Here is a 144,179-nt window from a genome sequence, read left to right as displayed (position 1 = left end):
AGTAAATCTGATCTACTGGTTTAGTAGTTTGACCGTACGTAAATTCGATAAAGTCTAGTAGTTTGACCTTACATAAATAACAAGTTGTTTTAACAATAGAAAGTTAATTGTTACCAAATATAGAAAACGTGAGAGCCCATGCAACTTAAACTGTTATCTGTTAACTATATGTGTTTAATGTTCATAATTCGAAGTTTAATATAAGAATACACCATAATCCTTTAAACGATCAAGTCGGTGTGCGTTGTGTTTCAACATCTCCCTGACTTTTAAGGAAGCTTTGCCTCGACTGCGTAGCTCGTTACAATATATTGGCATATTCTACCAGTTATGCTACGTTTACACTATGTTCCCGGTGGCCACGGCAGCCCCGTTTGCCCCAAACGTATTGCGCCGTGTGATTTTGGCCATTTTTGTCTCCATAAACAAGTTTTCTTAGGTTGTGCTAAGTTTCCTCACGTTTTATCAAGGTAACCGTGACAAGCCGTAGGGGCGAAAAAGTGGTTCGTCCAAGGCGCACTAAGGTCAGGGCGCGGTCTACCAGAGATGCATGTACGTTGCGTCCCGGTCCGATACGTTCTGATGGGATCCCTCACGTTGTCCAGGTCTGATGCGCTTTCCACGTTTTGTCAAGGCTACCTATGCATCGAACGCGAACACCGCTGAACTTTGGATTACGTTTGTGTTCACGGTATAAATAAAATCCCCCAAACAACGCAATCACTGTATCACTGTATCAGAATACTTCGACAACTAAACATGAATTCCCGAGGTGAAGAAGATTTGGTGTTTTCACCGCAAATGAAACGTAACGAAACGGCTGTCGTTCACCCTAGCTTGCCGTGAAAACTGTGACAAAACGAAGCACAACGTGACAAAACTGGAAAGGAATTTCAGATGCCAGGGATTACATATGATTCCCGCCCCCTACGGACGATTTATAAGTTGTGTAACGGCCTATTACGTACTGTCACGTACTGTCACGTGTCATTAGTTTACCCCGTTTTACTACGACCTACTACGTATATCATCCACACAATAACGGTCTGTCACGTGTGCATATCTCGTTCCCTCGCGCTGTCTCACGTTTATCCCGTTTTCTCCACAGTGGTCTGAAACGGGGCTACCGTGGGCTGGCCACCGGGAACATAGTGTAAACGTTGCATTACTGGTTTAATAAAAATCCAAATAATAAAAAAGTCTCAAGGAAACCACAGATGTTGCTTTAAAGTCACATTATGTTATGGTGATGGAAGTTTATTTTCGTGTTTGTATATCAAAATGGCTCTTCTTAACCATTTTAACATTTTTATCCCCCAAAAATGCATTTATCGCAATTACAAAATGCAACAAAACCGAAAGTTTCTATTAGTATAATCTAAATTTAGAGCGCACAACGTCATTACGAAATTTGCATATTACGTGATATTATGCAAGTTACTCGTCAATAAAAATCAACGAATGCGAGGTGCGGAGGGACAGTGCAGTCAGAAAGTTGCAGCTTTGTAAGCATTTAAACTTCAAAGCCGAGACGGTGTTTAAGCTCACAGAAGGACAGATGGATCCTATAGCAAATATCTGCATTAATAACATTCGGAACTCCTCGGCCATTTTCCATCAAAAACGACCTCGAATATACGCAGTAGAAGTAGTTCGTAAAAAATACATAATAACATAAACTATTTGAAGTGTTTTAATGTGTATTATGTATCCGTATTAATAACATTCGGAACTCCTCCGCCATTTTCCATCGAAAACAACCTCCGATATATGCCGGTTCATCATTAGAAGTAGTTCGTAAAATTTTACATAATAACATAAAATATTTGTTATAATGTGTAGTGTGTATTACATAGTCAGTACACAGCTGCTTGTTTTTGAAAACTTTAATGTGGACTGAGAGCGCATGTGACATCATGCAGAGGTCTCACAAATCTCATGTACACTCGTTATGTCGAACTATGTTGTCTCGATGTTCAAGTCATGTCGAAGCTTTTTGGATTTTTTCCAGTTTAATTTTACACTCTATAATTCGGTTATATCGAATACGCGTTACTCGAATAATTTACAGGTCCCAACGACTTCGACATGGCGAGTTTTTACTACATACATACATTTTGTTATAATAATTGTGTTGTTTATATCTAAGGCTACACACATACATTTTGTTATAATAATTGTGCTGTTTATATCTAAGGCTACATACATACATTTTGTTATAATAATTGTGTTGTTTATATCTAAGGCTACATACATACATTTTGTTATAATAATTGTGTTGTTTATATCTAAGGCTACATACATACATTTTGTTATAATAATTGTCTTGTTTATATCTAAGGCTACATACATACACTTTGTTATAATAATTGTGTTGTTTATATCTAAGGCTACATACATACATTTTGTTAATAATAATTGTGTTGTTTATATCTAAGGGAACGGATTTTTAGGGAGGTAACTTTTAGAGTAAGAAGGATACTTTTGTGATTACTCAGAATTCATCAGTGCCACTTAATTGTTTTATACATGAATGAAATAGTACCATAAAGGCACAATAAAATAAATCGCAAAGACAAATAATGTATAGTAAATCCACATAACGCACATGACTTAGACAATGCACTCAGTTAAGTACTTGACAGTGGTATAGAAAACTTGGACCAGATTTCAATATTATTTCTCAATCTCTAGCTCAACGCGTGTTATGATTCAAAATCACTATATAAATGTTAAGATAAGAACGCGCCTTACAATTGCTTACGTCATTGCTCAATATTATAAAGAGATTCAATAGACTTCGGTACAAATAAACAATATTTTCAATAATTTAGTCTTGTTGACCAAATATTTACATCAATATAATTTATGAAAGACAGCTTTAAACAACTTCAATAAACCCTTTATGAGCATTGTTGTAATATTGTCACTGCAGTGTACGAATCTGAACCGCCATAAAGCAGGCTCTAAAGCGTTGCAACTCATGGATATTAGGCCTAAAAAAAAATGTCTGTTTCGGGTAACCCGACCCTACCTATAAAATGCGCCGACCCAAACTATTTTTTTCGTTTCTGAGCAAAAAAATATTCGTTAGCGAATAGAGAGTTACGAAAGGCGGATAAATGCGAATTGGACGATCAGAATTATTGTTTATATGATAAAACAAAGTCAGGCAATGACAGTAATGTAGGAAAGACTACCATGTGCAATGAAACACTCTGAACTTATGACAGATTTTGAAAAAAATAAATGAAAAAAAAATCCCTACATACCCTACCTAGAAATTTTGGGAAGGTTACCCTAAACAAACAATTTTTTTTGGCCTTATAAAAAGACTTGATTGATCCTTTAAGTTTATATGAAATTCATATACCTTAATACCTTAGCCAACTTATAATAACAAAACAACTCTTGAAGAATACATAAATTTGCGCTTCTGATAATAACCAACCCAGACAACGCCAAACATTAAAAGGAGTTGGACTGTTCGTGTATAAGGCAAGAAGGCTCGCATCTTCCGTTTTCCGAAATGACTTTCAGAAAGCGTTCTTGTGTTAGTTCTGGTCGGAGCAGCTATTATTCTGGCAGGTACGTGATTTTTTTTCATATTTAATGTATAATTTCAATGTAAAAATACAATATATATATATATATATATATATATATATATATATATATATATATATATATATATATATATATATATATATATATCAAGAGAGAGAGAGAGAGAGGGGGGGGAGGGGGAGAGGGAGAGAGAGGGAGAGAGAGAAAGAATTGTTTTGTTTATAACTTTATATCTAAGGGAACTAATTTTTAGAGTAAGAAAGGTAATTCAGTGATTTACTTAGAATTCATCATAGTCACTTAATTGTTTTATACTTGAATGAACTAGTACTATAAAGACAAAATACAAATGAATCGGAAAGACAATAATACAGTCCTTATAATTCACATTACGCACGTGACTTAGACAATGTACTCAGTTAAGTACTTGACAATGTCAGAGGTTCCAATAGCATCTCTCAATCTCAAGCTCAAATCGTATTATGATTCCAAATCACTTATGTCGAATCATTTTTAAAAAGCATATTGATATACATCAATTACAATGTACTATGTAAGTCGGGGTTATTTTAGGGTATTGTGGCATCCGTGTAGTAACCACATGTTCTTTCGGGCCGTACTATTGGTGCCTTTTTGATTTTTTCTCGACTCAAACTGCAAGGCGCCCGTGTGTAACTCGCAAGGTTGCCGCATGATTAGGCCTAAAAAGGGTTTGGTTTACCGAACCTACCTAGGAAAAAGCCGCTGACCTTTTTAGAGTCCGTTGTCGAAAAGCGTAATTGAAATATTCAGTGCTGTAAATAAGTGATTATTCGCTTTCTTAACGCTAATAAAAATTGTGTCTTTAAAGACAACTTATGAGCAAATATCAACATTTGCTGAAGGGTACCAGCTTTGGGGATCTAAGTATTAAAACTCCTTCTAAACTTAATTTCTAATAAAAAAGTGACGTTTCAACAACATGAGCGAATACCTTTAACATAAGCGTCAACAGCAGTAAACTGTTATAAAAAAAATGCTGGAAGTTGTCAAAGGTGTAATTGTAGTTTGGATTGTCTACACATTTAAATCGTTTCATTGATAAAATGGTGGGCCATACCAATGTACATGTTTAAGTTATAGCACCCACAGTGCGATTCATTGTACTTAGAATCAAGCACTTAATTAACTCAACATTGTTTATTGCATTAGTGGTATCACACCTCCACACGAGGGCATTGATTTTGAGCTCTGTGACTATTTTGGAATTTCATATAAAGTGCATTTTGGATTGTTTTTTAACTAACTTCATGCCACCAAAACAAACACCTCAAATTAAAAAAACCTCAAATATGTCTCCGAAACATAAAAATAAAATAGATGCTTTATTGATGTGGCTCATGTTTTGCTCATATAGTGAGCCAGACTGATGCGATCGACTGTTACGTGTGCGCGGGAACCACTGCATGTGCGGACGAGCCAATCCTCTCTAGCTCAGATGTCACTACCGTGGGAAGTTGCCTGTCATGCTCGAAGTACAAGCTTGGCAATGGTAAGTAGAGTCTAAGATATTTAAGGTCTTCCTCAAAGATACGTAAAAAGCGGGGCGAATCCGTGGTCTAAGGGTAACACTTAACTGTCAATCCAGGGCTCACAGGTTCGATTCCCTGCAGCGCCAATATAACACTAATAGTCATCCAGAAGGGACGCTACATTGGGGTCCCGTGTGAAAGTGCTATACACTGCTGCAGGTTAAACAACCAGGATAACTCGAATCAGGGTAGCATTCTGAACCATGAATGTATCTATAAATTGTACCGGTCACTTACCTCCAAAAGGAACGGCTATTTTTCAATCGTATATGTCACCGAGTTTTAAACCGTTTGTTGTTTTGAAGCGGCGACTTTGATATCGATAAATATTGCACTGAGTTTATAGTCCGGTATAACGTTATGCAGGATATTATCTATCATATAATTATATCCCTAAAGAAAACCGGTATGTAATTCTAAATGAATAACTGTAATGATTGATCCCGTACCTGGTGTGTGCCCGATAGCTTAACCGTCTGGTTATTCCACAGGATACACTAGCGGATTCAGGGTGCGCCTCCCCCCCCCCCCCACACACACTACAATCGTCCAATTTTATTTTTTATTTCAATATAGGTGAAGAAAGTATTAAAATACGCCCAAAATGCACCATTTTGGAATATTTACATTCACACTTCATTCCTAAACGATGGTTGTTGTTTATCAATTGCACTTTATTTCTGTATAAAGTGCAATGGCATTTCCCATCGATATCGCGTGCGTTTGTTCGATACTTCTGTCCTGTCATTGGGCGCAATAATACCAAGGGGCGGGGCATATTTACTACGGAACTATTTTTTTCAATGAAATCGTAGTAAATTTTTTGCCAATATTGGCAACATGCAAAACTGTAATCTGCGGTAAAGCAGTTAAAAAAAGATAAGCAACGATAATTTGATTGATTTTAATGTAGATGGTTTCATGATGGATGGAACAGTTGAAGAAACGTTGGTGTTTAAAAAGGCTGTTAAATGTCACGAAAATGCAAAAACAGTTAGTTCAAAATAACCTCTATGACGGGTGCTTGTATGACGTCATGAGTGATGTCATTGAAAATGTTTTACATTAAGCTCGATTCGGGCCGCAACATAACTCGGCAGCTGCATTTTATTTCGACGCCATTTTTTGCAGTGTTCATTCGTTATGAAAGTGTTGTTTTTTCGAAAATTGACTGGATTACTGGGATTATTTACACACAATACCTATTGGGTAATCAATTAATTACCTATTCAGTCATACTTTAACCATTGTTTGTTTTGATAACTAATTTAAGCCTGAAAATTTGGTAAACATGTTCTTCAGCATCAGAGAAGACATATTTGAAATTTCTTTGTTCTTTGCATACGACGTAATGGAATCATGTCCATATAAGTCGTATGTTCTGAATAAAATCGACAGAAATAACTACAGTTCGGAGGAGTTAGTCGTTTTAGACATAATTTAGTGCTTTTAATAGTCAAAACAATTGCAGAAAAAACTATTTAGTAAACACATCAGCTTGCCAGGAAAAGACAACTCAGTAGAAAATATGTAAGTTATATGTGGTTTATTTCATGTTTTGGTATTTGTATGCAGCTACGTTATATATGCTAAAATATGTTTTTGTGCAAAAGTTAGCATCGTTGACCAACTTTCGGTGAAAAACCTGGTCGCTCAGCCTTCGTTGTTATGATGCGGGCCCTGATAGCGCATATGTAAAGCAAAAAACCGGGCATTAACGGCACGTGAATTTACTGAATAATGCACGTTTTCTACCGATAACGCCCGGGTTTTTGCGTTTTAATACACCACGATAACGGACCGAAAACACACATTTTAAGCAATAATACGTATTTATAATATTCTTGACCTTGAACCTAGAAAGTAATCATATAAATAAGGAACTATTTTTTCTGTGCATTCATTGTGGTATAAAATTAGGTTGCGATAGCTGTTCTAATTTACCCACCGTTGAGAACAACGAGAGAAAGAAAAAAGAGAAAATGCTCTTGAATAATCAATTTATTTTAGCAGAAATGTAGATTTAAATGAATGTAAATATAAGTATTAAAATTCGACATGTTGCATTTTATCGGGGTATGGTATGCAATGGCGCAGTTCAAAATGTTGGTGGAGTCCTTCGGACTCCACCCATTTTGAACAGCCCCATTGCATACCATACCCCGATAAAATACAACATGTCGAATTTTAATCCTTAATTAGAAATTGTTAAACTTTTCTTAGGGGAGGACGCCCAAATTCCCCTGCCAACAATTTAAACCAAATAAATTTCGTTTCTGATGGAGGGGCGCAAGTAAAAGGGGTACGCCCAATTATCCCATAAGTTACGCCCCCTCTAAGGTCGAATCCTGGATCCGCCACTGGAATATTTGACTAATCATTTGTGTTTTCGAAAATATAACCGCTTTGTTATTCCACAGGATATAATCAAACATGTTTGTCTCCGAAAGCTTAACCGCTTTGTTATTCCACAGGATATAATCAAACATATTTGTCTCCGATAGCTTAACCGCTTTGTTATTCCACAGGATATCATCAAACATGTCTGTCTCCGATAGCTTAACCGCTTTGTTATTCCACAGGATATAATAAAACATGTTTGTTTCCGATAGCTTAACCGCTTTGTTATTCCACAGGATATAATCAAACATGTTTGTCTCCGATAGCTTAACCGCTTTGTTTTTCCACAGGATATAATAAAACATGTTTGTTTCCGATAGCTTAACCGCTTTGTTATTCCACAGGATATAATCAAACATGATTGTCTCCGATAGCTTAACCGCTTTGTTTTTCCACAGGATATAATCAAACATGCTTGTCTCCGAAATATATGTATATATACTTTTCTCTGAAGCTAAATAGGTCTGTTGTTTTACAAAAATGATTTTTGTTATTATTGTATATTTATCTCAGTGCTTAACCATTTTGATGATCTTGCAGTTGTAACCCGTGAGTGTTCATTGACCGCCGAAGCGGAAGGTTGCACAGATATCGAACTTATCTCGTCCCACAGCTGTTACTGCAACTCAGACCTCTGCAATAGCGCCAGTCACGTGACTGTTTCCATGGTTAGCGCTCTTCTCCTCGCCCTGGTTGCTATGGTGTTCAGATTTTAAAGATACATGGATTTTGCATGACTTTGAAATTAAACATCAATGTAAATGTGTGTTTTAACAACTGAAATTTTATTCGAAAACTTATTTCGTCTGTAATTGCATGCTAAACCTTACTAATGGTTTAATATAACCATCCAAATGTGAAACTTTTATTACGTATATAATAAACATTAAGTAAAGTACCTCAAACAGAATGTCTTCCAAGCTCACAACATCTGTTAGTGTCGTTCCATCAATAAAATTCTACATAAATAAGCCTGTGTATTGTGAATGTATTAAGCCACGCCACAGACAACTTTTTAAAGTTCTCAAATAGTTGGGACAATGCAACTGCTAATGAACTCGTTAAAAAATATCTGAAGGATATCACATAATTGGCTTAAATGTATTTGCATATTACATCATTAACTCATGTATAAAAAAGTAGTAAAGGAAATGTATAGGAAACCACAGATGTTGCTTTAAAGCCCCATTATGTTATAGTAGTGTAAGCTTATTTTTGTGTATGTATATCCAAATGACCTTTCTTAACCTTTTTAACATTTTTACCCCCCCCCCCCCCCCCAAAAAAAAATGCATTTATCGCAATTACAAAATGAAACAAAACCGAAAGTAATTATGAGTATCATCTACATTTAGAGCGCACAACGTCATTACGAAATTTGCGTATCACGTGATATTATGCAAGTTACTCGTCAATAATAATCAACGAATGCGAGGTGTGGAGGGACAGTGCAGTTAGAAAGTTGCAGCTTTGTAAGCATTTAAAGCTCACAGAAGGACAGATGGATCCTATAGCAAATATCTGCATTAATAACATTAGGAACTCCTCGGCCATTTTCCATCAAAAACGACCTCGAATATATGCAATAGACGTAGTTCGTAAAAAAATACATAATAACATAAAATATTTGAAGTGTTTTAATGTGTATTATGTATCCGTATTAATAACATTCGGAACTCCTCCGCCATTTTCCATCGAAAACAACCTCCGATATATGCCGGTTCATCATAAGAAGTAGTTCGTAAAATTTTACATAATAACATAAAATATTTGTTATAATGTGTAGTGTGTATTACAAAGTCAGTACACAGCTGCTTGTTTTTGAAAACTTTAATGTGGACTGAGAGCGCATGTGACATCATGCAGAGGTCTCACAAATCTCATGTACACTCGTTATGTCGAACTATGTTGTCTCGATGTTCAAGTCATGTCGAACCTTTTTGGATTTTTTCGGTTTAATTTTACACTCTATAATTCGGTTATATCGAATACGCGTTACTCGAAATAATTTACAGGTCCCAACGACTTCGACATGGCGAGTTTTTACTATATACATACATTTTGCTATAATAATTGTGTTGTTTATATCTAAGGGAACGGATTTTTAGGGAGGTAACTTTTAGAGTGAGAAGGATACTTCTGTGATTACTCAGAATTCATCAGTGCCACTTAATTAGTTTATACATAAATGAAATAGTACCATAAAGGCACAACACAAATGAATCAGAAAGACAAATAAAGTTCTTTTGATTCAAATTTCGCATATGACTTAGACAATTTACCCAGTAAAGTAAGTATTTGACAATGGTAGAGTTTACTTTGACCAGGCTCCAATATAATTTCTCAATCTCAAGCTCAGCTCATGTTATGATTCAGAACTCATGTCGAATCATTTTTAAAAAGCGCACTATTATCATTAAGCGTCATTGCACAATTTTATAAAGAAATTCATTTTAACGCTGCACTCTCACAGATTGAACGTTTTGACAACATTTTTTTTGTCTTGGAACGAGCCTGTTTTCGCCGAACCAGTTTTATAAGAATGCTGACATAAACTTAGATCGCAGATTTTATATTTAAGTTAAAAAAATGATGTTTTATGCATTTTTCTTAAACTGTTCAAGTCATCAAACATTTATTTTCGAACGGAAATATAAAAATCTACGATCTGATTTGTTGTCAGCAATATTATATCATTGGTTTGCAGATATTTATGCAAAAGTTTGCTCTTTCCAAGACAATTTTTTTTTTTTTTTAAAGTTGTCAAAACGGTAAATCTGTGAGAGTGCAGTTTTAAAAGCACAAAATGTATTTAAATCAACACACAAATCTTAATAAATTGGACTTAAGTATATGTTCAATAACTTATTGTTCAAATATGTACATCAATATAATTTATGAAAGACAATTAAAAAACAACAACACATTTATGAGCATTGTTTTAATATTGTTCATGGTATGCAGTAATCTGAGCCGCTATAAAGCAGGCTCTATAGCGTTGCAACCCATGGATATTATAATACGACTTGATTGATTATGGCCTTCAAGTTTATCTGAAAAAAATCTCAAATACCTCAATACCTAAGCCAACTTTTAATAACAAAACAACTCTTGAAGAATTACGTCGATTAGCATTTTTGTTAACGATCATCCCAAACAACGCCAAGCATTATAAAGAGCTGGATTGTTCGTGTATAAGGCAAGGAGGCTCTCACATATTCCGTTTTTCGAAATGACTTCCAGCGTTGTTGTGTTATCTCTGATCGGAGCAGTTGTTCTCCTGGCAGGTACGTGAATTTTAATATTTAATGTTTATGAATTTGCTTATATTCATGTTATTTCTTTATATATATATTGCAATATACTATATTGATTAACAACCGTCTTGCCGATTTTCAACGGGGACCCGTATATTATTAAAGCGACGTTGGTTTCATATAATTTCGGGAAGTCGCGGTTATCTTAGGGTTTTGCGGCATCCGTGTGTAGTGGTCACATAATTTTCGGGGCCGTACTATTGGTGCCTTTTAAAAAAAAATCTACCCAAATTGCATGGTGCCCGTGCCTAAGTCGCAAGGGTACCGCATGATTAGACCTAAAAAGGGTTCGGGTTTACCGACCCTACCTAGGATTTAGGCGCCGACCCTACCGTTTTTTATTGTCCATTGTCGAAAAGCCTAACTTTAAAATAATTAAAAAAAATGTCTACCAACCCTACCGTTGGTCGTATCCTGCTGCACCCCTGCATTTGATCGAGTTTTAAAAACTGTATTGGACACTTGACGGACTCGTATGTACATCGCAGGATCGTCGAAAGGTGATCATGAACATCCTTTGGGTGTCGAACATTTGACGATTTCAAATGCTCGTCCGTAGCTCATCCGTATGAACGCTGGGCGGTGGGGGGATGCAGATGTTGCCGTAAAATCATCACAAATGCTCGCCCCATACTCGTCCGTCAGACGTATGAACGCTGAGAGGGCGCGCGTGACCGATCAATGCTCTCAAATGCTCGGCCCTATCTCTCCCGTCATCCGTATGAGCACAAACGGGGACGCGGGTTGCCTAAAATTACTCTAAAATGCTCGTCACAGTCTCATCCGACATCTGTATGAACTCTGCTGAAGGATCCGCGTGTTGACGAACAATGCTCTCGAAATATCGTCCCTATCTCGTCCGCCATCCGTATTAACGCTGCGGGGCCTGCTGTTGCCGTAAAATGCTCTCGAATTATCGTCGCTAACTCGTCCGGCATCCGTATGAACGCTGGAGGGGCCCGGACGTTGTCGTAAAAACCGTTCAAATGCCCGCCCCTAACTCGTCCGTCATCCGTAAGGACGCTGAGGTGGGCGGATGTTGTCGTGAAATGGTCTCAAATGCTCGTCCCAAACTCGTCCGTTATCCGCATGAACGCTTAGGGGCCGGCTGTTGTCGTAAAATTATCTCAAATGCTCGCCCCAAACTAGTCCGGCATTCGTATGAACGCTGAGGGTGTTGTTGTTGTGAAATGCTGTTCATAGGGTTTCTATGCGCTTAAGGCAGGTTCAACTTTCTACGAAACATAGTTTACCGTTTATTCCACCCTAAAAGCTCACGGTGAACGCTTCTTATATATTAATGATATTATGTCGATGGCACCCACAATCCGAATTATTCCACAAAAATTCGAGCGCATCAGTGCGAGAGTATAATTTCAAACACGAGGGCAGGAGTTTTGAACTATACATGTATATTCAAGATAACGTTTAATAACTAACGTGTAGTTTAAGTGAATAGTGTTGTTATTTTCCATCATGCTAGTTACTGAACGGCTAAGCTCCGCCTACTCGTTACCATTCCGATATGGGAGTAATGTAGAGACGAAACAAAGAAAACTCTCTCAAACAGAGAGGTCTGAATCATGGTACAAGTTGGGATACATGTTTAGTCTGAAACATGGTACGAAGTCGGATACATGTGTGGTCTGAAACATGGTACAAGTTCGGATACATGTGTGGTCTGAAACATGGTACAAGTTCGGATATACTAGTATGGCTGGTCCGAAACATGGTACAAGTTCGGATACATATGTGGTCTGAAACATGGGTCAAGGTCGGATACATGTGTGGTCTGAAACATGGTACAAGGTTGGATACATGTGCGGTCTGAAACATGGTGCAAGGTCGGATACATGTGTGGTCTGAAACATGGTACAAGGTCGGATACATGTGCGGTCTGAAACATGGTACAAGGTCGGATACATGTGTGGTCTGAAACATGGTACAAGGCCGGATACATGTGTGGTCTGAAACATGGTACAAGGTCGGATACATGCACTGTAGGTTGTTTGTCCATTGTGGAATGCTGTAGCATTGTGCCTGTAAACATGATATTTGCTATGGTTTGGGTTATGGGCTTGTCACGGTAGTCTCCATTATACCTTTATAGTATCGGCTGTTCACAATCTACACCAATGTTTATGTTTTGCACGTTTAGTTGGCCAGACAGATGCGATCGAGTGCTACGTGTGCGGGCTTAGCGTTGCCTGCAATGACAACCCAGATCTCGCTCACACAGATGTCACGACATTGATAGGTTGTCTATCGTGCTCCAAGATCAAGATCAACGACTGTAAGTATACTCTAGCATATTAATGGTCACTCTCTTATATGCGTCATTATCATTCTTACTTATATTATCGTCAATGGTTACCAACTCACAATGCTATTATTGCAGGCGTATAATAATCATGAATGTATCTTGATACGAAACCGGCCACATTGTTTTTTTTAAAGGAATGACTATTTTTATTAATCGTATATGTAATCGAAGTGCTAAACCATTTGTGTGTTTTGCTCTGTTTTGCATGTTAAGATACATCGCTATTGAAACTTACAAATTTTTGAACGGTATCTCACCAGAAAATGTTCAAAACCTCTTGCAAATGCTCAGTGTGCAAATTATCTTTCATACCTTAAACAATAAGAAGAATATTGAGAATTATAAGGTGTTTCACTAAATATATTTTATCCTTAACGGAAAAGAAGATTTGCTTTCAGTGGGATGGCCTACACCCAATGTAAAAAAATGTAAATGTGAATTATGTTTGTGTTCTATATCAAAACCGGTTTGTGATCCTACATGATATTATGAATTATGTTTGTGTTCTATATCAAAACCGGTTTGTGATCCTACATGATATTATGTATCATGTTTGTGTTCTATATCAAAACCGGTTTGTGATCCTACATGATATTATGTATCATGTTTGTGCTCTATATCAAAACCGGTTTGGGATCCTACATGATATTATGAATCATGTTTGTGTCCCATATCAAAACCGGTTTGTGATCCTACATGATATTATGTATCATGTTTGTGTTCTATATTAAAACCGGTTTGTGATCCTACATGATATTATGAATCATGTTTGTGTTCTATATCAAAACCGGTTTGTGATACTGCAGGATATTATGTATCATGTACATCTCCGAAAGCTCAATCGGTATGACGTTCTGCCGAATCGAAGGTTTCAGGAGGGGGATATTGTTTTGGAGTTGTCCGTCCGTCCGTCATTCCGTCCGTCATTCAGTCCGTCCGTCCGCCCGTCCGTCCGGTACCATATATTAGTAGGCATTGATCAGAAAATGTTCAAACTGGGTCAGATGTTGATCAAATCTCGACAACTTGTAAAAGTGGGTCACATGGGATCAAAAACTAGGTCACTAGGTCAAATCTTAGAAAAATCTTAGGAACATACTAGAGGCATTATAAATACATTGTCAAAAACTCATGAAACTTAATCAGAATGTTTTCCTTGATAAACTCTTGGTCGTAAATAAAACTGGGTCACAAATGATCGAAAATAAGGTCACAATGTCAAATCTTAGAAAAATCTTGTCCGGCACCAGATCATGGTAATGATTGGTCAAGTTATGTTCACACTTGGTCATGATGTACCCCTTGATGATATATGGACCACTTAAAAAAGTGGGTCACATGGGGTCAAAAACTAGGTCACTAGGTCAAATCTTAGAAAAATCTTTGGAACAAACTAAGAGACTTATACATGGTCAAATATTCATAAAACTTAATCAAAAGATTTTCCTTGATGAAATTTTGGATTTATTTTAAACTGGGTCACATATGATCGAAAATTAGGTCACTAGGTCAGATCTTAGAAAAAATTGTCCGGAATGGTAATGATCGGTTAGATAATGTTCAAACTTGGTCATGATGTACCCCTTGGACTGCTTGTAAAAGTGGGACACATGGGGTCAAAAACTAGGTCACTAGGTCAAATCTTAGAAAATCTTTGAAAGACATTATAGGCATTATGTTTGGTCTTATATTCATGAAACTTGATTAGAATGTTTTCCTTGATGAACTCTTGGACATGTTGTAAACTGGGTCACATGTAATAAAAAATTAGGTCGCTAGGTCAAATCTTTCAAAAATCTTGTCCGAAACTATTTATGGTGGTGATTGGTCGGATTATGTTCAAACATTGTCAGAATGTTATCGTGGGTTGAATTCCGACTGCGTTTTAAAAGTGGGTCATATGGGTCGAAAACAAGGCCAATAAATCAACACTTTGAAAAAATATTGGGAACACACTAGAGGCAATCTAGTAGGGCTGCCACGATATATCGCTGTACGAAGCAAAAAAAATCGTACCGCGGTACAACATTAGCATACCGTTTTTTTCCATTAAAGTTCAATTTTCAAAATTTATCGGTCTTTTCATAATTTGGATAATGAAAAAATTGACGTGTGCAGATTCAATAATCGATGACTTCCTGTTCCAGTCATGTAGGCGCTTGCAATATCCCTAAAACCCGGGTCTCCGGATCGCCGTTCACGGTACCGATTAATTTGTTACCGATCAATGTTGTGTTTTCTTACACTTATAGTATTGTTATTCAACGTAACAGTTAATAATTTTGTTTCATTATAGTAACGTAATAATAAACTATAAGCGGAATATAGATAATAACAGATGTTTCATTTCTTTCACAGTGAATTTACCACATATTTTAATATGTTATAGATCGATCGTGCACGATGTGTTTGAGCACATAAATGAAATGACACTGTCACTATTAAAACCGCAGTACAGTAAAAAAAATATTCAGTTTACAAAATAAAACTTAACTGTTTCTGTTCAATATGGCGTTCCGCTTTTTTTGCAAAAAATGTACAGTAACCCGGGTTTTGGACTTTTATCAAGGGAGATCAGTGCGTTGGAGATTGAATTTTAAAGCATTCACTGACAAGGAGCGAAATATAAAAAACTTCGTCATGACTGATAAAAATAATAATAAAGATGAATTTGAAGTTAGATGTGTTCTAGTCAACATATGACATCATCATATCTATGAATTGTTAAGCAGTTTGCTGTTTTGAATAAAAATGTTCCGATTCGAAACAATATTATTAATACACAAAAATATTGCGGTACGTATCGGCGTATCGTGACAGCCCTACAATCTAGTATTCATGAAACTTAATCAGACTGTTTTCCTTGATTGTTGTTGAATAGTTTGAAACTGGGTCACATGGGGTCAGAAACCAGGTCAGTAGGTGAAATCTTTGCAAAATTGTGTCTCGAACCAAACATTGGTATTTACTAGTCAGTTATGTTCAAATTTGGTCAGAATGTTGGCCTTTATGAAATCTTACAAGAGTTTTAAAATTGTTCACATGGGGTCAAAAACTAGGTCATATCTTACAGAAATCTTGGGAACACTCTAGAGGCAATTCATCTACTCTAATTTCCATGAAACTTAATCAGAATGTTTGCTTCGATTAAATCTTGGAAAAGTTTGAAACAAGTAGGTCATGTGGGGTCAAAAATGAGGTCATTGGGTCAAATCTTAAAAAACCTTGTGGACACTCTAGAAGCTTTAATTTTTGCAATATATCTAGACCAATCTTTATGAAACTTGATCAGAATGTTTGCCTTGATGAAATCTTAGATTAGTTTGGAAGTGGGTTACGGGGTAACATGGAGTCATAAACTAGGTTTCTTGGTCAATTTTAATTACATTATATACAATATTTATTTATTTTTTCAAAGAGTTGCAATCAAACTCGAACCTATATATATATTTCACCAACAATTGATATCCGTACCTTGTTATTAATTGCATGCGTCTCTGAAAGTTTCGCCGGAATGTTTTATGACATGAGTGACGTTAAAATCAATCATATATATGTTTATTTATAACTGTATAATTATCTCAGTGTTTAGCAATGCTGTTGTTTTTTGCAGTTGTTACCCGAGGGTGTTCAGATTTCGCCCACGCGGAAAGTTGCTCAGAAATCGATCTATTATCGACACACACCTGTTACTGCAACACAAACTTCTGCAATAGCTCCAGTCACGTGACTGTTTCCATGGCGATCGCTCTTGTCGTCGCCTTCGCCGCTATGCTGTTTACATTTTAAGGATATATGGATTTTGAGAAAAAATGTCTTTCAAGCTGATTATGTATACGCCAATACATATATATTCGTAAAAAATGTATATACATGTTTGCAAATCACATCATGAATTCGTGTATTAAAATATCGGAAGGAACACGCAGATGTTGCTTAAAGATGCACTCTTACTCCCAAAGGAGATTTCCCATAATTAATAATATTGTTTTAATATTCCAAAAATAATGAATAATGTCAAACAAGTGGTTCTTATGAAGGGTACCGAGTTTAATTTGAAAGAAATGAGCATAAAAAACGCTATTTCTACCTCATGAGACTATAGTAGACTACAGTAAATATTTTAGCATTCACCAATCATTTAATATTTTTGCACTATCTGCTATTAAAATCACGGTTACAATATTGTTATCTGTAATTAATATTTTGCATAAATGCATAATTTAGTAAGTAGTTTAAGGTTTATCAGTCAACATTTGTTTTTTAGACATGTGTATGTATCGATTTTGAATAAAAGTGTATGCATTTGCATATTTTACAAGTTACTTGTTTATGGACATCATTGAATGCTTGCGCAGGGACGGTGCAATTAAAATGCTGCAGCGATATAGGAATAAACTGCACATTCGGAACTCCTCGGCCATTTTCCATCGAACACTACCTCGGATGTATATGAAAGGTTTACAATGTCAGATATCCAAACAGTTTAACTGCGCTGTAAGTAGATCGCGTAGTAATTACAATCTAGCAGTTAAACTTAATGACTTTACTCTTGGGAATCATACTTATTTATGCAATATAAACTTCAATGACAATCAGTATAGACGTAGTAATATACAATACACGTTAAAACAGTTCAATTAATTTATACTATAATTTAAGATTTTACGAACTACTTCTACTGATGTACCGGCACACATCCGAGGTTGTTAGCTCAAGAACACAGTTTTCTGCCCCACGTTAACTAAGATCCGGATGCTAATACAGAAAAAAAGAGTTCTTGTGTTAAAGTATCAATATATAATAAAAAATAATGAAAAAGGGGGAGAAATGTTCTTTTTGCAGAGAACTTGATTGAATATGGCCGTTTCCTCAAAAATTGATAGTTTCCAGTGTAAATCTTGGAAAAATCATAGCCAGTGGAAGTCTGAAAATTAGTTGTTTGTAGCCAATTGACTCTTTGATATATTTGTACTCGAATTTAACTGGCGGGTCAATGGACAACGTGGTGTTTACTTGTGATAATAATTTGTGTCTTGAATTGTTCGAGAGATGCCAGTTCCTTGTTTTACAGCTGGGACTTGTACAAAGTCAAAAGCCAGCTTAATGTCTTTGTAAAAAATAAAGTAAAAGTAACTGTGATCTCGCCTCTGTTTTCGATAGAAAATGTCCGAGGTGTTCAGAATGGTACACTATAAATCGTCCATATACAATATGTACATCAGATGAAAATGGCCGAGATGCTCCGAATGATTACAATGGATTAAGTAAACAATGGTATCTAAAGAAAGTACCTCAGCAGAAGAACAAACTTGTTTAATTTTGGTTTATTAAAATAGGAATCAAAAGTCAACGAAACACACATAGCGTATTAAACTAATGAAAACATGTTAACGAATTCGAACCTATTACCAAAAAAAAAATTGAAAATAAATTGTAACAAACACATAAGTATTTAAGAATACTTAGGAGTTGATCTTCAGAGAAACTCCTTTACAAGTAGCGTTATTTTACAATTATACTGTCGGATAAAGAAATTGTGCATGGAAAAATATACCAGTTCTGAAATAACCCCAGAAATAGCATTTTTTAAAGACGACTTAATACTGAAAATTGTCACAAGCTTTGAGGTAGTATCTCTCTGTATTACAGTTACATTTACCAGTATATCTCAATTATACCTGTTCTGACTTTAGAAATAACCACAGAAATAGTATTTTTTTAATAATGATTGTAATCTCCGATTCTTTGAGATAGTACCTCTTGTATCACGGTTTTTATATCAAGCAGTATAGGTACACAATAATGTTAATGTGCTGTCATAGAAAGGTTTGGCGTTATCGTAGATAATTCATAGTAGACACAGTTTCTTTTTTCTGCTAGTATGTGTTTGGTAAATATTCACACCTAAGGTATCTTGTTCTCTTTCCCATAACAATTTAGCTATGCAGGCTATGAGTTCATTAATTTGTACACACACTTACCAGAGAAAGTTGCTTATTTTTATTAAATAGAAAGTTTCAAAATATTCGACTCAATAGGTTAAGCTTATAGTGTTACAATTGGCGAAGAGATCTGGGGTTCTAAGTTCTCTCTTACTATTGAAAGTAAACATCATCACTATAGGCAGCTACTGCTTGTTGTGAATACATCGACAAACATTGAAATGGTCTAAGGTGAGTGCGGTAGAGTGCAACTATGTCTTTTCAAGACAATTTGGTAAACATATATATGTACATAACACGAGAATGAACCGTTTTATATTGAATTAGCTAATGTTGTCTGATGGAGGCTCCCCAAACCACACATAACGGCGTTTAGGGCTTATATGTTTACGTTTCTGATGATGAAGACGTACGTCCGAAGCTGCGCCCATCTAACGTTATATTATATCCTGGATCCACACCCAACTAATATATTGACAGTTACAGACGGCGGTTGTGAGCTTCACCATTATAAGACACGGGCAGACATTTATAAGCCGCGTGCAGAACATAATAACTCGCGTGCAGATCATTATAAGGGGGCTGGTCATTAGAGGCTGCAGGCAGTCAATTATAAGGTGCGAACGGACCATTCTTAGATATCAACTGTCCATAATAAGGCGCGGGCAGACCATAATAAGGCGCGGGCAGACCATGATAAGGCGCGTGCGGACCATGATAAGGGGTATGATCATTATAGGCCGCGGGCAGACCATTTTAAAGTGAGGGAAGACAATTATAAAGGGCGGGCTAACCATTATAAGGCGCAGACAGACCATAATAAGGTGCGGGCAGACCATTATAAGGTGTGTTATAAAGCGCGGACAAACCACTAAATGGCGTGGTCAGACCATTATAGGGTGCGAGCAGACCATTATACGATGCGGACAAACTACTAAAAGGCGCGGTGTGACCATTATAGGGTACGATCAGACCATACCACGGTGCGGACAAACTACTCAAAGGCGCGGTCAGACCGTTATAGGGTGCGATCAGACCATAACACGGTGCGGACAAACTACTCAAAGGCGCGGTCAGACCATTAAAAGACGCGAGCAGACCATTATAAGGTGTGTTATAAAGCGCGGACAAACCACTAAAAGGTGCGGTCAGACCATTATAAGGTGCGGGCAGACCATTAGAAGGCGCGGGCAGACCATTATAAGGTGTGGGCAGACCATTAGAAGGCGCGTTTAGACCATTATAAGGCGCGGGTTAACCATTTTAAGGTGCAGAGAAACCATTATAAGGCACGGGCAAACCATAATAAGGCACGGACAGACTATTATAAGGTGCGGGCAAAACATTATTAGGCGCGGACATACCATTAGAAGGCGCTCGCAGACCATAAGAAGGCGCGCACAGACCATTACTAGAGAAAAAATATATAAAGTCTAATACGTTTTGTATGTACACAAATAATGTTGTTGTATTTTTTAATATTATTACAGTGATATGATGTAAACATAAAAATATTACATCAACTTATATTGTGTGCATTTAAAGGAACTCGTTCATGGTTTGTACAATACAGCTGGTTTTCTACGCACTTTTTATTATGAAATAAAGTGTAATGCTTATCAAGTGCTTATAATAAGATACTGACAGCTGAAACCCTTCAACAAATGTTGATATACACTCAAATATAGTCTTAGTGTACAATTTTGAAATGCGTTACTAACACTTATCATCAAAAGGCTGTAGCGTGATTGGTTGATTGACATTATGCGAGCAATGTTTTAAATAAAGGTTTAAATTCCGTCAGCTTAAAATAAGTCCCTGTGGGCAAGTGGAAAAGTGTCGGTGTTCTATATTTTGCTTGACTCCCCACTAAAACCAGTTAGTTGTGTTTTCTTTTATACTTTTATTGTATTTGTTTGTGCAAATTTGGTATTAAAGAGTAAAATAGTTATAATATTAGTGTATTCAGATGCATTACCGGGAAAATTATTATTGGTGCCAAAACCTGACCAAGTCCCTTTAATGAAAGAATGATAATCCAAAATGGCTGATTAAGCAGTCATGAAAAGTTCACTGTGTTAAGACAAAACAAAGCCGACTCTTACGACATGGGCATTTTAAATCCTATTATTTTAATACTATAAGACGTTCTGATTCGTAAAGCAGATTCATTTTTTCTCCCCGTTCAACACAAAATGGAGCTTAGAAGAATAACATTAGGACTACTATTTCTGCTATGTTTCGGTAGGTGGTTAGTTAATACAAATTTATTTTGGCTCGTTTGTGCATTCGGAGCTCCTCGGCAATGTTTTATCGGAAACAATCTCGGATGTATTTGGACGTTTTACATACTCAAAAAGTGGTACGTTTAAGTCCGCTGCAAGTAGATCGCGTAGTAATTTTATTTAGCATTTAAACTTTATGACTTAACTCTTGGGAATATTCATTATGTTTGCAATAATACACTTCACTGGCAAACAATTAAAACTCAGATCAATAAATACAACTCTAAAATACTACATTTCATTAAAGATATAATTAAAAAATTACGAACTACTTCAACTGATGTACCGGAATACATCCGTTGTTGTTTACGATAAAAATGGCCGAGGAGTTCCGAATGCTCGTTTTGTGAAGACAGCTGAAAGCTGATACGAGTAGCGGTCAAGACCGTTCTCCGGGTAGAAATTATGCACCAGTCAATTGTAACCATGGACCCTCCATGTCCGGGGGTATACCGGGGATAGCCGGGGACATGGACCGTGTTTTTACCTTTCAAGTGGCCCCGCAGTACCCGGGCTTGGCTGGACCGAAAGTCAAAGTCCCCGCTATGCCCCGGGCCTGAGGGGGGCGTATACAATTGACTGGTGCATAAGATACTGGTGTCCGTTTTGAGACGCTATTAATTTAAAAGTATCCCTGGTTGTGATCAAACCCACACACCGTTGGGTACCCTGGTGGACACCTATGCCGTTCTCGTTAGATAGTTGTGTTAAAAACTATCTGAAATATAATCAACATGAAAGTACTATGTTTAATATTCTTTTTTGTATCGCAATTTACTTTAAAGGCATTTTTTCAGGATATGCATTTCCACGATGTTTATACCACGGGATTTTGACATTATTTGTTAACAAGATCTTATGGGGATTTCGGGCATTTTTCAGCCGGACATGAGGTGTACAAACCACGTGATACTGACGTCATTTGTTAACTAGATCTTATGGGGATTTCGGGCATTTTTCAGCCGGACATGAGGTGTACAAACCACGTGATACTGACGTCATTTGTTAACTAGATCTTATGGGGATTTCGGGCATTTTTTAGCCGGACGTGAGGTGTACAAACCACGTGATACTGACGTCATTTGTTAACAAGATCTTATGGGGATTTCGGGCATTTTTCCGCCGGACATGAGGTGTAAAAACCACGTGATACTGACGTCATTTGTTAACTAGATATTATGGGAATTTCGGGCATTTTTCATTTTTCTTGTCCTGTTGCAACCGTGTTTAATTGTAAAGAACTACTCAACATATTATTCACTTTTGACATATGTGTGTTAGATTATCAACCTATATTTCCAGACGATGAGATCCCATATCGGCCTCCGATAAGTACAAAGTTTAAAGTTAACATTTTTCAACAGATATGCCGACACAATTTAGTCCCCAGAGGAGAAACAACGTAATAATCTAAGTCACTTGGAACATATTGCATACACTTTTAATGAGTATCTTGCTCCGCCATTCTTAGACAGTCATTTAATAGATATTACATAATGTGTTCTAACTATAACATATAATACTACTCAACACAATTAATTGTTCTTGCATAGAATGATCGTTCCAAGACAGGTTCACTTTATTTGTTTAAATTAAAAAAAATCAATTGAACTTTTCGGATGCCTTTGAAAGCAGGGTTTGGCACCAACTTTCGTTAATGACTTCATGTATTAATTTCCGAATATCCGGAACGGGAACCAACGTGTAAAGTGCGGCAACAGGCGGAATTTCCGAAATGGACCTTCGCATCTTTTTCATACATATATAAATTGTGTTGTACAGGTCAATTGATTATGGTAATGCGATTCATTTCCACCGGTGTTGTACTAGTAAATTGTTTAGGGTAATGCGATTCATTTCCACCGGTGTTGTACTAGTAAATTGTTTAGGGTAATGCGATTAATTTCCACCGGTGTTGTACTAGTATATTGTTTAGGGTAATGCGATTCATTTCCACCGGTGTTGTACTAGTAAGTTGTTTATGGTAATGCGATTCATTTCCACCGGTGTTGTACTAGTAAGTTGTTTATGGTAATGCGATTCATTTCCACCGGTGTTGTACTAGTAAGTTGTTTAGGGTAATGCGATTCATTTCTACCGGTGTTGTACTAGTAAGTTGTTTAGGGTAATGCGATTCATTTCTACCGGTGTTGTACTAGTAAGTTGTTTAGGGTAATGCGATTCATTTCCACCGGTGTTGTACTAGTAAGTTGTTTAGGGTAATGCGATTCATTTCCACCGGTGTTGTACTAGTAAGTTGTTTAGGGTAATGCGATTCATTTCCACCGGTGTTGTACTAGTAAGTTGTTTAGGGTAATGCGATTCATTTCCACCGGTGTTGTACTAGTAAGTTGTTTAGGGTAATGCGATTCATCTCCACCGGTGTTGTACTAGTAAGTTGTTTAGGGTAATGCGATTCATCTCCACCGGTGTTGTACTAGTAAGTTGTTTAGGGTAATGCGATTCATTTCCACCGGTGTTGTACTAGTAAGTTGTTTAGGGTAATGCGATTCATTTCCACCGGTGTTGTACTAGTAAGTTGTTTAGGGTAATGCGATTCATTTCCACCGGTGTTGTACTAGTAAGTTGTTTAGGGTAATGCGATTCATTTCCACCGGTGTTGTACTAGTAAGTTGTTTAGGGTAATGCGATTCATTTCCACCGGTGTTGTACTAGTAAGTTGTTTAGGGTAATGCGATTCATTTCCACCGGCATTGTACTAGTAAGTTGTTTAGGGTAATGCGATTCATTTCCACCGGCATTGTACTAGTAAATTGTTTAGGGTAATGCGATTCATTTCCACCGGTGTTGTACTAGTAAGTTGTTTAGGGTAATGCGATTCATTTCCACTGGTGTTGTACTAGTAAGTTGTTTAGGGTAATGCGATTCATTTCCACCGGTGTTGTACTAGTAAGTTATTTAGGGTAATGCGATTCATTTCCACCGGTGTTGTACTAGTAAGTTGTTTAGGGTAATGCGATTCATTTCCACCGGTGTTGTACTAGTAAGTTGTTTAGGGTAATGCGATTCATTTCCACCGGTGTTGTACTAGTTAGTTGTTTAGGGTAATGCGATTCATTTCCACCGGTGTTGTACTAGTAAATTGTTTAGGGTAATGCGATGCAATATATGTTGTGTTGACTAGTAAGCTGTTAATGTTAATGCGATATGTTTCCTCTGATTTTGTACTAGTGAGTTGTTGATTTGAAAACTTTATCGTACCGCACGTTAAATTCCTTAAATTTCAATTTTTGGATTTATCAAGGTCAATTGTGTGTTTGTTCTTTTTAATCATCGTAATAACCAACAAAAACAAACGAATAGTTATCGTAAAATGCAATTGTTTGTTTAACAGCCGAAAATTTCATTTTTCATAAAGCGTTAGTAACACTTTTAACCATCATCAATTTTCAAACTTAAATATAAAAACTGCGATCTGATAATTTGTCATCAGTCTTTTATCTCTGGTTTCCAGACATTTAGGCAAAAACTGGCCCAGCCCAAGACACAAATAAAACAATCAGTCTGTGTGAGTGCAGCTTTAAACAAGCTTTTTGCCTAACGGCGTCGGGTAGCTCGTTTAAAATGCGCTCTATTTCTCCCACCTCAGATAAGTAGATCCAATAATTTAACCATGCTAGATATTCTTATCTTGCCCACGAAGATAAAATGCCCGTATGGAACTCCTTTTTAATGGTCACCACATTGTAATTACCTCCCTTGTTGAAGACTGTCGTCAGTAGCATCAAGGATATATTGTCTTATGGTAATATTTAGAACGTTAATTAATTATTTCTCGCTTCAAATGTCCCCATAAAACAGTTTTCAAGCACCATTCAAGAAATAATGCTTCATCCTCCTTAGAACTATTTAAAAATACCGATTTGACTATTAACATTAACTGGATCACTGCGCGCATATCCATGACAACCACGTGCTCGTAAACCTCGTTTCCGCAAAACACCCTACGCTCGGATCGGAATGAACCTATCTTACACTCTCGGCCATGGAAGATACTTATAATCCAGTTCTTTAACTCAATGTTGTATTACACAGTCCATTCACGCCATAGTTTAAGATGCACTTTTACTCCCAAATAAGATATACCGCAATTACAGTCGAATCCCGTTGGCTCGAACTCGCTTGGGTCGATTTCCCTGTTGGCTCGAACTGGATTTATGAACTGATTTCTTAATACTGAATTGAAGCTTACCCGCTTGGCTCGAGCCTCTGAGGCTCGAAGTATTTTGCCGGTGTTTTGGAGTTCGAGCCAGGATTCAACTGTTATACAATTGTTTTAATTTGTCCAAAATGAATAATAAATATCGAAAACAGTTCTAAAGAAGAATTTTGTGTTTAATTTGAAAGAAAGGTGCATATTAAACGGTATATTCTACCTTATGAGACGATAGTTGATCACTGTAAATCTTTTAGGACCCACCAGTCATTTAATAGTTGTGCGTTTTACGCTATTAAATACACGGTTACAAACTTGTTATCAGTCAGTCATCAAAATTTTCAACAAATGCATTTTTTAGTAAGTAGTTTAAGGGGGTTAATACTCAAAATATATGTTTGCTAGACATGTGTATGTATTAATTTTAAATTAGAGCGTCACTTTAAATGTTTAGAACTAATCAGATCTGTGAATTATCTTGAAAGGTCAGCCATTCATTGATACAATGTAAGTAATGTATGTTTTCGTGAAGGTTTATACTTAAGAAAATAAAAAGGCATTATTATAAATACCTATCGAATGATGACGTATTAAATCAAGAACCATGTGTGTGAGATAAAGAAATCAATTTTGAATTAAAAGGCAATACCAATTTTATTCAATATTTAGCGACTTTTGGGTGATATAATATTCAACGACATCTTGGCGATACAATATTTAGCGACTTTTGGGTGATATAATATTCAGCGACATCTTAATAATACAATATTCAGCGACATCTTGGTGATACAATATTTAGCGACATCTTGGTGAAACAATATTTAGCGACATCTTGGTGAAACAATATTTAGCGACATCTCGGTGAAACAATATTCAGCGACATCTCGGTGAAACAATATTCAGCGACATCTCGGTGAAACAATATTCAGCGACATCTCGGTGAAACAATATTCAGCGACATCTTGGCGATACAATATTTAGCGACATCTTGGTGAAACAATATTTAGCGACATCTTGGTAATACAATATTCAGCGACATCTTGGTAATACAATATTTAGCGACATCTTGGTAATACAATATTCAGCATCATTTGGGTGATATAATATTCAACGACAACTTGGTGAAACAATATTCAGCGACATCTTGGTGAAACAATATTCAGCGACATCTTGGTGAAACAATATTTAGCGACCCTCGGGCACGCTGCATAGCCGGTAACTCGGCAAGCCTCGTTACCAGGCAACGCAGGTGCCCTAGGGTCGGGTTTTTCTATCCGGAACGGGAACACATGACAGATATTATTAATATGCAGCGGCGACATCTGGGTGATACAATATTTAGCGACATCTCGGTGAAACAATATTCAGCGACGTCTCGGTGAAACAATATTCAGCAACATCTGGGTAATACGATATTCAGCGACACCTCGGTGAAACAATATTCAGCGACACCTCGGTGAAACAATATTCAGCGACATCTTGGCTATACAATATTCAGCGACACCTCGGTGAAACAATATTCAGCGACACCTCGGTGAAACAATATTCAGCGACATCTTGGCTATACAATATTCAGCGATATCTCGGTGAAACAATATTTAGCGACATCTCGGTGAAACAATATTTAGCGACATCTTGGCGATACAATATTCAGCGATATCTCGGTGAAACAATATTTAGCGATATCTCGGTGAAACAATATTTAGCGACGTCTGGATGAAACAATATTCAGCGACATTTGGGTGATATAATATTCAACGACATCTTGGTGAAACAATATGCAGCGACATCTAGGTGAAACAATATCTAGCGACATCGAGGTGATACAATATTAAGCGTCATCCAGGTGATAAAATTTTAAGCGACATCTGTGTTATACATTATTAAGCGACATGAGGGTGATACAATGTTGTTGTTTTAGACATAGAAAAGTAACTGAATAATATAATGGTATATAAAGCTTTTAATGTTGAAACAAACCTGAAATTAAAAAAAGTTTTAATAAGAAAATGTAAAATTCTACATTTTAAAATGAGACGGTCTTCTGTTAATTTCTCAAAGCGGCTGACTTTCGGACAAGTTTGTATTCTTGTTGTTGTTTTAGTTTATTTGTTGTTGTTGTTGATGTTGTTGTTGTTTAGGCCTAGCAAGTATAGTATTTGTCGATTGGTTCTGATAGTACTGTAAACATAATAGATCTAACACACGTTTGGCCTAAGCAGTTCAATAGTTGAGTATTATTTAATGCCTGTATACACAGCATTACGACGCACCTAATACAATAATCAGAAATAAAAACAGAACTACGTTGTCTTTAAAAATGTTTTGATTTCTTACCTACTCTCGTCGCTACGGATACTATGACACAGCTGAACGTTTGTATCCCGATATCAACTCAGGATGAGCCGCCCTTTCTGTAATATTATTACAGTCGAACAAAATATTACATAACGAAAATAAATACTCTGAGTGCATACACAAATATAATCGATATCTTGGTGCCTTTAAGATGTGGATTGTATGCCCACGTAGCTATTAATTAAAAATCCCCTTCATAAAGTCTAATATATTTTTAATCATATCACAAATTATTTTTGTTTTGATCATTAAAGATAAAGAAGATAAAAATTATAATGAATTTAAATTAAAGATTTTTTTTACATATATCAAGTAGATTGACCATCTAAAATCTACGATCTACGACCCATGTCGATCAATTGTTCATGTATCTTAGATGGTCGACCTACGATCTACGACCCATGTCGATTAACTGTTCATGTTTTTTAGATGGTCGAGCTGCGATCTACGACCCATGTCGATAAATTGTTCATGTATTTTAGATGGTCGAGCTGCGATCTACGACACATGTCGATCAATTGTTCATGTATTTTAGATGGTGGACCTACGATCTACGACCCATGTCTGTCAATTGTTCATGTATCTTAGATGGTCGACCTACGATCTACGACCCATGTCTATCAATTGTTTATGTATCTTAGATGGTCGAGCTGCGATCTACGACCCATGTCGATCAACTGTTCAACTATTTCAGATGGTAGACCTACGATCTACGACCCATGTCGATCAATTGTTCATGTATTTTAGATGGTCGAGCTGCGTTCTACGACCCATGTCGATCAACTGTTCAAGTATTTCAGATGGTAGACCTACGATCTACGACCCATGTCGATCAATTGTTCATGTATTTTAGATGATGGACCTACGATCTACGACCCATGTCAATCAATTGTTCATGTATTTAAATAGTCGAGCTGCGATCTACGACCCAGGTCAACCAATTGTTAATGTATTTAAATAGTCGAGCTGTGATCTACGATTCAGGTCAACAAATTGTTGATGTTTTTAGATAATCGAGCTTATATCTACGACGCACGGTCAACCAATTGTTCATGTATTTAAGATGGTCGAGCTGCGATCTACGGCCCATGTCTATCAAATGTTCGTGTATTTTAGATGGTCGAGCTATAATGTAACTATCTAAGACCCTTGTCAATCAATCGTTAACGTATTTTAGATGGTCAAGCTACGATCTACGACTAAGGTTAACCAATTGTTAATGAATTTAAATGATTGAGCTTATATCTACGACCCAATTCAATCAATTGTTCATGTATTTTAGAAGGTCGACCAAGGATTTACGACTTTGATCAACCAATTGTTAATATTTAAATGGTCGAGCTTATATCTACGACCACGGTTGGCAATTGTTAATATTTAAATGGTCGAGCTTATATCTACGACCCAGGTCAGCCAATTGTTAATATTTAAATGGTCGGGCTTATGTCTACGACCCAGGTCAACCAATTGTTAATATTTAAATGGTGGAGCTTATATCTCCGACCACGGTCAGCCAATTGTTTATGCACTCTAGTTGGTCGAGCTTTTACATGTATTTACAACCAAATTCTATTGATTTAATTAAATTTTAGACGGTTGAACTACGACCTACGAGTTACTCGTCAATTAAATGTATTTAATGTTTTAATTCGGCTTATTTTAATTTAGCCGTTTTAGCTTACACTTGCTTCACCACGTTGCCAACTCGGGGTGAAGTTGGGGTTACTATATTAGTAGAATGTATAAGTAGATACGTCATAAAGTGCATACCCAGTGTTAGTGAACCTTAGAAACCCAGGTAAGCTAGTGGGTTTTAACTAAGTTTTCACTGGTTAGATTTCCACACAAAACACAACGAAGGGGCATTTTGGTTGGTTTCGCGTGATGGGTCTAAGTCCCGTACTGAATAAAATAACTGAAGGCGAGAACGCCCCGAATCGAAAGAGAAATCGAGATATATATTACTTTGGCGCTTTTTGCGCCCTTTCATGTTTTTGTAAGCGACTTTTATCCTAAAAAGGTAAAAACAAGACAATGTGCTGCTTTCGTTTTAATACTTTTAGCATTCTGATATACATGCGTGAACAAACGAAAAAAACAACACGCAAACATATGCCAAAGTAGAATTGCATTGGCGTGGTGTATTTGCGAAATGGCAGATATCAGTCAACTTAGCTACACTTACATTTATGTATATCTTATAACCGTGTTTGTCTGGCGCCTAGTATTTGTTTGATAATGATTCTTGTACTTTCAACATGGATCTTCACAAGCGACTCCAGATTAAATCCTCCAAGATAAATTATTGTTTCAATATAGGAGAAATAAGTTTTAAATGCCCTATTTCGGACTTTTCAATTGTTTAAATTGTCGTTGGTGAGTACCCCCAAACCCCTACCAGCACGTTTAATCAAATAAATTTCGGTTCTGAGGGTCAAAAGGTTACACCCTTCAGAGTGAACCGTCTCCGTGGCCTAGTGGTTAAGCGTCCGCATAGGGAGCAGGAGGTCGTGGGTTCGATTCCTGGCCGCGTCATACCTAAAGACGTTAAAATTTGGTGCAAGTAGCTCCCTTGCCTGGCGCTCGGCATTTAAAGGGTAGTGCTTGGAAAGGTGGTGTATTCAGTACTGGTTTAACCCAGGAAAGTTGTACCCCGTGTATCGGTGCTTTACACCGAGCACGTCAAAGAACCAAGGGGTCTCTTCGAAAAAGAGCTAGGGTATCGCACCCGGACTTCCTTGTATCCCACCACTGTCTCTTCAGCGTGCTGTCCCTTCAGCAAAAAACAAAGAACCCCGTTGGAAATAAGTGCTTGCACTTTCACGGGTTATCCTTGACCGCAAGGTCTAAAGAAATACATGCATACATACAAACGACCCTCAGATGAACAATCCTGGGTTCGTCCATAATCTTTGTTCAAGTTTAGTCGTCTGTTATTCTGTAATTCCCAGTGTAATTGTTCGTCTGACACACCTTCAGGTTACTGTGAGTCAATCGGAGCACCTCGGCAATGCTGCCGTTTTGTTTTTCGAAGAAAATTGGCCGAGATTTCAGATTGACTGTCTGTATGACCTCGTCCTTTTTGCTTTATTCCCAGTACGAACAGCTACGTCATTCAGCTGCTACGAGTGTCAAGCGGGCGGCTCCGGTGGCTCGTGCAATGACCCACCAGATCTCACAGACGACTCAGTCACAGAACAGAGGAACTGCCTCACGTGTGAGAAGGTCAAGGTCCTTGGAGGTAAATTCTCAAAGAAGGGCTTTAATTAAAGTCGGTCGGTTTATGAGGGCCGGTGCTATTTCACTTATTTTTCTCAATTTTAGTATAGATGTCGTAAAACACTACTTGTACGGGTACGTGTACGTGTGGTCTACTTTTCGCGCACTACGTCATCAAGGTGTTCATTGAACGCGTGGAAATGAGCTGCATGATAGCACATTGAAAGTTGTCTATGCAATTATCAGCGACCTTACAAAAACAATAATACAAAAACGACTACAGGGACAAGCAGTAGTCATACGTTAAATTTAAGTTTAAAGAGTAGTATCGCAGACGATGTTTAAAATCATCTGCAACTGTTACTCGTACGTGTAGATACATTTACGCAACATCACTAGTAACTTCTTTCGAACACATGTTGCCAATGATAACAAGGGACCCTGTCATTGATTGGGACCAAAATGCATAATGCATCAAATATACATTTACCATCAATCCGGTACCTAATGTGTTATTATGTAAAACACATAAGACCTGATGACCCCGTATAGCTTGGTGTCATTCATTTGAAAAGGTTTAATGAGCAGTGAAAGAATATGTAAACGTTTTACCCAAGCAAATAGTACAACTAAGAAGCCTTAACTAAACGCAGGACTGGTTAATTCGTTGTTCATGTTGTTACCGCATAATATACCGACATTGTTTGAATGAAGTTGGCCCAATATTTGTTTATTTGAATTATTTCAGTTGTAACGCGGCAGTGTCTTGAGACCTACAAGTCTGAGGGTTGTTCCACAACTAACTATGGTATCACGTCATCCGAGACATGCTACTGCAACACTAATCTATGTAACAACGCCAACAACATCGTCATTAATTTTGCAACAACCCTCGTTGTTGCACTGATGACTTCTGTTCTTATTCTTATGCAGTAGATTCTTAAAGGCCTAGTTTAATGTTAAGCTTAATAGTCCCCTGCTTTGCATCTCTAGCTAATTGCACTGGTGTCACAGTAGGGGCTAATTTCCTTGTGTATTTGTTTATTGGCTTATGGCCATTTTGGGTCCATTTCTATTATAAAAACCTCAACACTGCATATACGGATGCACAGATCGGTGATCTGATTAGAGAGCAAAAGGCAATTAGATTAAGATCAATACACAGAGTTTGTGTACTATACACGGATTGGGGGGGGGGGGGGGGGGGGGGGTCACATATAGAAGGCTTAAACTATGCCTTTAAAAGACAATTTGTTTCTATTGCGTTGCATGGAAGTTTTATTTTGTTGCACGGAAGTATGCGATTTTTTTATACTAAAGCATCTGTATATATATTTGGTTTTTAAATTTACAGACAAACTTTGCTTTCATTGTAAAATGCATTCAATTTTGTTAATTGTTAATCACAGACTAGTTGAATAAAGGATTCAAGTCCTTTTTGAAAAGTTTTTGTGTTTGTGCTTGCGTGTGTGCGTGTGTGCGTGTGTCTTACACTGTACAAAGGTTTACCCAATGGAAATCAACGAAGGATATGTGTGTTTTAAAACTGGCCTAAAATACATTTTGTTCGGGTTACCCGACCCTACCTAAGGAATAGGCGCCGACCCTACCATTTGTATCGTCAGTTTGAAAAATGAAAAACTAAAAAAAAAAGTCTTCGTTTTAAGCAAATTATTGCTTTTCAATATGTAGTTTAAAACCTTAAATGCTTATACAGAAGATAACTTTAACACCATCCTCCAATGAAAATGACATTCTTATAAAAAGCCTAATAATAATAATACAAAAAGCCTACCTACTTACCTACCCTACCTATTTTTGAAAAGGATGTAACCCTAACCAAACATTTTTTTAGGCCTAACATAGATATTATTTTGATTTCAAATACTGTTGTACTATTTTTGCGGGTGTGGCCCTCCCCTTTTGGTACGCACTGTTCAATGGTTTTGCAATAGCCTTTGGATTTCAAGAAAATGTTACGGACTTACGGTACGCAGAAACTCATCACTTTCGCATGATTTGGTTGAAATTCTAGTAACGCAGGACGCGAAATGGGTAACTAATGGGTACGCTTAGTGGGTGGGTCACACCCTTTTTTCTAGCCTTGGATCGTGTGGTCTAAAATTTGTTAGGGCGCGTAGGACAAAACGGTTAAACAAGAGAAGACATATTGTTAAACAAGAGAAGACATATTGTTAAACAAGAGAAGACATGTTGTTTTATGTTGTTAACCTTTGAAGGATATTTTAGTCACTAGATTTGATATATAAAGCTAGCTTTTTGTTCACGACTGATCGTTTTTCTCGGAAAGAGTTCATGGTTACATTGAATTCCTCTTAATTATGTATTGTAAATGTTTGTGTTGTCTACTGTACATTTCGTGTTTACTATTTATTTGTCTACTGTACATTTCGTGTTTACTATTTATTACGAACAAATTGTTTATGTATCATTAAACTACCGAACAATAACACTTTTCATGAAAATCCAAGTTTTTGTTTAAACCTCTAAAATGAAAATAAATTTACCATTGCGTTTATTTTCAACTCATTGGCACTACGACGAAAGACGCGTTGGAGCGCATGAATGTTGTGACTCCAATGATTGTCAGGCGTGATTGATCTTGGAACAACCGCAGACAGTATTTTTTTCAGGATTTGCAGCCAATCTCATTTCTTAGAAAATTAAAGACTGTAAGAAAATCAACTGTACCGGAATCACAATAAAACAAAACGCAATTGTTTGGTTAACTGCCGAAATTTTCAGTTTTCCTAAAGCGTTATACTGTATTTCATGAAAATGTCAAAAATACTTTTTTTTAAAAACTTCCGAAGCCATTGCGCTTTTAGCCACTATCAATTTTCAAACATAAAATATAAAAACTGCGATTTGATATGTAGTCACCAGTCTATTATCTCTGGTTTCCAGACATTTCCTTAAAAATTAGTTCTTTCCAAGACAAAAAAAAACCGTTGGCAAAACAATCAATCTGTGCGATTGTAGCTTTAACAAGCTATTTGTTTAACACCAGGCGTCGGGTAGCTCATTTATAATGCGCTCTATATCGTACACCATGTGCATTTTGCGGTTTTCATTTACTACACATGTCAAGTGCATCAGCTTACCTTCTTCATTTCTTGTTTTGATTTATGTGTCAAAGGATATAAAATATAATTTAAGGATTTTCCAAGAGAAACATTAAGGTCTCACATCGCTCACCTATCCCAAAACCACTGTGGTGACACAAAGGAGACGTACTGGGAATGATACGAATGAAGGGGGGGGGGGGGTGTATCAGCACATGGAACCGGACATCACAATTCAATTAAAAGAACACACACTTACTGATATTTAAGAACATGCATGTGCCTAACTTAAAGCGCGAAAATACTTTTCTCCTGATCCAAATAATTGACCTTGCTATAAAAAAAAAATCCCACCTCAGATAAGCAGATCCAAAAGTTTGGCCATGCTGGAAATTCTTTACTTATCCACGGGCAAGTACCCGTATGGTACTCCATTTTTATTGTCATCACGAAACTACCTCCCTTGTTAAAGACCGTCGTCTATAGCATCATGGAAACCTTGTATTGTGTCAATATTTAAAATCCAAACTAATTATTTCTCGCTTCAAATGGCACCATAAAAAAGTATCCACGCACTATTCAAGAAATAATACTGCACTCTTCTCAGAATTATTAGAAGAACGATTTGAGTTTTTACATAATCGCAATCATTGCACGCATATCCATGACAGCCACGAATGATCACTCATATATATATATATATACGCAAATTATTTTCACTACGCACTATGAATTTCCAGCGGAAGGAAAACCCTTTTCACGTTATTTTATTTAACTGAAGTGTAAGAATAAAATATTTCATGGCCGAAAGTGTAAGATGAGTTCATCCAAATCCTCGTACAGTTTTTGTCCCGCGAAAACTCGGGAAACCTCTTTTCCGCCAAACCCTATAAGCTCGGGCTGTTATGTACCTATCTCTCATCCTCGACCGTAATGGGCAATGAAAGATACCTTTTATCCTGGGAGTTGCTGGTTTGTTGCTTTATTTTATTTTGAAATTTTATAATAAAATCGAATGTTGGGAGTAATGATAAACTAGGTAATTGTTTAATAGCTATCCAGTTTATTTTGTTTAGCAAATGAAGGCAACAATGGACATGAAATGAAACAGATCGCTTTCATGTTGTTTTCTGTTGAAAACAACTCTTTCATCAGGATGAATGCAATGGTCTTATAATTATATTTCATAAAAATGTCAAAAATACTTTTTTAAATATTTCCAAATCTCGCTCATCACACAATCAATAAATGTCGATATAAACTATGATATAAAATCCAAGAAACTGTTAGCGTTACAAAATAATATACTAGCGTACATATTGTTCATGTTTAGCAGAGCAACTTAAATATTTACTTTGTTTACATATATATATATACATAAATTGTCAGGAGAGTTTTAAAGCTCCATTCTCGCAGATTTCCCGTTTTTACAACTTTTCTTTATTTTTGTCTTGGAATGAGTGTATATATCTGCAAACCAGTGATAAAAGACTGTTGACCAAAAGTCAGATCACAGATTGTCATATTTCCGTTTGAAAGTTAATGTTTTTTTTTTATTAAAAGCGTTACTAACGGTTTAAGAAAATGCATAAAACAGCATTTTTTTAACTGAAATATAAAAATTTGCGATCCATTTTTTGTCAGCAGTCTCATGTCACTTGTTTACATGCATTTTCGCATAAATTGGCTCGTTCCAGGACAAAAAAAAAGTCAAAACATTCAATCTGTGAGAGTGCAGCTTTAAGGGATGAGCCTTTAAAAACACTATTTACATAACACTTCAAAACGTTCATATATCGAGACCACCAGAACTGTTTATAACGGCCAGTGACATTATTCATTGGCATTTCTGTGTTTCCTTTAATATAAAAATATAAATAAACATGTTTATTGGAACGTAAGCGGCATATGCTATGGATGTGCTCTTACGGTCTAGAAAATATCATTGATTTAAAGTATTATTTGGACGACAAAGGTTGTTATTTTGTGTATAAATATAAAGTGAATACTTTTGTGATTGAAAGGATTATCGGATTACATAGGTATACCGATACAAGGTACTGTTTTATCTACATTTTGACTTGACCTAGTTACGAGTGGTCAGTTTTACATAATGGCGGACAATAACACAGTTATAGCGGACACAATCAATAGCGAGGGCAACGCAACTTCGGACAGCATGTCCGGACAACAGTTGAATATACCACTTGTGTTTATTCGCGAAGTGGAATTGTTTGGGAAACGAACCCCCAGTAAGGAGGAATTTGTTAGGCATGTAGAGCTTTATGAAGCAATTAGTAGGACAATTGAACACACTCATATAACTGGTCTTCAACGCATTCGTGGAATGTGGCGTGTTTACCTAGACAATGTCCAGGATAAAGTGCAATTGATGGCTGAGGGGGTAATACTTCGAGGCAAGAAGTTGACGGTCCTTCCTACAAATCCTAACCGGTTCGATGGTGAACGAACAGTTAGGGTTCGGGTCCAAAACATCCCGCTATCTGTTGAAGATGGGATAATTGAGCGAACGCTCACTCTACAAAATCTCACTGTCATTTCGCACTATCGCGAGAAACTCCGCATCAGTGGAAAGCTCACTAATTGTGAAACCGGTGACCGAATATTTATTGTAAAATAGTCTACATTAAAAGCACCTTTAACCAAATTCATGCAATTTGGTCAATTTTCAGGCCGGATTTTTCATTTTGGACAGAATGTGAGGCCGAAAGTACTCAAATGTACAAAATGCCTACAAGAAGGGCACGCTTTTAACGAGTGTCCTAATGACTGGGTATGCTTATACTGTAAGCAGACAGGGCACAAGAAATCAGACTGTAATTGTGCAGATGTGTCAAATGGCGACGAGTCTGACTCAAGCGTCGAGTCTGATTCCCCGGACAGTCAAGATTCACAGCCAATTCTGCCTTCACAGTCGGAAACCCCCGCTCCTAAAAATAGAAGCAAAAATCCAGTTTCTGGGTCGTCTACTCCAATTCTAACCTCGAGGAACCGGACCGTGATATATTTAAAACTAGCCAGCAGTCCATTGACAAATACGTCACACTAAACAAAGGTAAAACCTCGTGCGCGGCAGAGCGATCACCTCCCACGCCAGCTGAAGATCTTCATGACAGAACAGTTACTCAAAAGGAAACCAAAAAACAGAAAAAAAAATAGTTTACTATCTTTATACTATCAATATTATGTCAACCCCTGGACAGTTCTACGGACACTTAGCGCTAGATTACGACTTAATGTACGTTTGTTTGGTTCTGATTATTTTGATAATCGCACTTCACATGTATTTAAAAACACGCCTGTTGTGGCTATTTATCATTTTAACCCTTGTACGTTTACAAAGACCTTTGTACTACATATATATATATATATATATATATATATACGGTTCAATACTTAAACCACTGAATAACATGTAACTAATACTACGTGACTGTCTATGTCTGTTAACTGTGGCGATTGTTTATTGAGGCGAATAATCCCTTCCAGAATTAATATACAGCAATGAATGTTTATACGTCTATACGTTTGTTAGATAAAGGCATTATTATTATATTGTACGCTTACTTGTTCGCTATACGCTTAATTGAAAATTTTTCAAACGATAGCATACACTAATGAGGCGCATGGCGCATTCACAAGCATTAATTGTTGTATCATTATTATTGAAATAATTATATTTGTACAACAATACACGTTTCAGCGTGTTCTACGTATTCGTTCATTGACAAGATGGTTTTTTTTTGATAGATGTCTAAATGCAATATTTCTATACATACTAATTCTACTTCGCTTTTTGAAGTATTGTTTGTTTCTGTTGTGTATTAGAAATAATTGTTTGTATGGTGCCTTTTTGCACTTCTTATCCTTTCGCATTTGTTTACGATAAGAATGTACTTCGGGCTTACATCATATAACTTCCTTTTTTCAGTTTAGAAATCTGTCAAAGAACGATTTCTTTTTTGTCTCTCTTAAATCATCTATGTTTAGGAATATCCTTATATAATGCAACACAGACAAAGAATCATTCATATTATATCTCTTAACGTTCAAGGTTTAAGGGATAGTAGTAAACGCGCCCGTTTAATTCAATGGTTAAAGAACCAAAAAGCAGATATAGCCTTTCTACAAGAAACACATTTTACTGATGATATCGACAAAATAATTAAAAATGAATTAATTGGGTGGACTCTTATAAATAGTTATGGTGAATCGAATAGTAAGGGTTGTTCAATATTGATAAAAAATGAACTTCAAATAAATATTTTGAACTACGTAAGCGATATACAAGGCAGATATACTTTACTCAATTTAGACATATTTGATAATACATACACATTAGTGAACTTATATGCCCCAAATGGTAAAAAAGAAAGAAATGACTTTTATACCAAAGTATCAAATATCATATATGAAAATAGTTCAGGTATTAAGATTATTGGGGGTGATTATAATGACACATTCACAATTAGCGATCGAATAAGCAAGTCACAAAAGGCCGAGATCAATACAGTTAAAAACCTATCGAATCTAATCAAAACGCATAAATTGTGTGATATTTGGAGATTACTTAATCCAGAGAAACAACAATTTACTTGGAGGCGTAAAAATGATATTGAGAAAAGTAGAATAGATTTCTGGCTAATTGAGCATAACTTTGTACCCCAAATATATTCCACAGATATAAGACCTGCCATCATATAAACAACGGATCATATGGCTATCTCAATGAAATCAAAATACCTAATAAACGAGGTCCTGGGTATTGGAAATTTAATAATTCTCTCCTTGAAAATAATGAGTACAAAACTATTATCGGCATTTCTTTAGATACAATCGTTCAACAAGATATTAAACCTCAGATAAAATGGGAAATTTGTAAAATAGAAATTAGAAATCGAACAGTTGAATTTTCGAAACAACAATCGCGAACTCGCCATAACCGTCTGAATGAATTAGAAAAAGAACTTAAAATATTATATGAATCGAATGACAATCACCCAGATGTTGAAATTTCCGCACGTATTATTTTAATTGAAGGAGAAATAAAAGAAATATATAAAAATAAAGCCATAGGCGCACAGATACGGTCAAAGGTAGATTTTATTGAAAAAGGAGAAAGTAATTCAAAATATTTCTTAAATCTTGAAAAATCACGTCAAAGTAAGAAAGTCATTAATTCACTCAAGATTGATGGGGCCAGAATACTTATAACTCAAGATATACTAAATGCAGAAGTCGAATTTTATAAGAATTTATACACATCAAACTTTAAAAACGACGAACATTATAAACAGTATTTAAATGATATCGAATTAGATTTAACATTGGATTCTAAATTAGCCGATAATTGTGAGGGAGAAATTTCTTATGAAGAAGCTACAAGAGCACTTAATGATATGAAACTAAACAAAAGTCCTGGACTCGATGGTCTTACGGTAGAGTTTTATCAAACGTTTTGGCATTTAATTGGAGACCTAGTTATTTCAGCTTTAAATGAGAGTTATGAAAAAGGTGAATTATCTTTTATTCAAAAACAAAGTGTATTTTCGCTATTATATAAAAAAGGAGACCCAGAAAATCTTGAAAACTGACGACCTATTTTTCTCTGAAATATTGATTATAAGTTAGCAGCAAAGGTATTAGCAAAACGACTTCAATCCGTTTTACCAAGCATCATAAGTCAAGACCAACAAGGATACATAAAAAAATAGCAATATATGTTTTAACATTAGGCAAATAGATGATATAATTGATTATACGGATTTAACTGATTTAGACGGTGCTGTTCTATTTTTAGATTTTAAAAAAGCTTTTGATACAGTCGAGTGGCCTTTCCTGTTCGAAATTTTGAATAAATATGGATTTAAACCCTCCTTTCTTAATTGGGTGAAAACTCTGTATTGTAACATAACATCAAAAATTGTAAAGAACGGATGGATCACAAACTCATTTAGACTACAACGTGGTGTACGGCAAGGTTGTCCTCTTTCTGCGTTGCTTTTTATTATAGTAGCTGAAGTCTTATCAACACAGTTAAGAAAATGTGAAAATTATGAAGGTATAAAAGTTCAAGGGAAACATCTTAAAGTTACTCAACTCGCTGATGACACAACTGTCTTTTTAAAAAATCACAATGAAATACCAATTGTTCTTGATATAATCGATCAGTTTGGAAATTATTCTGGACTGAAACTAAATAGGGAAAAAACCCAAGGCCTTTGGATTGGCAAATCAAAAAATAATATAAGTAATATTATGAATAACATAAACATTACGTCAAGACAAGTTAAATCACTTGGAGTATATTTTGGAAATGATAAACATGAATGTATAAATTTAAGCTGGAATGAAAAAAATGATAAATGTAAACAATTGATAAATAATTGGAGTAAAAGAAATCTAACTGTCTTTGACAAAATAACTGTTATAAAATCTTTACTTTTTCCAAAACTTGTATATCTTGCTCAAAATATAGTAACGCCTGATTCAATTATAAAGACTATAAACTCCATGGTTTTTGAATTTCTTTGGAGTGGCAAAAGGATAAAATCAAGCGTAAAACAGTTATGGGAAACAGACTTGAAGGTGGTTTAGAGATGCCAGATTTTGAATATTATTCTAAAACAATGATATTAAAATGGATGATTAATCTGACTAATACAGTTGATGCAAATTGGAAAATTATACCATCAGTAATATTAGACCAATTTGGAAAGAATGTTCTTATTTTTCATATGAATTTAGACATTAAGTCTCTACCTATTAAAACAAACAAAATCACTTTGTTCTATAAGCATTTGTTGTTAATATGGATTCAGTTTAAGCAACTTCCAACGAAAACACCCAAAAGTTACTTCAATATTAGAAAAGAAATAATATGGGGTAATAAACTCATAAAAATAAAAAATAAAAGTCTTCTATTTAAGAACTTGATTGATTCCAACATACTGTACATAAACGATATTCTTTCGAATTTGGGCAACTTAGACGCTAATTGTATTCTTGATAAGCTAAAACATAAACAAAATAAACAGAAACAGAAGTAAATATTTTAAAACAAGCAATTTCTAACACTTGGAAAGAAACTCTTACATCGGATATATCTACAAAAACAAACGTCAATCCAAAATTACTAATAAGTATCCAAAATAAACCTTTTAAAGATATGACAAATAAGCAAATATATCAAATCTATATAAAGCAATTTTATGAAAAGCCTTACATTCATGGTTATTGGGATCGGCGGTTGCAAGAGCATATTTGCTGGAACTCTTGGTACTATATTGTTCATAAGTCCATTGTGGATAATAAAGTCAAACAATTTAAAATAAAGTTATTGCATAATCTTGTAGCAACCAATTTAAATTTATTTACTTGGAAATTGAAGGATTGCCCTTTATTTATTTATTGTAATGAAGTAGAAGACTACGAACACTTCTTTATTAAATGTCCATTTTTGACAACTTTTTGGAATGCTAAACATGATATATTTAAAAGATGCGGAATACAGAAAGAAATTAAGAATTTAAGATATATAATAATAGGTTACAAAATCGACCAAAAAGAATATAATATTGTAAACATTGTTTTAAGTCAGATTGCCTATTGCATCTATAAGACCTACTTTATTTGTGAAAGGAGATCCAAACCGATAAATATTATGTACCATTTATATAATGATTTGAAAGTTCTTCAAACTCACTTGAACAATAAAAGCATTTCTAAACGTTTTTTAAACGATTTTGTTAATAAAATTACAATATAATGTTAAGGCATTTTCAAAATGTTTAATATTTACCTCAATTGTTAAATGATATTGTTCCACTTCGATATATATACTTATATATATTGTATGTAATTTTCGTTTTAAAAAATAAATAAAATAAACGGGTTGTCATGAAATGGCAATTCCAAAAAGAAAAAAAAGTATTAGAAGTCAGTACTATCTACATGTATATATAAATCATGCTTGGTTGTTTTTGAAAAAAAAAAGTAGATCTACTATACATAGCTTGAAAAAAGTCTTGACTAAATTCTTTAATTTACAGATCATATTCCCTTGTGCTTCAAAAGTTCACGATATTCATACAAGAGGTGTATGAAAGTATTTATTCTCCCTTCCAGTCCCGTCGTTCATCGCCTTCATGAAAGAGGTAGAGTCTCAATATCAGGTGCACTACTAAATCAGCCTGTAGCTTGACGAAAAAAACAAGGCCTCCGGTGTGTTTGGCAATGGGATTCCCCCAGAAGCATAGCCAGTACCAGAACAAGACCACACATGAACAGCGAGTGGTAAGGAATTGCGATAGTTTTTCTGCATAAATATGTCAAAGTCAAACAATAGTAATGGCAAAGAAAGTGTTCTTGATTGTTTTTTATTAAAGCCTGTGCCTTTTTAGTTTTGACATGAATGTAATAAGCAGCAAATAAACAAATTAGGAACACTGTCATTTAACATTCAAATGACTTTGTTGTGCTACGTGTAGCATACTCTTTTCATTACACCTGGTAAATTGGTAAAGGAGCGAATGTGACCCCATAAGACTAGGTATGGGTAAGTACTGTATAATAATACGAGTATAATGAGACCAAATTTGGGGCTCTACCTCGGCCGTGATGTAAAAAACACGTATTTGAAATATGGATGTGCTTTGAAAATTTAAAAAATCACCATGTAAGTAAAACAGCTATAAAAGAGTTGGTAAAGGAGCGAATGTGACCCCATAAAACTAGGTATAGGTAAGTACTGTATAGTAATACGAGCATAACGAGACCAATTTTGAGGCTCTACCTCGGCCGTGATGGAAATACCACATAGTTGAAATATGGATGTGCATTGAAAATTTGAAAAAAAATGACCCTGTAAGTAAAAAAGTTATAAAAGAGTTGGTAAAGGAGCAAATGTGACCCCATAAACTTAGGTATAGGTAAGTACTGTGTATTAATATGATCATAATGAGACCAATTTTGAGGCTCTACCTCGGCCATGATAGAAATAACACATAGTTGAAATATGGATGTGCATTGAAAATTTGAAAAACAAATGATCCTGGAAGTAAAGAAGTTTAAAAAAGTTGGTAAAGGAGCGAATGTGACCCCAAAAAACTAGGTGTATGTAAGTACTGTATAATAATACGGTCATAATGAGATTAATTTTGAGGCTCTACCTCGGCCGTGATAGAAATAACACTTAGTTGAAATATGGAAGTGCTTTGAAAATTCGAAAAAAATGACCCTGTAAGTAAAAATGTTGGAAAAAAGTTGGTAAAGGAGCGAATGTGACCCCAAAAAACTAGGTATAGGTTAGTACTGTATAACAATAAGAGCATAATGAGACCAATTTTGAGGCTCTACCTCGGCAGTGATAGAAATAGCACATAGTTGAAATATGGAAGTGCATTGAAAATTCGAAAAAAAATGACCCTGTAAGTAAAAAAGTTGTAAAGAAGTTGGTAAAGGAGCGAATGTGACCCCATAAAATTAGGTATAGGTAAGTACTGTATAGTAATACGAGCATAACGAGACCAATATTGAGGCTCTACCTCGGCCGTGATGGAAATACCACATAGTTGAAATATGGATGTGCATTGAAAATTTGAAAAAAAATGACCCTGTAAGTAAAGAAATTTTAAAAAGTTGGTAAAGGAGCAAATGTGACCGCATAAAACTAGGTATAGGTAAGTACTGTGTATTAATACGATCATAATGAGACCAATTTTGAGGCTCTACCTCGGCCATGATAGAAATACCACATAGTTGAAATATGGATGTGCATTGATATTTGAAAAAATGACCAGGTAAGTAAAGAAGTTTTAAAAAGTTGGTAAAGGAGCGAATGTGACCCCATAAAACTAGGTATAAGTAAGTAAGTACTGTATAATAATACGAGTATAATGAGACCAATTTTGAGGCTCTACCTCGGCCGTGATAGAAAGAACACATAGTTGAAATATGGATATGCATTGAAAATTTGAAAAACAAATGATCCTGGAAGTAAAGACGTTTAAAAAAGTTGGTAAAGGAGCGAATGTGACCCCAAAAAACTAGGTGTCGGTAAGTACTGTATAATAATACGGTCATAATGAGATTAATTTTGAGGCTCTACCTCGGCCGTGATAGAAAGAACACTTAGTTTAAATATGGAAGTGCTTTGAAAATTCGAAAAAAATGACCCTGTAAGTAAGAATGTTGGAAAAAAGTTGGTAAAGGAGCGAATGTGACCCCATAAAACTAGGTATAGGTAAGTACTGTATAACAATAAGAGCATAATGAGACCAATTTTGAGGCTCTACCTCGGCAGTGATAGAAATAGCACATAGTTGAAATATGGAAGTGCATTGAAAATTTGAAAAAAATGACCCTGTAAGTAAAAATGTTATAAAAGAGTTGGCAAAGGAGCGAATGTGACCCCATAAATTTAGGTATAGGTAAGTACTGTATATTAACACGAGTTTAATGAGACCAATTTTGAGGCTCTACCTCGGCCATGATAGAAATAACACATAGTTGAAATATGGATGTGCATTGATATTTGAAAAAAATGACCCTGTAAGTAAAAAAGTTATATAAGAGTTGGTAAATGGGCGAATGTGACCCCATAAAACTAGGTATAAGTAAGTACTGTATAATAAAACGAGCGTAATGAGACCAGTTTTGAGGCTCTACCTCGGCCGTGATATAAAAAAAAACATACTCGAAATATGGATATGCACTGAAAATTTGAGAAAAATGACCCTTAGAAGTAAAGAAGTTATAAAAGAGTTGGTAAAGGAGCGAATGTGACCCCATAAAACTAGGTATAGGTAAGTACTGTATAACAATTAGAGCATAATGAGACCAATTTTGAGGCTCTACCTCGGCCGTGATGGAAATACCACATAGTTGAAATATGGATGTGCATTGAAAATTTGAAAAAAATGACCCTGTAAGTAAAAAAGTTATAAAAGAGTTGGTAAAGGAGAGAATGTGACCCCATAAAACTAGGTATAGGTAAGTACTGTGTATTAATACGATCATAATGAGACCAATTTTGAGGCTCTACCTCGGCCATGATAGAAATAACACATAGTTGAAATATGGATGTGCATTGAAAATTTGAAAAACAAATGATCCTGGAAGTAAAGAAGTTTAAAAAAGTTGGTAAAGGAGCGAATGTGACCCCAAAAAACTAGGTGTAGGTAAGTACTGTATAATAATACGGTCATAATGAGATTAATTTTGAGGCTCTACCTCGGCCGTGATAGAAATAACACTTAGTTGAAATATGGAAGTGCTTTGAAAATTCGAAAAAAATGACCCTGTAAGTAAAAATGTTGGAAAAAAGTTGGTAAAGGAGCGAATGTGACCCCATAAAACTAGGTATAGGTAAGTACTGTATAACAAAACGAGCATAATGAGACCAATTTTGAGGCTCTACCTCGGCCGTGATAGAAATAACACTTAGTTGAAATATGGAAGTGCTTTGAAAATTCGAAAAAAATGACCCTGTAAGTAAAAATGTTGGAAAAAAGTTGGTAAAGGAGCGAATGTGACCCCATAAAACTAGGTATAGGTAAGTACTGTATAACAATAAGAGCATAATGAGACCAATTTTGAGGCTCTACCTCGGCCGTGATAGAAATAACACTTAGTTGAAATATGGAAGTGCTTTGAAAATTCGAAAAAAATGACCCTGTAAGTAAAAAAGTTGTAAAAAAGTTGGTAAAGGAGCGAATGTGACCCCCTAAAACTAGGTATAGGTAAGTACTGTATAGTAATACGAGCATAACGAGACCAATTTTGAGGCTCTACCTCGGCCGTGATGGAAATACCACATAGTTGAAATATGGATGTGCATTGAAAATTTGAAAAAAATGACCCTGTAAGTAAAAAAGTTATAAAAGAGTTGGTAAAGGAGCGAATGTGACCCCATAAAACTAGGTATAGGTAAGTACTGTGTATTAATACGATCATAATGAGACCAATTTTGAGGCTCTACCTCGGCCATGATAGAAATAACACATAGTTGAAATATGGATGTGCATTGAAAATTTGAAAAAAATGACCCTGTAAGTAAAAAAGTTATAAAAGAGTTGGTAAAGGAGAGAATGTGACCCCAAAAAACTAGGTGTAGGTAAGTACTGTATAATAATACGGTCATAATGAGATTAATTTTGAGGCTCTACCTCGGCCGTGATAGAAAGAACACTTAGTTGAAATATGGATGTGCATTGAAAATTTGAAAAACAAATGATCCTGGAAGTAAAGAAGTTTAAAAAAGTTGGTAAAGGAGCGAATGTGACCCCAAAAAACTAGGTGTAGGTAAGTACTGTATAATAATACGGTCATAATGAGATTAATTTTGAGGCTCTACCTCGGCCGTGATAGAAATAACACTTAGTTGAAATATGGAAGTGCTTTGAAAATTCGAAAAAAATGACCCTGTAAGTAAAAATGTTGGAAAAAAGTTGGTAAAGGAGCGAATGTGACCCCATAAAACTAGGTATAGGTAAGTACTGTATAACAAAACGAGCATAATGAGACCAATTTTGAGGCTCTACCTCGGCCGTGATAGAAATAACACTTAGTTGAAATATGGAAGTGCTTTGAAAATTCGAAAAAAATGACCCTGTAAGTAAAAATGTTGGGAAAAAGTTGGTAAAGGAGCGAATGTGACCCCAAAAAACTAGGTATAGGTTAGTACTGTATAACAATAAGAGCATAATGAGACCAATTTTGAGGCTCTACCTCGGCAGTGATAGAAATAACACTTAGTTGAAATATGGAAGTGCTTTGAAAATTCGAAAAAAATGACCCTGTAAGTAAAAATGTTGGAAAAAAGTTGGTAAAGGAGCGAATGTGACCCCATAAAACTAGGTATAGGTAAGTACTGTATAACAATAAGAGCATAATGAGACCAATTTTGAGGCTCTACCTCGGCCGTGATAGAAATAACACTTAGTTGAAATATGGAAGTGCTTTGAAAATTCGAAAAAAATGACCCTGTAAGTAAAAATGTTGTAAAAAAGTTGGTAAAGGAGCGAATGTGACCCCCTAAAACTAGGTATAGGTAAGTACTGTATAGTAATACGAGCATAACGAGACCAATTTTGAGGCTCTACCTCGGCCGTGATGGAAATACCACATAGTTGAAATATGGATGTGCATTGAAAATTTGAAAAAAATGACCCTGTAAGTAAAAAAGTTATAAAAGAGTTGGTAAAGGAGCGAATGTGACCCCATAAAACTAGGTATAGGTAAGTACTGTGTATTAATACGATCATAATGAGACCAATTTTGAGGCTCTACCTCGGCCATGATAGAAATAACACATAGTTGAAATATGGATGTGCATTGAAAATTTGAAAAAAATGACCCTGTAAGTAAAAAAGTTATAAAAGAGTTGGTAAAGGAGAGAATGTGACCCCAAAAAACTAGGTATAGGTAAGTACTGTATAATAATACGGTCATAATGAGATTAATTTTGAGGCTCTACCTCGGCCGTGATAGAAAGAACACTTAGTTGAAATATGGATGTGCATTGAAAATTTGAAAAACAAATGATCCTGGAAGTAAAGAAGTTTAAAAAAGTTGGTAAAGGAGCGAATGTGACCCCAAAAAACTAGGTGTAGGTAAGTACTGTATAATAATACGGTCATAATGAGATTAATTTTGAGGCTCTACCTCGGCCGTGATAGAAATAACACTTAGTTGAAATATGGAAGTGCTTTGAAAATTCGAAAAAAATGACCCTGTAAGTAAAAATGTTGGAAAAAAGTTGGTAAAGGAGCGAATGTGACCCCATAAAACTAGGTATAGGTAAGTACTGTATAACAAAACGAGCATAATGAGACCAATTTTGAGGCTCTACCTCGGCCGTGATAGAAATAACACTTAGTTGAAATATGGAAGTGCTTTGAAAATTCGAAAAAAAATGACCCTGTAAGTAAAAATGTTGGGAAAAAGTTGGTAAAGGAGCGAATGTGACCCCAAAAAACTAGGTATAGGTTAGTACTGTATAACAATAAGAGCATAATGAGACCAATTTTGAGGCTCTACCTCGGCAGTGATAGAAATAGCACATAGTTGAAATATGGAAGTGCTTTGAAAATTCGAAAAAAATGACCCTGTAAGTAAAAAAGTTGTAAAGAAGTTGGTAAAGGAGCGAATGTGACCCCATAAAATTAGGTATAGGTAAGTACTGTATAGTAATACGAGCATAACGAGACCAATATTGAGGCTCTACCTCGGCCGTGATGGAAATACCACATAGTTGAAATATGGATGTGCATTGAAAATTTGAAAAAAAATGACCCTGTAAGTAAAGAAATTTTAAAAAGTTGGTAAAGGAGCAAATGTGACCGCATAAAACTAGGTATTGGTAAGTACTGTGTATTAATACGATCATAATGAGACCAATTTTGAGGCTCTACCTCGGCCATGATAGAAATAACACATAGTTGAAATATGGATGTGCATTGAAAATTTGAAAAAAATGACCCTGTAAGTAAAAAGGTTAGAAAAGGTTGGTAAAGGAGCGAATGTGACCCCATACAACTAGGTATATTCTGTGTATTAATACGATCATTTTGGGACAAGTTATGAGGCTCTGCTTCGGCCGTGATAGAAAAAACACATATATGACATGAGGGTGTGCATTAAAAAGTTAGAAAAAGTTGAACAAGAATGCGATTGTGACCCCATACAACTAGGTATAGGTGAGTACTGTATTGTTAAACAAATAGAATGAGACCAATTTTGAGGCTCTTGCTCAGCCCTGATGGAAATAACACATATTTGATATAAGTATATGCATTTGTTTTAAAACACCACATATTTGATATTTGAAAAAATGAAAAAAAAAAAGAAACTAAGCAATATAATGTACATCTTTTTGCATCCATATATTGTCAGTTTGTAATGGAAGTTAAACATAGTCAATACCGGTACACATTTTACATATAAAATAATTGACCCTTTTATTAGTAAAGGTTTAAAATATGAAAAGGAGCTATTGTGACACCATAAGTCTTCATCTAGATAAGTACAAGTTTATTAATATTATATTAGTTAATGCACATTTTGATTGTATTTGCAGAGAGAGAGCCAGTTGACTGGTCTTATGGGACTTCTGACTTACATGGTATCAGTTTTGGATTTTTTGATTGGTGAGCTTACTTTTTTGTTATATTCTGCAATTGGTTTTTGATTCTTTTTCCATGTCTCCAATCAATCAAGCGACATCAACATGTTGAATTCTTCAAATGTATATCATTTGTATTTGATTTTAGAAGAAAGAAGGTCACGGATACTTGAGATGTAAAAGTGTTTATTATTTTCAGTGGAGAAGAAGAAAAGACTGAAGAGACAGAGATCGTTGAAAAAGTCTATGGTAGAAGTAGGGAGGATGGATAAAGCCCGGAAAGTGGATCAGAAAAGTATGTATGTTTTGAACATGTTAAGCAAGTTTTATCATATTCTTTTGCAGATGTTTAATAGTTTTGTGATTAAAGTAGTTGTGATTGATCACATTAGTTACTCCTTGGTTTGATTTGAAAACAGCCTATTGGGCAGAACCTGAAATACAGGCACCACTGATGTTTGTTTTTCTGTTTATCCCTAGAAGAACATGCATTAAGGGAAAGTAATTTTTAAGTGATATGTATTCCTTATTGTGACGTACTTGTTTGTATGTATGCATTAAATAAAACAAGCCACATGGGACTACAAGTCAAATGAATGTATTGATGACATATATTCCTTTTGAGTGTGGTAGTATTCACTTATTATGAGTGCTTATTGTAACAATGTAATTTAATTTAGAGAACAAAAAAATAATTCATCTGTACACTTGTTCAGATATTAAAAAGACTCACAGGGTAAATTTGTTTGTTTATTTCAAGTGTTCTTTGTACACACATATTGTTACCAAATTCCTGAAAACACACAACACTGTCTTCATTTACTTAACATGAGGCAGACACTTCACTAGCAATTATGGATAATGAATGGCAAAATAATGTTCAAAGAAATTAAAACAGGAAAACATAATAAATGGTATCAACTGTTTTTTTCAAGATTTTAAGAATGTCCATTCCTTAATAAAGTGTCTTGTCTTTTTACCCTTTTCTAAACATTCATTTATTTTTGAGACAAGATAACTTTAAAATATGGTAACACAGTTATTTACATTTTTTCAACTGTTTCAAATGATTATTTTAGTGTACACTAATGTATTTTAGTTTGATTATGACATTTTCATTAAAATCCTCTATTAAAAAGTCATAGAAAAACAGCGAATTGCTTTTCCGCTGTCATCTTTCATCTGATTATTTTTGCTCAATTAATTTTTCTACTTTGAGTTAACTCAACATTTTAGGTGTTTAGCTTTTATTGTTAACAATATGGCCAAAAACAACAACAATACTAAATAACTTCAAATATACACATAACATATGCATAATTAAGAATAACCAGGTTTTTTTACATGAATAAATTGACAATTAAGTTATTGTAAAAAGCGATTGAAGTATGAGTAGTCGGTTTCTTGATTTGAACCAATTATTGATAGTCAAATATGTTAATTTAAAACTCATTTCATTATGGAAGACACTACAGAGATGTTTGCTTTGTATATAAACAGACTCAAAGAAAAATCAATTTGCAATGTATCTTTTTGAGTTCTTTATAATATTGGTTTTAACTTTTGCTTTCAGAGATTTTTCCTAGTGCCTGTCTGAGACTGATCCTATAGCATCTGCTGAAATGACGCAATCTTTGTGATGGAATATATCTGGATAGCGAAAAATAATTGTTTCTGAGAAAAAAACACTAATTGTTGTGATGGTTTTTACAAAGAGATTTACAGTATCAATATATCCAAAATGAAAGAGTTGAAGAGCAGAACAAAAAACTGTATAGTTACTGTAAAATGTCAACCTGTTTAGAGACAAATAGCCTCTTACATGTGTGTTCACATATAATTATTGATGTTAAGTGCATTTGCAATGTCAAATTTTTAGTACTTAAGTTATAAAAGAACTTCAAGAAACTGATCATTTAAATATAATGTTATTAAGTGCTGATAGTAAAACATCTTTTTCACATAATTGAACATGGTATTTTTGAAACATTGAACTTACAAATTCCATTGTTAGTTTCAGCTTACATTACCAATATAGAGCTATCAAATTGATTTCAATGTGCTCATCATTTATATTTTTTAACTTTATACCTTGATGGAATGCCTTTTATATTTTTACAATTTTCATTGTGTACCAGTGACCTAATTTTTACAGTGTAACTTCCATCATGGTCAGGTTTTATCTTTGAGTTGTATCCCAATTGTATCCCAAGACTTTTATGCAGGAGCCTATTCCTCAAGATTCCAGGGTTTCATATGATTGACCTTATTTTACTTTTTGATGTTCAGTGAATTTTGCCGTCCATTTTAGTGTATCTTTTATGAGGAGAGTTCTCTGTCAGAAGAGGTTGTTCCCTCAAAGGTCTATGTGGGAGTCTTTGACACTAATAATAATTCAAGGAAGTCCTTGTTCACCGTTTTTCAAGTTTTATTTACTAGCTGGATTTATTTACAACACAAAATGGAAAGTCCACAAATATTACGTAAAAATGGTTCTCTTAGGAGGTCCTTACCATACGGCTGTCAATTCAAGAATGATAAAAACAAGTAACAAGTAAAAGAAGAAAGCTTAAACAAACAAGGGATTACCAAAGTGCATATTTCTGTAACAACATATTTAAAGACATTTTCAAGAGGTATGCATAAGAGTAATTGGTGTCAATTAAAAAGAAATTTAACATTGAATTTCGTAAAGGATTAAAGAAAGATTAAGCAGGAAGGCTTCAATAATATATGTAACAAAGGGGGTTGGGATCAAATGAAGCCAAATATGAAGCAACAAGATTATCATAAACCGTTATAAATTATTCAAGAAACATCTTAATGAAAACATTCTATAAACAGATTATTATATTATCAATAATAAAATTTATATTTTTGCATTTTATTCATATGTCAAAGATAAAACAATATTTTGTAAATCAAGTCTTTATAGAGTTTTGTCTAAGTTACAGCATTATATATTTATTAATTCATCCATTTAATTTATCCATCTTTGTAAACATTTGGTGAAACTTCAGAGGGATACTGAGTATTTGGAAGTTTCCCTGTGATAGCCTTAAGGCAACATAAATTGAACCTTTCAAATCGAATAGATTGGTGTGAATTTATACCATGAACATAAGTTTTAGGACTAAGGTTGGTTACATTCTCATCACAAATGAGACGACAAAACTATAAAATAAAATAAACTGAGCATGTTATGATAAGTTGGTTAAGCATACCGACTTAACATAGTCAGCTTTATTTAGTAGAGAAGAAGTTTACGTTAACGACAGCACATATCACATTCACGTTTACAACAGCACTTCAGGGAAATTCGATATTTATTGAAAACACTATAACAACATTTAACGAACAATTCGTTTCATGAAAGTAATGAGCAAAACTATCTTTTTAACGCATTTCTGACTTCTTAACTATTACAAATGACTAAGAAATATGTACAAAACAAAAAATCACGGCGCACACAGCGTAGCATCGTTCTACAAAACTCCACCGAGTTTAATTTTTGGCCAAGGATTGCATCGTTATGATACAAGCAGATCTAAAATTGTTTTATACGTGTAGAAGCAGAAAACATCATAGTCTTTTATAGGTTTAGACATACTTTCCTATCTTTTCTCTCAAAAAGGAGTTCCTGTCACTTTCTTGCTTGTTTACATCGTTTTTCAAGCCTGGTGACACATGTGAGAACCCCGTTGAAGTCAAGCGATACCTCACCTTGTTTGCTATACATAATTGTTCTTTGTTATATTTCTAAGTAACATTACTCTATTTCATCCTAAATAAATTGGACCCTGTTTTACTTTGGGACTTAGGTTTAAGTTTAAGGGCATATTGTGTCCGGTCAAAGTGTTAACATGCAAGTTGGATGTTTTAGTTGTATGTCCATCAATTATTATTATACACATTTGTTTAATAAACTTACATATCATAGACAAAAGTGATAAAAAGTTAAGTGCACTGATGTGTGACTGCTCTTATAAAACACCCAGCAGCATTAAGAAATACTGAAAGCTGTTATATCAGATGTATGAGTTTCATTATTGACTATGCGAAGAATAAGAAGTGATATACTAATCGACCCAGCGTCGGCATCGACGTCCGATTTAAGTTTAAGGGCAAGTTGGGATTTTCATGTTTAATAGTATTATGAAGCGAATTAAATGAAGGGTATTGGCATTAAATTAATACCAATACCCTTCATTCAAATCGCTTCATACTTCACACAGTTGTTCATGACCATCACATATTGGGGTGAGATAACTCCATATTATATTTTATACAAATTATCTCCCCTGATTGACGTTGGAACTTAGTTTAAAGTTTTAGGACAGATTGGGGTATTCATTGATAACTTTTATACTCTTTATTTAATTAACTTAATTCATCACATAGTTGTTCAGGACCATCACACAATAAGGTTACATAACACCATATTATTGAAGTTTTAAAGAGATTATGAGTGACATTGCAGCAAATCAGGTAACTGTTTAGCGATGCGCAATATTTCATTTAAACAAAAAAAGCTAACATTAATCGCCAACATTAATGAATGGATATGTCATATATTTCCGTGACATCTTGAATGCTGGAGTCAAACTTTTACTATCAAATCAATCTAGATAAGACTGATAGTACCAAGAGGTTATTAGTTGGTGTCCCGCAACGGCTTCTTCCTCATGACCTCTCAAAATGGACACAAGTACATTCCCCCATCTTAACAATTGTTTATTGAATTGAACAAAACATTTTAATATCCGTAAATGTTGTTTTAATAACTAGTCCTGTATTTGTTCTAAAGTCTCGCATGATGAACCCTGGAGCTGCTCCCCCAACCTCTGGGTCTGGAAGTCTGATGGCCGGTTCTTCTATGTCACAAGATGAAAGGGAGAAGGTTTATCAGTGGATCGGGGAGCTAACGAGCCCAGACACACGGGAGAACGCTCTCCAGTTAAACATGTGTGTTTTATAACATAAGAACCAGAAAATTGTTTGTGAAGTATGCAACCTGTTAAGAAAATAAAAGAGTTGTTGAAATGTTTGTTTATATTGTTCAAATGATGTTCATATTGTTCAAATGAGGTTCATAGCAATCTACATAAATTGATTTGTAGAAATTGGTGTATTTGATAAAAAATACTGATTTATAACATACATGATATTATTAATGAAAAATATATAATTTGGACAAAACGACAGCACCATATTTTGACAAGATCATTTGGCAATATGAAGTACATTAGGATAGTGCTACTGCTAGGTCTTTTGGACTTACCCAAAACTTGTAAATGTTAACTTATGGTGCATGTACTGATTTTGTAGCAAAAAGAGGGAGGTTGTGCCCGACCTGGCACCAATGTTATGGCACAGGTTTGGGACAGTTGCCGCCCTGTTGCAGAAAATAGTGCATGTGTACCCTGCAATAACACCGCCACATCTAACGGTACGTGCAAGTGGACATTACATTGGATTATGATTTAAACCAATTTGGTGAAGTCTCAAAAAACTTGCCAAAAATCTTGCTACCGAGAATTATTTACAACGTAATTTCAAAAACATCATAACAACAAGTGAAGTCATTCCTTCGATGGCTTTGGTGGTGACCTTTTCACCTATTTTCTTTTTATTAAGCAATAAAAATTGGACATTGAGTCGAAATTTGAAGATACATATCAATATTGTTCTTGTATGAATTTGACAGCATTTTTAACGCACTCTCTCTCTCTCTCGTGGTTTTAAATCAAGACAAACTGTTTTGTAAACAAATTTCAATTTTATCCTAGAATGACTTTGACATTGTTTCTTAATTTTAAAACAAAAGCAAATAAGTTTAAAGGCGTGAATTGTCTGGTAAAAATAGATCAGTTTTTTTGTATTTTGAGAACAAGAAGTCAAACTTTAAAAACATACTTGTTGTTTTAACTTTCAGGCACACCAGTCCAATAGAGGGTGTAATGCTCTAGCCCTCCTACAGTGTGTGGTGTCACATCCTGAGACACGCTCAGCCTTCCTCACTTGTATGGTTCATATAGGGTACAAATCTATCATATAACACGGCTGATTTCTTGAACTGTTTCAAGCCCCTTTTGTTTACTAACAGGATTTAGCTTATACAGCTATTTTTGTTTTGGAATTGACTTTATTATGTTTTCCTTTCATAGACTTCTAACCTACAAAATAAGATTCTATTAAATCAGATTTAAATAATGTTGTTATTTGTTTAAAATCCTAAAATTAAACAGTTTAAACCCGTACTCTTCACTTTTTTCAAAAAATAACTCCCTTTTGTTGTCATTTAATGTAGTCATGGCTTGTCTGTTTTCTTGTGATGGCCTTGGTCCTGCAACAACTTTAACCTTGGCCATAGCTTAAGTGGCAACGCACAAATGTGAAGCACAGTCCATAACTCTTGACTGTTAGCAATGCCGAGTTACAACTGTTAAGATCTTGTTAGTATGGTGACATAATATGCCAAAGAGCGTTGGTAGCGCACTTAAGAGTTTTTAATAAGTATGTCCAAATGACGATGTGCCATTTGCGGTTTGCTTATATAGGTGTGTAAAACAAATGAATTTAACATAGTTTAAGAAATGTTGGGAGCATAAAATCGGTGAGTATATCCCTTTGAATCTGCTGATACCCTTGAGTCTGTACATGAATACTTTTTTCAGCCAACATATCGCTGTTTCTGTAGTCCTTTTTACACACGGTGAGCAAGACACGGCCGTTTGAGTATCTTCGTCTTACAAGTCTTGGAGTTATACATGTTTCACAGACATTTCTCAGATGGTAACTGAAACATTTATTGATTACAATATCATGATATGTAGTATATTGTAGTCTATTTGGTGTAGCATTGTTTGTCTTGTTCGGATGGCCTGCTAGAAAAAATGTTTGGTTTGGTTATAAATTGTGATGAACCAGAAGTTGTAGCCATTTTTTATTGATGTTGACAAACAATTGCTCATAACTAAAGAGAACGTCCAGTTATGCACATGAAACGCAGTCACACTCGCAACATGTGCAGTAAGTCCCATAAATTATTGAGTTACATCTTTGAGTGGTCTACAGTCAAAATGTTTACCTTGACCATAGCTTAAAAACTTTTGAAACCCATGAAAAGTTAAACATCTGTAGCAAGGCCCAGAATTCTGGCTTCAGCAATTATTATACTCTGTTATGGGCTAAAAATTAAAATGTTACTATTTTCTCACACATACAGATTAACAAGAAGCGATCAACTTTCTGCTTTCCACCCAGGGTTATATCACTGTGCCTACAAATCATGGAGTCAGGGACTGGGAGTGAGCTTTTAAAGACAGTGAGTATCGGCCTATAAGAGATTGATACTGCCAAACATTTAAGTACTATGGATAGATATTTCCAGGAACTTCAGCAATATGAAAGGATATTGCCATATATTTTATTGTTATGGATAAATATTGCCATACATTTGTGTAATAGCCCAAAAAGGATGGATCTTGTCATACATTTAAGTAATAGGAAAGTTATTGCCATACATTTGAGTATTAAATAGGGATTGAGATTGCCAAGTAATAGGGATAGACATTGCCATTCATTTCAATTCATTTCAATTCATTTAAGTAAAAAAGGGGGTGTATATTGCATGTGCATACGAGTAATACGAATAGAGATGGATTTGAGCAATAGCGCTGAGATTGCCATACATTTGAGGAAAAGGAATGGACATTATTAATAGGGATTGATTTAGAGACATCATGACATCGTGCAGAACCTACATTAACAGCGTGCAAGCTCAAGGTGAATGTCACAGGTCAGGTGTATTCCCAATTCACAAAAAGTCGCAAACACAATATTGTATCTTGTATCGATTTGTTTAATAATTTTATGGGGAAAATAGTGCTGTATTGTGCAATGTTATGTTTGTCTATTAATGCCTCTCATAGGGAAGGAGGCATATTATTGTTAAAAAATACCTAAGGTTTTGTCATAGACATTGTATGTTCAATGTTGTTCTGTAACAACTTGTCTTTGGTAATAAAATAACAAAAACATTCAAGATATTCAAAGGAACTAGGTACACATTTTGCAAGGGACAATATGGTGTCGGCCCACACTGAAATCTGAAATTACCCACACACACACACTTTTGTTAATGGGAACCAAGCCAGACAAGTGGGTTTCCTCAAGGTACTCCGGTTTCCCCCACAACACCAGACCACACTCTCGCTTAACATCGTGCCAACGAGAGTGATTAATATAAGTTGTTATAGCTTGTTTCACAATCGTTGTAAAATTAAATAAAGTTTAAACTAATGAAGTAATAGGCTTGGTTTTAACGCAGACATCTTCATTTTTGTCTGTAAACACCATGTTTGCAGTTTCTGTTGTGGGCATTTAAGAACAGACAGAACCCGTCTACTGTACTTCAAAATTCATCTCTTTCAAAGGATGTCTTATATGTAGCTTTCCAGGTGGGTGTGCATTGATTGACTGATTGATTGGTTGATTGATTGTGAGCGTGTGTAAAGGAATTAGTGTGAGGTCATAGCTCAATGTGTATTATGGTGTGTATGTGTGCGAGTGTGTGCATGCATCCTCACAATCATATTCTCCCATTTCGGCCGGCCTATCAGACCATTATCAGTCATTCTGCCATGAATGTGACAGGTTAAAGTCCATTTCATATTTTCCTCTGTTACTTAAATGATGTTCTATAAAATTGAATCCGCTGTGTTACTGCGTAGCACTCAAAATGTGGGTGTAAATCATCAAGATTTCCCTTTGCATACAATTTTACATACTTCTACCAGATGTCTCTCCTTCAAAATATTTTTGCTTCAGATTTGTCTGCATCAAGTTTACGCTTTATGCGGTATTTAACAGTTTTCTGATACTTTTTATGACTTTCAATTCTTTATTAGGCTACTGTCAAGTAACAAGATGCTCTGGGTGTGCACTGTGTAACTAAGACTGCCCAGTAATAGCTGTTTCATTTTTCAGTTGCAGTGTCTTTGACCCCAGCGAACCAGCACAGCTCCATGACAGATTTACATGTTTTGACATTGTTGACAGTACTCCTGTATTGGACGCTTCATAATATTTGTGCGGAAGTGTCATCTGATTCACTTTAATTGCCTGTTTACAAAGGCCTATTTCCAGTATTGTTTCCATAAGTGCTTGGTCATTCTCTGTCATTTTAGGTATTCGTCGTCGTGTGTGTGCAGAAATGCAGAGTGCTACCACCAGTAACCTTAGACATCCTTCCACTCACAGACAAGAGACTCATGTGGACAGTCGCGGCAGTGTACAGCATAGCTCTCAATTGTAGCTCTACGAACTTCCGTTAAACGATAAATCTTGGCTACCAAGTTATCTAGAGACGGAACCGTGGGACTTTCCTGTTACACCTGAAGCCTACCCCTTCACCGATTGTCCCAGCTGATACGCCCATCGGGCTCGTCGCACAAGATGTGAAGTCATAGCAGTAAGGGTCGATTCAGCCCCTACAGGGCAATTGGCGTGAGGTATCCACAGAAAACAATAGCCACATAGTGACAACACTCCAGGTCACTCTGTACCTCCACCACAACCGGAAACTACTGTATTATCACCGCCGCCACTTCTGGAGCGTTCTCCTCATCATGCACGTCATTGGAGACCTCCTTATTGCTGTAGGGAATGGATTTCTCAATGGTATGCGCAAGAGCATTTTTATAACGTTTAACTTACTTTAGTATTAACAGGTTTAAATATAAACCCAGTCTCAGGAGATAATATAATATATTTTCTGTTTTGTTTCAGGTTGTAATGGATAAGATTATGATCTAATGATGATTTTTGTTCACATTTGATTTATTTGAGCTTTTACGTTTACGTTTAGTTTTCTGAACTTTCTTAATTGCTTTCGATTGTTTTGAGAGTAATTTTCTTGTTTTGAAATTAAGAAATGCGAGCATGCGTATATTAAACACATAGTTTAGTATTTGTAGGTTTTCTATTTTGTTTAGGCATTTTACATTGTAATATTTTTCATACAGTGTAAGGGAGGCAATTTGAATACTATTTTATTGATTTGCTTGTGATGAACATGAAATTACCTTAATAATGTTGTTTAATTATTAGTATTGAGTTATTTGTTTCTAGTATTACATTTATAAAATTCGAGGACCTTTATCTTTGTCTCCGAAATTCGAGGACAATGGAGGGGAAATGTGTTACCAGATATTATATGTGTACATGTCGCCACTTATACTTTCTCGCTATAGAGGAAGCTTTTATAGTGACACGGTACAAGAGGTCGTAGGTTCGAACCCTGACAGGTTCACATAGCAACTTGTGCAGGCTGTTATATATGCACTCCCTATAAGTCCGTACTTGATTTTAGCGAAACTCACAGGTTCAGCCTAAAAATTCAAGTTTAGATCCCAGACCAAAACTTGTCTCCTTTACGATACTTAAGTTCAGATGTTCTAAAAGCTATATTCATGTACATGTACACTTCTTATGGTGGATAAGAACTTTCTCACATTGATTATAAATGTGGTTTCCCAGACTTTCACCCTCCTCTTGCAGAAACTGCCGATGGCGTAGATCCAGTGCTGCGGGTCAGTTTTCCAGCCGTGTGAAATGAACATCTCCAGCCAAACTAGATCCAGGATTAATATCAGACTACTTTCGAGCACGGTGAGCTACTGCTTTTTTTCAGGCTAGCAAACACTGCCAGGAGTCCGGCGTTTTAGCTTACCTTTCGTCATTTTTACAAAAAGTACCCAGACCCGATACTAACTGTTGTTCTATGATGTATATAAAGTATTTTTAATGTTTTTAAAATCCCATCAGTATACATGATTCTCATTGAATTTAAGAGGCCTTGTGGATTCTTAACTGGTGGTTAGGGCAGATTAAATGTGTAAGAGGATGTTGGTCGTAGAGATAAGAATGTAAACACTGTTTTATAAGGATTTTTTCTTTGGTCACCTTTTCAAGGTAATGATTGCATATATCTATAATTCATATGCTAACAAAAATTCAAAATTTATAACTTTTGCATTTTTGTTGGAAGGGAATCCATTGTGGGCCGACTTCATATGCCCCTTTTTCGACAAGAAAAAACATGAACAGACGAGTTTGGTGTTCCCTCCTGAGTGGTCTTGTATTTCCATTGTTTTGAATATTTCAGGGCAAAGTTATGCTGCATTTTTCTGGTGAGAAATCGTCAAGATTGATAAGCATGTTGTGTGATGTTATCTTCGACTGTCTGATAATCCCAGATATTATACTTTATTTGAATTGTTTGTCTGAATCTGGCAGCTGTTTTAATGCAAAACAGTATAAATTACAAATGCTACCCATATATAAAATACATTTATACTTATACATATACTCCAAACTCAGCAATACAATTTGAAAGGTGGTGCTCAAAATACTTACATTAAACAAACATTATTCTAGCCAATAAAATTTAGATGTAAAATATACAAAAAAACTATTAGAACAAAAAATAATTACCGGTGTTCAATATCTATCACCAATCAGCCCATCTTTATTATTTCTTAATGTTTGTTTTGCTCGACTTTTCAAAGAATAAGAAGGGTTTGCTTCTCACCCCTGGCGTCGGGTACATTTTAATGGCAGGTTGGCATTTTCACTTATAACTCCAAATCCCTTCATTCAATTCACTTTGGCAATATTTTTTAATTATTGTCTTGGATTTAACCAGTGATATAGGACTGCTGACAAAAGAGCAGATTACTGTATTGTTTTCATTTTTACATTTGAAAATTGATGTTTTGGGCTAAAAGTGTTACTAACGCTCTATGAAAAATGACATTGAGATCTGTTTTGTTGTGAGTTGTCTTTAAAAATGACTGCATTGAAGGCACTGATGCCAACATGAGCTGATTCTGAGACAAGAAAAAATGGCCAAAACCATCAATTTGTGAGAATGAGGTGAGGTGAGAGTGGTCTAGTGGTATAGGTGTCCTCCTCTCACCTAAGAGGTTGTGGGTTCGATCCCCATCAGGGGTACTTTCTCAGGGCCTCTCAAACAAGGACACAGGACTGGTTTCTGCCCAGGAAACGGACTCGAGAGTGATTCTATAAGCTTAGCATTCGTCACAATCGAGCTAAAATGAATTTGTATATACTAATTTGTGAGAATGCAGCTTTAATACTTCACATAGTTGTTCAAGACCAACACACAATGAGGTTACCTAACTCCATAATATCCTAAATAAAAAGTATGGTCACTGTTTGACTTAGGAACTTTGGTTAAAGTTTTAGGACACATTGTGAAGATTTTTAGCACATGAACCATAATTCTGTAACCTGTTGTTCAAATACTTTTTCCCAAAGAAGTATGTTTGAAAAATACTTTATAACTGAATGAACATCAGATATTTGTTGTTGAAAATAAATGCTTGCAACCATTTGAAGAAACATAACTCTACTATTCATTTATCCCAAGGCTACCTCCCTTTTGTTCAATATTGTTTACTTATAAACCTTGTTTGGGCTTAATTTAAAAACAGGATTGGCATTGCATTTGAGAAGTTGTACACAGTGCCAGAACTGTTTGACACATACTATAAACATAGTGTATGTTTGTTGAAGATCACTTTTTTTGTATTCACAATAAGAAACCAAACCCAGATCATCAATTAGCCTAACCTTGGTTAAGCCTTGTTGGTTAATGGTTAGAATTTCGCGAGGTTTAAAGTTTTAGTCAAGTTTTAAAACTTATATTGCATATATACATTATATTGATAACCATGATTTTTGAAAGCATCGTGAAATTTAAACCCTGAAAAATTGAGAAAAATATAAATCGAATTGCAATAAAATGTTTTCGTACTTAAGTCTATCGGCATCTCGTTTCAGAAGCCTTGCGCCTGTGCTTCACAGACCAGCTGAAGGACAGCACATTTGTCAACTGTCTCAATGATAATAACTACACGGCTCCAGCAAAACCTAGAAAATCCGGGCGTGCCTGACCCATGAAACCCTGACATCAACAGTGAGGGGGAGAGTGAAAGTGGAAGGGGGACTAAGGGGAATTGTGGGGTATGGATGGGATGGGAAAAGGACATGTTATTGGGGAGTGTCCAAGGATATGTAGGGAAAGAGGGGGAATATTGGGTGATAACTTAAAGGGTATGCCTAACCCTTGACGCCCTTGCATGCCACTGCACGCAGTGATAAGGAAAATGAAAGCACTAGGGGGTTAAGAGCAAGTATAGGGGGATGGAATGGAGTGGGAGATAGGATATCGCGGTGCTGCATCATTAGTGAGGGGAAGTGTGTTAGTCCAAGGTAAATGGTGTGCTGTGGAAGGATGACGGGGGATTGGAATAGTGAGGTTGGGTCCCACACGTGAATCAGGGCTTGCTCCTGCATCAACAATGAAAATTGAAAAAAAAAACTGGGATGGGGGAGATGTTTGTATATAGGATAAATATCAAATCCTTGCTATATGGCAAGGGCGAGAAATACTGCCAGGTTTTAGAAAGTATAAACTACATGAATCCCTACCTCAGAGCACCCTCTTAAATGAACATTACACAAACAATGTGGGGAAATGTAAATGAATCGAACGAATTTTTATGAAATGATCTTGGGTTGACATTCTATGTCAAATCAATTGGCTTCTTTAGTACTGCAAGTGATGTAATAAAATTTTGTTTATGTATGTTTGATATGGTATGAACATTGACAATAAGTCATTGAGAGTGCTTATTAAAACCGCACAATTTGGTGTTAACAGTTGATCGTTATGAATGTTTCAAATATATGCAAATACAGTATAGTTCGGGGGAAATTGTCAATTACTGTAACAGCTCTTGTTCATATTCGTAGTGCGCTTTTGTGACTGCATGCTGTCAGTCAGCAACAATTGCCTAAAGATTTCTTCTCTAGAATTGTCCGGTGTTTAACAGGTTTATCGTTAAGGATGTTTCCTATATGCATAAACAGTAAAGTTAACTGACACTGGCACCTCGGGGGCATTTGTCATAGCTCTTGTTCATATTCTTATTGACCTTTTGTGACTGCATGTTGTCAGTAACAATTGCCTAAAGACTTATTCTATAGAACTTATGCTAACAGTGAACCTGTTTGAGCTCTAAATACCAAGTAATTAAGGTGAGCTATTGTGATAAGTCATTGTTTGTAATAATCAAATTATTGAAACAAAGCAAATTTTATTGATAAAGGTCATTGTGCCTTTGACCTGAAAATCAAACGTGGCAACAAATTGACAAACTGATGATCAAATTGTTAAAATATAAATGAGAATGATCTAGTGGTATAGGTTTCCTCCTGTTACTCAAGAGTTGTGGGTTCGATCACCACAAGGGTGAGAGTGATCTAGTGATATACATGTAGGTTTCCGCCTAGCACTCAAAAGTTTTCACCAGGACAATGGAGTAGCAGATTGTCTTCACCAGCTTCAAACTATACAATTTGTGCATTGACAGTGGTCTAGTTTTCAATGGCTGAACATGGCAATAACACTCAACCAATGGTGCAAGTTGGTCAGCCGCATCATTTCGCATCAAAATCGATTTGTGTGTTAAGTTCCATCAGAAGCGCTGTTATTTTCATATGTTGTATTTAGGACATGTTATAATGTATGATTAACATGTATGTTAAACATCTGTTTTGTATGTAAACTCCTGGATAACTTTCTAAACACTATATAAACAGTTTTGTGTTAATAATGGTATAAGTGTAACCATTGTAAGATTCATGGAATGTATTTTGTTATGTAACTCCATGCCGTTTAGCAGTATGCAAACACCCGAATGCCTTGTAATTATATATTATATGCTTCATACTTAAGAAACAGATTCCCTCTGCTTTTGGTACCTGGTATTAATATAATTACTAGCTACGCTGAATATTTATGAGTTCAATCATTCGTTTCAGTGGACAATTAAGTCGATACTATTTGGTTTCAGTGGACAATTAAGTCGATACTGTTTGCAATGTAATGTTCACATAAGTAATCACATTTTCATAACGGACACAAACAATAACACACAATCGGTGATGGCTTTTCACATTATGTCTCCTGTCAAAAATCCATTAAAAGATGAAAAAACGTTTAAGTTTCTTCCTGTTCACTTCACATGAACTTAGACCCTGTCCAGTACCTGAGTACAATTGTCACCTTATTCCTTTTTGAGGTCGTTACACATTGCGTATTACTATTTGTTTACTTTTTTCTAAATCCTGTAGCTTGAACTCACTAGAGCCATTTTACAGTTATTATTTGTTTTAGTCTATTTCTGAATAAACTGATTTTGGATGCCTGTACTTTTTCGTCTTTCACTTGTTTCATATGGTAAGTGAACTGTTTAATACTGACGCTTTTTCCAAATCAAGTTGGTCGCAATTCATATAAATGCTATAGCCAAAAGAAATTTCGATAAGATATATTTGGGTTAATTCCCGACTTGGAGTAATCTCCCCACTATATCCGGTTGCCAATGGGTAATGGAAAGTAGAAACGCTGCAAAATAGTAGCTAAGTTGATAAATTATTTTGGAAGCGTGTACATATTTCTTCAAATGCAAATTTTTGTACAACGACAATCTTCAAGAGATATTGACATGGATTTTACTGTAGGCGTTCGGATGTGTACAGTCGACCGCTACCGGACACGAAAGTGACGTTAGGTTAATGTGTAAAACCTGTAAATATTAGAATTTGGCAACTGTTCGTTTCTTAACGATACAATTAATTGTAAATCAAGAACATATATGATGTTTTTGAAGATTTCTTTTCTATTTAACATAATACTCTGTGTGTTTTTGTTGCTGAATCCGCAAAAGTGTTATTGTTTTGATTGCATAAATCATAAACTGATGTCAGATTAGACTATGTTTGGTTTAAACGTATTTTATGTTCAGAGAACATTCATAAACATTGATATACACAATAATGAACATAAAGATTGAGTTGGAAGAAGATAAACAACTTATAAGAGCCCTTGACCATGTTTAACAGCATGATACCTATGGCGTATCTTCAATTATTAATTATAGTTTAGAGTTTATTAAGTAATTTCTTCGTAAATAGGTAACCAAAGGAAGCGGAGCGACCATAGTTTCTTATTCACGAAGAAATAAGTTAATAAATTCTAACCGGCTTAGTGTTAGCCCCACCCATATTGCATCAGCTTTAACATTAAGCCATGCGCCTGTCAAAGGACATGTTAATCAATGCAAGATATTGTGACGTCATTTAAATCAGCGTTGACACTAAAAATTTCGCTTTGCATATGCAAACAGAAGGCGTGGCTATATGCGCATGCACTGATATAGCAATTTACTTAATCCTGAAGAGTCCGTCGTCAGAAAAAAAAAAACGATTCTTAACAAATAAGAAACGAAACATTTTAAAAAGCTAGCGCCCCTGATTGGCTGTCAATGTAGGGCAAACTCTAATACTTGTTAACGCGCTGATATTATAATGATAATCTGATTGTTTCACAGATAGTTCTGCCAAACGATCTGTTTTCGGATCCATCCGCCATCGCAACGACTGTCACCAGTTGTAATTGTTATTTTTTCACAGACACAATCTGATGAAAACATGTGTTATTGACATTCATTTTAATTGAAGCTAAAACTGTAAAAATGTTTATCATTTGTACTTTTGCTATACATGTAATTCATAGGGTGTTAATAATGCTTTCTTGAGTTCAGAGCATTTACAAATAAAATTATATGGTCTAATTAGTATACCATCTTTTTTATGAACTGTTGTAATAGTATGGTGCTAATCATATTTAGGAGGTATACTATGAATTTTGTTTTGTATTTAGTGTGCTCGAAACAATTATATTGGTTTCACTTGTTTAAAGAGGAAACTCTTAAAAAGTGCCTGACCTTAAAATGATAATAATAAAATCGTATTTAAATGCGGAACGTCCTGAAATTAAAATAGTTATTTGTATTTTAATGCCTGGAATTTTGTGAAAAATCATCCACATTTGTTTTACATTTCTAATTCATGCACTACTTAGCAAGGTGTGACTGTATATATCATGGTCAAACATTCATTATTTTCGCGTGTGTGTGCCTGCGTGCGTGCTTGTCTGTACGAGTGTGTTTGCGTTTGTCCTAAATGTAAATAAAGATAAATAACTCTAAATTCAGATTTGTCATTGTGTCAAACTAAATTATTGTATCTTTTAATACCTTGCGTTGTAAGTTATATGCCCGCTACTTGAAGAAATGATAAATTTTGCCTACTTGTAACTGGCCCGGTTTCGGATTTGATTTATGGTATAAAACAAAGAAAAGACGCTCTCCAACATGGTTTAAAATATTTTTTTACTGACTCTTATCTCTAAATATAAATCATAAGCGATCCAACTCTTACGACATCTGAATGTGAAATCTGATCATAAATATTATACAAATGTCATAAAAGGATAATGCATTAAATATGATTATTCATTAAAATAGAAACAAAAAAAAAACTATATTTGGCCTTTCACTATTTTCGTTTAAAATTTTGAGCTTCAACATTTCTTTAGTTTTATAACAAGGTGTCTTGTAGTCTTGGCGAAACTGTCAAACCCTCCATGCTAGATTTTGAAAAATAACGTGATTTCTTTCACAGCTGTACGATGTTACTTTATTACTTGGGTGATTGTAAAACACAAAATGATTTCCTTATCTCAATGATATTTATGAGACACTCAGATTGAGTACATTGAAGTAAACACATAAAATTTCAAAAAGCAATATAAACCGATAACAGTTTCAATTAAGTATATAGCCTCAAATTCGATTTTAAGTAAGTAAGATAGGAAACTTTGCAAATAATGAGACAACAGCTGGCATAATTTGAACACAACCCTACCAGTACAGACGAGTTTTGTTTTAAAACGAAAATGGAATAATTTAAATATGCGTATTACCCTTTTAGCTCGTAAGTGTTTATTTGTTGTTATCTTTTAAACAGTATCACTTCATGAACACGCATACAGTTATAAAGTATAAGACGGTTTTTAAAGCATTTGTATTAAAAAAAATCTAATATATAAGAAGAAAATATCATGAAAGGGCGGTATATACTGGTAATGGTTCCGAGATTTGATTGCTTCATGTGAACAGGTTTTGAGCTGATCCTTTTTTATATATTATGGTCGATAGTATCACTGAGTTCAAAAGACCTTACTTAAAATAACGTCTTATTTTACATGAAAAGGACTTCAACTTATTCGGTCAAATAACATTAAATTCTTTCCTGCTTCCTCCAATAAGCGGGAGGCATGGGCTGTATTGTTTGTTTAATGTGTATGAGTTTATCTGTTGACAGTTTACTTAGATCGTGTAACAACACTGCGGACGATTGGTATGAAACCGCTTCATTCACGAACAATCGAAAGATATACAAGACTTTACGAAACATTGTATTTTGTCGTGTTTCAAAGCTTCTGACTCCATAACATAAAATAGAAAAGTATTACATTTGGAAGTTTGACATCCTAATATTGAAATTGAACAGGCATCGGGCGCCATTTTATATGTCGTTCCTATTTTCAGCCGTAAAACATCACTGTTGAACATGTTTTCTAGCTTTTCTAAGTATTCTTGACGAAATGGCCCTAGCGCCATGAAAAACTAAAATTCGTAACATACAAAAAACTATGGTAACCAAGCACTAAAACTTTGAAGAGTACTTATTCTACTTTAGTATAATACATTATTTGTTATGTGTCATTTCTATTTTACCGCTGTTGTTGTAAATGAATTAGGATGTAATATGAAATCTGAAAGCTTCTTAGAATATATTAATATCAAAGCACTGAAGGCGGATGTTTTTTCTAGTCAATCTAAAAAGCATACGCCTAGGATATGGGCTAAACGTTTTTCTAGTTAAGGTCGACTTGTTAAACATTTAAGACACCAATCGAGACTATTGTAATAAAGGAACAGGTTCAAATACGTATTGGAAATGGTAATCGACATTTAAGGTATATACAAAAGAGTATGCGAGAGGGTTTGGTGAGACTTGGTCATCGGAAAGGGAAGCCGTGGATGGATATTTGAGGCTATAAAAATGTCTGAAACGTTGGAGTGAATTAACTGAAAGCACTTAAGTTTTCCCTGTGATATACATTATTGTGGGCAAGGGGGTTGAGGGAGGCGGGGCCTCATTCTTTACAGTGTGTGAGAGTGTAGGTCGTATGTGAAGAGTGGGGAAGGGTAGGGGGAACCGGAGGCGGAGATAGTGGCTGTAAAATTTATCAAAAGCTACAGCAACTTATCGTTTACACTTTGAGTTTACAGTAAATATATCATTATAGTGGGCTCATATTATATTTTATGGAAGGGGCCGGGGATGTCGGGGTAATCGGGTTCACATAATTGTGTATGATTGGGGCAATCTCGTTTCATTTCCTTTATCATATATAGTATTGCGTGCGCGAAGATTGGGGTGGGGTATCATACTGTTTTGGGGGGTTGGTCGGGTTGTGGGGAGATAAGGGTTCATACATTTTTGTATGGTAGGGTTTATGTCGTCTCTGCGGGATGGGGGAAGCTTTTTTGAAGCGACAAGGAGAATGGCTAGAAAGATATGTTTCAGCTAGTTACCGGAAACACTTTCGTTTTCTTTTGTTATAAACAATATAAATGCATGCGCCTGCGTGGGGGAGGCTTGGCCTCATACCATATTTTATGTGAGGAAGGTCTATCGTTTGTAAGGGAGGGAAGGGGGTGCCGGAGAGGGGGGGGGGGTCTAGAAAAAGTATTAAATGCTGACACTGATTCCCGGACAACACTTTATTGTTCAGTGACATACACGATATTGTGTGTATTGGGAAAGGGGGGTCTTGGGCTCATACTTTACTCTTTGTGAGGTGTGTATGACGTGTGAGAGGGGGTTGGTTAGGGGTTGGGAAGGCCGGAGGGGGATAGAGGTTCTATAAAATGTCTGAAGGCTACAGCTTATTATCGAAAAAGAATTCAATTTTTTATCTGTAAATAAGCCATTATAATTATGTTTATTAAAAGATTTTTCCGGATATTTAATGCAGAACAATGTATTACCCTTTCCACCTTAGCATCCCCATTCGTCGCTCACGACTGTATATGATAATAAACATTAAAGTCGTTTGCCATTCACACCCCGCATCCACCACATATGACATTCCCTCGAAAATACAATGCAGCATAAACCCTAATATCCCAATCCCCCTCCCATAAATATAGTACCAACCATAGCCTCGCCATCCCCCGCTTACGCAAAACTGTATATGATAGTGGAACTGAAATTGTTTTCCATTAACAAGCTGCAGCATTTAAGACCTTTTACAAACCCTCCTTCCTAGAAGCGTTCCCTTCCCGTCCACCCACCCTGACACACGACGTACCTCCTTCCATACGGTACTATTAGTATGAACCATATCCTCCCCATTCCCTCTCCTATACAATACAGTATGAGCCATGGTCTTCCCAAGCCCTGCGTCGTCAATAATGTATATTATATTGAAAATGAAATTGTTTCCGGTCGTAAGCTGTTGACTTAAAAATCTTTATATAGCGCATCTCCCTTTCGCTTGCCCATCCTCTACCAAAACCCATGCACATCAATATTTTCGCCTCCCTTACACTATAGTATGAACCTTTGCATGCCCTTCCCCTACGCACTCAGTACTGTATATGATAATGAAAGCGTTTCCCGATAATAAGCTGTAGCATTAGAGACTTTTTTATCTAGCCTCTGCCCCCTCACTGTTGCTTGCCCATCCCTCCTCTACCGTCCACACACGCCATATAGGCATCCCATACAAAAGGTAATGAAGACTAGCCCCGTGCATGTTTTATAGCCCCTCTCCCATCCGGCTTCCCCACCCTCCCCAATCACTCCCGAATACGATATTACCCACCCCCCCAATACAATATAGTATGAGCTTGAGCCCCTGCGTACACAAAAATTCATATGATAATGAAAATGAAACCGACAACACTTGATATATTCCCTCTCATACAATATAGTAGAACCATAGCCTCCTCCTACCCACGCACAACGATATTATATAGGATTATAAACAAGTGTTTTCCGGTATATAAAGTTGTATTTGAGACCCTGTTAAAACACGCGACCCCTCGCTTCTCCACCCATCCCCAAACCCATCCCATACATTATAGTGTAAATCCTGGGCTCATCAAATCTCTTCACAGGCACTTTTGTATATATAAAGGGTTTTCAGGTTTTTCGGTAATTCAAGCAACCGCATTCGGGTCTGTAGAATGAGCTCGATGTGATAATTTTGAGCTGTTTTAGTAATAGCAATTTATTTTGTATGCATACGACGATGTTGGTACAGCTAGTGTCATGTCGGAAAATAGCTCATTGAGCTTATGTTTATTGTAAGCATATATCCGAATTTCTTAATAATAATAAATTCTTTATTTGTTTTCTTGTAATAAAAAAACCTATTAAAAACAACAAAAGTATACGTAAGCTTGAACTTTTTTTTAAATTTCATTGTGTAATTTTTAAACGTCTTTCGCAAAATACTCGTACATCGGCAGGTATTCCCAAATGTTCATCCCGAAATAACAAAAGAACGGCTCAAATTAAACGATGGGCTTCCCGGGAGGGCTTAAGGATATATTCAATAACAATATGGACTTTGTCCAAATGGGCATCCTGAAATGGCTAAAGAAAGATTCCATTTACTTGTTAAGATTTGCTCAATAGACATTCCGAAATGGCTAGAGAAAAATTTAACGTTTGCAATAACAAGAGTGGCTTTTCCAAATGGTCAACCCTATATTCCTTAAAGAATGCTCCTATAATTAGATAGGCTTTGCCCAATGGTCATCCCAAAATGGCTAAATGGTGGTGTCATTAACTAGATGGTTTGGGTTAATGGTCATCCCGAAATGGCTAAAACAGTTCAAATAACTAGATGAGCTTTATTCCATGTCGATGCAAAATAATAGCTTTGAATTATATACGTTGATATTATAATACCTACTATATAAGATTTATTTATAGTACATTTATCCTAGATATAAATGTAACATGCAACCTAGAGAAGCCAATATGACGGACACGTTGTTAGAATTAATATCTTTATGCAAAGTCCTGTTATAAATATTACTTAATGATATATAGTAAACGAAGTCGTTACTATAAGCTTTTTCTACCTGAGTGTTTATCTAGACACTTTGTTGACAAATATAGATAGTATGATAACATTTTGTTTCAGATTTAGTTAAGGCGTTTTAAAGTCATTAAGATATATTTTAATAAAACTTTTAAAATGTTTTATACATGTTATTACTTTCATGATGATCTCATGCTATAACGGTTATCAATCTTGGAAATGTTTGGTAGGATAAAACAAATGCCTTGCTTGACGAGGACAGCGCACCTCGTCAACTTCATTAGTTTTTATAAGGCATCACGATTTCACGAAACATATTCAACTAAACATTATATTCAGCATAATATGATTATACTTCTGTCAATGCCTAGTTAGATCTGTATTTTGTTCCTCGCCACAAGAACATGAGGGAACCCTTCATTATTATCGGTGCCACCCTGCTTTGTATCGCCTGTTTTCTAACGCAGTTATGCAATATGTTTAATAATAAATGTTTTACTGCTATTCGTGTACCAGATTATAAGATGGTCAATATTCTTATTATCTCAACATGCCGCCACTAGAAATAGGCGTGATACTCATGTTCAACAACTTGGTGATTTAAGTCTGTGGAACAATTCAAACAAATCTGCCATCGTGCTGTACTTATTATGTTTGCCCAGTTGTAAATTTAATATATTGTTTGAACATCTAAACGCGCCAGTGCTCCTCTTATCTTTAAATATGGGTCCAATATTTATCAAGGGTTGACAGTGATTTAAAATATTAAAGGGTATCTCAAGGATGGAATTATAGCTGTAACGTTGTGCGAGTGTCGAGTCATAATGTGATAACTAACTGCTTGAAAGTATATACAAACATACTTACATCGCATACATCATGAGAGACTTAAACAGAAATAGCGAGTCTTAAACGCCAGTTGCCCATGTCCGCCTATCCACATCCAACGAATTTAGCATTCTTATTTGGTATCTATGATTTGGCAATCGAAATAAATTACACTAGTTATTGATACATTTTGAAAAATGCAAACTGGAAAACCAGTATTTGTTTTTACTGTGGAATTCAATCCTTAAACAGCTTAAAAATTATACCTCTGACATTTAAAATGACTTCCCAATGAATACCAGAACCGAATTTAAGTATGGGGGTAACCATTTTATAGCTGAAACATATTTGAATGGTAAAATAACCAAAAAAAAAGATTGTTGTTTTTGTTAAATATAGAATGCAGCTTAGTTAAGGGGTTAATCATCAATCTTGTATATGAATATAAGATCAGAATTTACGCCTAGGTTTTCTAAAGACAATTGTGTAAGTCATCTTTAAATTGACTGGCATGCCAGTGTCCTGACAAAGGCTAGACAGTTCACTAAGTTGTTACTGGATATTGTTTGCTGCACCCGCGCAGTGCCCCGCGTATGTGTACATTAGACAGATTCTATCTGAATATTATTGGTTTTCATGATACCATTTATGCAAATGTCCCTTACGCATGCTAATAAGTTCGGAAAAATATCGGTAAATTCATATTCTCCTGTCTCAAATAACATGGCATATAAATAGTTGAGTAATGTAAATGAAAAAAAAAACGACCACTGAGTATTCTTATTAATTTCAACTGATCTTTATTGTATTTTTCAAATATTGAATATTTAAAGATGAGTGTTATTTGTAATTGTTATGGACATGGCATGGATTTCAATAGTTCATATAGAAAAAAGATCAAAATGATTTGAATAAAAAATACATTCCCTTGTTCAATAAAACCTCAACTGATTATACAATAAAAAGAAAAACAAGAATATACTGTCAAAACCCTAAAAAAGTAAAGATAAATGATGGGTTAAAATGATAATAATAATTTTTGACACTGGTTATATTGTCTTCTCGTTCATGAAGTTCACTGAAAATACCATAAATTTTTAAACAGGCTGGGACTGATTTTATCTATATTTGTTAAAGTAGAAGATTTTTATCCAGGCTCGTTTATGCCTGAAACAAGAATTTAGGAGTGTATTGACTTAACGTTTTTTGATACGTTGTTATATATGACTCCAGATACTGGGGCTCTGAAATTGAATAACACAAAAAGCGAAATAGGACGCTTTTCTCTAGGTAACGCTGGAACAAAAACAACTTTACAGTCGATAATATTTTTTTCGAGATTGCAACAGTGTCTCAAAATATCAATTGTTTATATTGTTAGCTTTGTATTTCAACAAGAACCACGATGCCTGATTTGAATCACTAGGATCTTTATACAGTGATTAGACGGCTCACATTCCCAGCCCTTAAACGACTTTTTTAAGCATTTACCACCACCCACCAGTCTGCGTTCATTGTCTATCCGTCGTCCGTCCGTCCGTCCGTCCGTCGTCTATCGCCTGTCAACAATTGCTCTAACCGACATATTCTCCTAAATCGCCTGGCCAATTTAGATGAGCCTATATGTAGTGTTTTCAGTGCCCTTTAAAAGTAGTTGAAAGAAATGAATTCCATGCTGAATTATGGTTGCCCTGGCAAACGAGAGGAAAACATCTTGACGAAAACTATTAGGTTTAGGGCTTAAATATTTGGATATTTTGTATTAGATATTTAGTGTGTTACATTGTCTTGTGATCCTCTACCAAGTTTGTTCAAAGTATGAACCTGGGGTCAAAACTGGTTTCGTATAGACTCATATTAGACAAATTTTGAAAATGTTCTTGTCTGAAACCGGCATGCCCAGACCCTTGACATTTTGTATGGAGCATCATACACTGGTCCTACATCAAACTTGTTTAAAGTATTCCCCATATGACAAACCTGGCAATCTCAAAAGATTCTTTTAGACTTATATCCTCTCCGCTACCATAGCCGCTTAATGCAGACCCCAAATTCGGGTGTTAACCGTACACAAACTTTCGGCTTCTGATTACCGCTATCGTACAGCGTGGGAATACCGCTTATTTTTATAATATTGTACATGTTTTGCTAAAAGCAGAGACTTAAATCTCACGAATAAAATGCGTAAGCAATTAGGTAAGACGTTTAACAATTTCGAAACAGTACAAATTTCTAACACAATTAATGAATTTATTACAAACATTATATAGTACATAAAATTATATAATATAACACCCTTATTAAATCAAGTTTGCATTTCACGAATTAGTGACAAATACATTATCCTTAATTAGGTAATGTTCTAGTAAAAATGTACATTTTTCCTTTTACTTAAACCCTTTTATAGACATATTTATACACTAAAATGCATTGTATCGGTTTTATTATGTAAAGTAAATTAAAATATTAACTTATAAATAAATATGGCATATCGGCATGACTACGCTCTGGTCGACTTTGGAAAAATACACAACTCTCATTAATACACTACGGATATGATGAATATTGAATAAATGTAGCAATAACCGTAGACGTGTGTTGTAGTAATTTAATTGAAGATCATCATCAGTAGGTAAACGCACATGCAAGAAAGCGCAATGGTAATCCTGTGATATGTATGTAGATGGTGGTATTTTTCATCTTCGGTATTGGCTACTTTTAAAAAAAACTCCTATAGGCGAGTTTTGTAGATAGGAATTGCTTCTTTGAACAATTTGTTAAATACATAAAGGATAATAATATTCATTAATACACTCTGGAAGTTCTAGTACAGACATGTCATCTATATGTATTTCAAAATTGCCGTAGACGTTTAATGTTATTATCAATCTTGAAATTATACCACGTGTGCGTGCATATATCATTGCTTCATCAACAGATATGTATCGATGCATGTTGTATTAAGTCATGCTACTTTCCCATAAAGCTTCCATAAGAGGGGTCACTGTGAATCCAATGTAACCTTGATAGCGACCATGGGATATTTGTCCGGTTGGTTTAATTTCTATTGCAGTGGTCTCCATGACAACTATAGAGCTATTTGGTAATGGATGGTCTGTTGATATATTTTGCAGTCACTATGGTTTCCATGATAACGTTATAGCGACCAGGTAATAGAAAGCCGGTTGGGTTTAAAAGAATGTTATAGCTTACATTTCAACAGTTAAAAGGAGCATAGCTAGCGGTAAACGACCTTCAAATGAAAATTCATTCGCCTTTGAAATGGGTTGTGTTATGTTGATTACGTATTATGTTTATACCGGAAATACCGCTGCGTAGTTTTGCATACTTCTAGATTCGAGAACGCTACCAAAGTAAATTTAAGTGACTGATTATTGTTTAATTCAATCATGAAATGTCTACCTTATCGCAGCTAACATGCCGCGGCCTGTCAGTCAAACTCGCCGGACAATATCCGACTGACAAATCAGCGTCCAGATAAGGCGGGGCTTATCAGTTGCCCGTTGCTATCCGCCATGACCTCCGACAATCTGCACTTACCAACAGTAGTGTAATTACTCTGTTTTCTGTATATTAAACACAAAATAGGTTTTTTAATAACTGAGAGATAGTAAAGACAAGGAAATTTATAATACTGACATTTTCCCTTATTGTTGCTCAATTTATGCAAATTATGCATTTTTAATGTGAACGTACATATGATAATATACGTATCTTTTACGTTAGTCATAAAACACGAAATGTCATTATGAGTATTAGGGTATAATATTGATGACATCTCGCGATATATTTATTTATTTTTGATTTTTTCTCAATATGCGTTAAGTTTTAAATCCGAAGCATATATATAAATTTGCTTTTAAAAGTGTTTGTACAAACTGTTCATATAGCTAAAGGTCACAAAACGTATATACGCATAGATAAGACAAAATCATCTTCGTAAATGACGCAAATCAATGTATAAACCTGTACATTTATAATGACTATGATCACTTCTAACTCCTACATGTATGTTCCTTGTAAGAACAGTTTCGCATTTCATTTAATACGGATATTAATTCATGGAGCGAAATATTACGGTAGTTATATCAATAATAATAAATCACTAAACTTGTATAAAAGGTGTTTTTTTAATGGAGAAAAAAGGAAGAAAAACAGCAAAATCCATTTCATCTAGACAATAGTCATTTTTTGTTGACTTTCGAAAGGAAATTAATGCATGTTTTGTTTCCCTAAATTTTATGTTTACATTACTACTGAAACAAATTCCGATGTTTTTTAGAAATTAATTTTTTTAAAGTTTACACATTAAATTATTTCTACCTGAATCAAGCATTGAATTTAATTAATTATAATAATTAACTGATTTAATGTTATACCTGTTTTTATTGCTATGTTTTACCATGTTCCATGCATTTTTTAGCTGATTGTAAATAAATTATACGATTATTCTGTATGATTATCGTCTGCTTCTGTGTTCATGTCGGAGGGCCCTTAATGAAGGGTCACGTGACACTGTAGGCGTAGCCTTATCGTAATCGGCTTGGTGTCAGTTAACACACAGATCCGTGAAACAAATCTCACAGTAATACCAATACGCAGTTTTGCTGATTTTTAAATTTAACAGTGATACCACAGCGTACTCTTGATACAAGAGGAAAAACATAAGCATGCTGTTTTATTAAAGCAAGTATACAAAAGCCAGAGCCGAAACATGTAGAATGACGATTTTTAAAGAAATACCGTTGCTTATTTTTGCATAGCTATTATATTGGAAAGAAATTCCGTAGTGTAGTTACTGTTTCTAAGACAAAGTACCATAGCGTACTAATGCTGTTTTTAAAATTCACAAACCTTCTTATTTTAATAAAAAAAGTACCATAAATTTTGGAAAATGTGCAATTTGCTGCTGTGGAACAGGATGTACCTATTATTTCGGTACGTTTTAGTCGTCTACAGTATTCCTACAGTAAAACAGTAGCGGTAACCAGCACCCTTGAACAATTAGTCTGCAGTAGGCGGTTAAGGTAGCGCGTCGATGTCCGGTAGCGGTATTCGAAAGGATATGGGGACATATTTGAAAATATTCGTTTCTCAAACCACAAGGCACAGATCTTTGATATTTGTGATGTAGCATTATAGCCTCTACGTGTTTTTTTTTTCAAAATATATACCAGGAGTCTAAATAAGTTCCACCCCTTTTAACCAACTTTCTTATTTTCAAAGCTACAGCAATGAAATTTGGACCATGTGGACAGTTTCGAAAATAATTATTAATGCGTGGCTCGGATGACCGTGACTATGCCCTCTTTGCCTATTTTCTTATTTGTAAAGCTACGGTAATGAAATTTAGACCATGTGTGTTGCTATGCAAACGAATATCAATGTTGTCCGTTGATAAGCTAAACTGTTACCTTTTGACCTATTCTCCTTTTTTGATATACTACAATGAAATAAGGACCATGTGTACAGGTTTGAAAACAAATATCAATGTTGAGCTTGGATTACCTTAACCACAACAACAATGCCAGTTCAAGAATCTATATATTCAAATAAAAGTAACATCAGATGGGTATTTCTTTTCCTTCATAAGCCGACCGGTTTCGCTTGTAACTCATCATTATAAGCACCGATTAGCGAAACCGGTCGGCTTATTAAAGAATATTAATTAGACCCCCATTTTTACGCTATAAAAGATTGTAGGAATTGATGAAATCCAGTAAAAAGCGTTAATACAATGTACAAAATGAATCATAAACTATATATGTTATATGCAGTAAACAAGTGTAAATCTTGTTAGAAACATAATAATTATAAACTATTGTACACGACAAAGGTGTAATAGAAGTACATAATGATACTGAATACTGTTTTAAGTGTAAATAAAGTTACCATATCGAATTAAAAAAATCTTAGAATCGTGTAACTTGTCTGAGTATATTTAAGCTATACAGTATTCTCCCAGTGTATCGTATCGATGTATTAAGGTACGTTTACCTCATCGGTTTTTTTATTTTGAAATAACGTGATTGGACAGGGTATGGCCGACGGTAATATGTTAAAACAAAAGATGAGATAGAAAAGAGAGACGAAAATGAAAGTAAATGTATGGTCGCTGAGCCCCATGGTCAGCATACGTCTTCCTTGAACTCCACAACACAATATTAATTAGATACGTTTGGAGCTGATACGATGAGATGTTTTGATAAAACAACGGCAGCACGAGAAATATATAGCTGGCACTAGTACTAGATATCCTAGTGATGCAGGTGTTGGAGTGTGATTCATTTTGTCGAATGGTATTAGTTAATGCTTTATATATTCTCGAACTAAGCGTCGTGAAGCTGGTTTCAGCATAGACCCTTGTAAGAGACACGAGTCTTGAATTGCCGGAGATAACGCGAAGAGCTTGTAACTGGATCTGTTCTAAATCGTGTTCCTCAGCCTGTGTAAATTTCAAGAGAACATTTGTCAAGAGTAAATTTTATTGAAAGAAGTAAATTTATACGTGTTCATGTCTTTTGTTTGATGATATCAAGGTGTGCACGCCACTGACCATTACTAGATAAAAGGCAATGTGTCTCGAAGACTTTGTTTGCTAATACCGACCAGCTCATGTTGTATGAAACCGATGTCACAGCATTGTGCCAAAATATGCCTATTGGCTTATTTCATTGAACACTGTGTTTGAAGAAAGTGGCTCGCCTGCTTATGCTTTTACATATCATCTGAGATCCGGTTACAAACAGAAAAGGGCAATAAACATGTGTTATACGAGGCATTTTGGAGGACACACTTAAACTAGGCTTTAAAGTGAGCCGGTCACAAAATCCGGGATAACTATTGTTTATTGGTCCTTATCCGTTTTACCCTTCTGCTATTAAACTGCTTGATAGTTATAGCTAGGATGTACCCCGTCAACCTGTTATCGTTCAGATAATGAAATGAACGTATGGACAAAATGAAAACAAAACACACTTAAACACAAACGTATTTAATATAACATATTCAAACATTAATTACACGAAGGCGGCTAAGTTGACCAAGTTACTTACCTAAAATTCCTGGCATTGTCGTGGCTTTTGTATATTGCTTTGTTGTCATACCCTATCCCTTTTACACCACATTTGTGTTCATGCATGTAGCTTTGAAAACAAGGATTTATGTCAATATGTCATCAGAAGACAATATAGAAATGTGTTTGCAATATCGTTTGACTTGCTTTATTTACCGCCGACAATCATAATACGGTTCAAAATATTACGGTTAATGTCATTATAGGACTCTATGTAATTTGGTTTACAAAAACTATTTCTATTGCCGTAGTCAGAAAAAAAGAGTAAAAATCCTGATACAAATTAGGATACTATTGAATCTCTTTGGCAAAACCATACACATGACTCAAATGCTGTAGCCGTGAACACTATTCAGTTAAGATAAATTATGTTTGCAAACAATATCTGCCGTTTATGTATATGTTTGCCTATCATTATTGTTGAAAATGAGCTTGCATTCTTATGTATTTTTATTTAATGTTTTGAATAGATGAAGATTTTCTACAAATGATCCAATATTTGATTTAGTTTAATGCCTTCAAAGAACTCAGTTCCTGAAAAATAGTTTTTGTTTGCAAAAGGTATGGCAAATCTTCTCATGTATATATATGTTATTCTTGGTATTTGAGTTACTAACCACTAACAGCTATAGGGGAACGCACCTGGCGGACACCCCCTCCCCCGCCCCCCCCCCCAAAAAAAAAAAAAAAAATAAATAAATAAAAAAAATAAAAAACTATAATAAATAAAATCAAAATAAATACATATTCCTATAATTGGATAAAACAATTCTAGAGATTCATCTTCTGATAACGTTTCCAATGTACTAGTCAAGAGGGTTGAGAGACTGGTTTGTTGGAATAAGATGTCTGCCTCCAATCCAAGAGTTATTTGGTTATATCCAACCTAGTGACAAATGGAACATTGTGATGAGGCTCTTGAACGTACACATTACGTGATTGTGCGGGGGGGGGATAAGAACATTTTGAAAACAATGGAGCAAATCTGGTGTATTCTGGGCATTCTTAGGTCCTTTAGTTGTCCATGTGTCTGTTACATCATGTACTCAAACAAACATAGTAGCTTTGGCTAAACTGTTTTATTTTTTGTCAGAATCATGTGGATTCAGCCATGTATTTCGCTTATAGGCAGCTACGTGCCTGGTTTCTACCTACCAAACAGACTTGGCTGTTAAGTTATCAACTTTCATCACAATCAAGCAATTTATTCTATATATATGTTTTATTAGACAAATCTTGCAATATAAGTTTAAGCAATATTACAACACAACTACATTAACTAACAACAAACATGAAATGGTTATAGTGACTTCTGACTTGGTCACAATTTATAGAGAGAGCAAAATAATTAATTTCCTTATTGATAAAAACTAGTTAAAAAGGTAACAAATCACTTAAAGTTCCAATATAGCTAATTTAAAAGTCGATACATCACTATTGGTTCCAATAGAGCTCTATAAATGGAGTTTATTCATTTAAGAAGTTTAAAAAAATGCTTTATTTTGCTGAAAAGCATTGGACACTTGCTACTTTAAAGGGCGCCTCTTTTAAAGCCTGGATCTTCAAATGATTTTGCTTTTGCTCTATAGTAATTTAAAGCTGCACTCTTACAGAGTGAATGTCTGGTAAACAGTGATATAAGACTGCTAACAAAAGATTTAAATGTAGTTGTTCATGTTTTTGTCAGAAAAGTAACAAGGATTATTAACGCTTATTTTATTTTTTAGATTTTGGCATTCATTCTTACAATTGAGATTTGTTCTGTAAGTTACGTTTATTTTGATAACTAAATTGAAGGCTTTAATGCCAACATGAGCGTATTCTGTGACAACCCCCCCCCCCCCAAAAAAAAAACAAAAAAAAAAAAAACATTTCATATCAGTGTCAAACTGTGAGAGTGCAGCTCTAAAGCCAAACTGGTAATACAAATTGAAAGCAATTAACTGTAAAAACAATAGCATTATGTGCTGATTGTGTTCCCTACTAAAATGTTACAAAATGGTCTGAGAAACTAAACATTTACTATCCCTATATTGAGCTGAGGTGAAATACATACATGTATATACTTACAAAGCATTATTCCTAAATAACATTTCATGCATTTCTAAAGATACTATTTCAGCAACTGTAAGTATCTTTTACTGAGAAAGTACACAAAGCTGGACAAAATCCCAACTCTTGCAAAGATAAAGACAGCAGATTGTCATTATATAAGTCATTGTTTCCAGGTTGTAGCGATATCATGTTAAAACTGTTAACAGCGCAATGTAACATCTCCACTGAGTCCAGATCTAGGTGGTGGGATAGGAGATAGTGCCGGTGTGTCTCACTCTGTGGAACTGCAGCCCACAAGCCTATACTTCAATACATATAACCGTCACGGATACCGGTGTTGCCATCCATCAATTCCCTGCAAAGATATAAAAAACTGATTTTAAAGGTTTATTTTAACCAAGCTACAACTGTACATTTTAATGTGCACATGGACTAGCATCTGCATTATAATAAATGTTTTGAAAATATTTATTGATATTCAACTTTTCAGCAAAAGCTGGGGTATGTGCCTGTTTAGTTGAGTGGTTTATCCCTTTTCCTAATAATTTACTGGTTTCCACAAGAAGACTCGAATCAAATTTGGGATCAGTCTCTTTTGTTACTTATTTTCTTTTTTTTCTACAATTATGATATCAAACATTGAAATATATATACATGTGATTGTGATACAGGTAAATGTAAGCATAATAATATTAATCATTTTCAGTTTCAGGAAAAAAAATTTTACCACAAAACATGACCAAGTCCCTTTAAGAGCATTTTGGCAAATGAAAGGAAATTGAGATGGCACTCATTTCTGTAAGCATGCATAAAAAACAAAGCATTAAGTTAAACTACAAAATGATTAATAATCAAAGGTGTTCGTCACATTGCCTGCATGGATACAGTAATACATTTCTTTTTTCGTTTTTATTATCAATATTGTTTTATTAAAAATATATTCCACAATTTTCCATGAAAGAAATTAGTATAATATATAAATAAATATAATGTTACTTAATAAATATGCATGTGTAAATGAACCAAACGCATGTAAACACACAAAATATGTGTGCATGTTTCTACAATTATATAGATTATTATCTAACACGGTGTATTGGTAAACAGCTCTTTTTTATAAATAAAACATTTTGCACTTCTTACCTGTGAAACGATTTTGGGATCAGATCGCTGACGCTGTCAAGGAAACAAGTCAATCCTGTGGTACATATTAAGCCACTCTCCGTTGTCTCATGAATGCAATTTCATATTCGGCTTTGATGGTATGTGTAATTCTAGAACCAGTCTGACTGAAATAAGCACGCTCAAGTCACTCAAAGCGGAATTTAATGTCAAAGACTTCTCTGTGATGACAATTCCGGTCCAAATATTACAGTTGTTGACACTTATACGCGAAATGTCTCGCGGAGTTCATGGACCAATGAAACCTTACTCTGAAACCGGAAGTCAAGGGTGGTAGAAAATCCAGGAAAACAGAAAAATGGAAATAAAGTCAAAAAAATCGTATGACCGGCGAATTTCTTCGCGGGTTAAGGTTGAGTATTTTGAAGATGGATATCATGTCCTTAGATTGCGATGACTGTCAATCTGCAGAAGTTCTTTAGAAGTGAGTAATAAGATGATTACGCGACCCGGGTAGAGAAACGTTCAATACCATGTTAGTATATTATACAGTACAAAGTGCATATTTAAAAAAAATACTATATCAGTCGGTTTGGATTTTAGGAATTAGGAATTCTGACCAATTTCCAAGTCTTTAGGAAATAACCAGCCATTCGCATCGGTGCTTGGAATTCCTAATCCTAGAAGGCAGTACTTCGGTCGAGCAAACAACAACAATTTTATGCATAAATATCGAGTTCAACATACAAATATTAACAAAGGGCAGTAACTGTCGTCATGGAAATATCAATTAAATCCTTGTTGACCTTGGTTCATTTGCAAAAGTCACAATCAAAATAATTTTCATAACCTTGGACTTCGGAGTTAGGAACGCGCGGATTTTACAAAATAGTTCAAATACATATCAGTTCAGAGTAATGCATCATGTGATGCATCTGTTGAATTACGATTTGCTATTAACAAATAACATTGTAAGACAGTTTAAAATTACATTAAAAGTTTTAAATAACATTCATGTTCTGAAAATGAACCGATCTATCATACCGCACTTGCAAGTTCCCAGGTCTCAAAATGGCGGAAATGACAGTTCCATGACAACTTTAGGAATTCCTAAAATCGGTAAATACTTCGAATAAACGTTATTTCACAAGATAAACTATGAATGATTACTTGCATACACTTGCATTGTATTATATTATTTGTGGATTAACATGTATACATAGTGTTTATGAGAATGAAACAGCAATTAAAGATGCACTTTTGCAGAGTCAAAATGTCAATGCAGTAATTTATTACAATATTTTTTAACATAATCGCATTTACCATTAATTATTCTAACATGTCATCAAATGTCATATAAAAAAGTAGGGAGGGAGATTCTTTATTTCCTCCAATATGAAGAGACATTACACATGATAATCAGAACATATACAAAGAAACATACAGTACAGTCTTATAGAACAAAATTTTACATAAATGTTATTCGATGAACATATAAATCAGGTAAGAAGGATAACTATAAATAATACAATGAATAATACTGTATTATAACAATGCATCTACACATGTACTGAAATATAGTGAATGAAACATAGTTTTATCATTTCATTTACCTTTTCTGGTGATACCTGATACTATAGGCTCGGTAGGCCTGCATGGGACTCAAACCTGCGACCCCTTGAGAGTGGTCTAGTGGTATAGGTGTCCGCCTCTCACTCAAGAGGTTGTAGGTTCGATCCCCATCAGGGGTTCTTTCTCATGGCCTCTCAAAAAGGACATAGTAATTGTTTCTGCCCAGGAAACGGACTCGGGAGTGATTCTAGAAGTTAATCTTTCGTCACATTATCGAGTTAAAATAAAGTTATATATACTCATCGAATCTGTGATTGGTGGTTGAAATCATATTTTTGCCCAATGGGATGACAGTATTTTTAAAATCTGCTGTACATTTATTAAGGAAATTATCAGTCAGCGGTTATAGGGGCTGGACGAGTAGACAAAATATAGTCACGAATACTAAGCGGGTTTAACGGTTGATAGTATCGATTTACCAAACCAAAGAGCTCTGCGACTGCATCCCATTAAATTGTTTATTTTGGTAAACAATATAATAACTGTGAACCATTACAAAGGTTATTACTTCAATAATTTTATGTGTATGTTAAGTAATAATTATAATCCCCTACCAATTTCACCGTAAGGGATGTCCGTCCGAATATCATGCACATCATTTTATTCATTGTTCGACAAAATTGTGGTTACCATGGCAACACAAATAGAGCAAATGTTACTTAAACTCGATCTGTAAAAAACTAAAAAGTGTTTAGAAACTTGATATGTCGAAATCGCCAGACGAAATGTGGTTGATATAACAACAAAAAGATTCCTTTACATCACTTGAATAGGATTCTTTTATAACAGCAAAATTATATCCAAATATTATCAAAGCTGCTTTGTATAGCACCTATGATACATTTGGCTGCTACAGTAGTGCATACACCATTCTCTTTAACTGGATCTTTGCCGTATAATGAAGTATTAAAACTTCATGTAATGCTGTATGCGGATAGAGGGCAGTAGGCCAACACTATTTTAAGTTTGTGTTGTACAAAAATGTGGCTGCTATCTAAACATTGTGTGTGTTTTTAAATTTTTGATAGTAATTTCAAATAGTCCTCACATTGTATAAGAACACTAAGGGGACTTGTGTATTAATTAATTAGCAATACTCAAGTGTCTTGTTTCTTTTATCAGGTGATGAATACAATCTCATGACAAAACAATGACAACTTATGGCCAATTATTGAAGGATAAGAAAGCCCAGAACTGGGTTAAGGCTGCCTTCGCCCTCAATATAACCAAGGAGGGTTTAAAGTCTTTGGTAGAGGACGTGCTGACATGCGTTCACAAGGACATCTATAACAACGTCAGAACATCTAAGGGTCTTCCAGGCGGGGCAACATGTGCACAATGTTTCACCGAGAACGTGTTGAATTGCCCTACTCGTGGGATATGCACCAGTACTAGAAACTGTAAATTTCATAACTCCCCTCAAAAGCCGTGTCCAAACGGGATTTGTAAAGGCGTCCATGATGAAATAGTCAAACATCACAGGTTTTCGGGACCATCATGGAAGAACACAAATGCGGACAAATGGTGTACGAGCCACTGGGAGATCGGCAAGTGTTTCCTGCCTCCTGATGGCTATAAGACCGTGTCCTCCATCAAAGACAGTGACTTTAACGGAGTGATCAGCGTCATGATGAATTGTAAGGATTTCCAGAACAAGCTGTCATTTAACGTTGCGACACAGCCAAATTTGTTAACAGAGGTAAACATATGAATCATACTATAATCATATTATGCGATTTCGATGAGTTTTAAAAGCTGCACTCTCACATATTGACCCTTATTTCATTTTGTATCCCAGAATCAGCTGATTTAGGCATTAATGCATTTAATTCATTATTAATTCATATAAGATTACTCACTAAAGAACTGCCGAAAAACTCATTTTTTCTTAAAGCGTTACTAACGGTTTTAGCCATTAAACTTCAATTTTCGAAAATTTGAAAAAAAACGTGATCTGATCTTGCCAGCAGTCTTATATTACTGGTTTACAGACATTAACGCAAACATTGGCTCATTCCCATACAAAACTTAATAAACGTTGTCTAAACAATCTGTGAGAGTTCAGCTTTAATAAATGTTCATAATTAATGCAGAATGTTTTAGTATTCGCTTGAAGTTCCTCTTTGTACTTATTAAATACATTGAGGCCTAAATAAAATATGTCTGTTTCCTGTAACATGCTGAAAAAAGATGGGTCGGAGGTAGGGATTTTTTTATATTTTTTTAATGTCAGAATGATCCAATATTCATGTTTATTTCAGGTGAATTATTTTAAAACGAATTCAGTGTGATATATAGATTCAAACTTTCTGTCTTAAATAAGTTTAAACTGCCAACTTAACAGCCATTGTACATGTATTTCAGTTGTAGAATACATCCTTTTGAAGGACAAGACCTGGGTTTGAGCATTGTCAGTATGTTCACCAGGGAAGCAGTTCATCTTTACACTTTGCAAATATAACCCAGTGAAGAAGTGAATCAAATAACATTTAGACAATTTATTTTTGGCAAATGTTATAAACAAAACTTTCAAAATGCATACATTTTGTAGTAATAAAACATGATATTATTGCACAAACTATTTTAAAATAGACTGTGTAATAATATCAAGTTGTATTACAATTAAATGTACATGGAAACTATTATAAAATAAACAGTTGGCTAGACATGGGAAGAATCATAACTAGACTATAAAATCTGTCTAGCATCAAACCGCTGTAACCACAGCCCCCCCCCCCCCAGGTCCGGGGAATAGCCGTCGGACTTTGACTATCGGTCCAGCCAACCCCTGGTAAAATCACCGTCCTGCGGGGACGAACTGGTGGTTAAACCCCGGCCAAATGCCCCCGCACCCCAGAGACTCTATATAAGGCCCAATCTCCGCTAAATTTGGCGCTATGACAAAACCACAGCGGCCACCCGGCCCTACGGGGGCACCTGGAAAGTAAAAACACGGCCCTTTCCCCCCAGCTATCCCCGGTATACCACCGGACCTGGGGGGGGGGGCTTGGTTACAATTGACTGGTGCATTATACAATACTGTTTTGTTATAGAACTTAACTGTAACACTGACAACGATCTACGCAGTTCTCCTTTCACTTTCATTAAAATGAAGTTAGCGTGCACCTGTTTCCCGCGTTTTTTAGACCATGTGCTACGAAAAATATTTATCTTTCTGTTAATTCATTAAAAACTTATAAGAATATTTTTTTTAATATATTAAGAAAACTTTAAATAAATGAACAAAATATATCTTAGCATTGTTGATTTTCAAAACCATCGCACTTTGCGAAAAAGCGGAAGGTATCCAGTAATTTGCATAATGGGCGGAGTTAATATTAGGTCATTGAGTTTGAGTGCTGCTAATTGACACAGTTACCTATCAGATTCCAGATCGATAATCACTTGTCACTTCGGGTGTTAATTACTCTTGCGGGTTAAACAAACATTCAGATCATGCATTGAGGCTCCTCTCAGATGATACCTACTCTCACACCAAAATATCCCGGGTCAAAACTGACGCATACTACAAATGTATGATGCGTCAAATTCGGGTCATTTACGTTTTCTGTGCGTCAAAACCCGGGAGCTCGGGTCAATTAAAAGCTCTGCAGTTTAATGCCAGAGCCAATAAGCGTTTTGCCATTGTTTCAACTTGTCAAACCGGAAACGTTTGTAACTATGCGACGAGTTCGGACAGGACTAAATTATTTAAATTATCGTTGTCATCACAGGCCAGAGATCGCTAAACATCTGAATTTTTGAATTATGGGGCATAAAAAAGTTGCGTTCGGCGGTAAAAAAATACAGTCAGTCGGGTTACAGGAAACAGACATATTTTTTTTAGGCCTGACATTACTATTGCAAATACTCTTATCTTATTGATTTTGTACATTCGTTACTCTTATTATAGTCTGTACGAAAGTCATTATCACATTGCATGACACGAGGTCCTGCAATACAGTCTACATTGCAGGACCGCGCCAGTTTTGGCAGGACCAAAAATTGTATGTTCATCTTAGTGAAAGTCAGAGCTTCCAGGGTCTAAAATCCAAGTCAATGACTCTTGAGATCTGATTTTCAAGAGTCAATATCAGATCTCCAAGTGTCATTGTTCTTTTTTTCCTAAATACTTGGTCTTTCTTCATAAAATATAGTTCTCATCTGTCATAAGATGGCATTGCAAGGTACATGATTATCCATACGTCCAAAACTGAAATAAAAAACCCAAACAAATCCAGTGTTTTATTAGGATCAGCTGTATTAATCCACTTTTCATTCTAGAAAAATCTCAAGTAAGAGAAAAAAAATATTATCAATATAACTTAATAGTATACCCGTGCTCCAGTCAGTATTTGAAAAGGGTAGGGTGCTAGGCTATTAAAGGGCACTTTTGATGCGCATTGAATGAGCCCTAATGGGGCATAACTGCAAGGGCCATTGCTCCATGCTTAATGTGTATGTGTAGTAACTTCTTTCAATACTACAGTAATTATAAGTTTGCTACGAACACTTTAGCTGTTATTTTTACTTTAATTCGTGTCAAAATTATGTATTTTTTGTATACTTTAATTTCTGAAATTTTGCTCTGTCAAACAAAAGGGCACAGAAGGGTGGAAAGGATTTGTGCCACACCCTGCTATATAGGCCTAGCTGGAGCACTGGACTATAACTTGTAGTCTTATTTCCTGCTCTTAGGTGGTTAAAAAATTCCCAGGGTCAAAACATGGAAAATTATGTTGTGAACGTATTATTTATTAATTGCATGTTCAGTGAAAACAGGAATTATGCATGTAACCCTATGCATCAGAATCCTACATGCAACAGCGATTGTTGAGTTGCACCGACATCTCTGAAATTTCTATTTTCAGTTTCACTTTCATGTTTTTCCTTTTGTCCGGAAGCAAACAAAACATTCAATGTTCCTATTGTCAATATTGCAACATCGTTTTTATTTTTTGTTAAATGGCATAACAATAAAACAATAATAAATCTATAATATTACAGAACTTTACTGTACACTGAAAACGTTTTACGCGTTCTTCTTTCACTTTAATTAAAATTGACAGAAGGTAAGCGTTCACCTGTTTCCCGTGCTTTTCAGACCATGTGCAGGGTTGTCAATAAGTTTTTGTTGAAGCGACTGAAACAGAAAAGTAGGCGGCCAGCTAGGGGGATCCGTGGGCATCCCCCCACCCACCCGGAAAATTTTGAAATTCAGCGCTTCATTTCCTGCATTCTGGGGGCATTTTAGGAGTATTTAATTAATTAACCCTTCACTTGCATAGATACGCAATTTTACTTATCTATCCATAGCTTCATACATACCGAGATCCACGATCGATAGCTTCATAGATACTTAATTTTAAGTACTTGTAATGTAGGGTCATTTATTTTCATATCTGTTGCTTGTTTATTTGCTATAAGTTTATTTCCATGAAGTATTAACATCGATAAATACAATGCACTAAAAAACCACTATGTTACTATTTTAAGAATTTTGGAAAATCGCGAAATAAGGTCAGTGGTATCAAAGATGTGTGAAACTTTGACTGCGCAGGTTTGTGGGCATTCCTGTCTCGTTTTCCTCGTGGAAACAATTCTGCAAGTTATTATTAACTAACAATAATACAACTATATTTAATTATCACGAGCCTGACGTCACAGGTCATGGTTCAGAATCGTGTTAATATGTCGGCAATGTTGAATAAACAAATATGCCGAATCGTAAGATAATGATTCCGATTATCGGAAAATTTAAAACCAGTCAAGGCGATGCTGTAAATTTGGAAAAGAGATGTTATAGGAGAAAAGGGCCGTTTTTAGCTGTAAGGAACATTTATTGCCAAAGAAACTCGCCAGCATTTTTTTTCTTCCGAATTCGACAACCCTGCATGTGCTACGAAAAATGTTTATTATTTTCTGTTAAACATTAAAAACTAATACAAATATATATATATTATTTAAATTGAAATAGACATGGTATAAAAAGCAAAACAAAATATATTTAAGCATTGTTGTTTTTTAAACCATCCTACTAAGCGAAAAAGACCAAGGTATCCGTTAATATGCATAATGGGCGGAGTTAACACGTCATTGAGTTTGAGTGCTGCTAATTGACATGGAAACCGTTCAGATTCCAGATCGATAATCAGTTGTCACTTCGGGTGTTAATTGCTCTTGACTTTAATTGATTTAAAAGGCATTTAGATAATGCCTTGCGGCTCCTTTCAAATGATTAATATTATACATTTATGATGTATCAATTTCGGGTCATTTACGATTTCTGTGCGGCAAAACCCGGGGAGCTCGGGTCGATAAACGCACTGATTAAGTTGGTTTGATCAAGTAAACATAGGTTAGTTAATGAAATTCACATGATACACGATTAACAGATATTTATTTAATCATTTTGCCGGACACACGGGCCTACAAAATAGCTGCGATTGTGGGACCTCGTCATTTATTACCGTCGGGAGCCGAGTTCCGACGAACTTTCGTACAGAAGAATTATTATATATATATATATATATATAGAGAGAGAGAGAGAGAGAGAGAGAGAGAGAGAGAGAGAGAGAGAGAGAGAGAGAGAGAGAGAGAGAGAGAGAGAGGGAGAGAGGAGAGAGAGAGAGAGAGGGGGAGAGAGGAGAGAGAGAGAGGTTACTACATATTTTATGTTTAGTAGCTTTGTTTATTTGAAACATTACATTTAAGGTTCGGGACATTGGTCGACGAGTACGCCACTCCAAAGACCAGAAGGTCAAGGACACGGAACTAGTGGACTTCCTGTTCAAGCTCCGCACCCTGCTGGAGGACAAGACTGAACTAGCAAACCGACCCGAGGCACAACATGCCGTGCAACAGCTTAAGAAGGTACGAACTTACATGCTATTTCACTCAATTGAACAAGCAAACCGACCCGAGACACAACACGCCGTGGAACAGATTAAGAAGGTACGCACTTATATGCTTTTTGACTCAACTGAACTGGCAAACTGACCCTAGGCACAACACGCCGTGACACAGCTTAAGAAGGTACGAACTTACATGCTTTTTCACTCAATTGAACTAGCAAACCGACCCGAGACACAACACGCCGTGGAACAGATTAAGAAGGTACGCACTTATATGCTTTTTGACTCAACTGAACTGGCAAACCGACCCTAGGCACAACACGCCGTGGAACAGCTTAAGAAGGTACGCACTTACATTCTTTATGGCTCAACTGAACTAGCAAACTGACCCGAGACACAACACGCCGTGGAACAGCTTAAGAAGGTACGAACTTACATTCTTTATGACTAAACTGAGAAAGCACAACGACCCGAGGCACAACACGCCGTGGAACAGCTTAAGAAGGTTCGAACTTACATGCTTTATGACTCAACTGAACTAGCAAACCAACCCGAGGCACAACACGCCGTGGAACAGCTTAAGAAGGTACGAACTTACATTCTTTATGACTAAACTGAGGAAGCACAACGACCCTAGGCACAACACGCCGTGGAATAGATTAAGAAGGTACGAACTTACATGCTTTATGACTCAACTGAACTAGTAAACCAACCCGAGGCACAACATGCCGTGAAACAGCATAAGAAGGTACGAACTTACATGCTTTATGACTCAACTGAACTAGCAAACCAACCCTAGGCACAACACGCCGTGGAATAGATTAAGAAGGTACGAACTTATATGCTTTTTGACTCAATTGAACTAGCAAACCGACCCGAGGCACAACACGCCGTGGAATAGATTAAGAAGGTACGAACTTATATGCTTTTTGACTCAATTGAACTAGCAAACCGACCCGAGGCACAACACGCCATGGAATAGATTAAACAGGTATGATTTTACATGTAGTGGGTATTACTGAACTAGTTAACCAACCCGAGGCACAACACGCCGTAAAACAGCTTAAGAAGGTACGAACTTACATGCTTTAAGACCAAACTGAGGTAGCAAACTAACCCGAGGCACAACACGCCTTGGAACTGATTAAACAGGTATGATTTTACATAGTAGTGGGCATTACTGAATTAGCATACACCGACAACAGGCACAACACTCCGTGGAACAGATTAAACAGGTGTGACATTACATGATGGCCGTCACAACTGAACTAGCATACACCGACCTGAGGCACCACACTCCGTGGAACAGATTAAACAGGTGTGACATTACATGATGGCTGTCACAACTGAACTAGCATACACCGACCTGAGGCACCACACTCCGTGGAACAGATTAAACAGGTGTGACATTACATGATCATATGGCCGTCACAACTGAACTAGCATACACCGACCTGAGGCACCACACTCCGTGGAGCAGATTAAACAGGTGTGACATTACATGATGGCCGTCACAACTCAACTAGCATTCACCGACCTGAGGCACCACACTCCGTGGAACAGATTAAACAGGTGTGACATTACATGATGGCCGTCACAACTCGACTAGCATTCACCGACCTAAGGCACCACACTCCGTGGAACAGATTAAACAGGTGTGACATTACATGATGGCCGTCACAACTGAACTAGCATACACCGACCTGAGGCACCACACTCCGTGGAACAGATTAAACAGGTGTGACATTACATGATGGCCGTCACAACTGAACTATCATACACCGACCTGAGGTACCACACTCCGTGGAACAGATTAAACAGGTGTGACATTACATGATGGCTGTCACAACTAAACTAGCATGCACCGACCTGAGGCACCACACTCTGTGGTACAGATTAAACAGGTGTGACATTTTATGATGGCCGTCACAACTGAACTAGCATACACCGACCTGAGGCACCACACTCCGTGGAACAGATTACACAGGTGTGACTTTACATGATAGATGACACAGCTGAACTAGCATACCGATGCAAAGCACCACACTCCGTGGAACAGATTAAACAAGTGTGACATTACATGATAGATGACACAACTGAACTAGCGTACCGACCCTAGGCACAACACGCAGTGGAACAGATTAAACAGGTGTGACATTACATGATAGATGCCACAACTGAACTGGCATACCGACCCGAGGCCTAACAAGACGTTGAACACATTTAATAGGTATTTCTTAACTTGATAGCGGACACAACTGAACTAGCGTACTGACAACAGGCACAGCACGCCGTGGAACATATTAGACAGGTATGACTTTACATGATAGTGAACACAACTGAACTAGAAAACCGGCCCATAGCACCACATTCTGTGGAACATATTACAGGTATGACTTTACATGAAAGTGAACACAACTGAACTAGCTTACCGACACAAGGCACAACATGGTACCCAACCTTGGTTTAACATCTAGTCATATAAGACCACCGGATTTTGGTGTAGGTGGGGGTCCCTATATGGGTATATGCAGGGATTTTGGGGTAAATTTTTCTGCGTGGTGACCTTATTCGATGTAAGGCCAAACCAAGGTTGCGTACCATTGGGACTCCACCCATGACACAAATTGAACCGGTCTGTGCTTTCCCGCGTCTATTGCATACGAAGTGGTGGCCTCGAGTTTATTAAAGTGACTCGCTCATGTTTTGAACCAAACATCAGTTTTCCCTGTAATGCATCTAAAACACTTATTTTATCATTAGTTTACTCTATGATATCGAAATTGCAGAAAAAAATACAGTTATAGCATAACAAAGTATTTTGGTTTTAGTGGGGTTCGAACCCACGCCGGTAAAGTCAAGAAAAAAAGTTGGAAACAGCCGGCTAATCCTCACGGCCACTGGGACTTAAAAACAGTGATGGATATGTTGCCCTGTTTTGGATACATTGATAACATCACGTGATAATGTCAATCAATGAATCACGCAACACCACAGCCGTAATTAATTTTCAATTGCGTTACAAAAATGTGGTCTTAAAAGATGCTATTTGAGCAACATCATCTGCTAAAAGTGACAATCTCATTCAAAATCAATACATACACTTGTATAGCAAGCGTCAATTTTGAGCGATAAACCTTTAACTACTGTGAAATCATTTATATTCGTTGGCATGAACTTTCTTGGTTTTCTGAAAATTTACATTTTCGTGGGTACTTGAATTCGTGGTTTTTCATTTATTTTTTTTGAAAAATCCGAAAATGTGATCGTCCTAAATCGTCTGCATAATATCCACGTGATTTCCGTCTTCTACGTCACACGGTTTATGACACTCGCTTTAGTGGTACAACATGCCAATTAGAGCATATACCCATGTCAATTGTCGATTTAATTGGAAATTACGTTCATAAAAGGAGATGGACCCTGATCAAAGATAAAGATAGGCGAAGCCATTGAATATCAATTAAGAATTTTGCAAACTGTGAAAACACCGAGAACTCAGAGGTGCGTATATTTGAGTACAGACAATCAATGTAATCGATTAAATATTTCATTAAAGAAAAAAAATCGAGTACCGACACTAAACACGCACATCTTGTAAACCTGGAGATTTTCGTGGACAACACACGCTACAGCACTAGTCTAAAATAATAGACGTGTTATATGGGATTCTTCCAATCCCTAACGTCTAAACGGGAATGTGCAAAAAACGGGGGTGTTTTAAAAATATTGAAATTGTTTTAAGTGAAGTATTTTATGGTTGAAATTGATCATAAAGAGTTATATTCATATTTTACCATGTAAGTGAAATGTTATTTTGCACTAAACAAGCATTTAATGCGTTAAAACAAGTTGTTTACCTTTCCAATAAAACGAAAGTTGACTGACACAGACAACAATTATGCGAAGGGGAACAACTCGATACAATCGTAGTAGCTCGGCTTCCTCCGACAAAGCTTCGAGATAGACCTCGTTATACAATCGTAATGGCCGAAATGTTCCGAGCGATTTAAAACTGTGCCCTAAAGCCTTGCAGGTGCCCTTCATGTATATATGGTTATGTTTTGACAAAATGAAATGACAAAAAAGCCGTCAAACTCATAATTATAAGTTGGATATTAATTTTTTTGTGTACGGAACTAATATAAAATAACATTATCTGGTAATATTTCTTGTTTTTATGATATTTTATAGACGCTATATGCTTTAACCCGGAATCCTGATCGGAACAACTACCCACTTTTGATACTAAACAATTTGTACGTGAAGGATTTGCCATATCAAAAATCTAAAAAAAATCCGTTAACGTACAATTATTTGGACTAGCTACAGCACGTGTTTATCATTTGGTTAATCAAGAACACAATGAAATGATTTGGTTTATTATTTATTAAAGGCAGATATAATATATTACCAAAACAATTATAGTCAGATATACAGTGAGTTCGGTATTTACGCTGTATACTGCGACCTCTGTATGTACGTAACAAGGCAACTGAAATAGTGAATAAAGGGTCTATATTTCGTGGGATCTTGTTTTCGTGGATCACCCAACCCACGAAAACCACGAACATTAATGCCCCACGAACATTAATGATTTCACAGTACTTACTAAATAGGGCATTTATGGAAAATATTAATAACTGATAATAGGATTGTAACCGTGGTTTTATTAGCAAAAAATTAAATGATTGGTAATTGCTAAAAGATCTACTATAGTCGCATAAGGTAGAAATACCGTGTTTCTACACCTTTCTTTCAAATTAAACTCTGTTATATTCATAAGAACAACTGTTTTCAACATTTATCCATTCTTTTTATTATTTTTAAACAATACCATTAATTGCGGTAAATTTTATATTGGAGTAAGAGTGCATCTTTAAGGGTTCCAGCTTTTGGTATTTTTGTTTTAACACTCCTTATGATTTGCCAAACTTTATTTCATAATTAAAAACAGTGCATGTAACAAACCATGAACGAGTTACTTTAAGTCGTGGCCACAACATGTGAGTCGTTGGAAGTCAGTAAGGAAGTCGTAGGCACGAGATAAAACAGATATTTACGCCTGTCACCTCAATGACAGCGTATGTTGTTATATTATTTTTCGTTACAATATTGTCTTTATTAGTTTATATTATTTTTGTAAAATAACCTTTGATTTATGGGATGCTTAATGTCTTGATCTGTTTTGTTGACAGCTGCAAACAGACGATTTCAAGATAAGCGCTGAGAACGAAGGAGAGATGTTGAAGGAAGGTAAGAAACGCTTTTCATCAATGACGTATCGAGTACTAAAACTCGTTGCCATCCCTAATTTTTATGGCCAAGAGTCTTGTGTAAATACTGCTGCCTATATTCTATGCCAAGAGTCTTGTGATAATACTGCTGCCTATCTTCTATCACAAGAGTCTTGTGATAATACTGCTGCCTATCTTCTATCACAAGAGTCTTGTGATAATACTGCTGCCTATCTGCTGTGCCAAGAGTCTTGTGAAAATACTGCTGCCTATCGTCTATGCCAAGAGTCTTGTGATAATGCTGCTGCCTATTGTCTATGCCAAGAGTCTTGTGATAATACTTATCTTCTGCAACAAGCGTCTTGTGATATTCCTGCTCCTTACCTTCTATACTAAGCGTCTTTTTACATTGCTGCTACTTATCTTCTACAACAAGCGTCTTGTGATATTGCTGCTCATTGTCGTCTGAAACAAGCGTCTTGTGACAATGCTGTTACTTATCTTCCACAAAAAGCCTCTTATGATAATGCTGCTTCTTATCTCCTGTACTGCGTCTTGTGATAATGCATACGTATCTGATCTTAACTTTTATATTTTTTTATGTGATATTTTTTTACATTTACTTCAGGATTACGACTACGTTTGGCAAACCATTACCGTACCACTTTAGCCGACATGCCGATATCTCCCATTCTCGGAGAAAAGAACGCAAAACTCAGGAAATTCTACGTGGCACCGAAAATTGTGGAGAAAGATCATAGAAAAATCGGCGAAATTGACAAGGGAGACAGTGGTCAAGAAGTTGCAAAGTTTTCAGATGTGTTCTTAAAAAACGGTCAGTTGCTCAGTAATGTTTTCCTCGTTGGCGAACCGGGCAAAGGCAAATCCACCTTCTCCGTAATGTGTGCCCTGGAATGGACCCACCAGTATTTATCAGCGGAGGAAAACGTCGATATTAAAACAAGCTTTGCCGACCCAGAATTCTTCAAAGAGTTTGCATTTTTGTTTCATGTCACCCTACGAGATTCAGGTAAAACGTGTGATCTAGCAGAAATGATCAAGGATCAACTTATACGTAAATTCTACCACGAGAAGGATGCCGATGATGGCTACCGCCTCTTACAGGCTGTGCTGGAAAGTGAAACATGTTTAATCATAGCTGACGGCCTCGACGAATGGACCCATCCGGAAAACGTAAACTGTACCTGCAAAACTGAGGAAAAAGTCACCCCTTTCCGAAATTCGGCCAACATGGCCACACTCCTCACGACAACGCGTCCATGGCGACTGTCACAGTTTAGAGTGCAGGATTCAAAGATCGACAAATATCTTGAAATAGAAGGAGCAGCAGACCCAGAGCAACTCGTGGAAAATATCATCAACATTCTTAATGAGGGAAATAAGGATGAACGGACACCAGAGGCTTTCATGGAAATTGTGTGGGAGAAAGATCTTGATGAATTATTGTCAGCACCTATCAGTATCACCCAGCTCGTGTGCCTGTGGTTCGAGGGCAAATCGTTAACCGATTCAAAGTGTGACATTTATGCTGGCATGATAAACATGCTATCATGTAGACTTAGTTGTATGCAAAGCGGGAATAACATTCCGGAAATTGAACTGCCGTCTGTATTAAAGGAACACGAATGCTTCATGCAAAATCCCATGGTTTACCTTGCGCTTGCGAAGTTAGCATACACAACTTTGTATTCAGAGTGCAGAGATTCGTCTGTTGTTTTCAGCAACAAAACAGTCAACGCTTTGTTAAGCAGGAAGCAGGTTGAATTTGCATTGAAGTCAGGCTTACTCACGGAGAAGAAATCCAACTCATTAATCAAGAGATCATCTCACTTTTCATTCTTTCATAAAACACTTCAAGAGTTTTTAGCGGTTCTTCATTTATGTTTGAATGAAAACGACTTCAGTCAGCTATCAAACAAGTACGAACAAGATAATAAGGAAAATATCTTGGGAGATGTTTCTCAGACATTTATTTTCATATGTGGAATGAAGCCCGAGCTCGGTGTACAAATGTCTTCATGGATCAATAGTTCTATACCACCATACCAACCATCATTCTACATTAGAGAGGCTACACTACTTCGGCACCTGATTCTCTCCGGGAACCGTGAAGCCAGGGCGAACAACCATGGTGACATACCGCTCTATCTCGCACACTTCTGGATTGATAGTGACAGGGATGTCGTAGTGTTAAAAAAGCTGATGATGATAAACAAGGAACGTATTCAGTCACTAGACATCAGTGGATACAATGATCAAATTAATGGGGAAGAGCTGCAGGAGGTGATCACATCCTCCTCCGACTCCCTCAAAGCAGTGAGACTGGAGGACCGTGATGGGCAGTATGACCTGTCCCAGTGTCACAGACTGGAACATCTGGATATAACGGGAGACGATACAACACGTGTGCAGGTTGATCCAACAAATATTACAACATGTTACTTATGGCGTGTATCATCGAATGTTGAAATGTACATATTTAGATTATTTAAACACGGTCAAAGGTGGAGTAAACTACAACGTGTTGAGTTATGGTTCGTTAAGAATGTCCAGTTACTTGTGGATACACTACCAAGTCTCCCTCAGTTACAACGCCTTGAGATATATCATACAGATCTAGGTGAGCTCCACCTCCTCCCTCCAGCCTCCATCACCGATATTACACTTGAGTGGGTGACAATGACAGCGGGGGCGGTGCGGAGTCTGATAGAGACGATGAAGAACATACCACACACCATTACATGCGACATGAAGAACTGCACGGTGAAACCTGCCAGTGAGAGGAAAGACATCCGAGAACATATGAACAGTTCGCCGTCATTCGAGGTTCTCAAGTTTGACATTACGAGTAGATGGCTTGATTTCAAATTCACCAAAATGTGAACAATAAGTTAAAAGTTCGCATCGATTATGGGAATTCATATTTGATGAAAAACAGTGAAACAATCAATGGGGAAGTGTCATTCTATTTATAGAAATATATGTTACTTTTCCCGGAACTAATTATCATCAACCACTTTCTATGTGTATTCAAAGTTAATTTGATTTATGTTGTGTATTTACATGCATCCTAAAATAGATTTAACTGTACACAGCAATGTCGTTGGGGCAGGTGTTATTAAATATATCGAACTTGAATGAAAACTTTCTTTTTTAATTATAACACAACAGTTCGCAATCAACACGTGCAATAGTAGGTTCAACTTGATCGACTTTTTAAATAAAGAATCCCTTTACAAATGATCTCATTTCCTAGTTTAATTAGATATCATTTGATAAATGTTAAGTACTTACTTCGCTTAGGGATAATTGATTGATGGGGATGATAATCCGTATTTAATAGACAAATATACCAATAACACGTTGACCTTTTTAATTACATAAATTTCACGTAAATATAATAATATCTTCAAAATAATAATATCATATATGGACAATTGCTACAAAAGAAATACCAAACAATAAACACATTTAGTTACCTAAATAATAAAATATACAATGGCTTATTATGTCATAAATGTCACAATTGGATTATAATTGAAGAAGGTATCATTAAACGTTGAAAATATTGTTTGATTTTTATTTAATACGATAAGGATGAAAATGTGTTATAATGATGATAAGTATAATGATGATGATGATGGTGGTGTTGTTGGTAATGATGATGATGATGATGATGGTGGTGTTGTTGGTGATAATAATGATGATGATGATAATGATGATGATGGTGGTGGTGGTGGTGGTGGTGATGATGGTGGTGGTGGCGATGTCGACTACAACCACCACGACGTCGATGATGGCGACGACGATTACAACAACGACGACGACGTCGATGATTATGATGATGATGGTGGTGGTGGTGGTGGTGGTGGTGGTGGTGGTGGTGATGATGATGATGATGATGATGATGATTAGCTAATAATTATGCCTTAGAAATCAAATTTAAGGCTGGACAATAAATGTTAACTTGCTCTTGAAGCAAGGTACGTAGAAAACATACAACACACAGTCATGATGTGTGCATTAGAAGTACGTTATATCAAAATAATCATGCAAGGCGAAGTATTTCTAATTTAAGCAAAACTCAGAAAAAAAATGGTTTTGATTACAAATACACACATTGCGGGAGTCGATTCTAGCAGGCTCAGAAATGCACCTGATAGCGTTTATATGAATGAATCCTTTGGGGACTGACGGACACGTAAACTACCAGACCATTTTACTATTTACGAGGTATATCTCGTAGCTTGCCGGAGATGGCCGAGTTGTTATACGATTGACCTGGCGTCAAACCAAACAAATCGCAGACACAGCGAACGGTCTTCAAGAACCTTATACACTGTTCCATGTCAATTATTATCATTTAATATAAAATAGTTTAGTCATATCATTTAATTCTTTAAATTTGACAATTTTAAAAATAAGAAACATCAACATAACACTATTAAACTATACTTATAGCAATTCACCGACTTTTTTTATTGAAAACAAATTTAAAGTGACACTCGTATTTAATATTAATACATACACGTGTATAAAAACATTAATCTTGAGTGATACACCTTTAACGACTTCTTAGATAATGCATATATGGATACTATTAATTACTGGTAACAAGATTGCGTCATCGGTGAAGTATCGTCATCCGTGAGGCGTCGCCCATAGCGTCATCGTCGAGGTGTTGTTATCAGTGAGGCGTCGCCCATTGTGTCATCGTCAAGGTGTCGTCATCAGTGAGGCGTCGCCCATAGCGTCATCGTCGAGGTGTCGTCATCAGTGAGGCGTCGCCCATAGCGTCATCGTCGAGGTATTGTTATCAGTGAGGCGTCGCCCATAGCGTCATCGTCGAGTGGTCGTTATCAGTGAGGTGTCGCCCATAGCGTCATCGTCGAGGTGTCGTCATCAGTGAGGCGTCGCACATAGCGTCATCGTCGAGGTGTCGTCATCAGTGAGGCGTCGCACATAGCGTCATCGTCGAGGTGTTGTTATCAGAGAGGCGTCGTCAATAGCGTCATCGTCGAGGTGTCGTCATCGGTGAGGCGTCGCCCATAGCGTCATCGTCGAGGTTTCGTCATCGGTGAGGCATCGCCCAAAAGCGCCATCGTCGAGGTGTCGTCATCAGTAAAGCGTCGCCCAAAGCGTCATTGTTGAGGTGTCGTCATCGGTGATGGGTCGCCCAAAGCGTCATCGGTGAGGTGTTGTCATCGTCGAGGTGTCGTTATCAGTGAAGCGTAGCCCATTGCGTCTTCAGTGAGGTGTCGTCATCAGTGAGGCGTCGCCCATTGTGTCATCGTCGAGGTGTCGTAATCGGTGAGGCGTCACCCATTACGTCATTGTCGAGGTTTCGTCATCAGTGAGGCGTCGCCCATTGCATCTTCGGTGAGGTGACGTCATCGGTGAGGCGTCGCCCATAGCGACATCGTCCAGGGGTCGTCATCGGTGAGGCGTCGCTCAAAGCGTCATCGTCGTAGTGTTGTCATCAGTGAGGCGTTGCCCATAGCGTAGTCGTCGAGGGGTCGTCATCAGTGAGGCTCACCCATAGCGTTATCGTCGAGGTGTCGTCATCAGTGAGGCATCGCCCATAGCCTCATCGTCGAGGTGTCGCCATCGGTGGTGCGTCACCCATAGCGTCATCGTCAAGGTGTCGTCATCAGTGGGGCGTCGCCCATAGCGTCATCGTCGAGGTGTCGTCATCAGAGAGGCGTCACCCATTGCGTCATCGTCGGGGTGTCGTCATCCTTGAGGCGTCGCCCATTGCGTCATGAATGGCTTACCTTAATGCACTAACACATCTTTGCATCCTTATGGTGAATGGCGTACCTTAATGCACTAACACATCTTTGCATCATTATGGTGAATGGCGTACCTTAATGCACTTACACATCTTTGCATCCTTATGATGGATGGCGTACCTTAATGCACATACACATCTTTGCATCCTTATGATGGATGGCTTACCTTAATGCACTTACACATCTTTGCATCCTTATGATGGATGGCGTACCTTAATGCATTTACACATCTTTGCATCCTTATGGTGAATGGCGTACCTTAATGCACTAACACATCTTTGCATCCTTATTGTGGATGGCTTGCCTAACCTGGTTCTACTGGGGTACAAACCAACGCCGGTACAGTCAGGGAAAAAGTAGAGGAATGACAACAAAACCGCTTTCCCACAAGTACTCATACAGCAACTGAGAGTTAATTTAACCTTAAAGCTATTAACGTTATTTAAAATATTGGCGTTCAAAGAAAGTTTTTGAGCGAATATCAACTTTTGTTGACTTGTTCTTAGTTTAACACTCCTAATGTTTTGCCACACGTTATTTCGTCATAAAAGGGTGCATTTTACGAAACATGAGCGTGTCCCTTTGCGATTGTCGATGCTACTAATGTGCGTTTGCTGACGCGAACATAATAAGTCTTAGGATATACAAACACATTTAACAGAACTTAAACTTTGTTTGGGCTGACCATTAAAAGTCAAATCTTGATACCACTGGTATTTTTGTTGGCCTTAATGTTCAGCTTAATATATAAAGTCAATACTTGATTTAACGGGACATTCTTACGTTTGGCTTCACCAAACCTACAATAAATGTCAGTCTACCTGTGAAATACTTTTATTAAACAACTTCTCCAAACATGCTGCGGTGAATTGAATGACTCGTCTCGGGTTTAACCTTTAGATGTTTATTTGCGTCCAATGCAAATTTTGGAAAGTACCTCAATATTTGCCAAACTCCATGCGTGTTCCTACAAGCAGTTATAGATGGCGGTGACGGATCCAGGAATTCACAACCGTCAACCCCCCCTCTCCCCCCAACCAGGAATTTATAACCTTCACCCCACCCCATCTCCCCCTCTCCCCCCAACGAGGAATTCACAACCGTCACCCCCCTCTCCTCCCAACCAGGAATTTATAACCTTCACCCCACCCACTCTCCCCCCTCATCACCCAACCAGGAATTCACTACCGTCAACCCCCCTCTCCCCCAGCCAGGCATGTATAACTTTCACCCCACCCCCTCTCTCTCCCCAACCAGGAATTTATAACCTTCACCCCACCCCTCTCCCCCTCTCCCCCTCTCCCCCTCTCCCCCCAACCAGGAATTTATAACCTTCACCCCACTCCCTCTCCCCCCAACCAGGAATTCACAACCGCCAACCCCCTCTCCCCCCAACCAGAATTTATAACCTTCACCCCACCCCCTCTCTCCCCAAGCAGGAATTTATAACCTTCAACCCACCCCCTTTCCCCCAACCAGGAATTTATAGCCTTCACCCCACCCCCTCTACCCCCTCTCCCCCAACCAGGAATTTATAACCTTCACCCCACCCCCTCTCCCCCCTCTCTCCCAACCCGGAATTTATAATCTTCACCCCACCCCCTCAACCCCCAACCAGGAATTTATAACCTTCACCCCACCCCCTCTACCCCCTCTCCCCAACCCTTTAAAACTTTTATCTTACTGAGCTCATGAATTGAAATAAAAGGTGTAAATTTAGCTTAAAGCTGCACTCTCGCAGATTGAACGTTTTGACAACTTTTTTATTTTTTGTCTTGGAACGAGCAGTTTTTTGCGTAAATATCTGAAAACCAGTGATAAAAGACTGCTGACAAATGATCAGGTCACAGAGTTTCATATTTCCTCTCCAAAATTGATGTTTTATGCATTTTTCTTTAACCGTAAGTAACGGTTTAAGCCATAAAACATCAAACTTGGAATGGAAACATGAAAATCTGTGATCTGATCTTTTGTCAACAACCTTTCATCACTGGTATGCAGATATTTACGCAAAATTTTGGTATTTCCAAGACAAAAAATAAAAGAAGTTGGAAAAACGGTAAATCTGTGAGAATGCAGCTTTAAACTTATAGTTATCGAATACATATATGTTTGTATGTCGATTTTATTCTCTCTTTTTCTGTTCTTTTTTTCTTTTCCTTTTGTGGCCTTTGAGAAATTTGATGCTAATTTTAGCCAAAAGCATGTATTTTCTGATATTGCCAATAAAATGAATCTATCAAAGATTAAATGCATTTCCAGTGGACATATTAATGAATAAAAACTGTATATGTTTTTGTTCATACATGTAAGCATGTCAACTTTAGTATATACCTATTTATTTATCTCGACTGTGCCGCTAGCTGAGCTTATAGAATCACTCTCTTGTCCGTTTCCTGGGCAGAAACCAGTACTGATTTCCATTTTGAGAGGCGGTGAGAAAGTGCCCCTAGTAAAATCGCACCCACAACCTCTTGGGTGAGAGGCGGACATCTAGTCAACTTCAGAAGGTGTATGTCAGCGTTTAAATTGGTAAAGCATCAATATTAGGTTAAAATTATATGTTTTTAGGGTGTATTCGCCCGCCAAGTGGGGTGGGGGGCATTGGCCGTTACGCCCCCCGCTAGATTCACTGATTGATATTGTTAATGACATAAATCTACTGTATACTTATTTATCCTCTAATTTAAATATTTACTAAGTCGAATCCATTAAGACGTATTGTTCTGATGTTTGGAGAAGCCAGGATACTTTGAGAAATACATGTACAACGTTTTTTTTTTTAAGTTTGGTTAATAACTTCAGACGAAATTGATCTAAGTTACTGTATTAATTTTGTTGTAACTAATAATTTTTTGCAAATAAAGTGTATTATTTTCTTCTATTTTCGGCCTTTTGATATTGAAAGTATTACTATAAACAAGTTAAAAGCGATTACCAGTAAAGTGAAAATTTCGGTATTTCACTGATTCCAACAATAAAATTTGTGTTGTGTTATTTTTTACAGTTATGAAATTTTACCCCGCACAGGAATTGGGCACCATTTTGCAAACGATTTGGCATGTATGTCTACAACACTACAATAGTCACATCTTTTAGGCATGTAATAAAAAAACAATGGTTCGTTTAATAAATAATACTTAATGAACAACGACAGTAATTCTTTCAATATACAACTTTTGGTTCTCAGTCGATTAAATATTTGCTTTATTACAACTATGCGATTCAGTTACATACAACAATTTGTAGCTATTTTCTTTTGAGCACTTTGGGGTTGATTATTTAGCGACGGCAGTGCCTCAGAAACTAAACACTTTTGTTTGCCTAAACCCTATAAAATAATTTTCTGCAAGTCTCGAAAATTGGCAAATTTTTTGTCCGGGTGACTTAGTGGATTCGAGAATGTCAAATTATTTGAGCAAGTGTCTTTGATATGCAGCAACAGTAGCAGCAGCAGTTGTGTCTTGATGGCCAAAAGCATTGGAAAGTGGTTCGGGTAGGCTAAAAATAAAATGCTTAAAAGCGTCATTTTTTACTTAGTATATTTTTCAAATGAAAAACATAAATCCTTTTCAAAATGAAAAAAAAAATGCTGCATATGGACAGCGTAATGAAAACGCGTGCTACGTATGGACAGCGTAATGAAAAAGCGTGCTGCTTATAGACAGCGAAATGAAAAAGCGTGATGCGTATGGACAGCATAATGAAAAAGCGTGCTGCGTATGGACAACGTAATGAAAAAGCGTGATGCGTATGGACAGCGTAATGAAAAAGCGTGCTGCGTATGGACAGCGTAATGAAAAAGCGTGCTACGTATGGACAGCATAATGAAAAAGCGTGCTACGTATGGACAACGTAATGAAAACGCGTGCTACGTATGGACAGCATAATGAAAAAGCGTGCTGCGTATGGACAGCGTAATGAAATAGCGTGCTGCTTATGGACAGCGTAATGAAAAAGCGTGTTGCTTATGGACAGCATAATGAAAAAGCGTGCTGCTTATGGACAGCATAATGAAAACGCGTGCTACGTATGGACAGCGTAATGAAAACGCGTGCTGCTTATGGACAGCGTAATGAAAACGCGTGCTGCGTATGGACAGCGTAATGAAAACGCGTGCTACGTATGGACAGCGTAATGAAAACGCGTGCTGCGTATGGACAGCATAATGAAAAAGCGTGCTGCTTATGGACAACGTTATGAAAACGCATGCTGCGTATGGACAGCGTAATGGAAACGCGTGCTGCGTATGGACAGCGTAATGAAAAAACTTGCTGTGTATGGACAGCGGAATGAAAAAGCGTGCTGCGTATGCTCAGCGTAATGAAAAACGAGCTGCGTATGGACAGTGTGAATAAAAGCGTTCTGCGTATGGGCATCATTATGAAAAGACGTGCTGCGTATGCTCAGCGTAATGAAAAAGAGAGCTCCGAATGGATATCGTAATGAAAAAGCGTGCTGCGAATTGATAGCGAATCAAAAAGCGTGCTGCGTATGGACAGTGTAATGAAAAAGCGTGCTGTATATGGACAGCGTAATGAAAAAGCGTGCTGCGGATGGTCAACGTAATGAAAAAGCGTGTTGCGGATGGACAACGTAACGGAAAAGCGTGCTGCGAATTGACAGCGTAATGAAAAAACGTGCTGCGAATTAACAGCATAATGAAAAAGCGTGCTGCGGATGGACAGCATAATAAAAGAGTGTGCTGCGGATGGACAGCATAATGAAAAAGCGTGTTGCGGATGGACTGCGTAAAGAACAAAAAGCAAGATGCAGATGGACAGCGTAATGAAAAGCGAGGTTCGGCTAGACAAAGCGATGAAAAAAAAGTAATGCAGTTGGACTGCGCAATAAACAACAATTGCTACGGACAGCGCAATGAAAAGGCGAAATAAGGAGGGACAACGTATTAATAAGCTCTGACTCGGATGAATGGCCATATTGTAAAGGCGTAATGCGGGGGGACAGCGCAAGGAATAACCTCTGACACGGATGAATGGCTATATTGTAAAGGCGTAATGCGGAGGGACAGCGCAAGGAATAAGCCCTGACACGGATGAATGGCCATATTGTAAAGGCGTAATGCGGAGGGACAGCGCAAGAAATAATCGTGGTGCGGAGGGAAAGCAAGCGAAAACCATATACTTGTACATAGAAGCACAGTGTAATATATATCGCCGAACTAACAATAGGTAGGTATAGGATAGATCACGAGTAGTCGTTTGATATGGAAATAATCAGCGAGCGTAGCGAGTTGATAATTCCATATCAAACGGCTACTCGTGATCTATCTGACTTAGACAACGGAAAGTGTATTGCTTGTTTCTCAGTCCGATACCATACATTTGTATGAGAAAAATGTCAGGAAAGCACAGGAAACAAACATTTCTGTAGTATTAAAAAACGTCCTTGTAACATAAGTAGGTGCGCGATTTGCAGGAGATTTAGCAGTAGAAATATCCGACAGAAAAACAGTTGTGTGTGAGATTTATCAAACACTTTTGCAGGCCTATGATTGGCCGGCTGGAGGTAGCTGTTGTCTAACTCGTGGTTTACTCACACAAATAATGGGGTGAACAATCATTAAGTGGTCAGCTGCTTGAATGAAACATTTCAAATGTTGACACACATTCTAAAGAGATTTATCCTAACCACTTGTGTAAATATTATTTAGTGTATTTACCCAACTTAATAGGTTCCATATTTACTGGTATATCTATTTATATGCATCGCCGGTGTTTCGTAATTTCATGAAAGGAATAAATAGGCCAAGTATAATATATAAATCTGGAAAGTAAATAACGCACGTTCGTTCGCAATCCGGCAAACCGAGTGTAATTTGGTAAAATAATAAATTGAATGTCTAAAGCGACATTTATTTGTAATAAGATATGAAAAATAAAATAATTAATTAAAATCTGTTTTTAGAATAAAACTACTACTACTACTTCTACTACTACTACTACTACTACTACTACTACTACTACTACTACTACTACTACTACTACTACTACTACTACTACTACTACTACTACTACTACTACTACTGCTGCTGCTGCTGCTGCTGCTGCTGCTGCTGCTGCTGCTGCTGCTGCTGCTGCTATTACTACAACTACTACTACTACTACTACTACTACTACTACTACTACTACTACTACTACTACAACTACTACTACTATTACTACTACTACTTGCTACCTGCTACTACTACTACTACTACTACTACTACTACTACTACTACTACTACTACTACTACTACTACTACTACTACTACTACTACTACTACTACTACCTGCTACTACTACTACTACTACTTCTACTACTACTACTACTGTTGCTGCTGCTGCTGCTGCTGTTGCTACTACTACTACTTCTACTACCACTACTACCACTACTACTTCTACCTGCTACTACTTCTACTACTACTACTACTTCTTCTAATACTACTACTACTTCTACTACTGCTACTACTTCTACTACTACTACTACTTCTTCTAATACTACTACTACTTCTACTACTGCTACTACTTCTACTACTACTACTACTACTTCTTCTAATACTACTACTACTACTTCTACTCATACTACTAATATTAATACTACTAATACTACCTACTCTAATACTACCAGTAGCAGTCATCGAAATAAGTATATTTGATAAACAAGCCCGAATTCATGTACTTCGGATTGGCATTTCATTTCTTAACAAGTCTGGCGGTATTAAACCCAGAATTTGAGCAAGCCCGGAAAGCATTTTTTCCCGTGCAGGGCTCGGGGGCTTGAGCTAATTTCAACCACTGATAACTACCACTACTTGAGTAGTTTGAAAATTGGAGTATATTTCTGTTTTACTGAAGACATCCCTACGAAACCACCGGAACGCATAGAATAAATACAACGTTATTATATTTCAGCCTTTATGTCAATATTGACACATGCGTTAATCGGAAGAAAAAACTCAAATCGCATAAAACCTTTACAAACTCCTTATGACAGAACAACTTGAATTGAGAATGACCTCAATTTGCGTTTCTGTTAACGACCAATACAATGCCAAACACAAGGAGCTGGACATTTCGAGCGTATATAAGACAAGAAGGCTAGTATCTCTAAGTTCGCACTTCCATTTCAGACATGACTTCCAGTGTTGTTGTTTTCGCTCTGCTCGGCGCAGTTTTTATTCTGGCAGGTTCGTGAATTTAGTTGTTATGTTTATGTACTTGTTCATATAAATAATATGGTGTTGTTTTTCCTTTATATGTATCAAGATCTGAAAATTCAACGTTCAATGTTTATGTATTGGCTGATGTTAATAATATTTTTTATTCCTTTATACATGTAAGAGTTTCTTAAAATGTTATTAAAAATCCATTTTTAATGTTTAATATATATTCGAGTACTACAATTCAGAATGTTGCTTAATGTTTAATTTGTATTTATTTATTTATTTATTTTTTGTTCAAATTCGGAACCAAAGTACATTAAAGTACAAAGTTAAAGGGCCTCGCTCATGATTTTGTGTTTTTTTGCCCTAAATTAGTTTTCCCGGTAATGCATCTAAAAACACTTACTTACATCATTATTTTACTCTGTAATATCGGAATTGCAGAAAGAAATGCATTTATAGTATAACAAAAGCATTTTAGATTTAGAGATGTTCGAATCCACGACGGTAAAGTGAAATAGAAAGCCTTCGCTTTCATCGCTATGGTACAAGGACTTATACATCAGTGAAGGATATTTTGACATCTTAGCAATACATTGATAACATTACGTGATAATGTCAGTTAACTAATCACACATCATCAATGCTGTAAATAAGTGATTAATCGCGTTGTTAACGCTAATGAAAATGTGTCTTCAAAGACAACTTTAGAGCAACTATCAACATTTGCGGAAGGGTACCAGCTTTTGGTGTCTTAGTATTTAAACTCCTAATGATTTGCCACACTTAATTTCTCATAAAAAGTGAGGTTTCCACAACATGAGCGAGAACCTTTAACATAAGCGTCAACAGCAGTAAGCTGTTGTAAAAAAAACTGCTAGAAGTTGTCAAAGGTTGCTTGTATTTTGGATTGTCTGCACACGTTTCATTGATAAAATGGTGAACCATACCTTTAGCCAATGAATATGTTAAAGTTACACCGTCCACATTGCGATTCATTTTATTTATAATCAAGCACTTAATTAACTCAACAGTGTTTATTGCATTAGTGTTATCCCCCCTCTACACGAAGGGCATGGATTTCTTTTTTCTCTGTGACTTTTTTGGAATTTCATATAAAGTGCATTTTGGATTATTTTTAACTAACTTCATGCCACCGAAACAAACATCTCAATATAAAAAAACTTAAATGTGTCTCCGAAATATAAAAATGATACAGTTTAACCTCGTTGGCTCGAAGCAGGAATGCTTGCCTTCAGTTTAAAGAAAACGGTCCTTTAAATCTTGTTCGAGCGAACGTGGAATTCGAGCCAAGCGAGTTCGAGCCATCGGAGTTCGACAGTATTAGATTGTATCAGTGAAATCAATTTTGTTGAAAATTGTCACTAAGATGCTTTATTAATCTGGATCCTGTTTCGCTTATACAGTGGGCCAGACTGATGCTATAAACTGTTACGTTTGCTCGGGAACCAGTGCCTGCGCGGACGAGCCAAACCTCTCTAGCTCAGATGTCACAACCTCGTCAGGTTGCCTGTCATGCTCCAAGCTCAAGGTCGGCGATGGTAAGTAGAGTCTAGGATATTTAAGGTCCTCCTCAAACATTCGTTAATAACCTGTTGGATCCGTGGTCTAAGGAAAACACACTTGACTCTCAACTCAGGGGTCGCTAGATCGATTCCCCGTCGCACCACTAAAATACGTTAAATAGGGGTCCCGTGTGACAGTGCTATACACTGGTGCACGTTAAAGAACCAGGGTAGCTCTAACCCGGATTTTATTCTGTATGTACACTAAACTCCAAAAACCTAACATTACTAACAATCTTATCGGAGCACTCGCCCAATGGGCAAGGCCCTAGTGCGAGTATAAATAAGCTAACACAACTTCGTTAATATCATGCTAGCTGATTTCGGCGTCAAGGGTTCTTAACTCAATATGTTATTATTACACGAGAAAAATATTCATGGATGTATCTATATACTACACCGGTCACATCCGTCCAAAAGGAACGGCTATTGGTTCCAAGTTTGTTATCCCATTTGTTGATTTGAAGCGGTGACTCTTATCACTTAAACATTAAGCACCGAGTGCTAGTCCGGTATGTAGATGGGCAGGATATTATTTATCATATAATTATCCGGTATGTTATTCTACATAAATTCCTATTACGGTTGACTATGTATGTGTCCGATAGCCTAACCGTTTCGTTATTTCACAGGATAAAATCAAGCATGTATATGTCCGACAGCCTAACCGTTTCGTTATTTCACAGGATATAATCAAGCATGTATGTGTCCGATAGCTTAACCGTATCGTTATTCCACAAGATAAAAACAACCATGTATGTGTCCGATAGTTTAACCGTTTCGCTACTCCAAAGGATATAATCAAGCATGTATATGTCCGATAGTTTAACCGTTTCGTTATTCCACAGGATATAAACAATCATGTATATGTCCGATAGCTTAACCGTTTCGTTATTTCACAGGATATAATCAATCGTGTTTGTGTCCGATAGTTTAACCGTTTCGCTACTCCAAAGGATATAATCAAGCATGTATATGTCCGATAGCTTAACCGTTTCGTTATTCCATAAAATATAATCAATCATGTTTGTGTCCGATATCTTAACCGTTTCGTTATTCCACAGGATATAATCAAGCATGTATATGTCCGATAGCTTAACCGTTTCGTTATACCACAGGATATAATCAAGCATGTATATTTTCACAGGATATAATCAAGCATGTTTATGTCCGATAGCTTAACCGTTTCGTTATACCACAGGATATAATCAAGCATGTATATGTCCGATAGTTTAACCGTATCGTTATTCCACAGGATATAATCAATCATGTATGTGTCCGATAGCTTAATCGTTTCGTTATTCCACAGGATATAATCAATCATGTATATGTCCGATAGTTTAACCGTATCGTTATACCACAGGATATAATCAAGCATGTATATGTCCGATAGCTTAACCGTTTCGTTATTCCACAGGATATAATCAATCATGTATGTGTCCGATAGCTTAATCGTTTCGTTATTCCACAGGATATAATCAATCATGTTTGTGTCCGATAGTTAAACAGTTTCGCTACTTCAAAGGATATAATTACCGTTTCGTTATTCCACAGGATATAATCAAGCATGTATATGTCCGATAGCTTAACCGTTTCGTTATTTCACCCGACCGATATGATAAAGCACGTATGTGTCTGATAGCTTAACCGTTTCGTTATTCAACAGGATATAATCAAGCATGGTTGTGTCCGACAGCTTAACCGTTTCGTTATTTCACAGGATATAATCAAGCATGTATTTGTCCGATAGCTTAACCGTTTCGTTTTTCACAGGATATAATCAATCATGTATGTGTCCGATAGCTTAACCGTTTCGTTATTTCACCCGACCGATATGATAAAGCACGTATGTGTCCGATAGCTTAACCGTTTCGTTATTCAACAGGATATAATCAAGCATGGTTGTGTCCGATAGCTTGACCGTTTCGTTATTTCAAAGGATATAATCAATATTATTATGTTGTTACTATAGATTGTTGTTATTATGTTGAATATGTCGCTGAAAGGTGGTATGTCGTTGTTCAACATGATTGAATGCTATTATTAATCATATATATGAATATATACTTTTATCTGAAAGCTTAAAAGGTTTGTTGTTTTAAAGAAATGACTTTTGTTATTTACTGTATATTTCTCTTAGTTCTTGACAATTGTGTTGATCTTGCAGCTGTCACCCGAGCGTGTGAAGGGTCCGCTCAGTCGGAAGGTTGCACTGAGATCGAACTTCTTTCCACCCACAGCTGCTACTGCAACTCAGACCTCTGCAATAGCGCCAGTCACGTGACCGTCTCCATGGTTAGCGCTCTTCTCCTCGCCCTGGTTGCTATGGTGTTCAGATTTTAAAGATGCATGGATATTGCATGACTTTTAAATTGAACATAAATGTAATTTTGTGTTTTAATAAATGAAATGTTATTCTAAAACTTATTTAATCTGTTATCAAATGCTAAATCCTACTTTGAAATTAAACATCAATGTAAATGTGTGTTTTAACAACTGAAATTTTATTCGAAAACTTATTTCGTCTGTAATTGCATGCTAAACCTTACTAATGGTTTAATATAACCATCCAAATGTGAAACTTTTATCACTTATATAATACATGTTAAGTAAAGTAGTCCAAACTGAATGTCTTCCAAGCTCACAACATCTGTCACTGTCGTTCCATCAATAAAATTCTACATTAATATTTTCGTGTTTTTGTATACATGTATGTATCCCGCCTGTGTATTGTGAATGTATTAAGCCACGCCCCAGACAACGTTTTAAAGTTATCAAATATAGTTGGGACAATGTAACTACTAATGAACTCGTTGAAAAATATCTGAAGGATATCATATAATTGGCTTAAAATATATTTGCATATTACATCATTAACTCATGTATAAAAAAGTAGTAAAGGAAATAGTATAGTAAACCATAGGATGTTGCTTTAAAGCCCCATTATGTTATAGTAGTTTAAGCTTATTTTTGTGTATGTATATCCAAATAACCTTTCTTAACCTTTTTAACATTTTTACCCCCCCCCCCCCCCAAAAAAAAAAAAATAAAAAAAAAAATAAATGCATTTATCGCAATTACAAAATGAAACAAAACCGAAAATAATAATGAGTATCATCTACATTTAGAGCACAAAACGTTATAACAAAATTTGCATATCACGTGATATTATGCAAGTTTCTTGTCATGAAAATCAACGAATGCGTGGTGCGGAGGGACAGTGCAGTTAGAAAGTTGCAGCTTTGAAAGCAATTAAACTTCAAAGCCGAGACGACGTTCAAGCTTGCAGAAGGACAGATGGATTTTAGAGCAAATATCTGCACAAGTACAAAATTGCTGTAGGAGACAGCAGAAAGGTTCGCTCTAAATCGATCCATAACAATGTACAGTTAGTGTTTTGTGAGGGGGCGAAATGGGCAGTTTCAGTACTGACACATGGAAATTTTAATAAGCCTAGGTTCGTTTTATTATATATATAATGAAAACATGGATGAGATGACAAATCGTATTCAATTAATGCAGGACATCTTTCAAGCTTTATTTTACTTTAAGACAGATTTTGAGTAATATACATTGAAACGTTTTGTAATGAGAACTTTGTTTGAAAAAAAAAGCAAAAATGCTGCACTTTGTGTATTTTGAAGTGCTGAAATCCGAACTAATAAGCACTATAAATGACTAAAAGGCTGATTTGTTCTAGTCATGTTAGTCAGGAAACAATGTAAAATGGGGCAAAATGAACTGAGAAATAAAAAGTGGCACTTTTATTCAAAATTGAGTGTAACATGATATGCAGAATGCAATCAACAATATATGGTATTGAAACGCAGATGTGTCCCTCGAGTATGAAATATGCAACATGTAATACACAGTTTCATAACATATACAGGTACTAATAAAAACCTGAGAAATAGCAAACTTAAAGTCTTAAATGAAGTTTAAAATGGGATAAATGGATGTTAACATATACATACTTATATACAACAAAGCACAACACAGTGAAGCAGTGTTTAGAAGAGTCCAATACAAAAGGCAGACTTGGTTTTGAGAAATAAAGATTAAAGTAAATTAGTTTTTAAGATGAAGAATTTTAACAACAGCATACAAATATATGATTTTAAAATTTTAAAAAGAAATTCAAAACAAATGTTGGTAATGTTTTGAATATGAATAGTATTAACATACAAATGAATGCTCTCAAATGATAAAGAAGAAGAACAATTTGTAGGAACAGTTTTATGAAATGAACATTTGTTGCAAATGTGCAAGGTATTTACATTTTTTTTCTAGAAGTTCGATGATAACAAATGGGAATGATAATGTCAGAATTTTAAAAGCAATGGGAAATGATTATTGAAAAGTTTTATAAATGGAATAAATATAGTTGTTTCCACAAATGAATGTTATCATTGTGTAACAAAAGTTTAACGGAAAGGTTGGTATAGAATAAAGTGACATTATGAGCATTCATTAAAAGAAAAAGAAAAAAACTTTATACAGTTATATACATTGGCAAATAGTTATTGAAAACGAAGAAAATGTTTACAATGTACATGTAAGAAAATGAATGTGTGAAATGATCATATTCGAAGGACGCGAAGAAACATGCAACAGCTATTCCAGTAAAACATATTTCACAGGGGAAAACAATTATTTTAATAGTACATGAATGGGTGTGTTTGTTCGGTAATTTGACCTTAAAAGGATAAAATTGCTTCTGTAGGGGGGTGAACAAATTAAAGAAATCCCCCCCCCCCCAGTTGTTATATGCTTGAATGGAATAGCCATAAGGACAATGGCACATACTCTGAGTCTATAACAACCATAAATAATTTTAGCCACTTCGTTACTGCTTGATTTTATGTCTTGAATTTGTATTTTTGATATTGTAAACAAATTGTCATGGCTGCCGGACCGCCCGGTGGGCACAAGGAATACCGCCCTACCGGTCCTTCTGTTCTGTCGTGGCAGTCCTCCGGTCCTTCGGTGATTGGTCAGGGTTTCAACGGTCCTCCGTTGATTGGTTGGACATTTGACCGGTCCGGCCGCCATTGGTCAGTTTGGATCACGTGGGCATCTCTGGTTCTCTAAACAAGCAGCGTTCCCTCCGGGATCAGCAGCTTCAATTCTGAGTTCGGATAGCTCGTTTGGGTTAGGGTAAACCCGTATGTTTGAGCTGGACCTCTGATGTCGAATAGTTCGTTTGGGTTAGGAAACACCAGTAAATCTGATCTACTGGTTTTGTAGTTTGACCGTACGTAAATTCGATAAAGTCTAGTAGTTTGACCTTACATAAATAACAAGTTGTTTTAACAATAAAAAGTTAATTGTTACCAAATATAGAAAACGTGAGAGCCCATGCAACTTAAACTGTTATCTGTTAACTATATGTGTTTGATGTTCATAATTCGAAGTTTAATATAAGAATACACCATAATCCTTTAAACGATCAAGTCGGTGTGCGTTGTGTTTCAACATCTCCCTGACTTTTAAGGAAGCTTTGCCTTGACTGCGTAGCTCGTTACAATATATTGGCATATTCTACCAGTTATGCTACGTTTACACTATGTTCCCGGTGGCCACGGCAGCCCCGTTTGCCCCAAACGTATTGCACCGTGTGATTTTGGCCATTTTTGTCTCCATAAACAAGTTTTCTTAGGTTGTGCTAAGTTTCCTCACGTTTTAACAAGGTAACCCTGACAAGCCGTAGGGGCGAAAAAGTGGTTCGTCCAAGGCGCACTAAGGTCCGGGCGCGGTCTACCAGAGATGCATGTACGTTGCGTCACGGTCCGATACGTTCTGATGGGATCCCTCACGTTGTCCAGGTCTGATGCGCTTTCCACGTTTTGGCAAGGCTACCTATGCATCGAACGCGAACACTAAGAAGATTTGGTGTTTTCACAGCAAATGAAACGTAACGAAACGGCTATCGATCACCCTAGCTTGCCGTGAAAACCGTGACAAAACGAAGCACAACGTGACAAAACTGGAAAGGAATTTCAGATGCCAGGGATTACATATGATTCCCGCCCCCTACGGACGATTTATAAGTTGTGTAACGGCCTATTACGTACTGTCACGTACTGCCACGTGTCATTACGTTTACCCCGTTTTACTACGACCTACTACGTGTATCATCCACACCGTGGCTGCCGTGGCAATTTTTTTGAAAGTTTAAAATTCTGGCCCGGCATGCACGGCAATAACGGTCTGTCACGTGTGCATATCTCGTTCCCTCGCGCTGTCTCACGTTTATCCATTTTTCTCCACAGTGGTCTGAAACGGGGCTACCGTGGCCACCGGGAACATAGTGTAAACGTTGCATTACTGGTTTAATAAAATTCCAAATAATAAAAAAGTCTCAAGGAAACCACAGATGTTGCTTTAAAGTCACATTATGTTTTGGTGATGGAAGTTTATTTTCGTGTTTGTATATCAAAATGGCTCTTCTTAACCATTTTAACATTTTTAAACCCCCCCCCCCCCCCCCCCCCCCGAAAAAAAAATATAAAAAAATGCATTTATCGCAATTACAAAATGCAACAAAACCGAAAGTTTCTATTAGTATAATCTAAATTTAGAGCGCACAACGTCATTACGAAATTTGCGTATCACGTGATATTATGCAAGTTACTCGTCAATAATAATCAACGAATGCGAGGTGTGGAGGGACAGTGCAGTTAGAAAGTTGCAGCTTTGTAAGCATTTAAAGCTCACAGAAGGACAGATGGATCCTATAGCAAATATCTGCATTAATAACATTAGGAACTCCTCGGCCATTTTCCATCAAAAACGACCTCGAATATATGCAATAGACGTAGTTCGTAAAAAAATACATAATAACATAAAATATTTGAAGTGTTTTAATGTGTATTATGTATCCGTATTAATAACATTCGGAACTCCTCCGCCATTTTCCATCGAAAACAACCTCCGATATATGCCGGTTCATCATAAGAAGTAGTTCGTAAAATTTTACATAATAACATAAAATATTTGTTATAATGTGTAGTGTGTATTACAAAGTCAGTACACAGCTGCTTGTTTTTGAAAACTTTAATGTGGACTGAGAGCGCATGTGACATCCTGCAGAGGTCTCACAAATCTCATGTACACTCGTTATGTCGAACTATGTTGTCTCGATGTTCAAGTCATGTCGAACCTTTTTGGATTTTTTCGGTTTAATTTTACACTCTATAATTCGGTTATATCGAATACGCGTTACTCGAAATAATTTACAGGTCCCAACGACTTCGACATGGCGAGTTTTTACTATATACATACATTTTGCTATAATAATTGTGTTGTTTATATCTAAGGGAACGGATTTTTAGGGAGGTAACTTTTAGAGTGAGAAGGATACTTCTGTGATTACTCAGAATTCATCAGTGCCACTTAATTAGTTTATACATAAATGAAATAGTACCATAAAGGCACAACACAAATGAATCAGAAAGACAAATAAAGTTCTTTTGATTCAAATTTCGCATATGACTTAGACAATTTACCCAGTAAAGTAAGTATTTGACAATGGTAGAGTTTACTTTGACCAGGCTCCAATATAATTTCTCAATCTCAAGCTCAGCTCATGTTATGATTCAGAACTCATGTCGAATCATTTTTAAAAAGCGCACTATTATCATTTAGCGTCATTGCACAATTTTATAAAGAAATTCATTTTAACGCTGCACTCTCACAGATTGAACGTTTTGACAACATTTTTTTGTCTTGGAACGAGCCTGTTTTTGCCGAACCAGTTTTATAAGAATGCTGACATAAACTTAGATCGCAGATTTTATATTTAAGTTAAAAAAATGATGTTTTATGCATTTTTCTTAAACTGTTCAAGTCATCAAACATTTATTTTCGAACGGAAATATAAAAATCTACGATCTGATTTGTTGTCAGCAATATTATATCATTGGTTTGCAGATATTTATGCAAAAGTTTGCTCTTTCCAAGACAAATTTTTTTTTTTTTAAAAGTTGTCAAAACGGTAAATCTGTGAGAGTGCAGTTTTAAAAGCACAAAATGTATTTAAATCAACACACAAATCTTAATAAATTGGACTTAAGTATATGTTCAATAACTTATTGTTCAAATATGTACATCAATATAATTTATGAAAGACAATTAAAAAACAACAACACATTTATGAGCATTGTTTTAATATTGTTCATGGTATGCAGTAATGTGAGCCGCTATAAAGCAGGCTCTAAAGCGTTGCAACCCATAGATATTATAATACGACTTGATTGATTATGGCCTTCAAGTTTATCTGAAAAAAAAATCTCAAATACCTCAATACCGTAGCCAACTTTTAATAACAAAACAACTCTTGAAGAATTACGTCAGTTAGCATTTTTGTTAACGACCATCTCAGATAAAGCCAAGTATAAGGAGCTGGACTGTTCGTGTATAAGGCAAGGAGGCTCACCCAGACAACGCCAAGCATAAGGAGCTGGACTGTTCGTGAATAAGGCAAGAAGGCTCACATCTTCAGTTCTTCAAAATGACTTCCAGCGTTGTTGTGTTATTTCTGATCGGAGCAGTTGTTCTTCTGGCAGGTACGTGATTTTTCATTTTTGATGTTCATGAATTTGCGTATATTCATGTTATTTCTTATATATATGCATACATATCAATTACAATGTACTATATTGATAAACAACCGTCTTGCCAATATTCAGGGACCCGTATATTTTTAAAGCGACGGTGGTTTTGTATAATTTCGGAAAGTCGCGGTTATCTTAGGGTATTGCGGCATCCGTGTGTAATTGTCACATATTCTTCGGGACCGTACTATAGGTGCCTTATGAAGTTTTCTCGACTCAAATTGCAAGGCGCCCGTGCCTAAGTCGCATGGGTACCGCATGATTAGGCCTAAAAATGGTTCGGGTTAACCGACCCTATCTAGGATGTAGGCGCCGACCCTACCGTTTTTTATTGTCCGTTGGTGAAAAACAAAAATTGATAATAAAAATGCCTACATACCCCACCGTTGGCCGTATTCTGCTGCAACCCTGCATTTGATCCAGTTTCAAACACCGTATTGGGCACTTGACGGACTCGCATGCACATCGCAAGATCGTCGAAAGGTGATCATGAACATGCTTCGGGTGTCGAACATTTGAGGTCTCAAATGCTCGTCCCTAAATAGTCCGACTTCCGTATGAACGCTGATTGGAGGGGGTCGGATGTTGCCGTAAATGCTCTCATATGCTCGCCCCTAACTCGTCCGTCATCCTAATGAACGCTTAGGGGGCCGCGTGTTACCGACCAATGCTCTAAAATGCTCGCCCCTATCTCTCCTGAGCACTGAGGGGGCCGCGTGTTGCCAAACAATACTCTCAAATGCTCGTCACAGACTCATCCGGCATCTGTGTGAACGCTGAGGTGCCCGCAAGTTGCCGAACGATGCTCTCAAATGCTCGTCCCTAATTTGTCCGTCATCCGTATGAACGCTGCGGGGCCTGCTGTTGCCATAAAATGCTCTCAGATGCTCGTCCCTAACTCGTCCGGCATCCGTATGAACGCCGAGGGGGGGATGTTGTCGTTGAATGTTGTTCATAGGGTTTCTATGCGCTTAAGGCAGGTTTAACTTTCTACGAAACATAGTTAACCGTTTATTCCACCCTAAAAGCTCACGATAAACGCTTTATATATATTAATGATATTATGTCGATGGCACCCACAATTCGAATGATTCCACAAAAATTCGAGCGCTCAAGCGTGAGAGTATAATTTCGAACACGAGGGAAGTTTTGTGCTATATTGTCAAGATAACGCTTAATAACTAACGTGCAGTTTTTAAAAGTTAATAGTGTTGTTATTTTCCATCATGCTAGTTACTGAACGGCTAAGCTCCGCCTAGTCGTAACCATTTCGATATGGGAGTAATGTAGAAACGAAACAAAGAAAACCCTCTCAAACATGGTTCGGATACATGGGTGGTCTGAAACATGGTACAAGTTCGGATACATGTGTGGTCTGACACATGGTATAAGTTCGGATACATGTGTGTTCTGAACTATGATACAAGTTCGGATACATGTGTGGTCTGAAATATGCTCCAAATTCCGATACATGTGTGATCTGAAACATGGTACAAGTTCGGATATATGGGCGGTCTGAAACATGGTACAAGTTCGGATACATGTATGGTCTGAACCATGGTATGAGTTCGGATGCATATGCGGTCTGAAACATGGTACAAGGTCGGAAACATTTGTGGTCTGAACCTAGTATAAGTTCGGATGATGTGCGGTCTGAAACATGGTACAGGTTTGAATACATGTGCGGTCTGAAACATGGTACAAGTTTGGGTGCATGTGCGGTCTGAAACATGGTGGAGGTTCGGATACATGTGCGGTCTGAAACATGGTACAAGTTCGGATACATGTGTGGTCTGAAACATGGTACAATTCGAATACAGGTGTGGTCTGAAACATAGTATAAGTTCGGATACATGTGTAGTCTGAAACAGGATACAAATTCGGATACATATCTGGTCTGAAACATGGTACAGGTTCGGTTACAGCTTTGCGCTAAAACATGGTACAAATTCGGATACATATGTGGTCTGACACATGGTACAAGTTCGGATACATCTTTGCGCTAAAACATGGTTCAAGTTCGGAAACATGTGTTGTCTGAAACATGATGCAAGGTCGGATACATCTTTGCGCTAAAACATGGTACAAGGTCGGATACATGTGTAGTTTGGAACAAGGTACAAGTTCGGATATATGTGTGATCTGAAACATGGTACAAGTTCGGATATATGTGTGATCTGAAACATGGTTCAAGTTCGGATACATATGTGGTCTGAAACATGGTACAAGGTCGGATACATGGGTGGTCTTAAACATGGTACAAGTTCGAATACATGTGTGGTCTGAAACATGGTACAAGTTCGGATACATGTGTGGTCTGAAATATGGTACAAGGTCGGATATATGTGTGGTCTGAAACATGGTACAAGTTCGGATACATGTGTGGTTTGAAATATGGTACAAGTTCGGATATATGTGTGGTCTGAAACATGGTACAAGTTCGGATATATGTGTGGTCTGAAATATGGTGCAAGGTCGGATACATGTGTGGTCTGAAACATGGTACAAGTTCGGATACATGTGTAGTTTGGAACAAGGTACAAGGTCGGATACATGTGTGGTTTGGAACATGGTTCAAGTTCGGATACATGTGTGGTCTGAAACGTAGTACCACTTCGTGGTTGTTTTTTTTTCTACGGTGGAGTTTAATATGTAACTCTTTAGCAAACATGATGTTCTCTTTTTTGGCTAATGGGCTTCTCCCAGTATTCTCCATTACTTCATTATTGAGTCGGCTGTTCACAATCTACTCAAATGTTTCTGTTTTGCACGTTTAGATGGCCAGACAGATGCGATCGAGTGCTACGTGTGCGGGCTTAGCTTTGCCTGCAATGACAACCCAGATCTCGCTCACACCGATGTCACGACCTTGACAGGTTGCCAATCGTGCTCCAAGATCAAGATCAACGGCTGTAAGTTTACTCTAGCACATTCTCTTACGTGCGTCAATATCATTCTTACTTATATTTTCGTCAATGGTTACCAACTCACAATGCTATTATTGCAGGCGTATAATAATCATGAATGTATCTTGATACGAAACCGGCCTCATTTGTTTAAAAGGAATGACTATATTTATTAATCGTACATATGTAATCGAAGTGCTAAACCAGTTGTTTGTTTTGCTCTGATTGCTAAGGCGGTATTATCCGTTACGGGGTAACTAGTAGGTGACCGACTTACCCCGTAACGTATATTTCACGTCTACAATCTGTTAGCATTGATCAGTTTATAAGAAATGTTTCTTTTAATCTTCGGAATCGGAAAATAGACGCATTAAAATTATTTCGATACGATATACAGTATATAGTTGTCCAATATGGTTAATTATAGAGTCACCACGTGACCAGTCCTGTACCAATGGCGTTGCGTCATTCGCGTTGGAAGTGGATACATTGTTATGCAGTATATTATTCCGAAAGTTAAATTTGTGTTGTTCTACAGAAATTACTGTTACGATTAATTATGAATGTAACCTGCTTCTTACTCTACAGGATAATAAAAATCATGTTGTCTCTCAAAGCTTATAAGTAGCTATCATGTGTTTCCGGTACGGATAGAAAAATCCGACCCGAGGGCACGTGCGTAAGCCGGGAACGAGGCTTGCGAAAAAACTGATATTTTTTCTTGCATATCTAAATAATTGTTGTCTCTGAAAGCTAAACCGGTGTGTTGTGCTACAGAATGATATAAATCATGTTGTCTCTGAAAGCTAAACCGGTGTGTTGTGCTAAAGTATATTACTAATCATGTTGTCTCTGAAAGCTAAACCGGTGTGTTGTGCTAAAGTATATTACTAATCATGTTGTCTCTGAAAGCTAAACCGGTGTGTTGTGCTAAAGTATATTACTAATCATGTTGTCTCTGAAAGCTAAACCGGTGTGTTGTGCTAAAGTATATTACTAATCATGTTGTCTCTGAAAGCTAAACCGGTGTGTTGTGCTAAAGTATATTACTAATCATGTTGTCTCTGAAAGCTAAACAGGTTTCTTGTGCTACAGGATGATATGAATCATGTTGTCTCCTATAGCTAAACCGGTTTGTTATTATACAGCATATTATGAATCATGTTTGTCTCTAAAAGCTAAACCGGTTTGTTATGCTACAGAATATCATGAATCGTGTTGTCTCTGAATGCTAAACCAGTTTGTTATGCTACAGAATATCATGAATCGTGTTGTCTCTGAATCGTGTTGTCTCTGAAAGCTAAACCGGTTTGTTATGCTACAGAATATCATGAATCGTGTTGTCTCTGAAAGCTAAACCAGTTTGTTATGCTACAGAATATCATGAATCGTGTTGTCTCTAAAAGCTAAACCAGTTTTTTATGCTACAGAATATCATGAATCGTGTTGTCTCTGAAAGCTAAACCAGTTTGTTATGCTACAGATTATCATGAATCGTGTTGTCACTGAAAGCTAAACCAGTTTGTTATGCTACAGAATATCATGAATCGTGTTGTCTCTGAAAGCTAAACCAGTTTGTTATGCTACAGAATATCATGAATCGTGTTGTCTCTGAAAGCTAAACCAGTTTGTTATGCTACAGAATATCATGAATCGTGTTGTCACTGAAAGCTAAACCAGTTTGTTATGCTACAGAATATCATGAATCGTGTTGTCTCTGAAAGCTAAACCAGTTTGTTATGCTACAGAATATCATGAATCGTGTTGTCACTGAAAGCTAAACCGGTTTGTTATGCTACAGAATATCATGAATCGTGTTGTCACTGAAAGCTAAACCAGTTTGTTATGCTACAGAATATCATTAATCGTGTTGTCTCTGAAAGCTAAACCAGTTTGTTATGCTACAGAATATCATGAATCGTGTTGTCACTGAAAGCTAAACCAGTTTGTTATGCTACAGAATATCATGAATCGTGTTGTCACTGAAAGCTAAACCAGTTTGTTATGCTACAGAATATCATGAATCGTGTTGTCACTGAAAGCTAAACCGGTTTGTTAGGCTACAGAATATCATGAATCGAGTTGTCTCTGAAAGCTAAACCTGTTTGTTATGCAACAGGATAATATGAATCATGTTTGTGTCCTATATCAATACCGGTTTGTTATTCTACAAGATGTTATGAATCAAGTTTGTGTCCTATATCAAAACCGGTTTGTTATTCTACATGATGTTATGAATCAAGTTTGTGTCCTATATCAAAACCGGTTTGTTATTCTACATGATGTTATGAATCAAGTTTGTGTTCTATATCAAAACCGGTTTGTTGTACGCCATGAGTGATTGTTATTATTAATCATATACATGTACATATATAACTGTATATATACATCTCAGTGCTTAACCATGCTGTTGTTTTTGCAGTTGTAACCCGAGAGTGTTTATTGACCGCCCACGCGGAAAGTTGCTCAGAAATCGATCTATTATCGACCCACACGTGCTACTGCAGCACAAACCTCTGCAATAGCGCCAGTCACGTGACTGTTTCCAGGGCTATCGCTCTTGTCCTTGCCTTCGTCGCTATGCTGTTTAGATGTTAAGGATATAAATTATGGATATTTAAAAATGTCTTCCAAGTTGATCATGTATATGTCTTAACATATACTCGTAAACAATGTATATACATGTTTGCAAATCACATTATGAATTCGTGTATTTAAAAATCGGGAACACACAGATGTTGCTTAAAGATGCACTCTTAGTCCCAAAAGAGATTTTTTTCACAATTAATAATATTGGTTTAATATTCCAAATAGGATGAATAAATGTCAAACACAGTGGTTCTTATGAAGGATACCGAGTTTGATTTGAAAGAAATGAGCATAAAACACGTTATTTCTACCTTATGAGACTATAGTAGACTACAGTATATCGTTTAGCATTCACCAATCATTTAATATTTTTGCGCTTTCTGCTATTATATTCACTGTTACAATCTTGTTATCTGTAGTCATTAGTTTCCATAAGTGCATTATTTAGTAAGTAGTTTAATGTTTATCAGTCAAATTATTTATGTTTGTTGGACATGTGTATGTATCGATTTTAAATAAAAGTGTATGTATTTGCATATTTAACAAGTTACTTGTTTATGAATATCATTGAATGCTTGCATTTAGTGAGGCGCAGGGACGGTGCAATTAAAATGAGACAGCGATTAAGGATAAAACTGCACATTCGGAACTCCTCGACCATGTTCCATCGAAAACAACCTCGGATGTAAATGAGTGGTTACCGATGTCAGGAATCCAAACAGTTTAACAATGATGCAAGAAGGTCGCTTAGCAATTTCAATCTAGCAGTTAACAGTGTGTGTATACCACGTGATAAATTGCGTCATAAATGCTACGTCGGAAGGCAATGATTTGTTTCGAATGAAGACTTAAAACAAAGATAACTTTACTATTTCTTCACCATTTTAACTGAAACATAGCACAGTCTATGTCTCTTACGGAGCCCCGCCTTCAGTATTTGCCAGCGTTTGATTCAGAGTTTAGTTTCTTATAACACTTCGACAAACCTTTTCACAATACGGCCGTCTGACGGAGCACTGTCAGGACATTAATTTGGACACAAGTTTGTCGAAGTGTTTGATGAAACTAATCATACTTTGGCAATAAAACGAAGGCGGGGCTCTTTAAGCGGCATAGACTGCCCTTTGATTTATTTAAAATGGTGTAGTAAAAGAAAAGTTGATTTAAGTCTTTATTTAAAGCAAAATATTGCCTTCCGACGTAACATGTATGACGTAATTTATCACGTGGTATACATACACTGGTGAAACTTAATAACTTGACTCTTGGAAATCATAATTATTTATGCGATACAGTCAAACCCGTTGGCTCGAACTCCCAGGGATCGGCGAAAATATCCCGAGCCTCGAAAAATTCGAGCCAAGCGGGAATGTTAACCTTCAATATAAAGAAACCGGTCCCATGCATCTGGTTCGAGCCAACGAGTAATTCGAGCCAAGCGAGTTCGAGCCAACGGGGTTCGACTGTATAAACATCAAGGACAATCAATAACGACTTAGTAATACACAATACACGTTAAAACAGTTCAATAATCAAGTCTATAATTTAAGATTTTACGAACTACTTCTACGGAGGTACTGGCACACATCCGAGGTTGTTGGCTCAAGACAACAGTTATCTGCCCCACGTTGACAAAGACCCGGATGTTAATAAAGAAAAAATAGTTCTTGTGTTAAAGTATCAATATCTAATTAAAACTAAATGAAAAGAGGAAAGAAAGTTATATTTGCAGAGTACTTAACTGAATTTGACACTCCATTGCATAAATTGTTGTTTCCAGTGTAAATATTGAAAAATCGTAGCCAGTGGAAGTCTGAAAATTAGCTGTTTGTAGCCGATTGACTCCTTGGTGTTAGAGTTATATATTTGTATTCGATTTTGACAGATGGGTCAATTGTCAACTTGGTGTTTTCTTGTCATTATAGTTTGTGTCTTGAATTGTTCAAGAGATGCCAGTTCCATGTTTTTCAATTAGGACGTGTACGAAAGTCAAAAGCCACGTAAGTGTCTATATAAACCATACAGTAAAAATAACTGTGGTCTCACGTCTGTTTTCGATAGAAAATGGCCGAGGTGTTCAGAATGGTACATTTTTAATTGTCCATAAATATCAGATAGAAAATGGCCGAGTTGTTCCTAATGCTTACAATGAATTAACTAAGGAATGGTTTCTTACGAAAGTACCTCAGCAGTAGAACAGATTAATTTTGGTTTATTGAAATTGGAATTTAAAGTCAGCGAAACCAACATAGCATATCAAAACAACGAACACATGAACCTATTACAAAAATAATTTGGAACTTATTTGTAACAAACACATAAGTATTTAAGAATACTGAGGTATGGACTTTTGGGAAAACTCCTTTACAAGTAGCGTTATTTTACAATTATACTGTCCGATAAAAATTGAGCATGGAAAAATATACCCGTTCTGAAATAACCCCAGACATAGCATTCTTTTTAAAGATGACTTAATAATGAAAATTGTCACAAGCTTTGAGGAAGTATCTCTCTGTATTACAGTTACATTTACCAGTATATCTCAATTATACCAGTTTTGAATTTAGAAATAACCACAGAAATAGTATTTTTTTAATAATGATTGTAATCTCCGATTCTTTGAGATAGTACCTCTTGTATCACGGTTTTTATATTAAGCAGTATAGGTACACAATAATGTTAATGTGCTGTCATAGAAAGGTTTGGCGTTATCGTAGATAATTCATATTAGACACAGTTTCTTTTTTCTTCTAGTATGTGTTTGGTAAATATTCACACCTAAGGTATCTTGTTCTCTTTCCCATAACAATTTAGCTATGCGGGCTATGAGTTCATTAAATTGTACACACACTTACCAAAAGTTGCTTAGCTTTATTAATTAGAAAGTTTCAAAATATCTCGTTTCGACTCGATAGGTTAAGCTTATAGTGTTACAATTGGAGAAGAGATCTGGGGTTCTAAGTTTTCTCTTACTATTGAAAGTGTTCATCATCACTATAGGCAGCTACTGCTTGTTGTGAATAAATCGACAAACATTGAAATGATCTAAGGTGAGTGCGGTAGAGTGCAGCTACATGTATGTCTCTCCAAGACAATTTGGTAAAAAATATACATGTACATAACACGTGAATGAACCGTTTTAAATTGAATTAGCTAATGTTGTCTGGGGAACGCTCCCCAAATGACACATGACGGCGTTTAGAGCCTATATGTTTACGTTTCTGAGAATGAAGACGTACGTCCGAAGCTGCGCCCATCTAACGTTATATCCTGGATCCACACCAAACTAATATATTGACAGTTATAGACGGCGGTTGTAAGCTTCGCCATTATAAGACCCGGGAAGACATTCATAAAGCGCGTGCAGACCATATCTAGCGTGCAGATCATTATAAGGGGGCTGTCAATAGAGGCTGCAGGCATTATAAGGTGCGAACGGACCATTCTTAGACACCAACAGACCATAATAAGAGGCAGGCAGGCACGGACAGACCATAATAAGGCGTGTGCGTACCATAATAAGGTGGTTGATCATTATAAACCGCGGGCAGACCATTTTAAAGTGAGGGAAGACAATTATAAAGGGCGGGCTAACCATTATAAGGCGCAGACAGACCATAATAAGGTGCGGGCAGACCATTATAAGGTGTGTTATAAAGCGCGGACAAACCACTAAATGGCGTGGTCAGACCATTATAGGGTGCGAGCAGACAATTATACGATGCGGACAAATTACTAAAAGGCGCGGTCAGACCATTATAGGGTGCGAGCAGACCATTAAACGATGCGGACAAACTACTAAAAGGCGCGGTCAGACCATTATAAGGTGCGAGCAGACCATTAAACGATGCGGACAAACTACTAAAAGGCGCGGTCAGACCATAATAGGGTGCGAGCAGACCCTTAAACGGTGCGGACATACCATTAAAAGACGAGAGTAGACCATTATTTTGCGTGTTATAAAGCACGGACAAACCACTAAAAGGTGCGGTCAGACCATTATAAGGCGCAGGCAGACCATTAGAAGGTGCGGGCAGACCATTATAAGGCGCGGGCAGACCATTAGAAGGCGCGTTCAGACCATTATAAGGCGCGTTCAGACCATTATAAGGTGTAGGCAAATAATTTTAAGGCGCGGTCTAACCATTATAAGGCGCGGGCAAACCATAATAATGCACTGACAAAATTGTATAAGGTGCGGGCAGACCATTATAAGATGCGGGCAGACCATTAGAAGGCGCGTTCAGACCATTATAAGGCGCGGGTTAACCATTATAAGGTGTAGGCAAATCATTTTAAGGTGCAAGCAAATCATTTTAAGGTGCGGACAAACCATAATAAGGCACGGGCAAAATTTTATAAGGTGCGGGCAAACCATTATAAGGCTCGGGCAGACCATTTGAAGGCGCGTGCAGACCATAAGAAGGCACGCACAGACCATAAGAAGTGAAAAAAAATTTATAAAGGCTAATATGTTTTATATCTACACACATAATGTTTTTTTCTTAATACTATTATAGTGATATGATGTAAACATAACAAAATAAATAAAAAAAATATTACATGAACTTATATTGTGTGCATTTAAAGGAATTCGTTCATGGATTGTACAATTCACTGGGTGCGGATTTTCTATGCACTTTTTATTATGAAATAAAGTGTGGCAAATCAATAGAAGTCCAAAAATAAGATACTTACAGCTGAAACCCTTCAACAAATGTTGATATATACTCAAATATTGTCTTTAAAGTGTACAATTTTGAAATGCGTTACTAACGGCATTCAACAAAAGGATGTAGCTTGATTTGTTGACACGATCACGTGATGTTAGCAATGTTTCAAATAACGGTTTAAATTCCGTCAGCTTAGAATGAATCCCTGTGGGCAAGTGGATAAAGTGTCGGTGTTCTATTTTTTCTTGACTCCCCTATAAAACCAGTTAGTTGTGTTTTCTTTTATACTTTTATTGTATTTGTTTGTGCAAATTTGGTATTAAAGGGTAAAATAGTTATAATATTAGTGTGTTCAGATGCATTACCGGGAAAATTATTATTGGTGCCAAAACCTGACCAAGTCCCTTTAATGAAAAAATGATAATCCAAAATGGCTGATTAACCAGTCATAAAAAGTTCACTGTGTTAAGACAAAACAAAGCCGACTCTTACGACATGGGCATTTAAAATCCTATTATTTTAATACTATAAGACGTTCTGATTCGTAAAGCAGATTCATTTTTTCTCCCCGTTCAACACAAAATGGAGCTTAGAAGAATAACATTAGGACTACTATTTCTACTCTGTTTCGGTAGGTGGTTAGTTAATACAAATTTATTTTAGCTCGTTTGTGCATTCGGAGCTCCTCGACAATTTTTATCGAAAGCAATCTCGGATGTATTTGGACGTTTTACATACTCAAAAAGTGGTACGTTAAAGTCCGCTGCAAGTAGATCGCGTAGTAATTTTATTTAGCATTTAAACTTTATGACTTAACTCTTGGGAATATTCATTATGTTTGCAATAATACACTTCACTGGCAAACAATTAAAACTTAGATCAATAAATACAACTTTAAAATACTACATTTCATTAAAGATATAATTAAAAAATTACGAACTACTTCAACTGATGTACCGGAATACATCCGTTGTTGTTTACGATAAAAATGGCCGAGGAGTTCCGAATGCTCGTTTTGTGAAGACAGCTTAAAGCTGATACGAGTAGCGGTCAAGACCGTTCTCCGGGTAGAAATAATGCACCAGTCAATTGTAACCATGGGCCCTCCATGTCCGGGGGTATACCGGGGATAGCCGGGGACATGGACCGTGTTTTTACCTTTCAAGTGGCCCCGCAGTACCCGGGCTTGGCTGGACCGAAAGTCAAAGTCCCCGCTATGCCCCGGGCCTGAGGGGGGCGTATACAATTGACTGGTGCATAAGATACTGGTGTCCGTTTTGAGACGCCATTAATTTAAAAGTATCCCTGGTTGTGATCAAACCCACACACCGTTGGGTACCCTGGTGGACACCTATGCCGTTCTCGTTAGATAGTTGTGTTAAAAACTATTTGAAATATAATCAACATGAAAGTACTATGATTAATATTCTTTTTTGTATCGCAATTTACTTTAAAGGCATTTTTTCAGGATATGCATTTCCACGATGTTTATACCACGGGATTTTGACATTATTTGTTAACTAGATCTTATGGGGATTTCGGGCATTTTTCAGCCGGACATGAGGTGTACAAACCACGTGATACTGACGTCATTTGTTAACTAGATCTTATGGGGATTACGGGCATTTTTCAGCCGGACATGAGGTGTACAAACCACGTGATACTGACGTCATTTGTTAACAAGATCTTATGGGGATTTCGGGCATTTTTCAGCCGGACATGATGTGTAAAAACCACGTGATACTGACGTCATTTGTTAACTAGATATTATGGGAATTTCGGGCATTTTTCATTTTTCTTGCCCTGTTGCAACCGTGTTTAATTGTAAAGAACTACTCAACATATTATTCACTTTTGACATATGTGTGTTAGATTATAAACCTATATTTCCAGCCGATGAGATCCCATATCGGCCTCCGATAAGTACAAAGTTTAAAGTTAAGATTTTTCAACAGATATGCCGACACAATTTGGTCCCCAGAGGTGAAACAACGTAATAATCTAAGTGACTTGGAACATATTGCATAAACTTTTAATTAGTATCTTGCTCCGCCATTCTAAGACAGTCATTTAGATATTACATAATGTGTTCTAACTTTAACATATAATACTACTCAACACAATTAATTGTTCTTGCATAGAATGATCGTTCCAAGACAGGGTAACATTACTTGTTTAAATTAAAAAAAAAATCAATTGAACTTTTCGGATGCTTTTAAATCAGGGTTTGGCACCAACTTTCTTTAATGACTTCATGTATTAATTTCCGAATATCCGGAACGGGAACCAACGAGTAAAGTGCGGCAACAGGTGGAATTTCCGAAATGGACTTTCGCATCTTTTTCATACATTTAAATTAAATATATAAATTGTGTTGTACAGGTCAATTGATTATGGTAATGCGATTCATTTTCACCGGTGTTGTACTAGTAAACTGTTTAGGGTAATGCGATGCAATATATGTTGTGTTGACTTGTAAGCTGTTAATGTTAATGCGATATATTTCCTCTGATTTTGTACTTGTGAGTTGTTTCTTTGAAAACTTTATCGTACCGCACGTAAAATTCCTTAAATTTCAATTTTTGGATTTATCAAGGTCAATTGTTTGTTTCTGCTTTTAAATCATCGTAATAACCAACAAAAACAAACGAATAGTTATCGTAGAGACTATATTTCTCCCACCTCAGATAAGTAGATCCAATAATTTAACCATGCTAGATATTCTTATCTTGCCCACCGACGAAGTTAAAATGCCCGTATGGAACTCCTTTTTAATGGTCACCACATTGTAATTACATCCCTTGTTGAAGACTGTCGTAAGTAGCATCAAGGAAATCTTGTCTTATGGTAATATTTAGAACGCTAATTAATTATTTCTCGCTTCAAATGTCACCATAAGACAGTTTTCAAGCACCATTCAAGAAATAATGCTTCATCCTCCTTAGAACTATTTAAGAAGACCGATTTGACTATTAACATTAACTGGATCACTGCGCGCATATCCATGACAACCACGTGCTCGTAAACCTCGTTTCCGCAAAACACCCTACGCTCGGATCGGAATGAGCCTATCTTACACTCTCGGCCATGGAAGATACTTATAATCCAGTTCTTTAACTCAACATTGTATTACACAGTCCAGTCACGCCATAGTTTAAGATGCACTTTTACTCCCAAATAAGATATACCGCAATTACAGTCGAATCCCGTTGGCTCGAACTCGCTTGGGTCGATTTCCCTGTTGGCTCGAACTGGATTTCTTAATATTGAATAGAAGCTTACCCGCTTGGCTCGAGCCTCCGAGGCTCCAAGTATTTTGCCGGTGTTTTGGAGTTCGAGCCAGGATTCAACTGTTATACAATTGTTTTAAATTTTCCCAAATGGTTAATAAATATCGAAAACAGTTTTTAAGAAGGATTTGGTGTTTAATTTGAAAGAAAGATGCATATTAAACGGTAGATTCTACCTTTTGAGACGATAGTTGATCACTGTAAATCTTTAAGGACCCACCAGTCATTTAATAGTTGTGCGTTTTACGCTATTAAATACACGGTTACAAACTTGTTATCAGTCAGTCATCAAAATTTTCAACAAATGCATTTTTAGTAAGTAGTTTAAGGGGGTTAATACTCAAAATATATGTTTGCTAGACATGTGTATGTATTAATTTTAAATTAGAGCGTCACTTTAAATGTTTAGAACTAATCAGATCTGTGAATTATCTTGAAAGGTCAGCCATTCATTGATACAATGTAAGTAATGTATGTTTTCGTGAAGGTTTATACTTAAGAAAATAAAAAGGCATTATTATAAATACCTATCGAATGATGACGTATTAAATCAAGAACCATGTGTGTGAGATAAAGAAATCAATTTTGAATTAAAAGGCAATACCAATTTTATTCAAAATTTAGCGACTTTTGGGTGATATAATATTCAACGACATCTTGGCGATACAATATTAAGCGACTTTTGGGTGATATAATATTCAGCGACATCTTAATAATACAATATTCAGCGACATCTTGGCGATACAATATTTAGCGACATCTTGGTGAAACAATATTTAGCGACATCTTGGTGAAACAATATTTAGCGACATCTCGGTGAAACAATATTCAGCGACATCTCAGTGAAACAATATTCAGCGACATCTCGGTGAAACAATATTCAGCGACATCTCGGTGAAACAATATTCAGCGACATCTTGGCGATACAATATTTAGCGACATCTTGGTGAAACAATATTTAGCGACATCTTGGTAATACAATATTCAGCGACATCTTGGTAATACAATATTTAGCGACATCTTGGTAATACAATATTCAGCGACATTTGGGTGATATAATATTCAACGACAACTTGGTGAAACAATATTCAGCGACATCTTGGTGAAACAATATTCAGCGACATCTTGGTGAAACAATATTTAGCGACCCTCGGGCACGCTGCATAGCCGGTATCTCGGCAAGCCTCGTTACCAGGCAACGCAGGTGCCCTAGGGTCGGGTTTTTCTATCCGGAACGGGAACACATGACAGATATTATTAATATGCAGCGGCGACATCTGGGTGATACAATATTTAGCGACATCTCGGTGAAACAATATTCAGCGACGTCTCGGTGAAACAATATTCAGCAACATCTGGGTAATACGATATTCAGCGACACCTCGGTGAAACAATATTCAGCGACACCTCGGTGAAACAATATTCAGCGACATCTTGGCTATACAATATTCAGCGACACCTCGGTGAAACAATATTCAGCGACACCTCGGTGAAACAATATTCAGCGACATCTTGTCTATACAATATTCAGCGATATCTCGGTGAAACAATATTTAGCGACATCTCGGCGAAACAATATTTAGCGACATCTTGGCGATACAATATTCAGCGATATCTCGGTGAAACAATATTTAGCGACGTCTGGATGAAACAATATTCAGCGACATTTGGGTGATATAATATTCAACGACATCTTGGTGAAACAATATGCAGCGACATCTAGGTGAAACAATATGTAGCGACATCGAGGTGATACAATATTAAGCGACATCTAGGTGATAAAATTTTAAGCGACATCTGTGTTATACATTATTAAGCGACATGAGGGTGATACAATGTTGTTGTTTTAGACATAGAAAAGCAACTGAATAATATAATGGTATATAAAGCTTTTAATGTTGAAACAAACCTGAAAGTAAAATAAGTTTTAATAAGAAAATGTAAAATTCTACATTTTAAAATGAGACGGTCTTCTGTTAATTTCTCAAAGCGGCTGACTTTCGGACAAGTTTGTATTCTTGTTGTTGTTTTAGTTTATTTGTTGTTGTTGTTGATGTTGTTGTTGTTAAGGCCTAGCAAGTATAGTATTATTCGATTGGTTCTGATAGTACTTTAAACATAATAGATCTAACACACGTTTGGCCTAAGCAGTTCAATAGTTGAGTATTATTTAATGCCTGTATACACAGAATTACGACGCACCTAATACACTAATCAGAAATAAAACAGAACTACGTTGTCTTTAAAAATGTTATGATTTCTTACCTACTCTCGTCGCTACGGATACTATGACACAGCTGAACGTTTGTATCCCGATATCAACTCAGGATTAGCCGCCTTTTCTGTAATATTATTACAGTCGAACAAAATATTACATAACGAAAATAAATACTCTGAGTGCATACAAAAATATAATCGATATCTTGGTGCCTTTAAGATGTGGATTGTATGCCCACGTAGCTATTAATTAAAAGTCCCCTTCATAAAGTCTAATATATTTTTAATCATATCACAAATTATTTTTGTTTTGATCATTAACGATAAAGAAGATAAAAATTATAATGAATTTAAATTAAAGATTTTTTTTACATATATCAAGTAGATTGACCATCTAAAATCTACGATCTACGACCCATGTCGATCAATTGTTCATGTATCTTAGATGGTCGACCTACGATCTACGACCCATGTCGATCAACTGTTCATGTATTTTAGATGGTCGAGCTGCGATCTACGACCCATGTCGATCAATTGTTCATGTATTTTAGATGGTCGAGCTGCGATCTACGACCCATGTCGATCAATTGTTCATGTATTTTAGATGGTGGACCTACGATCTACGACCCATGTCTGTCAATTGTTCATGTATTTTAGATGGTGGACCTACGATCTACGACCCATGTCTGTCAATTGTTCATGTATCTTAGATGGTCGACCTACGATCTACGATCCATGTCTATTAATTGTTCATGTATCTTAGATGGTCGAGCTGCGATCTACGACCCATGTCGATCAACTGTTCATGTATTTTAGATGGTCGAGCTGCGATCTACGACCCATGTCTATCAATTGTTCATGTATCTTAGATGGTCGAGCTGCGATCTACGACCCATGTCGATCAACTGTTCAAGTATTTCAGATGGTAGACCTACGATCCACGACCCATGTCGATCAATTGTTCATGTATTTTAGATGGTCGAGCTGCGATCTACGACCCATGTCGATCAACTGTTCAAGTATTTTAGATGGTAGACCTACGATCCACGACCCATGTCGATCAATTGTTCATGTATTTTAGATGGTCGAGCTGCGATCTACGACCCATGTCGATCAATTGTTCATGTATCTTAGATGGTCGAGCTGCGATCTACGACCCATGTCGATCGGTTGTTCATGTATCTTAGATGGTCGAGCTGCGATCTACGACACATGTCGATCAATTGTTCATGTACTTTAGATGGTGGACCTACGATCTACGACCCATGTCTGTCAATTGTTCATGTATCTTAGATGGTCGACCTACGATATACGACCCATGTCTATTAATTGTTCATGTATCTTAGATGGTCGAGCTGCGATCTACGACCCATGTCGATCAACTGTTCAAGTATTTCAGATGGTAGACCTACGATCTACGACCCATGTCGATCAACTGTTCATGTATTTTAGATGGTCGAGCTGCGATCTACGACCCATGTCTATCAATTGTTCATGTATCTTAGATGGTCGAGCTGCGATCTACGACCCATGTCGATCAACTGTTCAAGTATTTCAGATGGTAGACCTACGATCTACGACCCATGTCGATCAATTGTTCATGTATTTTAGATGGTCGAGCTGCGATCTACGACCCATGTCGATCAACTGTTCAAGTATTTCAGATGGTAGACCTACGATCCACGACCCATGTCGATCAATTGTTCATGTATTTTAGATGGTCGAGCTGCGATCTACGACCCATTTCGATCAATTGTTCATGTATCTTAGATGGTCGAGCTGCGATCTACGACCCATGTCGATCAATTGTTCATGTATCTTAGATGGTCGAGCTGCGATCTACGACACATGTCGATCAACTGTTCAAGTATTTCAGATGGTAGACCTACGATCTACGACCCATGTCGATCAACTGTTCATGTATTTTAGATGGTCGAGCTGCGATCTACGACCCATGTCTATCAATTGTTCATGTATCTTAGATGGTCGAGCTGCGATCTACGACACATGTCGATCAACTGTTCAAGTATTTCAGATGGTAGACCTACGATCTACGACCCATGTCGATCAATTGTTCATGTATTTTAGATGGTCGAGCTTCGATCTACGACCCATTTCGATCAATTGTTCATGTATCTTAGATGGTCGAGCTGCGATCTACGACCCATGTCGATCAATTGTTCATGTATCTTAGATGGTCGAGCTGCGATCTACGACCCATGTTGATCAATTGTTCATGTATCTTAGATGGTCGACCTACGATCTAAGACCCATGTCGATCAATTGTTCATGTATCTTAGATGGTCGAGCTGCGATCTACGACCCATGTCGATCAATTGTTCATGTATCTTAGATGGTCGAGCTGCGATCTACGACCCATGTCGATCAATTGTTCATGTATCTTAGATGGTCGAACTGCGATCTACGACACATGTCGATCAATTGTTCATGTACTTTAGATGGTGGACCTACGATCTACGACCCATGTCTGTCAATTGTTCATGTATCTTAGATGGTCGACCTACGATATACGACCCATGTCTATTAATTGTTCATGTATCTTAGATGGTCGAGCTGCGATCTACGACCCATGTCGATCAACTGTTCAAGTATTTCAGATGGTAGACCTACGATCTACGACCCATGTCGATCAACTGTTCATGTATTTTAGATGGTCGAGCTGCGATCTACGACCCATGTCTATCAATTGTTCATGTATCTTAGATGGTCGAGCTGCGATCTACGACACATGTCGATCAACTGTTCAAGTATTTCAGATGGTAGACCTACGATCTACGACCCATGTCGATCAATTGTTCATGTATTTTAGATGGTCGAGCTTCGATCTACGACCCATTTCGATCAATTGTTCATGTATCTTAGATGGTCGAGCTGCGATCTACGACCCATGTCGATCAATTGTTCATGTATCTTAGATGGTCGAGCTGCGATCTACGACCCATGTTGATCAATTGTTCATGTATCTTAGATGGTCGACCTACGATCTAAGACCCATGTCGATCAATTGTTCATGTATCTTAGATGGTCGAGCTGCGATCTACGACCCATGTCGATCAATTGTTCATGTATCTTAGATGGTCGAGCTGCGATCTACGACCCATGTCGATCAATTGTTCATGTATTTCAGATGGTAGACCTACGATCTACGACCCATGTCGATCAATTGTTCATGTATTTTAGATGGTCGAGCTGCGTTCTACGACCCATGTCGATCAACTGTTCAAGTATTTCAGATGGTAGACCTACGATCTACGACCCATGTCGATCAATTGTTCATGTATTTTAGATGGTGGACCTACGATCAACGACCCATGTCAATCAATTGTTCATGTATTTAAATAGTCGACCTACGATCTACGACCCAGGTCAACCAATTGTTAATGTATTTAAATAGTCGAGCTGTGATCTACGACTCAGGTCAACAAATTGTTGATGTTTTTAGATAATCGAGCTTATATCTACGACGCACGGTCAACCAATTGTTCATTGGTCGAGCTGCGATCTACGGCCCATGTCAATCAAATGTTCGTGTATTTTAGATGGTTGATCTATAATGTAACGATCTACGGCCATTGTCAATCAATCGTTAACGTATTTTAGATGGTCAAGCTACGATCTACGACTAAGGTTAACCAATTGTTAATGAATTTAAATGATTGAGCTTATATCTACGACCCAATTCAATCAATTGTTCATGTATTTTAGAAGGTCGACCAAGGATTTACGACTTTGATCAACCAATTGTTAATATTTAAATGGTCGAGCTTATATCTACGACCACGGTTGGCAATTGTTAATATTTAAATGGTCGAGCTTATATCTATGACCCAGGTCAGCTAATTGTTAATATTTAAATGGTCGGGCTTATGTCTACGACCCAGGTCAACCAATTGTTAATATTTAAATGGTGGAGCTTATATCTACGACCACGGTCAGCCAATTGTTAATGCACTCTAGTTGGTCGAGCTTCTACGTGTATTTACAACCAAATTATATTAATTCAATTAAATTTTAGACGGTTTAACCACGAACTACGAGTTACTCGTCAATTAAATGTATTTAATGTTTTAATTCGGCTTATTTTAATTTAGCCGTTTTAGCTTATACTTGCTTCACCACGTTGCCAACTCGGGGTGAAGTTGGGGTTACTATATTAGTAGAATCTATAAGTAGATACGTGATTAAGTGCATACCCAGTGTTAGTGAACCTTAGAAACCCAGGTAAGCTAGTGGGTTTTAACTAAGTTTTCACTGGTTAGATTTCCATACAAAACACAACGAAGGGGCAGTTTGGTTGGTTTCGCGTGACGGGTCTACGTCCAGTACTGAATAAAATAACTGAAGGAGAGAACGCGCCGAATCGAAAGAGAAATCGAGATATATATTAATTTTGCGCTTTTTGCGCCCTTTCATGTTTTCGTGAGCGACTTTTATCCTAAAAAGGTAAAAACACGACAATGTGCTGCTTTCGCATTAATATTTATAGTATACTGGTATGCATGCTTGAACATACGAACGCACGCCAAGGCAATTCTTCTTTGACGTGTTTTTGCATAGGTGTTTTTTTCGAAATGGCAGATAACAACCATAACTACACCTACATATACTTATATCTAATAACCGTGTTTGTCTCGCGCCTAGTATTTGTTTGATAATGATTCTTGTACTTTCAACATGGATCTTCACAAGCGACCCCAGATTAAATCCGCCAAGATAAATAATTATTTCAATATAGGAGAAATAAGTTTTAAATGCACCATTTCGGACTTTTCAATTGTTTAAATTGTCGTTGGTGAGTACCCCCAAACCCCTACCAGCACGTTTTATCAAATAAATTTCGGTTCTGAAGGTCAAAAGGTTACACCTTTCAGAGTGAACCGTCTCCGTGGCCTAGTGGTTAAGCATCCGCATACGGAGCGGAGGTCGTGGGTTCGATCCCTGGCCGCGTCATACCAAAAGACGTTAAAAATTGGTACAAGTAGCTCCCTTGCCTGGCGCTCGGCATTTAAAGGGTAGTGCTTGGAAAAGTGGTGTACTCAGTACTGGTTTAACCCAGGAAAGTTGTACCCCTCGTATCGGTGCTTTACACCGAACAAGGAAAAAGATTCAAGGGGTCTCTTTGAAAAAGAGCTAGGGTATCGCACCCGGACTTCCTTGTATCCCACCACTATCTCTTCAGCGTGCTGTCCCTTCAGCAAAAAACAAGGGACCCCGTTGGAAGTAAGTGCTTGCACTTTCACGGGTTATCCTTGACCGCAAGGTCTAAAGAAATACATGCATACATACAAACGACCCTCAGATGAACAATCCTGGGTTCGTCCATAATCTTTGTTCAAGTTTAGTCGTCTGTTATTCTGTAATTCCCAGTGTAATTGTTCGTCTGACACACCTTCAGGTTACTGTGAGTCAATCGGAGCACCTCGGCAATGCTGCCGTTTTGTTTTTCGAAGAAAATTGGCCGAGATTTCAGATTGACTGTCTGTATGACCTCGTCATTTTTGCTTTATTCCCAGTACGAACAGCTACGTCATTCAGCTGCTACGAGTGTCAAGCGGGCGGCTCCGGTGGCTCGTGCAATGACCCACCAGTTCTCACAGACGACTCAGTCACAGAACAGAGGAACTGCCTCACGTGTGAGAAGGTCAAGGTCCTTGGAGGTAAGGTCATTATTCTAAAAATAGATAGTCGGTCAGCTTGTGTTCGCCGATGCTATTTTTCTATTTTTTAGTATAGATGGCGTAAAACACTACTTGAACGGGTACGTGTACGTGTGGTCTACTTTTCGCGCACTACGTCATCAAGGTATGTGTTCATTGAACACGTAAAAATGAGCTGCATGACAGCACATGGAAAGTTGTCTATGCAATTATCAGCGACCTTATAAAAACAATAATGCAAAAACGACTACAGGGACAAGCAGTAGTCATACGTTAAATTTAAGTTTAAAGAGTAGTATCGCAGACGATGTTTAAAATCATCTGCAACTGTTACTCGAACATGTAGCTACACTTACTAGATGCACACGTCGTGCAACGCAACCTCTCTAGTAACTTCTATCGAACACGTGTTGCCAATGAAACCAAAGGTACCCTCTCATTGATTTGGAGCAAAATGCCTTATGCATTAAATATACATTTACCTTCAATTGGTACCTAATGTATAGTTATGTGAAACTCATAAGACCTGGTGACCCAATATAGTTTGGTGTCATTTGAAAGAGTTTAATGAGCAGTGAAAGAAAATGTGAACGCTTTACCCAAGAAAATAGTACAACTAAAAAGCCTTAACTAAACGCAGGACTGGTTAATTTGTTTGTCATGTTGTTACCGCCTCATATGCCGACATTGTATAAATGAAGTTGGCCCACTGTTTGTTTATTCGAATTATTTCAGTTGTAACACGGCAGTGTCTTGAGACGTACAAGTCTGAGGGTTGTTCCACAACTAACTATGGTATCACGTCATCCGAGACATGCTACTGCAACACAAATCTATGTAACAAAGCCAACAACATCGTCATCAATTTTTCAACAACCCTCGTTGCTGCGCTGATGTCTTTTGTTCTGATTGTTATGCAGTAGATTCTTAAAGGCCTAGTTTAATGTTACGCATGATAGTCCCCTGCTGTGCATCTCCAGCTAATAGCACTGGTGTGACAGTAGGGGCCAATTTCCTTGTGTATTTGTTTATTGGCTCATGACCATTTAGGGTACATTTCTATAATAAAACCCCCAAAACTGCATTTAAGGATGCACAGATCGGTGATCTGATAAAAGAGCACAAGGCAATTAGATGAAGATCAATACACAGAGGTTGTGTACTATAGACTTATTGTGGGGGGTCACATATAGAAGGCTTAAACTAGGCCTTTAAAAGACAATTTGTTTCGATTGCGTTGCATGGAAGTTTTATTTTGTTGCACGGAAGTATGTGTGTTTTTTATAATAAAGCTGTTCAATTATGACCGATTGTTATAAACTAATATAAAAGCATATGTATACATATTTGGTTTTTGAAATTACAGACAAACTTTGTTTACATTTTAAAATGCATTCAATTTTGTTAATTGTTAATCACAGACTAGTTAAAAAAGGTTTACATTCCAATCCTTTTTTGGCACAGTTTTTGAGTGTGTGTGCTTGCGTGTGTGCATGCGTGCGTGTGTCTTACACTCTACACAGGTTCACTCAAAGGAAATCAACGAAGGATGTGTGTGTTATAAAACTGACATTTGCCGTTATAACAGAGATATTGTTTAGTTTTCAAATACTGTTGTACATATTTCTGAGGGTGTGACCCTCCCCTTTTTGTACACAGTGTTTAATGATTTTGGATTTCCAGGAAATGATACGGACTTACGGTACGCAGAAACTCATCACTTTCGCATGATTTGGTTCAAATTCTAGTAACGCAGGATTGAAAATGGGGAACGAATGGGTACGCTAAGGGGGTGGGTCACGCCCTTTTTTATAGCCTAGGATCGTGTAGTGCTAAATTTTGTGAGGGTGCGTAGGACAAAACGGTTAAACAAGAGAAGACATATTGTTTTATGTTGTTAACCTTTGAAGGATATTTTAGTTACTAGATTTGATATATAAAGCTAGCTTTTTGTTCACGACGGATCGTTTTTCTCGGAAAGAGTTCATGGTTACATTGAATTCCACTTAATTATGTATTGTAAATGTTTGTGTTGTCTACTGTACATTTCGTGTTTACTATTTATCACGAACAAATTGTTTATGTATCATTAAACTACGGAACAATAACACTTTTCATGAAAATCCAATGTTTTTTCGTTGTCAACATAGAGTTGTTGCGTGCTATGCATGTTCTAGACAAATTTTGATTTTTCTCCAGAACTTTTTTATTTAATGCAACATCTAGTTCGTCATGTGTGGAACTACATGCTTCGATTAGTTTTTGTTTAAAACTAATAAAATGAAAAACTGCGATCTGATAATTTGTCACTAGTCTTATATCTCTGGTTTCCAGACATTTAGGCAAAAACTGGCCCAGCCCAAGACACAAATAAAACAATCAGTCTGTGTGAGTGCAGCTTTAAACAAGCTTTTTGCCTAACATCAGGCGTCGGGTAGCTCGTTTGAAATGCGCTCTATTTCTCCCACCTCAGATAAGTAGATCCAATAATTTAACCATGCTAGATATTCTTATCTTGCCCACGGGCGAAGATAAAATGCCCGTATGGAACTTCTTTTTAATGGTCACCGCATTGTAATTACCTCCCTTGTTGAAGAATGTCGTCAGTAGCATCAAGGAAATCCTGTCTTATGGTAATATTTAGAACGCTAATTAACTATTTCTCGCTTCAAATGTCACCATAAAACAGTTTTCACGCACCATTCAAGAAATAATGCTTCATTCTCATTAGAACTATTAAAAAAGACCGATTTGACTATTAACATTAACTGGATCACTGCGCGCATATCCATGACAACCACGTGCTACCGCATATCCATACGCAATTATTTTCACTAAGCACAAAAGAGTTCCAGCAAAAAAATACATTTTTACTTAATTTTGTTTAACTGAGGTGGGAGAAAAAGCATCTACCATAGCCGCTCGTGTAAGATAGGTTCATCCCGACCCTCGCACAGGGTGTTTTGCGGAAACTCGATAAACCTCGTTTCCGCAAAACACCCTACGCTCGGGTCAGAATAAACCTATCTAACACTCTAGGCCATGGAAGATACTTATAATCTTACCCCATGGGCATTTCAGCTTACCTTCTTAATTCTAGGTATGATTTATGTGTCAAAGTGTTTGTATACCACGTGATAAATTGCGTCAAAAATGCTACGTCGGACGGCAATATTTACACCTTCAGTCTTTAACCAGAATTTGATTGCAAGTTTAGTTTCATTAAACACTTCGACAACCCGTTTCATATTACGGCCGTCTGACGGAGCACTGTCAAAACATTATTTTGGAAACAGGTTTG

The 144,179-nt window shown here is 36.6% G+C and overlaps 3 protein-coding genes and 1 pseudogene across 3 annotated transcripts; all 4 read left to right on the top strand.

The window, feature by feature from the left end:
* Positions 1-10,699: 10,699 nt before the first annotated feature.
* On the top strand, positions 10,700-17,455 carry LOC128245355 (uncharacterized). Its single transcript, XM_052963491.1, has 3 exons — positions 10,700-10,825; positions 13,014-13,148; positions 16,792-17,455. The coding sequence occupies exons 1-3, from the start codon at positions 10,771-10,773 to the stop codon at positions 16,965-16,967; spliced, it is 366 nt and encodes a 121-aa protein (XP_052819451.1). The 5' UTR covers positions 10,700-10,770; the 3' UTR covers positions 16,968-17,455.
* Positions 17,456-53,857: 36,402 nt separating this feature from the next.
* Positions 53,858-59,212, top strand: LOC128246011 (CCR4-NOT transcription complex subunit 9-like; annotated as a pseudogene).
* Positions 59,213-85,396: 26,184 nt separating this feature from the next.
* Positions 85,397-113,253, top strand: LOC128246010 (uncharacterized). Its single transcript, XM_052964220.1, has 6 exons — positions 85,397-85,954; positions 90,970-91,128; positions 96,308-96,365; positions 96,975-99,215; positions 110,752-110,886; positions 113,078-113,253. Exons 1-6 carry the CDS (start codon positions 85,406-85,408, stop codon positions 113,251-113,253), a joined length of 3,318 nt encoding a protein of 1,105 aa, XP_052820180.1. The 5' UTR covers positions 85,397-85,405.
* Positions 113,254-119,294: 6,041 nt separating this feature from the next.
* Positions 119,295-125,547, top strand: LOC128245656 (uncharacterized). The gene is made up of 3 exons (XM_052963864.1): positions 119,295-119,477; positions 122,303-122,437; positions 124,854-125,547. The coding sequence occupies exons 1-3, from the start codon at positions 119,423-119,425 to the stop codon at positions 125,027-125,029; spliced, it is 366 nt and encodes a 121-aa protein (XP_052819824.1). The 5' UTR covers positions 119,295-119,422; the 3' UTR covers positions 125,030-125,547.
* The last annotated feature ends 18,632 nt before the right edge of the window (positions 125,548-144,179 follow it).

Source organism: Mya arenaria, chromosome 9 (genome assembly GCF_026914265.1).
Source record: "Mya arenaria isolate MELC-2E11 chromosome 9, ASM2691426v1".
NCBI lineage: Eukaryota > Metazoa > Mollusca > Bivalvia > Myida > Myidae > Mya > Mya arenaria.
The sequence above is the reverse complement of the archived record's forward strand: the minus strand, read 5'-3'. Positions and strand labels throughout refer to the sequence as shown.

Coding starts and splice junctions, on each gene's coding strand:
- LOC128245355 (XM_052963491.1), top strand. CDS start 10,771: ATGACTTCCAGCGTTGTTGTGTTATCTCTGATCGGAGCAGTTGTTCTC. Junction 10,826..13,013: donor AGCAGTTGTTCTCCTGGCAG/GTACGTGAATTT, acceptor TTGCACGTTTAG/TTGGCCAGACAGATGCGATC. Junction 13,149..16,791: donor CAAGATCAAGATCAACGACT/GTAAGTATACTC, acceptor TGTTTTTTGCAG/TTGTTACCCGAGGGTGTTCA.
- LOC128246010 (XM_052964220.1), top strand. CDS start 85,406: ATGACAACTTATGGCCAATTATTGAAGGATAAGAAAGCCCAGAACTGG. Junction 85,955..90,969: donor AGCCAAATTTGTTAACAGAG/GTAAACATATGA, acceptor ATTACATTTAAG/GTTCGGGACATTGGTCGACG. Junction 110,887..113,077: donor CAAGCTCAAGGTCGGCGATG/GTAAGTAGAGTC, acceptor TTGATCTTGCAG/CTGTCACCCGAGCGTGTGAA.
- LOC128245656 (XM_052963864.1), top strand. CDS start 119,423: ATGACTTCCAGCGTTGTTGTGTTATTTCTGATCGGAGCAGTTGTTCTT. Junction 119,478..122,302: donor AGCAGTTGTTCTTCTGGCAG/GTACGTGATTTT, acceptor TTGCACGTTTAG/ATGGCCAGACAGATGCGATC. Junction 122,438..124,853: donor CAAGATCAAGATCAACGGCT/GTAAGTTTACTC, acceptor TTGTTTTTGCAG/TTGTAACCCGAGAGTGTTTA.